We start from the raw sequence: 122,985 nt of genomic DNA, 5'->3' as shown, positions 1-122,985 counted from the left end.
TTTTTTTTTTTTTTTTTTTTTTGATAATTAATCATGATTAATTAAACAATATAATTAAACATTGCTACTTACATCATTTAATCTTAATTCTTGGTTTTTGTTGTCGTGTTTCTATTATTCTTTTTATTAAAATTAAATAATTAAATGAACTCTATCCAACCAATAGATGAACTTGGACTTTTGTGAAGAATTTAAAAAAAAAAAATACATAAATATCTATTTAAATTATTTCAATCAATTTAGCGTTAAATTATTCGGTTGATTAACGACTCGACTTTACATATAAATAATATTAAAACATTTCAATTTTTATTTTGATTTCTAGGGAATTAAAATTAAATATATAAAATTAGTCGGTGACTCGATGACTTGAATAAGGTTGTCGGATGACTCATTTTTTTAATTATTTTAAAAATCTTACTTATCCATAATACATGTAATATTAATAACTAATTTCTCATTCAGCTCAAATATCAAACATTTATAAGTCAACAAAAAGTCAAATATTTTTAATTTTCATAATAATCTTAGGTTTATGTTGGTTTGTAAACCCTATTTTCGGGTGGATCGAGTTAGTCAGATTGACCCGATAAAGCAAACCGAAAAAAAACTAACCCAACCCAATTTTCATAGTTTGAGTTGAGTAGTCTAAGTTGTTCGGGTCATCAGGGTCATATGAACACTCTTACTTAATGTATGAGTTTGTCTCGTGACAATTTTATAAATTATTTTTTCAGTAATTTAAATATGATTTATCCTTTCAATGTAATTTTTTTTTTTTAAACGAGGAATCCATGCTCGACAATAAACAGTAACAAATCAATTATTATTATTATTTTTAAACAAAAGTTAAATTTACATTATTGAGTTAAGAGGTCATCATAAATGCATTAATTTCATTTAATTTTTCATATTTCCATTTTTATAATGTTGGTCAAAGTTAGAGTTACATTTTTAGTCAACTCTTTGTGGTCTTTTTGTTTTTGTAAGAATAAAAAGTTAATTATGTTATAAATGAATTAAAAGTTTAGGTCAAAGGTAGAAAATTCTTTTTCAGTCACTATCTTCAAAATCCTCCATCAATCAAGTTGGAGATTCTTCTCCAATTAAAATTATTTCAAATGAGATTAGCAAATGACCTTACAACGAACTCATTTATATACATAAATTAAATTTTTGTCATGGTGCTTTACGTCTTGGTACATGAGGACGTTGGCTCTAAGAGAGTGGATTGTGAGATCCCACGTTGGTTGGAGAGGGAAACGAAATATTCTTTATAAGGATGTGAAAGCATCTCCCTAGAAGACAAGTTTTAAAACTGTGAGGCTGATGATGATACGTCACGAGCCAAAGCAAACAATATCTACTAGCGGTGGGCTTCGAATGTTACAAATGATATTAAAGCCAGACACTAGACGGTTTGCCAGCGAGGATGCTGGGCCTTAAAGGAGTGGATTGTGAGATCCCATATTAGTTAGAGAGGGGAACGAAACATTCCTTATAAGAGTGTTGAAATCTCTCCTTAGTAGACGTGTTTTAAAACCGTGAGACTTACGATAATACGTAACGGATCCAAGCAAACAATATCTGCTAGCAGTGGGCTTGAACTGTTACAAATGATATTAGAGCCAGACACCGGGCGGTGTGCCAGTGCGGACATTGGGCCCTAAGGGGGTGGATTGTGAGATCCCACATTGGATGGAGAGTTGAAACCTCTTCTTAGTAGATGTGTTTTAAAACTGTGAGACTTACGACAATACGTAACTGGCCAAAACGGATAATATCTATCAGCAGTGAGCATGAGCTGTTACAAATGGCTCAAACATAATTTTTTATGTTTGTTGACCTATGAGTAAAGACAAAACAGTTTGAACGAACCTACGTTCGTCTATAAAACTTAAAGCAGGATTATCGAATGTCAGATCTTAGACATAGAATATTACGTAAATACCCTTTGCTTTTTATATTTATATATAGCTCTTCCAAAAGTAATGATCTTAGTGGATGTGCAAGAGAAAATGAAGACATTATAATGAGTGGTTTTTTTTTTTTTAATAATTATTGTTAATTAATTGGAGGAGTCAACATTAATTTTTTTTTAATAATAATAATAAAAATAGAAGGTATGAAAGAAAGCTGTCAAAAGGTGGACAAATTGTTTGGCAGAATTTGAAATTTCCATCCTATTATTAGGAAATAAAAAAAATTAAATTAAATTAAATTTAAAAAATGTTGTTAATTCAATTAGAAAATTAATTAGAGATTAAGATTGATTGTATTAGGCATGCATTGAGAATACATACACTTAATTACTTTGTTTTAATTATGTACATTAATTACCTTTTCAACTTTGCTTCCAAATTAAGAACGTAATCATAATCCCATCCGATCTAAAAATTTATTAGTAAAATTTTAAATTTATGTATAAATTTATAATTATTATAATACGAGAAATTTAATAAATGACAAATTTCACCCTCGTTTAAACATATGTCTAATTCAAAACGTCCGAATTTTATTTATTTTAAAAGACGATTAAAAATACATATAATTATCCTAAAACTATTACAGTTTTCGAGAAGATATTATACGTAATTAAAATGAAACTTAATTTACAAGATTGCTATTAATGAGGAGAGTCATCAATCAATGAAGCTTTATACTTGAAATTAAAGATATACCAAAACTAAGTTGAGAAAATTACAGCGAACTTTTAACGATCCGTGTCCAAAATTCGAATTCGGTACTTGATAGCATCAACATTTCTCTGCTTCTTCGAGCAAATCGTTTAACTAACTTTTTTAATTCTTATAATTGAGTCATCGAAAAGGAAAGAGATAGTAAATTTCAATTCGTTTCTTTTATTTGAATGTAACATCGATTCATTTATGTACTTCTCTTTTATTCGAGTGTCACGTGTTTACCGGCTTTTGAAATTTGTGGTAGGGTAATCGTGTGCGACGCTGACACATCATAGTTTATTTTTTTTAATATAATTTTATTGAATTTAATAATATAAACGGAATTGTGAGAGATCAAATCTGGTCAGTGATGTCTGAACCTAAAAATGGCCAATTGGGAATCAGCAGCGGAATGGGCCTTTAAACCGTGTGCTCTAACCACACCCTTTTTTGCCCATTGGATTTATTTCTCAATATATTTAATAATACTTTATTTATTTATTTATATTTAAATGGTTAACCTAAGCAGGGTTCGACGACTAACGTAATCATATAACTCGAGAACCCAAATAATCAGGACAACCCAAATAACCGATAAACCCAACCAACATCAATTTAAGGTTACAATCCACGTGAACCCTACTCTACTTTTACGATTATTAAGAAAATTATGAATATTTGACTTTTATAAAATTTTAGTTATTAATATAATATGTATCCGAAACCATAATTTTTTTTAAATAATATTAAAAAATAATTTAACAACCCAATCTCAACTCGAGAATAGAAAGATAGATTGAGTTAGGTTGGATTGTAAACTTTATTGAGATTGTTTGAATTATTGACCTAAAGTTTTCGAATTTGTTCAAAAGAATTTCTCAACTAACCTAACATAATTCGTGTTCGCCCTAAATTTTTAACTAAAATGTTTCTTATAAGGGTGTGGAAACTTCTCTCTAGTATTCGTGTTTTAATACCGTGAGGCTAACGGCAATACGTAACAGATAATTAACTGTTACAAATGGTATCAGAGCCAAACACCAAAGCAGTATGCCAACGAAGACATTGAGACGCGTTTTAAAATTCACATAATGAGCCAAAGCGGACACTATCTAATTGAGGTAAAACTCGTAAAATCGTAGAGTTATTACAATTTAAAAATAAAATAATAAAAAATGTAATATTTTATAGGACATAGGTTGAACTAGAGGCCATGGGTTGTGTATTGTGGCTAACCTGGATCTCATTAAGGCCCGTACAATTAAATTAAAACCGGCCCAACGTTTTTTTTTTTTTTTTTTTTTTTCAATACAAAATTAAATACCCATTAAGACATGAATTTTAATTTACCATAAATATTTTTTGAAAAACTAAACAACTCGGGCTCGAGTTAGATTTTTTTGGGTTGAGTTGGCTTTGATGTTTTAAAAAACTAAAATATTAGGTTGACTAAGAATTTACAATATTTTAGTTCTCATCACAAGGGTACAAACGCGTACACCACTATGTAGGTGAAGTAACATTACGTTTTACATAATACTGCCGTGATAGTTACTAATTCTAATGGTTGTCCTGCATGGAGAGCTACCAGAGCAGGTAGGCCAATAAGAAAAAGGGCCCAGTGGTGAGTGAAATGTCTGGTGAGCCCATACTTCGGAACGGACATAGGCGTGATCGAGGCGACGGTGGGTGCACGCACGTGCTTAGAACGGCTGGCGGAGCCCGCGCAGACACGTCAAGGAGAAGGAACGCAATGAGCCTGAACGTGCAAGCGGGAGCGATTGCCATTTGTAAAGAAAGGAAGAAAAGAGCGAGGATAAATTGCAATAACGAGTAAAAGAAATAAATAAAAGGGTGCAGGACTTTCCAAGTGATCGAGTCAACCCAACCGATTTAAAAATAGGGTTACAATCGAATCCAATATTTAACATTTTAAAGTATTTATATTTAAGTTTTATGAAAATTTAATTATTAATTTAAGGGATATTTTAGATAAATATAATTTTTTTAAAATAATTAAAAAATAGAATAATCGGACTAACTCATTTAGTAACCATTTATTATATTTGTCTAACGAGTAGAGCAGTAAAAACTGCTTTACTGCTCGTATTTACTTTCATCCCATATATATTTTTTTAACTCAGAAGTTAAAATGTATGTAGAATAAAATAAAAATTAAGAAAATAGGAAAAATAATATATAAAGTTAATTGATTTTATAAAATTGGAGAAAAATTATGATTGGTGTTGAGACCATAATTTGAGTGTGAAAATGACTAGAGAGAATGAAAGCTGTTCAATGGCGCAGGGATAAGATCCAGTACAATTTTGTTACTAAACATGACAGCTACATGGTCAGAAATACCCTCACACACCGACTTTAAATTTTTAATATTTTTGTCGACAATATTTTTAAAAAATATCTTGTTAGATGATATGATATTATCTATTTTGAACATAAATTCTCGTGATATTGAATTTTAAAATTTTATTTATATTATTATTATTTTAAAAAGGAAACTGTATAATTGTCTGTTTTTTACTTTAAATAAATATAGAAATGGCAAATTTGTTTGAGAGCAACCACACAATGATGATGATGTTTTACTATATATTTTTCCTATTAATTTATTGATAAAAGAAACACGTTGCATAATTTATAAAAATTGTACGACGTCGTTTCGGGAAATGGGAATATTTGTAATAATTAATAAAAATAATAGTTAGTGTAAAATGTTTCTGAAAAAACTTTTAATATTAAAACGTTTTATTAAAAAGGAGTACACTATCTAAAAATGGATATTAAAATAAAATAATAAATTAATAAAAATTCTCTTACACTTTACCCTTTATCTCAAAATTTTATTAAACTTTTTAAAATTTTAAAAAATATTCTTACATTTTCAAAATAGTATGTCATGTGAAACACTTTTTTTTTTTAATTTTCAAAATTTTTATTAATATCTTTAAATTAATAAAAAAATTAAAAAATATATTTACGGTTGGTAAGAGATTTTAAAAATACTCATGACTTTCAAAATAACGATAAAACATATATGAATAATTTACGAGGGGTGAATAGTTAGTTTTTGTATCGACGGTAATATATTTTTAAAAAAATTATAAAAGTAAAATGTAATAATGTTTTAAAAATATATTACAATAACTTAAAAACTAGTTTAAAAATAAGATTTTAATTATTATCTCAAATTAAACATAGTTTGTTTGAGAAAAAGTATAAAATTTAAAATTTATGGATAAAAAAGAGTAGAAAAGTAATGGGCACGTGAGTTGGAGGACATTGGAACGTGAATTCACGTGGGCTTACAAAATTAGACCATTAATAAAATGGACCACTTTTGGTTCTCTTCTGACTCTCAACTTCTTCTTCTTTCTTCTTCCTCTACTTTTGGACTCATTTTTTGGGCCTTTCCTTCTCTCAATTAAATTTTATTTTTTAAAATTAAATAAAAATAAAAACCCGTCCCCTATTTCTGGAATGCTGTTTCACGAACATTGCCAAATATATATATATATATATATATATATCATTATTCTCCTTTTCAGATATTATTTTTGTCCTGCTCACCGCCACAACGCCATTTCCATTTTTTCCCATTTCTTTTTATATTAAAAATTAATATTTTACTTTTATTAAAAATAAAATACTCGAACAATAATTATTTAATTATTTAGCTTAAAAATTTATATGTAATTATTATATTTTATTTTAAATGGATAGGTTCCATTTATTTATTTAATTATTTTATTGTATGGTAAAGTGGCAAGTTGATTAACCGAAAGCTAAAACCCGGAGGCAAATTGCAAGTGGGACCCACGAAGCGGCTTCCTTATATTAGCCATCGCATTCACAACTGGGACTAATGCCTTAAATTAAATAATTAAATAAATAATACGCGACCTTTTCGCAGTAAAAACAGAAGTTTCTGGAGACATTTAATTCATACAAATAAAAATATCCAACTCTCAGATTCAATCTCAGCCGCACATCTCCACCTTATCCCCCCTTCCTCTAAACCCCAATATTTCACACATTCTAATTATTTAATTCCCAAAAAACATTTTTTTTTTAAAAAAAAAAAAAAAAAAAACTATAAAAGGGCCATGGTTCTGGAGTGTTCTTGAGCTGAGCCTCTGAGCCAATGGCCTTTCATCGCCTACGATTCTTCTCCTGAGAGCTACGATTTCGACATGTCGTTCTCCGCCATCACCATGAATGATCGTTCCGATTCGTCGTTTAACAGGTTTGGATTTCTGTAAACCGAACCAACCTGAGCTCTGTTTTGAAGGAAGAGATATGGCTGGTGAGAATCACAAAAACGACGATCTGTATGCCGTTTTGGGGCTGAAGAAGGAATGCACCGAAGCGGAGCTTCGGAATGCGTATAAGAAACTTGCTATGGTAAGTAATTAAGCTTCTCATTCTTTGATCCATCAGTTTTTTTTTTAGGTTTTCGTTTGGTTCGGTGTTAGATATGGCATCCGGATCGGTGTTCGGCGTTGAGAGATTCGAAGTTCGTGGAAGAAGCTAAGAAGAAATTCCAAGCTATACAGCAAGCCTATTCTGGTAATTTCACTAATTTTCTTTTATTTATTTAATAATAGTTGTCGTTTTATTTTTGTTATTACGAGGCATTGATTTTGTACAGTTTTATCGGACGCGAACAAGCGGCTGTTGTACGACGTTGGAGTTTATGACAGTGATGATGATGATAACGTAAGCTCCTCCACAGCTTAACTACGGTGCTCCTTCGGTTATTTATTTGATTAAAATTAAATTTGGGTTTGGTTCATAGTACAAAATTAGTGTAGAAACTAATGAAGCGTTGAATTTGGGTCAGGGAAATTGGTGGGGCCATCATCCCTCAAATGTTAAGACTCTGTTTGGTTCACTTTCATTTGCAGGATATGGGTGACTTCTTGACCGAAATGGTTGCCATGATGGACCAAGCCAAGCCTAGCGTAAGCCCCTTCCTCTTTCTATAGCAAATTTTGATTCTAGAGACGTCAATTTGACTTCTGGTAGCTCATCGGGATCCATTGTAAATGAGATAGAATTCTCGTTTATACTGATAATCATAAAAGAGTATGATTTCACATAAGGAGATAGAGACAGGGACGTAAACGGTAAAAGGTCTCTGTCTTTGCTCGGGTCCGTTAACATCAATATGAGAAGAGAGACACAAGTAAGAGAGATGGGAAATGGGTCGTGAACAAAGTACACTATACAGCTTCTCGAGCTTTCAAACAAAGTACACTTTTTGTTTCACACTTAATTATATTGACATGGCTAAGTTAAAGGCATAATTTTAATACGATGTTAGAAATTAGAATTATAATGATTATATTGACATGGCTAAGTTAAATGCATAATTCTAATACGATGTTAGAAATTAGAATTATAATGATTTTATTGGGCAAAATTAAAACGATAGGAAAACGGAGAAGAAAGCTTCGAGAAACTGCAAGAACTATTCCAAGAAATGTTCGACGATGACAAGGAGGAGGACGGTTTGGGACCGAATTCACCGACAAGATATTTCTCGTCCTCATCGTCCTCGTCGTACTCCGAATGTTCCAGTTCCGGCAACAAGCGAAACTCGTCGGATATGAACAACGTGAACTCATTCCAAAGCTTCTCGATGGGGGTTAGTAGTACTCTAGATTATAATTATTCTCATAAAACCTTTCTTAATTTCCTCTAAATTATTAAAATTCAGAGTGGAGGAGGCGGCGGCGGCGGCGGCAACAAGGGCAAGAATTGGCGGAGGAAACGGTAGAAGAAGAAAAAACACGGCGAAGGAAGACGACATAGGAAGTTGTCGTTTTGAATCAGCGAAGCGGCGCTGATGGTAAAATCTAGTGTCGTTGCCGAAGCCAAAAGGCAACAACATGGGCGGGACAATGATATGACGATGACGTAATCGTCATATTTACTGTTTTTTTTTTTTAATATTTATATTTCCTTTTTATGTAATTGTAAACTTACATTTAATTTCATTTTAGAACTTTTATTTTTATCTCCAAAATTTTATTAACGTCATAAATCATTAGAATTTCACAAAAAAAAAAAATTATTATTATTATAATGTTTTCAAGATGCGCACGTTTTAAGGTGGCAGTTTTGTGGTTTTGAGATGTTGTAGGGGTAAAATTGGCATTTCATGTAGAAGCACGTGGGTATGGACCCCACATTATTAAATTTCAAAAGAGAAAAAATGAAAAGCCCGTCTGGTTGACGATGGATTGGCGCAGCCAAAGCTGTGGTGGCCCACATTACTTTTTGAGTTTGAAACATAGTGGGGCCCACCGCTCCCTGCAACTTGCAAACGAACTTAAACTGCATTTATTAAATTTTAAATAGTGAAATTACAATTTTATCCACCACCTTTTAAAAATGTCCTCATTCATTCATAAAAACGTTTCTTAAAATTAAATTCAAAATAAACTTCCAATTATCTAATAAATATTTCAAACTCGATAATTAAGTTATGGATCATTTATTTATTTTATTTTATAATTATTTATTCTCAATAATTTTTTACGAATAATTTAAAAAAAATATAGGTTGAAATTGAGTCGTAAATTTTAGTAGAATATTTGCTTTAACTATCCTTATGATTTTATTAAAAAAAAAATGAAATAAATAATCTGAACCAACAAAATCTAAAAAAATTTCGATTGAATTAAGTTCGAAGGTTATTTCGGTTGAAAAACCTTAGGACCTGAATAATTAAATTAGATCTATAAAACGTCTCTATCGTAAAAAAAGAAATATATATATATGTATATATTTTTTGGGAAATTAAAGAAATAATTAGAAGAGCAAGTGGGTTATATTTCTGTATTTAGGGGTTATTGAAGAATAGGGATGATGACAAGTTGGGGACAAACAAAATCCTTCCAGAAGTGGACAAGTTGAGGAAAGTTCTTAATAATCAAATTGCAACTTGAACAAATCTTTTTTTTTTTTTTTTTTTTTTTTAATTACTGGGTGTGGTCGTCGTTGTGTCCTCGTCTTATCTACTTTAAGAACTTTTTTTTAGGTGGATATGGACGTAGTTTCATTTTATAATAATTCTAAATCTATCCGAACCCAATTCAAATTACTTGAGATTTTGAGTTGACTGCATCGATGACCCGAGTAATACGAAAAGAATTCACAATTCAATCTGACCTAAATTTTCGATTGAGTTGTATTTTTTTTGTTATTGTTTAATAATTACAATTTCATAAAATTAAATATCAAATATTTATAAGTAACCGTGCGTCTATAACAATATATATATATATGTATATATATTAAATTTCACAATAATCTGAGTTGGGTTGGAGTTTTGTGGGACTGTAATCTTATTTTTTAGTTGGTCGAATAAAAAGATTGTAGTTTGTGAATCGGTCCAATTCTTTTCAATTTTTAAAAAAATGCAATCCAATAAAAAAAATGTCCAAATCCAACTTTTATCACTTTTATTTTTTATTTTTTATTATAAAAATTATGATTTTCTTCATTATTATTATTATTATTATTATTTTACAAACGTTTATTTTCTTTTTAAAAATACATTTAAATTTTTAGCTGAATTTAAAAAATAATGGATAATTTTTAAAAATTACAGATGAGTTTGATAATAATTTGACTTCCTCACAATTTTTTAATGTGATTTTCAAATTTATTAATAGAAACATTATAATTATTTTATAATTTAATTATGTGAAATTAAAAATTTGAGGTTTGATAATAATTTAAACCCTAATATTAAAACTATGTTCGTGGGCCTCGTTTGGGCCTTTCTTGCAAACTAGAGCCCGTTCAAATGTTAATGGGCCTCAGAAATATTTTGGAAGCCCAAATTTGTAATTCATCAAAACTCCAAACTTCACCAATATATATATATATATATATATTATTTTTTAAAATAATTGGCTTATTCTTAGCCATAATTTTAATTTCATGTTCTTCGCTTTTATTCTCTTGTAATAAGTGAATTTTATATAATTGTTTGGTTGCGCGTTCTGATTTCTTGTTGCAGAGGAAATCATGACTGCTGTTCTTCACAAGCTATGGGACGGAACGCTTGCAGGCCCTATGTCAGACACCGGCTTCGGAATGCTTCGCAAGCATGATTCCTTTTCGGTGTCGGAATCGCCTCTGGTTAAGATTTTCGGTGACATTCCTGTAACTCGGAGCATCTTCATTCTCAGGAGTAACTCCGATTTTCTGGAGCTTCTCGGATGATCGTAATGGAAGGATGATTGATTTTCCCGCGGGAATAACCTCCTTTCACTCGTGAGCTTTTCTGTTTTTGAATCTATTTGATTGATCGTTTATTTTTTTGTATACTTGCTGTTAAATCTATGCGTATTCTGAAATTTTTAAACCTCCTGCTAAGACTGTGTTTTCCGGAAAACTGAAGCAATAACGCTGCTGGTGGAATGAAATTTATTCGGACATTTGACCAGTTTGTTGTATGTGTAATTTGTTTCTCTTATTTCCTGTAGCGGTGACGCCTGAAGGTGATCTGACGAGATTCCCATGGAAAAGATCGGCTGAATTGGAACAAGACGGTTAGAAGTAATGAATTAAACATTTAGTTTCTTTATTCACCAATCGTCCGTTCAGATGCATCATTTATTTATCTTGATCGAAATACGATTTAAAATGATAAGGTTTCAATCGATTGAAAGGAAAAATGCTTGCAAACTGCTTTTTAGAAGTAAAGTAATTAGTCTTTAGGAGGCTTATTAATCTTTGAGTTAATGAATTCCTTCCTTCTAGTTTCTGTAAGGAACATGAATAATAAAATCTGTTTCTATCTTGAGAAGAAAAGTTCTGTTTCTTTGAGATCCTGTAGATTTCCTCTGTTGATGGAGATATCAAAGTGCATCGAAACTGCTCTATCTTTTGTGAATCATTATGGAATCCGTAGAAGATCAACGTTTAGTGTTTCCAGTTTCATATGTTGCAGGATCTCAATTAGCACAGTCTTATGGCTTCGATCATTGAACGGGAAGCAGCCAAATAACTACTTATGAATTATGCATAATATTTTACTTCATTCAGATTGCAATTCTTCTTTCTTTGGTCTTCACTCTTCAGGCTTTGAATTAGTTTTGAACCACAAACAACTGCTTGAGTTAAAGATGAACAAAGGCATAACAAACTGAAATGCAAAATTATTGGGATTTGAAGGTGTGAATGGATATGTTTCTGTTTGGTTTAACTTGCAGAGGTTGCCTTGAGTTTCTCGATCAGATCGGCGGTGCCCTCAGCTCCACCTTCTCGGACGGACACTCCAATCTTCTCTTCCATAGCCATCAGGATCTTAACCTGTGAGTGTTCCTTTTATGTTAGTTATGAACTTTATATCCTAATAATTGTAAAAATAACTAATTTTTTTTAGATATTTTAAAGACCAACTCTACCATAAATACATCTAGAGTTATGTACTACAGAGTTTTTAAAAGTGTCAGTAATCTCTTTTCAATTTCATTGTCTCCTAATAAATTAAGATACAGAAAACTCTTATAATTTTTAATATATATAATTGATTTATGATATTTTTTTAATTTGGTGTCTAATGGTTTAATTATAAATATAAACTTTGTCTTTTAAACTAAAAAAAAAAAAAAAAAAAAAAAAAAATCTATCTGGTGTTGGTGAGCAGATGGGGAGGGTAAAATTGTAATTAGACAGACATTAAAAACCGTACCACAAAAAAACAGCGATGCAAGGCTTTACCGGGAGCGTCATCACGGTCACTCCGAGTACAAAAACCCACCAATCACCTCCCGCCATGTATCTATCCCTCGGTACTTTACCGCCACGTGTCTCCTCCACCCCATTTACTCCCTCACCGACGCCGTCAGTTCCCGCTCCTCTGTTCTTTCCGTCAACCAAATTAAACGCCCCATTTTTTCTTGAAGAATTTATTCCATTTTCTCCGGTCAACCTCAATCCCTATTCCCAAACCCTAACGCCCTTTGTTTCTCTCTCCCTCTCTCGAATAGGGGGACCTTCGCATTTCAGATCGCGGCACACTTCCTGCTCATGACGGTACCGGACCGATTCGCATGCGCCGGTGAACCAATATCTTGTTATATCCATCTACTAGCCAGATCGGTGCGCAACATTTTGGGATCGGCAATCTTTTGTTCAAGATTGGACCGGATTCCATGAAAGAAGACGATGAGATTCAGTCCTTTCCGTCGCCAGGGAGTGGATCTCCGGCTTCTCCGATCTCTAACGGCCGGATTACCGTGACGGTTGCGGCGGCGGCGCCTCCTCCTCCGCCATCTGCTCTAAATACGATAACCTTGGCGCTGCCGATTCAGCAGTCTAAGGGCGGCGGCGGCGGCGGAGGCGGAAGAGAGGATTGCTGGAGCGAAGGCGCGACGTCGGTGCTGATTGATGCTTGGGGAGAGAGGTATTTGGAACTGAGTAGAGGGAATTTGAAGCAGAAGCATTGGAAAGAGGTGGCTGACATTGTGAGTAGTAGAGAGGATTATACCAAGATACCAAGGACCGACATTCAGTGCAAGAATCGGATAGATACGGTCAAGAAGAAGTATAAGACTGAGAAGGCTAAGCTTACTGCTGGAGGAGGCCCCAGTAAGTGGCCATTTTATGATAGATTGGATCTATTGATCGGTCCGGCGGCTTCGAAGAATTCTGTTTCTATCGCCGGTGTAAATCCGCCTCTGCAGCCGAACCAGAAAGTTCCTCTAGGAATTCCGGTAGTGAATCGACCGGTGAATCCGTACCAGGCTCAGCAGAACCATAATCACAGTCAACAACAGCAACAGAAGGGGCCAAAAGCTCAGAAGATCCAGTACCACAAGCGGCCTCGTACTACAGATTCCGATTCCTCAGGCTCCGACAGAGAAACATCCCCAACTTCCAGTGATAGTTACCGGCAAAAGAAAGTTCAGAGCAAAAATGTTAGGGTTCAGAAGGAGGTGGTGAATCCGAAACTGGCTCAGGTGGGGAAAACTGAAAAGGGAAAGAACGGATCGAGAGAAAAGGGATGGGTAAATGCAGTGAGTGAATTAACACAAGCAATTCTGAAATTTGGTGAGGCGTATGAACAAGCAGAGAGTTCGAAGCTGCAGCAAGTGGTAGTAATGGAGAAGCAGAGGATGAAATTTGCCAAGGATCTGGAACTGCAAAGAATGCAATTCTTCATGAAGACGCAGCTGGAAATCTCGCAGCTCAAGCATGGGAGAAGAGTTGTGGCTGCTGGTAATCATCATGGTAGCAGCAGCAACAATAACAACAACAACAACAACAACAACCACAGTAACAGCGATAGCAGCAACTAGATGAGATGCAGAACGAGGTACTATTTTTCTCATCTTTGGAAATTCTAGTTTGTGCCTGTTTATTACACTTCATCTGTTTCCTAATTTACCATTTTCTCTCATAATTTAACTTCATCAAGATGTCCAAAGCCTAGAGATTAGTAGTCACTCTGTTTCCCATTAGAATTCATCATCATCATCATCTACTCTTAGTTTCCTCATTGATGAAGTAAATCCTATTTGGAATCAGTGACTGTTCTTTCCTTCTGGTCCTCCTCTCTGGGAATTAAATGCCAAATTTTAGGTCGGACCCAGATTCTGAATTTTCAGAGATGCACTCGTCATCAATTGATTCAAACAAAATATAATTAAAGAACGAAAACAGAAGGGTCCAGGATAAATCATGCCCCGACTTTATATGACAAACGCAGCCCCTCTGATCCTCTCATTAGTTGTGTTTAACCTGAAATTAATTAATCATTGGATGGGATTTCAAATAAATAAACTATATTATTCTTTTGGCATTTGTTTTGTTGAAGAAAAGCATGCAATGATAAGATTGATTGATTGTCTGGTTGTTGAATCTGATCCTATGATCTTTTTTCGTCAAATAATATATATATATTATATGTATATGAACTTTAGATAGGATCAAAATCCAAATAGGATGGATGTGTGAGAAAGTGCCATTCTTTTCATGTTTTACTGAAGTGACCAAAGTCAATTTTGATTGATCTAAGGGGTCAATGCTTGTCTATTTTGTATCCTTCCAAAAGAAAGACCAAAGTCAATCTTGGATGGATTTTCTTCCTTCCACAGCATTACAACTGTAGGACTTGTAGCCAGAGAAAAAAAGTTAGAAACAACTAGATCGTGTATTAAAGCAAAATTCGTTATTTTTTAGTACAACAAAGTGGGGTATGAGTAGTAATGATATCTTTTCGACTAAGTTCGGGTAGGGAGGTGGGAGTGTGCTGTTTGGAACCTGTTCTCAAAACTAGTTATTAAATTTTGTCAATGTTTGAAGTTTATAGCTGGGTTAATTTTGGTCTAAATCTTGAGTGTTAAAGATTTTGAATTTGTAAAAGAAATAAAATAAATAAATAAAAAAGAAAAAGAAAGAAATTGAAATATGTTTTTTTAAAGCGGCATTCTCTCCCTAACATGAGCAGTGCATAATGATTGAATGTCTCTTTTTTTTGTTTTTTTAATTAATTAAGGCGGGACTGAGGATTTGAATTAAAGAGACGGAAATTGGTTGGTTGACGTTTGAATTTTGCTTAAAACAAAAGTTTTAGTATTTTAAGGCAAATATTCAATATTCAATGTTTATATGATTGTGTTTGAATTTTAGTTTTTTTTTTATTTTTTATTAATTAACTTTTTTTCCACCAACTTTATTGTTTTTTTATTATTATTGTTATTATTATGGTATGAAGCGTAATTTAGCTTGGAAAAATTGGTGAAATTAAATCTAAACTATAGTGTTAATTTTAGAATTGTTCAATATATATGTATATATATGGTTTCAGGTAAAGGATAAAAATTAAACTATTCTGATTTGTTACAATTGCACCTTTTAATTTTCATTAATCAAAATTAAAAACCTAGTTTTATATCAACCTCGTAAAGCATATACTTGTGGGGTCTAAAACAGTCAAGCTAATAATATTTTAATTAATATTTATTCATTAATGGGAAAGGTCACAAATCAATTGGTAAAAGACAAAATTATGTAAATATATCTAATTATTTAGTTAACATGTACTCATTCCTAAGATGCATATGTTAGATGATGAAAGTTCCACGTCGGCTAATTTAGGGAATGATTATGAGTTTATAAACAAATAATACTCTCTCCATTGGTACGAGATTTCTTGGAGAAGCCTAAAGCAAAGCCATAAGAGCTTATACTCAAAGTAGATAATATCATACCAACTTGAGATATATTATTCGATGTCGTTTTGGTCTTCAAATTGGACGTGGAAATTACGATGATGCTCCTTCTCCCATCTAGATCGTTAGATCTACCTCAAATTCCTAATCTCAGCTTCCTGACCATTGATTACCAAATGTCGCCTTCCCGTGGGTCCCAGTCAACCAGCTTCCCAATCCTACGGTCTAGATCGCACCACGCTTAACACGATAACTTTTGATTTTGCAACGTAGCCTAGATTTAGTTTAAACTTAATTAGAATATTTTTATTTTGTTCGTAAATTAATTTAATCAAATGAAAGGAAATTCAAAGAGTTTAGCGTAGTGCAATTGACATACGCTCAATTTTTAATATCATAAGTTCAATTTTTTTTCGTAATTATTGCACTAAAAAATGGAAGAAGCGTATAAGGATATCTTTGGGACAAATCTAAATAGAGTGTTGAGTTGTTATTATTATTATTATTATTATTTAAAATATATATATATTTATATATTTATCTTTACTTAGTTATCATAAAACTTAAATATCAAATTTTTATTCGTAATTATGATCTGTTACAAGTATAAAAAATAATTAAATATCATAATAATTTTAAAAGCAAGATAGAGTTGAATTATATTATAACCTAATTTTTAAGTTAAAAAAGTTGTTGACTGCGAACTGGGTGGTACAAGTAGTTTTGGAAATATTAAATAAAAGTAAAATAATGGAATATAAATTTAAAAAGTAAATAATATATTTCTTTAAATTGGACCACGGAGTGGGGCCCACGTGTTGAGAATGATACGTCATCACACATATATTAGTGCAACGTGGCGACGTATGAGTGGTTGAGAGGATGAAATTTCGCAAAGTAAAAAAGGTATAGAAAAACAATGCAAAAGCTGACAAAGGAGTAAAGAAAGCGAGATGCTCCACACGTGTCTCACCGTCCCACAGATTTCTTAGTAACAGCTTGCTCGTAATTCATAGTTGGTTATCAGTTTTATTGATCTTAATTAATTGGTTTGAAGTCCTATTCTCATTTAGAGGTTTGTTCCCCGGTATGTTCTCTAGCTCTCCTAGTTAGTCGTTTCTATTGTCCCTCTTATCATCATATCTCTAAGTCCTCGAGGCGCAACCTCAGTATCAACTTCAAAGTGTTCATGCATGTTAAGACTCAACCAACTCTAAGATGCTATTGCAGACTCGTGCCCCTCGTGACAGGTTCACCAAAAGAAGACCAAAAGAAAGCTAACTGGCAAACTTCCTAATATATTAGCTTTTAACCGGGACTATTACATTTTCGTATAATCAAGTTATATTTTGAATATGGAAGAACGTGTTCGAGTAATTTGATTGGGATAGATATACAAACTAAATCGACACTTCAACAAAATACACTACTAATTAGCTTTAAATTTAAATTTAAATTTCCTAGAAGTTCAGTGTGGTTAGGTTGAAACAATTCTATATTGGGTGACCTTAAACAAGCTGAAATCTCTCGTGTTGGTATGTAAGAATAAAGTAATGGTCATGTAACGACCCAAGTTCACCGCTAGTAGATATTGTTCTCTTTGGGCTTTCCCTTTCGGGTTTCCTCTTAAAGATTTAAAACGTGTCTGCTAGGAGAATGTTTCCACACCCCTTATAAAGGGTATTTTGTTCTCCTCCCCAACCAATGTGGGACATCACAGGTCAAGTCATAGGAGAATATTAGAGTCGTCGAGTACCACATCAGATTCTAAACGTTCAGATGAATCTTAGAACGAACTTCAAAAAGTGAAATTTAAATAAAATTTAATATTTTTAAACGTCATATATATATATATATATATATATATAATTTGATGGAATAATAAGAAAATTAAGTCAAGGGAGTCTATAAATTATTGTGTATATGCACATGAATGAAAATGAGGGCTTCAATTATTTCAAATTTAATTAGCTGTGACAACCACAAACTTCAAAAATAAAACATAAAATAATGTCTTTAATTATTTATTTCCATCTTATAATTATTGTTTTTATTTTAGATTTTAAGCTCTTCTATATTCAAGCATTTATTATTTATTATTCCTGAAAAAATCAGGGTTATTTTAACATTGCTCTTAGCAATTTGAAAATAAGACAATAATTTATTTTTCACATATAAATATATATATTTTAAGAATAAATTTGTAATTTTATCCTTTGATAATTATTTGATTGGTCGAAAATTATATAACAAAAAATAATACACGTTTTTAAAAAGGTTTTATTATTATTATTATTATTTTATTTTTTTAATACTTATCTTGATTTTATTTACCGTATTTAAACAAATAAATTGGTAGTTAGAAGTAGAATTTTAAAAAATTAAAAATTAAAATTAAATGATTATAAATTTATTTTGGAAAATTAAACTTTTTTTGGAACAATTATTTTTAAAAATGTATAAAAATGGTGTCACAATATTCAAAATTAACAATATTTTTATTTATTTTCTACCCCTAATTTTGAATTAAAATAAAAAAGAGTAAGGTTAAAATGGTAATTTGGTCAAAAAAATGGAAATTGAATGCCTCTTTAGTCTTTTCTAACGAGTGGCACCTAACGGATGAAGTGGAGTAAGGACAGGACAAAATCAGTCTTTTATGGAGGGGTAATATTGTACATTCACCTTGATATCTCAACAATATTATATAATTTAATATTTCCCCTCATTGAATATTTGTACGTATTTATAAACTTAAAATTTAAACTAAACTCTTATTTTTATTTCAGTCTAATCTCTAAATATTATATTTTTGTGATGTTCTATATTGGTTGGTGTTGAGAATAAAAAAAAAACGCCCTTTATAAGGGTGTGGAAATCTTCTCCTAGTAGATGTGTTTTAAAGTCTTGAGGGGAAATCCGAAAGGGAAAGCCCAAAGAGGACAATATCTGTTAGCGGTGGATCTGGGTCGTTACAAAAGGTATAAGAGCCAGATACCGGACTATGTGCTAGCGAGAAGGCTATTCCCCGAAGGGGGTAAACTCAGTAAGGACGTTGGGTTCCAAATGGAGGTGAATTTGGTGGAGGTCCCACATCGATTGGAGAAAGGAACGAGTGTTAGCGAGGACGTTGGGACTCGAAGGGGGGTGGATTGTGATGCCTCACATTGGTTGGGAAGAAGAATAAAACACCGTTTATAAGAGTGTGGAAACCTTTCCCTAATAAACGAGTTTTAAAGCTTTGAGGGAAGTCCAAAGAGACCACATCTGCTAGCAGTAGGTCTGGATTGTTACAATTTTAATTTTAAAATACAAACGAAAAAATATTTTAACTATTAGTATATGGATGAAAATAATTATTAAAAATTTTGTAACACAATTTAAAATCAAAAAGATAAATTATGTCGTTTTTAAAAACACTTATTTAATAAATTATTTGAATAAACTCACTAGAGTTAATACGATCATTTTTTAGCTTTTAACTCAATATTTTTAATTTATATTTATTATTATTATTATTTCTGCAAAAATAGAATTTTGTCTAAAATTGGAGTACAACAAAAGCATCTATTTATTCATTCATTGTCTTTTATCCAAAATAATAATAATGATAAAAAATAAATAAAACCATTAAATATCTATAAGGATAAGAGAGAATATGTTTTAATTAATGAGATAATATTTTTTTCTCTTAAAATCAATAAATGAACAAAAATTGGTGATGAGTATAAATATTAATGAAAAAAAGACAAAATAAATATTAAGAAAATTGAAGAGAGAGAGAGTTATAATAAATAGGAAATAAATAAATAAATAAATAAAAATTGGCCATGATTATTATTTTTTAATTTAAGTTTTTTTTGGAAGTTTAATTATCCTTCACGTTTGAGTATTTATTTATTTTAAAATAAAGTGGCGATGTTTTAAAATTTAAAATTTAGTAATCAATATTTAAAAATTATTTTTTGTTAGTGGATGTTAAATGGCTAATATAATAGGACTATGACATCATACCATACCTATTGAATTTAATAAATTATAAGAATTAAACGAATTAAAAGCCCAATTATTTTTAATAACTAACAAAATATTTAACTTATTATTAACCATTATTAAAATCTAAACTTTCAATTATAAAAAAAAGGTTTAATTATTAAAATGATAAAGATCTATTTTATAATTATTAAAATGTCAAATTATGAAAAAAAAAATTCTTGAAATATATTTACATTATTCAAAATTACAAGAATACCCATGATTTTTTTTTTAAGAGCTAATTTTGAAATTCATGTTAAATAAAAAGATAATAATAGTACGACCTCGAGAAAGGAGTATTTTTATTTTTTATTTTTTATAATTTTTGTTAAAAAAAGAGAAAATAATATTTAAGAGAAAAAAAATTACATTAATGAAGGAGGATAGAATGGTAATTTGGGAGGTGAGGGGGGGCAGTGAGGAGGAGTCAGCCCCGTTTCTGTAAATAAAGTTCCGGAAATGAGTTTTAAAGTTTTTTTGATTTCGAAAATTGCAAACAAAAAGCATTGGGCGAAGCACAGTCCTCTCTCCAGTTCACATCTCTGCCTCTCTCTCTCTCTATCTCTCTCTACTGTATCTCTTGTAGAGAGAGAATTATGAGAGAGAACGACATACATTCCTTCACAGCGACGAGTAAAGCAGAAATCATCTTATCATTGTTGTGTTAGGGTTTTCTTACAACCTAAATATAATTCTCCAAATTTGTTGTTTAGAAGTTTTTTTCTCACAGGATACCAGAGAAAAGCAAAGGATATGGCGAAATACCAGCTAGTTGAATGCTGCTAATCTTCTCTGCTTTGGCTTGAATCGGAGGATCCGATTGCGTTAGCTGAGATCTTGGATGCGGACTTCACGGGTATGCTTCTGAAATAGACGATCGGTTGTGCATTTTGGCTTCCGCTTTTTGTTTTTGTTTTTTGGTTCGGTATGTAGATGAGCTTCTTTCGCTTTTGTGCATTTGGTTTTTTTTTTTTTTTTTTTGGCTGNTTTTGTGCAATATCCAGATTGTTTGTTATCTGTGGATTTTTTTTTTTTGGGGGCGGGTGGGTATGGCATTTGAATTTGCGTTTGTGGGATTGAATTCCATACGAGTCTGCTTCGGTTTGGCCATCTGATTTTATTTTTAATTGTTGAATCAGATCTAAGCGTATATATAACTTCATTTTATGAAGCTTGGGTTTCTATTTTTGGGGGGCGGGTGAATTTATTAACATTGGGTTTTCTAAAGGGCTTTGGGAGTGAGATCTGGGATGTATGTTGGGTGGCCATTTAGGAGAGAAGCTTGATGTTTTTTTTTTTTTTGTGCTGGGCTTCTTCTATGAAATGAAATTTTCTTAGATAATCTTACTTTTATGAAATGTCTGGATTTTATTGTCTTCTATTACCATATCACTGTTGCAACCTCTTCTGCAATCTGAATTGTGTTTTTGTAAATTTTCATTGAAGTTTAATATTGCTGAAATGAGAAATTCATTATGTAAATGCTCTTTAAAGGGGTTCTTCGTTTGTTCCCAATCTGCATTATAGCAGCGGTGCTTCTTGCTATATTTCTTCGAAGTTCTACGGTCGTACCAAGCATTATCAGGAGCTAGAGTAATTTTCTTCCACGAAGAAAGGCTGGTTGGATGAAGTGCTTTGGGAAAAGATAAATACTTGGAAGTTCTGTGAAGTGAAAAGGAAATGAAACCGGAGACGCCTCTGGATTTTGCCGTATTTCAACTGTCACCTAGGCGTTCACGGTGCGGATAGCACACCTTGGCTGTTTAGATTTTGTACTGTAATCTTTTATTCACTAATTTTACTTGTCTATCCCCCTTCGGACAGTTGCGAACTATTTGTTTCTAGCCATGGCAACACAGAGAAACTAGCATCGGGTTCAGTGAAGCCGTTTGTAACTCAATTAAAGGCTGCAGAAGAGCAGTTTGCTCATGCAGTCCAGACAATTAAGCTTGAAGTTGAGAGGGGTGGAGATGCTTGGTTCACGAAAGGAACCCTTGAAAGGTTAAAGTGTTTCGATTCAATTTTTTTGATGGCAACTGGCCAGGCTCTCTTGGATTTTCTTGTTGATGTCCTTGGTTTATTTCCAGGTTTGTGCGTTTTGTTAGCACGCCTGAGATATTGGAGTTGGTCAATACATTTGATGTGGAGATGTCTCAATTGGAATCTGCTAGAAGAATTTATTCTCAAGTAAGCACTGCCAATAGTTAGTACCATTTAAGAGGAGCACAGTTATTTGTCTTGTTTTGCTGAATATATATATATATTTTACTTTTTTTTTTTTTTGTATCTTGTATCAGGGGGAAGGTGATCGGCATTCTGGCACATCGGGTATGTTTAATTTCCTTTTATTTGCCTAGAATTTATTTTTTAACCTTACTAACATATTTGTTTATCTGCAAAACTCATAATGCATTTGGATGTTCCAAAGTTCATTACTTATAGTTCTTTGAAACTTCTGAAGTTCATTTTGATGTGTCATTTAGAGATTTTATGTTAATATTCATAGCCGACCGCTAAAACATGTAAGCAGCAATGTAAATAGGTCAGGAAATTTGTGCATGGGTGAAAGAGAGATGATCAGATTTCCATGCCACTGATTGTGGAAAACTCCTTTATTGTCATCTCATTGCTCAGCTGCCATTTATTCTTGAACGAGGGCAATAGGTTTATTAGAGAAATATTTCAATAATTGTTTGTGATTTGCTTTATAGAAAAACAGTTATTAGTACCTCTACATTTTTTGAAGATTAAATTAATATTCTATTAACGATATATACTTATTATTATTACTTTTGTTTTTGATAATTTAACCTAGGTGGGGATGGAACAGGTACAGGCTCAACAGATGAAACCAAGTAATCCCTTTTCTTTTCATATTAATGTTTTCAATGTATTTGTCAAGTTAATTGTGAAAGCTGTTATTAGTGTCAGTAGAGATATGATTGAAGTTGAAAATTTCTCGTCTTTCTCAAGATATGTTTTGTAGTATGCTCGAGTTTTATGTCGAACTTTCAAATGAGGGTGAGATCTATGTGGTTTCACTATTAAAGAAATCGTCAGTATCTTTTGTTTGGGATGTCAGATACATAGTATTTAATGATGCTGTGATTCGTAGGTTGGTAGATATTGCAGGTTTTGGATAGGTAAAGTAAAATATGACAGAATGGCTGTAATAATTTGATATTAAAGTTGGGGTGGCCAATATATCAATCAGGTTTATGTTATGAGATTTTTTTTTATTGTGATTTACAGCGCATTAATTGTAACTGGACTGATAGTTCCAAGTTTTCTGAATTGTATTGTGTGTGGGTAGGTGTCTCATTTTAATAATTTGTCAAAATTTTCAGGAAGGAGCTTTTGAAAGCTATCGATGTACGCCTTGTTGCAGTTAAGCAGGACTTGGTCACAGCTTCTGTTCGTGCATTAGCTGCCGGTTTTAATCCCAGTACAGTGTCTGGCCTTCAACTATTCGCCGATCAGTTTGGTGCCCGTCGCCTCACGTAAGTACTCTACAAAAGTCTTATATTTGACTTATGTGTGTTAATAGCTACTAATAACCTATAGCTACTAATAACCTCATATCTATATCTTGATCTTTCTGCCCGTGGTGATTATTGTACATGGATGTCATAGAGTTGAACTTGAACTGCATATTTGGCAGTAATCTAGGTTTGTGTTTCAACTGCCGAGGAGGGTAAGGAAAGGATTTTCTTTTCCATGTCTGAGTGTCAAGCAGGGGGATTGACCTTCTCACCATATATCTTTGCAAGAGACTCGTTTCCTTGCTATTTCATGAATTTGTGTTTTACATTGGTTTCTGTCTAGAATTTGGTGATAGGGAAGTTGGTCAACATCTTATAGTGAGTGAGAGACTGCAATTCTATTTCCATTTCCGGAATTTGTGTTGTACTTGGTTTCTCATTTTAGTTTTGTGAAAACCCTGAGAGCCAAGAAGGGATAGTGACAAAAAGTCCTTGCAGAAACGCAAAGAGAGTCATTGAAGTGTTGGGCACCTTCAACTATCCCACTCAATTTCGTGAAAATTTCTCCTAGTTTTCTCAAGATATAGACTCTGAAGAGCAACAAAAAAGTTTACTTGCTGTGAACACTTCCCTCTTCCTCGAACTAGGGGACGCAAGAGAATCTCTATGACCATAACCAGTTGACTTTTTTTAGGAACAGGAACTCACAACCTGCCAAAAGATTGAAAATTAATGAACCATAGATTTTCTGTCGTCTATCTCCAAAGAATACGATCAAATCCTCTGGTATTTGTTTGAAATGGACACACCAACCAGCAGCATAGCACTATCACCAAAGAGGACCGTTGAATTCAACATTGTTAGTCTTTTTCCAAGAGAAAAATTGACATTCTAGATGTTGATCATGTAGACATTGGGGGGGGGGGGGGGGGGGGGGGGGTTGAGGGAGAGTTAATAGCAACCTGTATAATGGCTGGAAGAGAAGTCAAATCATTAACCCCTCGCTGTTGGATCACTCCTAATGGACAAAACTCCGAGAAGATTTGACTTAGGAGTGGCTAGATAGACATATATTGGTTAATAGCAACCTGTATAGTTGCTAGATAGACATATATTGCAAAGACTAGAACGAAAGAAGGCATTGTTGATCATATGGTAGTCCTCCCAGAATTGAATATAAATCTCATCCTCGATAGCATGGTTAACAGAATTGAAGAATGCGGCATGGCCATGAGTCGCTTTGCAGATTCCAGAGAGCGTCATTAACCTCTACTACAGTAGCTCAACCATTAGTGGCTGAACACTATATCTGCTTGCAACCTTATGCTACAAAACGTAAAGTTCTACCGGAAACCACCACAACCACTTTGCTTAAGGGTTTTTCATTTTACAAAGTTGAATTCCCAATCTCCAAACATCCGTATCCCCCACCAAAGATAACGCAAGCCACTAACCTCCCCCACCTCCTCTTTGCATAAAAATTTCCTCATCACTATCTCCAACTTGGTAGGATTAGAGCCTGGGATTTTAAAAGTTGATGGGAAGTATGGAGGAGCGCCACTTCAAATTTAGAATTGAGATCATCTATGGTCCAACTAATTTAGTCCACTTCAAAACCGAGGTACAAAATGGATGCGGAACAACTCAAATTATAGTCCAACTAGTTTCTTGCACAAAGAAAAAAGAAATGAAAGTGTCGTACATAAAAAGGTGGGTCATCTTAACCATACGTCTCCCATTACGGTTGGCATGATAAATGGGATCGATTTAACTTATTGCTCAGGGTCATTAAGGCGATATCGTGCTGGTCTAGCATTTCTCACATTGCATGTCCAGGCGAGCACTGTCACCATGGTGCTTGCCTTTGTCGCCATTGTTGTTGTGCCTCTCGCTGCTGTGGAAGATGAGCGAGTCTAGTGGCTGATGAAGAAAGGCAACATTTGGCATTTTCATCCAATTTTTTCCCTTCCCTTTTTCTTTGAGAATGTTGTTCGAAATGGGGCAAGAAGAAAATTTATTTAAAGAAAAGAAATAAGCAGCCTTTGCTTTCGTTCTCTGTCGTAGAAAGCTAAATTATTCTCCCACCATTGAACAAACTGAGACAACCGACTACCATGGCCTCAATCCTCGAAGTTCGCGTACTCTATTCAGATGTTTGTAATGACTAGAATTCAGATTTTTATTTTCTTCTCTTGATTGGGAAAACATAGATAAAACAACAGAGAGAAACCGAGTAAAAGTGACGAAGATGGAAGTAACATTACTAGTTGCAGGAGGTATATTAGTGAACATTTATTGGGTCACTTCCAAATTACATTGCATGACGTGCGTTCTCCACTTTTGACCTCGGCTTTGCTCTGATAATGCTTCCTGTAATTTAACGTAGCGTTCAATTTTTCGCAGCGAAGCGTGCTCTAGTTTCATTTCTCTTTGCCGGAGGAGGCCGGAACTTATTAACACGTGGGCTCCAGGTGTCGATGACCGAGCCATCAGATCTTCATGTGGGTCAGACATGTCAATCGATGACATCAGTGAAGATCCTGTTGGAACTCATATCAAGCCGCAAAACCAAACACAGAGTAAGCACGATCCACAATTTGGTACAACTTCACAAACTGAAGATCAATATTCCCAACTGGACGAATCAAGATCCACCACGTGTCAACCGGCCAAATCCTCTGCCACCTTCTCGAGCCGACGCAACGTAAACTTGAAAGACGACACGAAGGTGGAGACGGGCACCGAAAACTTGGAGAAAGAGAAGAAGGAAGAGGAGACTCCGACGGAATCGTCATCAACTCCTGTGGGTCGGCCTGCCAGGCGTCTCAGCGTCCAAGATCGTATTAACCTTTTTGAGAACAAACAGAAGGAAAATACCAGTGGCAGTGGAGGAGGCAAGCCCGTTTCTGGAAAACCTCCGGAACTAAGAAGGCTCTCTTCAGACGTTTCATCAGCGCCATCGGTGGTGGAGAAGGCGGTTTTGAGGAGATGGAGTGGTGTGAGTGATATGAGTATTGATTTCAGTAATGAAAAGAAGGACGTGGAGAGTCCAGTATGTACACCTTCCTCATCTTCAATTTCTGATTCCAAGTCTAATATATTTTCTGGTGCAACCGAAATTCAAAGTGAGAAAAGCTTTCCTGATTTGGAGAGTAAGACTAAGCTTGAAAAAAGGGTCAATCTTGTTAGAGTTGGCGATGAGGAGGCCAAACAACAAGCTGAGGAACAAAATCCAGTTGAGGATTATTCAGGTAAAGAGGCTGGGGTGTCAAAGGCACCAGTCGATTGGAAGGACCAATCAGCTTCTCAGGCCCAAGTCAGGTCATTCTCTGGTGGAGCAGACCCAGTTGGATTGAATGATCGAGGGGTTTCTCAAGTAGGTGCTAAGAATTTATCGAGCAGTGACGACAAAAGTACGGCCTTTAAAGGTGTATTAGGCTCTGAGACAAAGGGAAAAAGCTCTGCAGATCGAGCGGAAATCGATGGAGCCAAGAATCAAGTTTCGGCCCAGGTTGATGCTTTTGCTAAGACGGCAGGGGATACTGATGGTAGGTTAGGTAATAAGATGGATGATTCTGGACCAAGAGACTTTTCAGCACATCCGTTACGTCCTATGGGTCACCGGAGTCGTTCTCGTTCTTTTTCTAATCAATTTGAATACGGTGGATTAAAACTGGAATCCTCATCAACTCAGTTCAACGAAGTTGATGGCGGCCAATTACCTCAGCAACGGAGATCTTTTAAAGCCGAACCTGAGGCAGTGGCTGGCAAGAACCTCGCATCATCATGTACGCATAATCTTAAAGTAGAAGATTTTGGAGCTCAGAAAATGAAATTGCAGAAACCTGATTCGGCTGGCCGTAAACAAGTGGATAAGTCACAAGTTGGCAGAGAAGAAAGCAGTTATCTTCATGAGAGAAGTAAAATGGATATGATTGGGAAAAGTGTTCCAGATGGCCAAGAAAGCACTCCTACAACCTCAAGCATATCAGGAGAGCGAGTTCCAAGAGTGAGGCAGACTAAGGGAAATCAGGAGCTCAATGATGAACTAAAAATGAAGGCAAATGAACTTGAAAAGCTTTTTGCAGAGCACAAGCTCCGTGTTCCAGGGGAGCACTCCAGCTCTGCGAGGCGAAACAATACTGCCGACGTGCAGCTAGAACATGCAATTGGTTCGCAGCATAGAACATCTTCAGCTTTAGACACTTCTCCTGCTCAAGTGGTGGAAAGATCTGCGGTAATAGAATCAACGGGGAGTTCAAATAAAATGGAAAATATTTATACAACGCCAGCAAAGTTGGTAAATAACTATGACTTCAGTGATGATTCTAGAGGAAAATTTTATAACAAGTACATGCAGAAAAGAGATGCTAAGCTGAGAGAAGAATGGAGTTCCAAAAGAGCAGAGAAGGAAGCCAAGATGAAGGCCATGCAAGACAGCCTTGAGAAAAGTAAAGCTGAGATGAAAGCAAAATTTTCTGATTCTGTCGACCGACAAGATTCCGTAGCTAGTGCTCGGAGACGTACAGATAAACTGAGATCATTCAACTCTCGCTCTCAAACAAGAGACCAGGTATAAATTCTGTTTTATTTTTATTTGGGAAGTTAATGATGCTGAAGTCCTGGGTTCTCTCTTTTGCACTCATTTTATTTCTTGTTTCTAATCTTGCGTATTTTTCATTTTCACGCGTAATGATGTTAAATACTTCTGCATAACAGCCACTGATCAATTCAACTCAAAGTGAGGATGATGGGGACTTTCCTGAGGCTTTGGAGCAGAAATTTAATGGGAATGATAGATTGCATAGTGATTCATATGTATCGGATAGTGCTTCCAGAAGCAACCAGAACAAGAAGGCTTCCACAGGTAGAAATTTATCATCTACCCCGCGTTCCACTGGGGTTTCAGCTCCATCCTTGTCACTTGCCAAGGTTTCCCACTCCAGTTCCGGGAAGCGAAGAGGACAAACAGAAAATCTTCTTGCACAGTCAGTTCCTAATTTCTCTGAACTAAGGAAAGAAAATACAAAACCTTCTGGTGGTGGCAAATCATCAGCACGCCCTCTGACGAGAACCTATTCTCGCGGTAAAACTAGCAATGAAGAGCCAGCCATTAAGGAGGAGAAGCCTCGTCGTGCACAGTCTTCAAGAAAGAACTCTGCTAGTGCTATTGACTTCAAGGATATATCACCTTTGATCATGGATAATGCTGTTTTAACACCATTGATATTGGATGAAGAGCAGAACGATGAGAGTATTTATGATAAGTATTTGAAGGGCATAGAATCGAAGACTTTTCTGAGGAAGGGCAATAGCATAGGCCCTGGTGCTGGAACAAGTATAGCAAAGTTGAAAGCTTCTATGGAATCCGAAACTTTAAACGATGATGAGGAATTTGATGAAGTTGCATTTGAGGGTTCAGAAATTATGCCCAAACGAGAAGAGGAAGAGGAGGAAGAGCATGAGAAAATAGAAATTAAACTTGCTCATATGGATAATGGAAAACTAAGATTAATCCAGGAATCGGGCAGATCAAGTAATTCTGGGTCTGAAATCGAGAATTCTATGAGATCTCACTCTCATTCTCAGGTGGATCATTCTACAAATTCTGAGCTTCCATCCACATTGCCTTCGTTTCATAAAGCACCTCAGGATTCGCCTGGTGAGAGCCCTCGGTCATGGAACGCACGCATGAATCATCCATTCTCCTACCCACATGAGGCCTCTGATATTGATGCATATATGGACTCACCCATTGGGAGCCCTGCATCATGGAATTCACATAATATAACACAAGCAGAAACTGATGTGGCTAGAATGAGAAAGAAATGGGGAAGTGCCCAGAAGCCTTCTCTTATTGCTACCTCATCCAGTCAGTCACGCAAGGATGTGGCCACAGGGTTTAAAAGGTTGTTAAAGTTCGGAAGGAAAAGTCGCGGGACGGAAAGTATGGTTGACTGGATCTCTGCTACAACATCTGAGGGAGATGATGATACAGAAGATGGGCGAGATCCTGCTAGTCGGTCATCGGAAGACTTAAGGAAGTCACGAATGGGATTCTCAGAGGGTCATGATGATGGCTTTAATGAAAGCGAGTTGTACTGTGAACAGGGTAACCTATGTTTTTCTTTTTTCAATCAAACTCCTATGAATTTGACCTCCTTTTTAGCTAGGGATGATGACAATTAGGAGTCACTTAATCTTGTTTTGCTCCCCCCAGTTCAAGAATTACGAAGTTCGATTCCTGCACCTCCAGCTGACTTCAAGCTAAGGGAAGATCACTTGTCAGGAAGCTCCTTGAAAGGTGAGTGCTCGTTGGTGTTATGTGCTTTGCTAATGACCTAAACGTAGTCTATACTCTCTTGCTCAAATATTACATTGGCTTTGGAAATATAGCGAAGTTCAAGAGGACTTTTTGCTAGTCTCAAACTTTCAGCCAAAGGGGCAACTTGGAAATGACTTTTGTACTTATTCCTCGATCTTCACATCTTTTGCCTTTTGTTTATGAGCTTATATATATATATTGATATCTTCCTTAAACAATGAAGAAAAATAAAGTTTGGAGATGAACTGCATTTCTAATGTTGGAAAATTGAAATCTTACAGCTCCACGATCGTTCTTCTCTCTCTCAACCTTTCGCAGCAAGGGAACTGATTCAACGTCCAGGTAATAGAAACGACAGATTTCCATTTGAGATCACTGTCATGTTATCCTTGAGTAGGGTACAACAGTTTACTACTGTGTAAGATACAAGTGCTTGAAGATAATAGCAAAACAGACTCGAGGTCTGCAATTCGATCATGTACATGTTAATTCGATTCACAGAACCGACCGCCTACATCATTAGGTAGTTAAGTTACACCTGTTAGTTGTCTTGAATTAATCAAGTATACTATATTGAACGATGAGTTAACTGTTGGCAGAATGTCATTGTGATTTTGGTAGGCTAGGAGCATTTTTTTTTCCCCTTTGGCTCTGCTCTTCATTTGCTCTGACAGTTTAGTTTTGTGTGCTGTATATCTGAAGGAGCCCATGTCAAGAACAGAATTGTTGAGCGTGATATAATTATGCATAATAAAAGCTTTTTGCACCACTACTCTGTCATTTTCCATCATTGTTCATTAAGGTATCATTTCTTTTTCTGTAACTTCATCCATAACTTCATCCAAGTTTATGTGGCTCTGGGAAATTTGAGTTCATGGTTTGGTAATTCTTTGTTTTTATGCCCTTTGAAGTGGCCATTGTCAGTGTAATTAGACTTGAGATTTGCATACTGTTTTCTTACTTTGTTGCTTCTGATTGTTCCAATACATGGGCGGCCCCTAAGGATGGGATGGAATCTGCCGGGACCAAAGCCCACCCGCTAGCAGATATTGTATCTCTTTGGGCTTTCCTTTCAAAATTTTTAAAATGCGTCTGCTAGGGAGAGGTTTCCACATCCTTACAAAGAATGTTTCGCTCTCTTCTCCATCCCCAACCGATGTGGGATTTCATAGAACCCCTCTTTTTTAAGTACAAGTCGAATTTTAGGATTTGAACTCTCTTTTTTAAGTATAAATAAGATAATAAGTTTCGAACAACCGATCTCAAGGGAAATACTTGCTGATTATGTTTAAGCTATGCTCATTTTTTACCAGAGATTGAGCAGATTTTCAGGTTGAGGTCCTATGATACTATGTAGCTCTAGCTGCCTAAGTTTTTCATATTATTTTCTATGTATTCTATATTTGATGATAGTTTTTTTTTTCAAGAATCTAGCGTCGTTTATAGTGGGTTTGGGCGTGTTCAAGAAGTTGTATGCATGTTTGAAGTGTTATACCAAATGGTTTTTAATCTTGTAAGTAAATTTTGTTAATCTTTTAAATGTTTTTGTTTTCTAATGTGTCAAAATGTTTAAATTAGGTAGTTTTATTAAAATTTGGTAACAAAAAGTTAGTATAAACGTTATCGTTAATATTTAATAAGATTCTTGGACATGCAGCAGGTTATTTGACACGACTCAAAATTTTTGGATTAGTTGGGTTGGTGACCAAGACAACCTGACTCAAAATTTTTGGATTAGTTGGGTTGGTGACCAAGACAACCTGACTAGAGTACATGACAATACACATTAGATTAATTACTAAAATCTCGCAAAACTTGAATATCAAACATTTAAGTTACAACATGTATATTGGTTACAATCGTTAAACATAACAATCTTAGAATTAGGATAGAGTTGATCCATTTTGTCATTTATATGAATAATTTATTCTAATTAGTAAGAGCTCAGCGGGACCTACCCCTCTTTTTTATGATTCGAGGGGGATTAACTCAGTATCCAGATTATGAACCATAAAAGAAAATACTGAATACTGACTAAATACTGACTAAATCGTAGAAATACAGTTACAGTACTCATTATCCAAAGAGGAATCCTTCCAATATTATCGAAAGAAGAATCCTTCCGGTAGTCTGGACGAACATTTTATTCTCTCACAATGTAAGTTGGTGAGGTTGAGTTGACAAAAATAATGTCAACTTACTAACTACCGGAAGATTTTATTCTCTCGCAATCAACCCAATAAAAAAAGGTCAGTTAAAATTAACCCAATAAAAAAAAACAAAAAATCAAACCCAATAATAATTATAATAATAATAATAAAAGAAAAAACAGAAAAGTTATCAATAATTCTCCTTTTAATTTTGAATATTCGGGCGCTTCCCTATCTCACAAATGGATTCCCAACTCCACAAGAAACCAACCAAAACCACACTCCCTTCTCATATTTGAATATCACTAACAATTTGAGCAGCCATTTGGCCTGTTTACAAGCTCAAGAACATGGCAAGACGACCAAGCCCACTCCCCATTCTCCATCGTCCCGCCGGCACCTTCCTCTGTATATGCATCCACAGCTTCCATGGATTCCTCACCTCCAACAGATTCGCCAATCTTCCATGTAAAATCCTCACCCCCAATTTTTCAATCCAAGCTCTCCTTTCCTGTTCTGTTCTTCTAGAATTACAGTTTGTTTTGTTCTTCGTTTCTTCGTATTGGCATAAGGACTCCCCGAAGTTTCGCTGTTATTCGTTTTTCCCCTTTTGTAATCCCATTCGAAACTCCATTTACGGCAATGTCCGCCGTCCCCGGCTGCCGGCGCCACTATCCGACGCCGGCGAGTTCGACCGACGTCTCTATCTCTTTTTCCCAATTAGATTCCTCCATTATTACGAGAAAATCCACTCCAGAAACACGGTCTCTAAACCTTCATCCATCCACTCCCTCCGCCACAGACGATGATAAATCATGGCAAGGAGAGCTCTCATGGCAGTTCGAGCCAACTGGATGGCGAGATTCTCGTAATTTCGGCATAGCCCTAGGTCCCTGGGCTGCCTCTATTGCCCCATCTTCATTTTCAACTACCCACGCTTTACGCCGAACCGCCAATGATTACTATCTTTCTCCCTCTCGCCGCGTTCGCCGGAATGTTACGAGCCCGTACAGCGACGGTTCTTGTTACGGCTATATTCCGGCTGGCAGAGTGGAACTACAGAGCTTTGTGGGTGGAGAAACAGAGAACTCATTGTTCATCGGAGAAAGCTACATTCCTAGTGAAACTAGCAAAATCGGCCCCTATTCCTGCCAGAAAAATGGAAGTAAAGGGCCTTTGGCGGATAAAGATGAGCTTAGCAAGAATTACCATGCTATTTCTGAACATTCTTTTAACTTTGAACATAGTAGGATGTATTCATCGTATACTGATGATAGTGTTTCGGATGCCAGTGATGAAGAAGATGAAGTGGAGCCTGCTAAGGCAGTTGGGCTTTTTAGCTTGTTTAAGTATTCAACGAAGTGGGATTTTCTTCTTATAATATTGGGGTGTTTAGGAGCTCTCATCAATGGCGGATCTCTTCCTTGGTATTCTTATCTTTTTGGGAATTTTGTCAACCAGCTTGCTATAGAATCTTCTGAAGCTGACAAGACCCAGATGATGAGAGATGTGGCAAGGGTATGAACTGCATAGTTTACTCTTACTTGGCTTTGCTTTCTGACTTTCTCAAGGCCTATAGAGCCCTCGAACAAAGTACATCCTTTGTTCAACACTTGAGAAACCCTCGTATAACTTCCCCTTAATCGAGGCTCGACTCCTTCTCTGGAGTCTTTGAACAAAGTACACCCTTTGTTTGATATTCGAGCATTCTATTGACATGGCTAAATTAAGGGCATGACTCTGGTACCATGTTAAGAATTACGGATCGGTATGATATTGTCCACTTTGAGCATAAGCTCTCATGGCTTTGTTTTAGGCTTTCCCAAAAGGTCTCGTACCAATGAAGATATATTCCTTACTTATAAACTCATGATCCTTCCTTAAATTAGCGAACGTGGGACTCCCTCCCAACCATCCTCAACATTTTAAGTACTTTTGTAGTGCGTTTAACTAAATATTGTACAAATTTTATTCTTCCAGAAGTTACCTTAAACTTGAATACCTTTTCTTTTTCTACAACTTATGCTTAAATTTGCAGATATGCCTGTTCATGACTGGATTAGCAGCAATTGTGGTGGTTGGAGCATACATGGGTAAGTGGGAGAGACCTGTAAAATAGCATTCCATTAACTTTCCTGCAAACATAGGACTTTGAAGCTGTAATTTTGACAGAGATAACCTGTTGGAGATTGGTGGGGGATCGTTCGGCTCAGCGTATTAGAATGATGTATCTACGAGCTGTTCTACGACAGGATATCAGTTTTTTCGACACAAAAATTAGCACGGGTGATATTATGCATGGAATTTCCAGTGATGTGGCTCAAATCCAAGAAGTGATGGGGGAGAAGGTAATGCACTGATGATGTTTTTGACAACCTTAATACATTGTTTCCAAGTCATTTATTTAACGTCGTGTCCGTTCTGCGTTTGCAGATGGCTCACTTCATTCACCACATATTCACCTTCATATGTGGGTATGTAGTAGGTTTTCTAAGGTCATGGAAAGTTTCTTTGGTTGTCTTCTCAGTGACCCCTCTGATGATGTTCTGTGGCATAGCTTATAAAGCCATTTATGTTGGCCTAGCTTCAAAAGAAGAGGTACTTTGATATAATCTTCAAAACCATCCTCCGATATCTCACATCGGTTAGAGAGGGAAACAAAGCATTCCTTATAAGAGTGTGGAAAACTTTTCCTAGTAGACGCGTTTTAAAAACCTCGAGGGGAAACCCGAAAGAGAAATCCCAAAGAGGACAATATCTGTTAGCGGTGGGCTTAGGTGGTTACAAATGATTGTGAGATCCTACCTCGGTTGGAGAGGGAAATGAAACATTCCTTATAAGAGTGTGGAAAACTTTCTCTAGTAGACACGTTTTGAAAACCTTGAGGGGAAGCCCGAAAGGGAAAACCCAAAGAGGACAATATCTACTGGCGATGGGATTGGGCGGTTACAAATGGTATTAAAGCCAGGCACTGGGCGGTGTGCTAGCGAGGACGCTGGGCCTCCAAGGGGGGTGGACTGTGAGAACCCACATCGGTTAGAGAGGGAAACGGAGCATTTCTTATCAGAATATAGAAAACTTTCCCTAGTAGATGCGTTTTTAAAACCTTGAGAGAAAGCGCAAAGAGGACCGGTGGTGGGCTTGAGCTGTTACACACCCTTTTATATGTTGCGTTTTTTCAAGCCTTTTCCCATGTTTCCTTTGAAGGCTTCTTACAGGAAAGCTGGGGGAGTGGCAGAGCAAGCCATCAGTTCAATCCGAACTGTGTTTTCGTTCGTTGCAGAAGATAACCTTGGTGCAAAATATGCTGAGCTCTTGGAAAACTCTGTGCCATTTGGGAGGAGGATTGGATTCTCGAAAGGCGTAGGCATGGGAGTTATTTATCTGGTGACTTACTCAACCTGGGCTTTGGCTTTCTGGTATGGAGCTATCTTGGTTGCCCGGAAAGAGATCACCGGTGGCGACGCAATCGCTTGTTTCTTTGGCGTCAACGTCGGAGGAAGGTAAAGCAGCTTGAGTCAGCCATGACTTAGGCTTACTACATAATTTCTGCTTAAGCTCATTGGAATGGAAATGATACATAAGGATTTCCTTATCCAAATGAACATGATCTCATAATTGACACAGGGGATTGGCTCTGTCACTGTCATATTTTGCTCAGTTTGCACAAGGAACAGTAGCAGCAGGAAGAATTTTCACAATCATAGACAGAGTTCCAGAGATAGATTCCTACAGCCCAATGGGAAGAACCCTCCAAAACGTTCGTGGAAGAATAGAGTTCAAAGGCGTCAGTTTCACATACCCATCTCGTCCAGATACTATGATTCTCAAGTCACTCAATCTGGTGTTTCCAGCTTCAAAGACACTCGCTCTTGTTGGCGCTAGTGGCGGCGGTAAATCCACCATTTTTGCTCTGATAGAGAGGTTCTACGACCCCATTGAAGGTATGTACAAATCAAATCAAGCTTTTATCTGAAATCTGTCTGTGAGCTGAGTTAAAGTGTAGTTTATAATGATCCGACCTTGCCTTGGTTTCTGCATCTAATTGATCGAATTTACCTTCAGACAGTAGGCTAGGGAGCCATAGGATTAATGGCACCCGTAGCATAACGGCTAACTACCTCATTTGCAGGGACGATCAGTCTGGATGGGTGTGATATAAGGACACTGCAAATCAAGTGGTTGAGAGATCAGATTGGGATGGTGGGTCAAGAACCAGTCCTTTTTGCCACAAGTATTGTTGAGAACGTTATGATGGGAAAAGAGAATGCGACTGAAAAAGAGGCCATTGCTGCCTGTATTGCTGCAAATGCTGACAACTTCATCTCTGGCCTCCCACAAGGCTACAACACCCAGGTCCATTTACTAAGACCCCATTTGATCACATTTTTTAAAGAAACATTTAGATTTTTCATCAACTTTTAAAAATCTTTTTGGTTTTCTAAAAGATTGATAGAAAGTTTATGAAAAAATAAAGAACTTATAGGTTGGTTTGGCTCTAGTTTGTTTCTGAACATGGGCGTCTGTGCAGGTTGGAGATAGAGGAGCTCTGCTCTCGGGCGGTCAAAAACAACGAATAGCTTTGGCACGAGCCATGATCAAAGACCCCAAAATTCTTCTCTTAGATGAACCAACAAGTGCATTGGACTCAGAATCCGAGTCTACAGTTCAAAAGGCTATCCATCAGCTTTCTTTAGGCCGAACAACAATTGTTATCGCTCACAGGCTTGCAACTGTGAGAAACTCCCATGCCATTGCTGTCATTGAACATGGCTCTGTTGTCGAAATTGGAACTCATCGTCAGCTGATGGAGCGAGAAGGCGCCTATTATAACCTCGCCAAACTCGCATCTGAAGCAGTTAGAGAAACTTCTCCCAAACAAAATGAAATTCAGAAATTCACTGATCTTTCATTCAATGATATCTCGAAATCGGAGTATGTAGTTGAGTTTCCGAAGTCGAAGTACTTCAAATCTACGCTTGAGGATAAGCAAGAGGAGAAGAAAGAAGAGAAACAAAGAAACGTTCGGATTGCAGAAATCTTGAAACTACAAAAGCCAGAGATTCCCATCCTGATATTGGGATTTCTCATGGGATTGGGTGCAGGTGCAATTTTGTCGATTTTTCCTTTCGTTCTTGGTGAAGCCCTTCAAGTTTATTTTGATAGTGAAACTTCTAGGATGAAAGCCAAAGTTGGGCATTTGTGTATAGTCCTGGTTGGGCTTGGGATTGGCTGCATTGTGTTCATGACAGGGCAGCAAGGCTTCTGTGGTTGGGCTGGAACTAAGCTCACAGTGAGAGTAAGAGATCTTTTGTTCAGATCAATACTGAAACAAGAGCCTGGTTGGTTTGATTTCCCTGAGAATTCCACTGGAATTCTCATATCTAGGCTATCAATTGACTGCATCTATTTTCGCTCGTTTCTTGGTGATCGAATCTCGGTCTTGTTGATGGGGTTGAGTGCAGCTGCAGTTGGCCTTGGTCTCTCATTTTGGCTCGAATGGAGACTAACCATGTTGGCTGCTGCTCTGACCCCTTTCACTCTTGGTGCTAGTTACATAAGTTTGATTATAAATATCGGACCAAAACTTGATGAAAGAGCTTATGCCAAAGCTAGCAATATTGCTTCAGGTGCGGTGTCAAACATACGGACAGTGACAACGTTTTCTGCGCAAGAGCAGCTGGTTAAAGCCTTTAATCGATCATTATCCGAGCCGAAGAAGAAATCAGTTAAAACGTCGCAGATTTTAGGCTTAACATTTGGCTTCTCCCAAGGTGCCATGTATGGAGCTTATACTCTTACTCTCTGGTTTGCTGCACACCTTGTTCAACAAGGCAAAACAAGTTTTGGTGATGTGTATAAGATTTTCCTCATTCTTGTTTTGAGCTCCTTTTCTGTTGGACAACTCGCTGGTTTAGCTCCGGATACTTCTATGGCAGAAACTGCGATTCCCGCAGTGTTGGATGTTATCGATCGGAGGCCATTGATAGGCGTCGGTAAAGGAAAAAGTACGAAGAACGAACGGAAAAGTTTTGGTGTTGAATTCAAAATGGTGACCTTTGCATACCCATCTAGGCCAGAGATTATTGTGCTGAAGGACTTCTGCTTAAAGATTAAGGAATGCAGCACAGTGGCTTTGGTTGGTGAGAGTGGCTCGGGAAAATCGACGGTAATATGGCTGACTCAACGATTTTACGACCCGAACCGAGGGAAGGTGCTGATGGGAGGCGTAGATTTGAGGGAGATGAATGTGAAATGGTTGAGGAGGCAAACAGCATTGGTTGGTCAAGAGCCTACACTGTTTGCTGGAAGCTTAAGAGACAACATTGCATTTGCAAACCCAAAGGCCTCATGGACTGAGATAGAAGAGGCTGCTAGAGATGCTTACATTCACAAGTTCATCAGTGGCCTCCCTCAAGGATATGACACACAGGTAACTTCGTACAACAATCTATAAATGTGATATCCCACTAGTTGGGGGAGGAGAACGAAATACCCTTTATAAGGGTGTAGAAACCTTTCCCTAGTAGATGCGTTTTAAAGCCTTGAGGGGAAGCCTGTAAGGGAAAGCCCAATGAGAACAATATCTGTTAGCGGTGGACTTGGGCCGTTACAAATGGTATTAGAGCCAGACACCGGATTATGTGCCAGCAAGGAGGCTCTTCCCCGAAGAGGGGTAGACACGAGGCGGTGTGCCAGTAAGGACGTTGGGCCCTGAAGGGGGGTGGATTTGGTGGGGGTCCCACATCGATTAGAGAAAGGAACGAGTGCTCGCTGGGCCCTAAAGGGGGGTGGATTGTGATATCCCACGTTAGTTGGAGAGGAGAACGAAACACCCTTTATAAGGGTGTGGAAACCTTTCCCTAGCAGACGCGTTTGAAAGTCTTGAGGGGAAGTTCGAGAGGGAAAACCCAAAGAGAACAATATCTGCCAACAGTGGGCTTGGGCGGTTACAATAAATTATTGGATTTGTCCAATGACCTGTTCATCGGTTTCTATGATCCAATCCTAGGTTGGCGAAAGCGGGGTTCAGCTCTCGGGTGGCCAGAAGCAAAGGATAGCAATAGCAAGGGCGATTTTGAAGAAATCAAGCGTGTTGTTACTAGATGAAACCAGCAGTGCTTTGGACTTGGAATCTGAAAAACATGTCCAAGCTGCACTTAGGAAGGTGTCAAAGGAAGCTACTACGATCGTAGTCGCCCATCGGCTTACGAGTATCCGTAATGCTGATATGGTTGCAGTTATTAGAAATGGCTCAGTCGTCGAGCATGGCTGCCATGACACCTTAATGGCCAAAGCTCGTCTTGGTGGTGTGTATGCAAACATGGTTCGTGCTGAATCTGAAGCCACTGCATTTTCTTGAGCTTAATTGCTCGGCTTTGTACTTAATATTGTTGATAAATATACAAGGATTGTGTAGGTTAGACAAGGAGAAAAGAACGAAGTTCGTGATGCCTTCAAAATTGCCCTTACTATTGCTAAACCAATAAAGTTGTAGAGTAGGGTTGGGTTGTAACCCTATTTTCGAGTTAGTCGGGTTGAGCCAATTAAAAAAATATCAACATGCAAACCGAACAAAATTTTTGGTTTTTAAAAAATTCAACAAATTCGACTCAGACAAAAAGAAAATATAACCAAACCTAACTTTTCTTTTGGAGCCCTTTGTTCTTTGTTCGACATTAGAGGATTCTATTGACCTGACTAAGTTTAGGGCATGACTCTGATACCATGTTAAACGAACACGACTCTCTACAATGATATAATATTGTCCACTTTGAACATAAGCTCTCGTGGCTTTGCTTTGTTTTCGGCTTCCCCTAAAGGCCTTGTGCCAATGGAGAGAGTATTATTTGATTATAAACCTATGATCATTCTCTAAATTAATCGGTACTTTCATCCAACAAGACTTAGTCGGATCATCTGTTCATATGAACACTCCTAATAAATGCATAAATTTCATATTTAATATTAATAAATTGTATAGGATACCAAATTAAGCAATTATTTTAGCATTAAATAAAAATGTGGGTGAAAATTAAATTCAATAAAAAAAAAAAAGAAAGAAGCAAATTATAAATTTAGTCTCTAAATTTATAAATTATTTTAAAAATATATTTAATTTTTTGATTTTGATTTTGTATCTAAGATCTTTCATCCAAATTTTGTTCAATAAATCTGTGATATATTCTAATTTTCTTTTTTTTTTTAAAAAAGATTTAACTGATCGGTTAAATTTTATGTTTAGTGTTTATACATATTTAAAAAATAAATTTACAATATAAATTAAAATTTGAAGCACATTTTGCATATTTGACTTGTGGCTAGAGCAATGGCTCCATTTTAGGAGACTCGATCGGACCCTGAGCTTTACACACCGCGCGGACGGTAATCCAATTCCCATCCAATTCCTGTTCTTTCACGAACCCTACCTTCTCCTCCATCGTCATCACGGTTCCTCGGATCTTTGGAAGGGGAACCCCCCAATGTTATAGCCTGGTACTATCGCTAAAATTTGTTCTCTCTCTGATTATTTTATCTTTTTTCGTTGTTTTCTCGAGGGAATTGGACATTTGTGGGTTTTCAGTTTTCCGGCGATCTATGGGAGATTGATTGATCAGTTTATCGGTCAGATAGAATTCCTATTGTATTCCGTAGGAAATGTTTAACTCCTTTATTTTGGACTACGTTTTTGAATGATTGTTGGGATTTGGTTTCTTTTCGAATTCTACTAAGAAAAGAGTGGATCAATTCTTTGGGATCGGGTTTGCTTGATGTTAAACGTCTATTTCTAACCAAATTGGAGCGATAACGACGAGATCCACATCGATGTTCTCTTGCTTTGGTTTATTGTTATCTCTGTACGTTAATGGAGTCGCATTGTGGATTCGAAGAGTTACAGTACCGGTATAGAAATGGAATGTTTGAATTATAATAGAGAAAATGGGCAATGGTTGGAAACTGGTATAACTTCTTTTTCGAATATTCTAACAGTGGTACTTTATAAAGTTTTTAAGGAGTTGTATTTAACTTGTGGCCACTGTGGGTTCGACTAATTTTTAGAACTTGAATAATACGATAATTAAGAAGATGAATTTGTAAATAAAGACCTTTTCGATCTTGAATATGAACTCATTTTGGAACAAATAATGTCTCAAGAAAACTACCTTATTGATAATTCTTTTTGCTAGTTACTAATTCTACAATGATTTTGAACCTTATCATTATTATATGCTTGATCCTTAGCTGAGTTATCTACATGGAAACACTCCGATCAGACTCGGCTTGTTTGCCATCTTCTGTAAGTTATCGTAGCTGACATAGTACAATGATTTTATCCTTAGTTGGGGGACGGATCGAACTGAAGATGGTGAAGCTTACAATGATTGCTCGTGTTACTGATGGTCTTCCTCTAGCAGAGGGACTGGATGATGGCCGTGATATGCAAGATGCAGAATTCTACAAGCAGCAAGTGAAGGCTCTGTTTAAGAACTTATCAAGAGGTCAAAATGAGGCCTCAAGAATGTCTATCGAGACAGGCCCATATGTTTTTCAGTATCCATACGTGATTGGCCTTTTACATTTAACTTATCGTATTCATTGGCAGTCTAGTTTGCTGTGTTTTGAATTTTTGTATCTGCATGTCCTTGATGTCATAGGGTATATTTTACTAAATAAATTAGGAAAGAGCTTTGCTGTTTGCTCCTCAGTGTTTACACCCCATTCTGATTTGTTGTGGCATGTGAGAGGCTAAAACGAAAATAAGGTTTTCTTTATTTCTGTTTGAACCTTGTTGTGGAAAAGAAACACGAATGGTAGTTAAACTGACCCTGGGGCCTGGACAAACTAAATTTATCCTGTCATTTTGACAGTAGCTTGCTGAAAAAGTTTTGGGTTTTGCAGACGAATGAGGTTGATATTGAATGTGAAAACTTATTTGACTTTACCACTTGGGTTCAATGTGTAGAGCAATCAACATATGAATGTCTTTTGTTAAGGCTTTGGAAATTATGGTTCATCACATTAAACTGTTTAGAAGATTGTTAGTTCAGAATTATGTTCTTGACAGACGGTATTTTACCTTGACGAGTTTTTAGCTATATAATTGAAGGAAGGGTCTGTTATTTGACTATGTGCGATCGCGCGTATCCAAAGAAACTTGCCTTTCAATACCTTGAAGACCTGAAGAATGAATTTGAACGTGTCAATGGGGCTCAAATCGAAACCGCTGCTAGGCCTTATGCGTTCATTAAATTTGGTATGCATTACTTGGACTTGTATAAATAATTCCCATGCAATTTGAACCTTTAAACTTATTTACTTTCCTTTTGCCCTTGATTCCCACCTCCACCTCCTTTATGTTGAACAGATACATACATACAGAAGACCAAGAAGCTGTACCAGGATACACGGACTCAACGTAATATTGCAAAGTTGAATGATGAACTTTACGAAGTCCACCAAATAATGACTCGCAATGTTCAGGAAGTTCTTGGCGTTGGTGAAAAGTTAGACCGTAAGATTTTCCTTTTCCTTTTATTTTCTAATTTTATTAAAGTGTGGTCATGTATTATCGTATAGTAAAATGTATGTGATAAAGCATTATGGTTCCTTTGTTTTCTGACAATGTGAGTTGTTCAACTACCATTACAAACTAAACCACATTGTTCCCAGTTTCTAGGTGTATGAGGATCTTTGCTATTTGAAATGATTAGCATGATTACATTAATTTATGTTGGGAGAGATAAATTGCCCTACGGCCTTCTTGAAGGGGTTTGCAGAATCATGATTCAGCAGTGTCAAAGATGATAACTTTCTAATTTTATACTATTTAAATTTTGCAGAGGTCAGTCAAATGTCAAGTAGGTTGACATCTGAATCCCGCATATATGCTGACAAGGCCAGAGATTTAAACCGACAGGTTAGTCATATTATTTGATTTGCTTTAAATTCTGTCGAAGTTGAATGATTGCCTTCAGAATGTGAACTTTTGCATGATTTCGATGTAAGACAAGGCTTAACTTTTGCATGATTTTGATGTTGCTCATGAAGCTATTTTCTGATAACATGAATCATTGAAGGTTGTACTGGTATAGTTGTTTAGAAAATAAGAAACAGAGAATACCATTGAACCAAAAAGCGTATACTGCTTAAAAGCCAGAGGGAACAGGAATCCTTTGCCTAGGAGGCTAGAAAAACTCCCCTCCAACCTACACTAACCAAAAAGCTGCAGTTATGAAAATCCTTACGTTTGGCACTCCAAGTGGAAGCTGTCTGCTGTCAATTTAGCCAAAAACCATCAAGACTTCAACAAACATCATTAAAAATCCCATTATCTCTCTAACCAAATGGACCAGAAACTGGGTTTGCTTTCTGCAATCTTCTAGCATCGCTTTAAGCCACCCTCTCGAAAGCAATGCTGTGAGCCAGTCTTCAATATCATCTTGGTTCTTGGAAACAGTAGTTGAGCCTAAAAATGTTACAGAGGAAGAGGTTTCATATTTGAATTCTATTTTGAGTGTTAGACACCTTAGATCAAATTTGAGGCTCAACTTTTTTAGCGAACTTACCCTCCTAATTGAGCTTTGATAATGGGATATTCAGGCTGGTGGCCTTGGAGTTGAACTCGAAATTACCTGCTTCACTAGAAAAGAGACCAATTCTTCAAGATTTCAAACCTCTCACTTCCAACGCCTAACCTTATAGGACGAAGCTTGATGGATGGTATCTTATGGAGTTTATTCCATTGCAAATATGCATAAGAAATAAGGAACTTTTATTCTATTTCACTTGGTGCCTTATAATCTGACCCGTGGTGGTTGAAAGTAGTATAGATACTCTGAATAAATAAATAAATATCAATGATTTATCCTGTTGTGAGGTCTCGTATACAGACCGACATCTTCAACAGAAACTTATTGTAAAATTTTCCAGTTTCACGAGCATTTGGACTGTAATCCAAAATTGTGCATGATTTGTTGTTAACTGACCTCATAAACATTGTTAGTATATCTCTTAGGATGCTTTCTACATGGAAAGTTCGTTGAAGACCTCATTTTAATTGACAGTTCTAATGCTTAATTTTTCATTTCTTAAAAATTTTGAACGCAGGCTTTAATTCGGAAGTGGGCTCCCGTTGCTATCGTGTTCGGAGTCGTATTCCTCCTATTCTGGTTCAAATCAAAGCTCTGGTGATTTGGTTGCCGTTCCACATAAATCCTTGACTCATTTCCAGGCTTCTCTTGCTTTTTACCTTTGGCTTACAATCGGCTCAGACATCAGAGACGTGAAACTGGGCTAGAGGTGACTTCTAGATTTACTTGATGGCTAAGATGGTAACTGAAAAATAGTGTGTTTTTGGTTATATAGCTCCAAGTGGGGGCGGTGCTGCCTGTACAACTGTAAGAGCGATGTTAAACCTAGTAATCCAGATTGAGTAGAGAAAAACATGTTTATTCACATTTTAGTTACCTCCTCCCAATATACTACATTTTTTGTTCTTTATACATTAAAAAATACCGTTATATTTATTATATTAGTCTTTCTTTGACATAATTCAGGTTCAGAACTTAAAAGATTTGTCTTTCAGATTTTCACGTCTTTACTTTGTACTTGTATATGATGCTGTACGGTTTGAAAAGTATGTCTGAACGAGTCCCTCTCTGTAGGTTGCTTGAAAAAGAAAATTTTAGTGAAATTTGGCCCTTCAGAATGAGAAGGGAGAAGGAATAAGTGTAAGATGATGAACTCGAGGGCGCTTTAACTCAAGTTGGCTCATGTTTGCTCAAGCTAGGGATTCAAATAAAAATATTGTCTAACTTGTAAGTTATCGATATAATTTAGGGTTAGCAAACATGGTTAAGGTTCTATGCTTTTGGTCGAAAGCCTCCTATAAAAGGACTAGGTAAAATTAGATGACCTATCTTTTAAGCTAGTAGTAGGATAATCGAGATAATGCGAATGGGTGTAAGCCTCACAGCTTGGAAACACTTAGTGCTGGCCACACTAAGAGAGATGAAAGCTCAGACTAGTTGGTGAATTGGCTTTAAGCATCCCTAGCGAAAAAAGAGGTCATGATGATATCATCAACGTTTTGTACTACTTGTGGTGTAGATCTCGCATCCAACCAAGTCTTCGATTAAGGAATGGGAGAATTTCCACGACCACTGGCAAACTAGCCAAGCTGTGAGCGCGGTGGGAACGGACTTCCCAAAAAGCTAGCCTGGGAACGGAGTCAGTATAGAATTAAGGGGACACACTAATGTGTTGGCAAAGCTAACTTCTTGGGTTGTAGGTAGAGAAGAGCGGACATGAGGACTCGGATTAGGACGCAACATAACTAAGAGAGCGATTTCATAAATTGTATCGTTCAAGTTTCTTATTGAGTAGTTTGGGCAAAAAAATTGGATAAAGCAATCAATCATCTTCAAATTAATTTCAGTATTTTCCAAACTCATTTACAATAATATACAAATACATAAATACAACTTATATATAATATATATATATATATATATATATATATATAAACTTAATAAGTAGGTCAGTTTTTAATATTTCTGAAATGGGCTGATGTGCTACCAAGCCCATGATTCCGGTCCGGTCTTTGTTGTAAAGCCCAAAACCGTATCAGGCCCAATTTTCATTTGCCTTCGTCCTAGCCTACTAGCCGTTGCAATTTGAAATTTTTCCTTAATGTTTCTTTTTATTCATTCATTTCCCCTTTTTATATAGCGCTTGGGAGCAGAGCAAAACGATATCTATCCGAAACCGCATCGAACGGAGGAGTAATATATTTTGATGGCGTTCTCTGGGAATTTCGTTACTGATCCGCGTCGCTTCGAACTAGAAGAACTTATCGATGACCATGGAGAATCGGACGACCAGTGTGATTCTGATGATTCGGAATGTGATCCGAGTTACAGCTTTGAGGAAGATACCAATTCCAAGGTTTCAAGGATCTCGATCAGGAAGAAATCAAAGCCGTCGTAAGTATTTGAATCTTTTAACAGATTTCGAATCTTTTTCGCTGCGGTCAACTGTTATATTTGATTAATCGATGTAGAGCTCGAGTTCATTAGGTTGTTTGCATTCTGCAGGGAAGTTGAAGATAGGGAACTGATCGCGCAAGCATACTTAGATGATGTAGTGCCAGAGGTTTTGAATCTAAATGAAAATGATGAAAAAGATATTAGTGAAGTGCTATCGATCATCAAAGGTCAGTCAAAGATTTTGAATGGTTACCTAATTTTTTTTCATATTTGGTTCATTTACGAACAGAGAACGCCATTAGAAATCGGAACTCTATAAGCTTCTTTCGTTTCCGCCTTTTGCGTTTCTTTTAAATAATCGATGTACTCTATCCGTTAGGTATTGTTGAAGTATTATGAATTTGTGTCCAGTTTAGAGTTAAGTTTTCTTTCACCTACGTATTGCCGTTCCTCCTTGGTTGTTGTATCCATTAGTTGAGAGGAGTAAAAACACTAGAAAATGCTTCTTCCGTTCTTTCTACCAAATGAACTCTGAAAACGGAAGTTGACATTGTTCTTTAGTCTCTCCTTGTTCCTCACATAACACATTTCTCTATCATCCTTTGAGCCCAGCTGGTAAGCTAGAGAAGCTCAAGGTAGAGCAATGCAAGGCTTATCTACGAAAAAATGGATTGAGACTAACAGGAACCAAAGATGTACTCATTCAGCGTATCAACGAGCATTTGGAGTAAGTTTGTATTGTATGTATGGTAGGATAAAAATGGATTTCAAAGGAGTCTAGGGCTAACGGCAAATTTCTTTTCATTTTCCTTCTCAATTATTTTCAGGATTTTAAATGGTGGAGGGGAGAAGAAATATCCAGAGTACAGCTTTACAGTAAATTGTAAAGGTATGATCTCAGTTACGTAGTGCGGATTCTATGGCTGTTTGAACATCTAGAACAATTTATATGTTATTCTCATTTTAATATGTTGCTGATTTTTCTAACCACGAGAGGTGCTTTGATGATTGTTCATTAACTTTACTTCTAATTTGTTTGATTTGTCTGCCGGACCAAGCATTCTTAAGAAATTCTTCTAGCTCGTCTTTTAGTGTCCAATATACTTGAATTGATAATAACTATCTCTGTTCTGTCGTTCTGATATTCGTTTGATACAGGTGATGCTTGCATGGGTGATGTTGTTATGTTTGAACAAAAAGTATACGAGATGTAAGCATTTAAATTTAATGTATCTAAATTACGTAGCCATTAATCTCCTTTATTTCTATAACGAGCCGAGGACCAATAATTCAACAGCAAATTTTATCCGTGAGAATGATAAGAGGTTTTAATCTTACTTGGAGCAATTGATTTAATGGATGGTTTCTTTATTGGGATATTCATCATTCAGGTACAATATAGCATCTAGGAGCTCCATAGGTCCTTCGTGTGGAACAAGAATTGTTGCAGGTCGCATTGTGAAAGAAAGCTATGGTGCTTCTAAACAACAGCATACGTTTACGGTGAGCACAGTGCATAACTTAAATAATATTGCTGGAACCACTGCTCAAAAGCAAGATTATTTGTCTTTCATTTACTGTCTACATCCAATTTAGTCATTGGAAGTCAGCAAAATCTGTTCTTTAATTATTAATCAGATATATCTAATACTCTACTTTCTGCTATCGCCAAGGTGACTTTTAAAAGTCAAGTATGTTAATTGTCGACTAATGATGAACCATAACTATTTTTTAGTAGTTGTCTTCTTGAGTTCTGTTACCTTTCAACTGTATTTATTATACAAACCTTTCCCTTTTCATTTTCTGAGCCAGATTGAAGTATTGTGGAGTAAGGGTGAGAAACCACTTCCTCCACTTCATCCCCTTTTAATCAAGGGTCGAAATCTTTATCGGATGAAGACTATGAGACAGGTTACAGTTGTTACATAGTTTCTTCCTTTGGTTGGGGCCTTTCTCTTATAGTTTCAACTGTTCTTTAACATAACCCATGTTGCCAAATTGTAGACTTGGGAAGATGAAGGAGAAAGGCAAAAGGTTTTAATGGAAAAACATGCTAGGGGATCACTTGCAAGATCAACTAGGGAAGCACGTGTAGTAGAGAAAGAAAAAAGAAAAACGCACAATGAAAACAGGTATTATCATTTTGTATCAAACAATCAACCTGTACTCCTATTTTGGTTAAGACAATAATAGTTTGATGAACTGTTCGGGTTTCTCTTTGCTTCAGGAAATCAAGGAGAGAAGGATTTAGTGAGAATCCCTCTCAGTCAAATCTATCTTCAGCAGGAACGATGTTAGCTGAAACCATGGTGAAGTTATCCGTTGATGCGAGAAAAGCGGTTCATCCACATCAGGAAAGACCTTTGTTTGGTAATTCAGGAGAACCTCCTCGTCAACATAACCCAACAAAGCAAACAAAATCAGATGTGTTCATTGATCATAGTAGACGGCCATATCAACTTCAGCCCATGATGAATCCAGTGCAAAACAATTACTTTAGCCAACCCCAAATGAAAGCCGATCCTCCTCCAGTAAGCTACAACATACATCCCAGCATTTACAGGGCTGATTATCCTGCTTCTAGACTGGCAATGGGCCAAATGAATCTTTACCCTAAAGTGAACCAACATGCGCAAGAAAGCTACAAGCAACAACGATGCCGTTATTATGCCGTAGGGAGGTGTCACTATGGGGAGAATTGTAAATTCTCGCATGAAATGACACAAGATTTTGCCGGAAGGGAGAAAGAAAGATTGGGCCGCCATCATCATCATCACCATCAGATGCATCAAAATGCTCGGCTTTGTCGGTAAGTATGTGTATATGCTCCGATAGAATTTGGGTTCTATTGAATTTTGTTTTGGCATTAAAAGGTTAGCGCATTGGTGGTTACTTTGATCACTTTTATATGAAGGGAAGTTAGAGTGGAAATATGGAATACACCATCCTAGGAAGATTAGTAATCCAACTAGGCATGAAAGCAATGGTAACGCATGCTACCTCTTCTTTGTTTGTATCTCTTATATTAGGAGAAAGAAAAGTTGGAGGGGAAGGCGTAAACCTTTTGAGAGTGTTTCTTGCCTAGGGTTCAGAATCCGGTTATTGCATCTAACCGCCCCACGACATAGTCACGTTTACCTACTTTTCTCGCTACTTAATAGTGAAGATTATTTGCACATACCAATACAAGTCATTCAAGCATGTTTTGTCCTTCCTCACATGCATTCTAGGATAATTTCTAAGAGGTCATCTAAAATAGAATTGTTCTATACATGAGCACACATAATGGTGAGGTTCCAATATTTTTCTATTTTCATTATCATTTAAGACAACTTCGCTAGCGTTCTATACTTCTCATATCGTTTTTCATACATTTCATGTATCGTTCACCATTCATATTATCATTTCTCATTTTTCAGTTCTCATATCATATATAATTTTAACGGGGTATACTTCATGTCATTTATCGTGATTTCATATCATTCATATTATCCTGTTTACATATAATTTGAGGGACATAACATAACTTTATATGCTTTTAACATAAACACTTCTTGGTTATATCGTCTCTTAACTTAACATAGTTTTAACGGTCTTGTACCTATCAGTCATATCGTTACATGAACGTACCTTAGTCATATCGTTACAAGAACGTATCTTAACGCTGTCGTTCTATCAATCTATCATAATCTTATCTCTTTCTACCAATAATCTAATCATATTCTTTTATCAATTGAGCGTGACCATATCGTTTTTATCAATCTCTCATATCCATAGCATTTCGATACAAACCCCAACCTTAACGTTCCATGAACATATCTTACTTCTGTCGTTACATTACGTTTAGTGCATCCTTCTTGTATCCTATCTCAAACATATCATTGAACACATCGTACCGTAAGTATTATCATACAATTCACATATTATAACATATACATAACATATCATAAGCATATCCATCTACAAACAATTCACACATATCAATATATGTGACAGCAGAAATACGGGACACATGTCAACATCAAATATAACCATGCAAGGCCACTTACCTAATTAGGTTAGGCTAGTGTCACCTATTTATCCTTAAAAAAGTTCGATTTTATCCTTTGTATCCAAGTCAACTTATATGAACCATGCATTCTATCCTTTGTATCCAAGTCAACTTATATGAACTATGACATCAATTTTAATTTTAATTTTCTTTCCATTTCAACTTTCTAAATTTTACTGTAGTCCTTGTATTAGACTTTATGTAAGAATTTATGAATAGAGTCTTGATAGATATATATATCTATATATAGTTCAATCCCTTCTTAAGCTCATTATCTCGTCTCGAATTCTTCTACAAACTTCCTAACAAATCCGAAGTGTTAGAAAAGTTAATAAAAAGTTCTAATATTTTTACAATTTTCACTATATGGATCACATAATCTAAAAACAAAACACTGCTAATACACATTTTTCGTCCGTTAAACTGTACATATCTTGATAAGTTCTCAAAGATCTACTTCTATTGTTAATAGCCTCAAACAATTCTACTTCATGGATTATTTATTTACAGAGTTACTCTTGTTGGCACCTTGCACGTCCATGGGAGAATTTGCAATACTACTGACTGAACCAAGGGTTTGTGAACTCAACTGCGGGCTAGCGGGGCAAACCTCCTGATTGCCAGCGCCAAGGGCATGGACTGCACCCGAGCTCATTTGCTGCGGGCTCATCGGAGTTCTCTGATTCGTTTGTTGTGGGCTAGCTGATTGCTGCTGTTGCTGTTGTTGCTGCTGCAGTTGTTGGACCACCACGGTTGAAGGTGAACCTACTTGCTGTGGACAAACGACAGCCTGAAGTGGTGGTGTTGTTTCAGGCTGCTGTTGTAGCTGCTGCTGCTGAGGTTGTTGTAGCTGCTGCTGCTGCTGCTGAGGTTGTTGTTGCTGTTGTTGCTGTTGCATTTGCTGTTGTTGCTGATTCACGTACGGGTTTATTCCCGGCGTCAACTTTGGAGGACCCATAGGTACTACTGCTCGTTGCATTGGGGTGAGGCTAGCACGGTTCAGAGCTTGTCCAAGCATTGAAAGTCCAGCTGAGCTTGAATGCATCTGTCTTGCTCCTGGGATTCCAGTTATTGTCGATTGAGAGGCAGCACCGAGCATGCCTCGGTTCTGCGCCATCCTGAATTTATAAGCAGCTTGTTGTGCCTGCGCTGCTGTTAACGTTCCCGCTCGAAATTGCTGACTGAGAGTGTTGTTAAAATTAGATGCCTGGGTTAAGTTCATTGGATTTTGACCTGCATTGCCCATGGCTGGAATAGAACCCATGGGTGCTTGTAGTCCAGCTCCTCCTATTCCTCTGGTGGCTCCTACACCCATTGAACTGCCAAGGCTTCCAAGTCCCACCATGTTGTTGTTCATACCGCCCATACCCACAGCTCCCATAATCATTTTCCTCTGCATTTGTGATTGTTGCTGCTGCTGCTGTAATAGATGAAGCGGAATGGATGACTTGTTCGTCATGTTAGTACCCAATTGAACGTTCGAATTCGAACCAATGGCATTCAAATGCGAAAGCTGGCTTGTTCCAAGCATCATCGATCTCTGGAACTGTTGATGCTGCTGTGTTTGAATCAGGTTTTGCTGATTCTGCTGCTGCGATGCCTGTGGCGATTGCTGCAGCTGCTGTTGCATCGAAGGTTGGGCTGCTTCCATCTGTTGCGGCCTTACGGGTAACGAAACCCCGGCCAAAATTCCTTGAGACATCTGCATGGCATGAGCGTTTCCGGGAGGCAACATCCTTGTGTTTCCTAGAAGACTATGGGAGGCGTTGACCAGAGACGCATTACTGTTACTGCTCGGCTTCGGAACTTCATTCGACGTTTGACCCGGAAAAGCTTCTCCATAACTCTGCATTTCCGCTGCTGGATTAATATGAGGATGACCAGCAGCATTTGAATGACTGCTGTGGGACGGGTTCATCCGGGTCGGCCTAACTTGAATGTTATCTTCAATAAGATCATACCCTTCATGAACCATCTGCAGAATTACACAAATCTTATACCTGGGGCATCATCCATAAATTCTAAGGCATGTTTGATAACTACTTAATAATTTAAGAAACAAATAAAATTTTAGATTCATACCAACGAAGATAATTGCTCCGCAAGTAAATCTGCCGAAAGCTGTTCGTAAAACAACGTATACTCGTGTCAGAACAGAAAGATGGGATAGCCATATAGACACCAGATTCACAACATTTATTGCTTATAATGAAAGCATGTATTTATAGAAATCCAAAAGAAACATTTAAGCAAGCCGTGCTCAAGTATCTTCGTAACTTCGAGGTAGCTTGTGAGCCCCTCAACCATTCTCATAGAACAACCGTCTAACCCTACTACATTTGGTGTTAAAAAAAACTCAAACGATATGATATTAAATCCTATGTAGTTAGTCCACCGCTAGCAGATATTGTCCTCTTTAGATTTTTCCTTTCGAGCTTCTCCTCAAGGTTTTTAAAATGTGTCTTGTTAGGGAGAGGTTTCCACACCCTTATAAAGAATGTTTCGTCTCCCTCTCCAACCAACGTGAGATCTCACAATCCACCCCCCTTTGGGGGCCAAGTGTCAACAAGCGTCCTCGCTGACACTCATTCCCTTCTCTAACTGATGTGGGAACTCCCAATCCACCCCTCTTCAGGGTCCAGCATCCTTGCTGGCACATCGTCTCGTGTCCACCCCCTTCAGGACTTAGCCTCCTCGCTGGCACATCACCCGATGTCTGGTTTTGATACCATTTGTAATAACCCAAGCCCACCACTAGCAGATATTGTCCTCTTTCAACTTTCCCTTCCGGGCACCTTCCGGGCAAAGCTAGCTTTAACAAGAGCCAAAGTCCTCCCAAGACTTAGAATCAATGGTAAGTGCAGATCATGTGTCACTTAGTTGCCTACATAAACGAAAAAAGAAACAAAAAACGATCCATTTACTTCGGTAGGGTCAAGTCCAAAGAGGTACAAGGCGAAGTTTCTGGGAGGCGGGTGGTTTTCGTGGCCTCCTCTTGAAGGATATAACTTAAAATGTGGTAACATAACAGAACACAAATATATGGAAAATAAGAAAAATTGTTGACTGCAGAACATGATAGCTTACAGTATTTGGCAATATCGGAAGAAGATCTTCAACATCAAAAAAAATGCTATCATCTATATCTTCGTAGGTAATTGCTACCGTTCCATCATTAGGCTTTTCCGACAGGATTACCCGACATCGTAACCTAGTAGCATATGGAACCATTCCTGCAGCAGAAGAATGTGAAGAAGAGCTTCAAATGAAATGCAGAGTTAAACATAAGACTAACTATCTTAAAACTTACAAAGTTACAGACCTTGAGGTATACGGTCTTGCAACATAAAAGTTAACACCCTTCTTTTGCAGGCATTTAAGCTGCCGCCAGTTCGGGACTTCGACATCTTCCTCGCACAAGCGTCATCTTTTAAGTTGTCGTTAATCGATGAGTTTGCCAGATGGGTCGCAAGATTGTGAGCCGGGAATGTACTTGTTTTCCGGATAGGATAGTTGTTGACCTTACTCTTTTTAAGGTTGAGCTGATGCCTGCGGTCGGTTTCGATTAAACAACAAAACAAATGCGTTAACGTCCTGTACAGCATATGATAAGCCAAAACCTTGTGAAGGTGGATAGCCAAACTTTACCTTGCAGTCACCATTTCAATCTTTGAGAATCTTTCAATCATGGTTAGACCAGCAAAAGGTGGAGTTCCAACTGAAGGACTATTTGCATTCAGGGGAACACTGATATTACCGACACTAGCAGGAGATCCAACTGGCGTTTTCGGGAGGGATTTTGATCGTTGCTTCGTAGCCAATTGGGCTTGATGTTGCCTTTGCATCGAGTCATTAGCACTCGAAGTCAAGGATGGAGTTCCTCCAATATGAGCTATAATGCCAGGCTTATCCTTTTGTGCTGAAATATTTGCAGGCACTCCATACTGTGGTCCACCTGAGCCACTAGAGATTTCCCCCGATTTCGACATCGATGGTTGAGTCATAGCTCCTGCCGACACACGAGGACTTTGAACTGATTTTCTTTTCGATACTTGGTCCTCCTTTCTTGCTACCTTCTCCACATGCTGACCAAAACTATTCCAAGGAGGCTGAGAGAGATTAGATCTCACAAATGCTTGCTGGGGAGGACGTTGCTGAACCTGTGGATGCTGAGGATCTAGGTGGTTTTCGGTTTCCGTCATTTGCATATCGGTTTTGCTTCGACCGAGGTCAGGTCCATCCATCTTTTCTGACTCAAACTGCTCTTCCTTGGCTACATATCGTATAGCCGATTGTCCAGTAGCAAACGGTATTTGCACGGAGTCCTGATTCAGGACTCCTTCAAGCATTTGCTGAGAAAATTTTTGAACTCCTGGGTTTGAGTACTGCATACCTCTTGCTATTTCTTGCTGTTGCAACATATTCTTCCAATTCATGTCAGTTCCATGGGGGCCGTCCATCGAAGAAAATGGGTGCGATTGAATTCCAACGACGCCCATAAGAGATGGCCTTGGTCTCTTATTAAAACGGGACAACGGTGACGTTTGCCCATCTTGAGTTTCCCTCTTTCCATGAAGAGAGACATTAGCGTTCAAATTATCCGCATATGAGATCATTTCTTGCCCCGTAGGGGAAACACCAGACGGATTAAGAACTGACCCGGCTACTTGATCGAGCATACCTCTTGGAGTTCCACTGCCCACGGAATACCTAGATTGAGATATTGATACAGCCGGTTGTGCTGGAAGAGAAGCATCCAAAGTAGTAAAGCTCTTTGGTCTTGATGATAACATCTCATTTAAACTCAAATTTCCAGAAACAGCTCCTGAATCTCCCAACCTGGTATTAAAACTTTCAGATACTCTGTCTATGCAAATCTTCTTCTCAAACCTACTATTAGATGAGACCGATACTTCCGAAAGCTGTCTTGATCGCTTCCTCCGCTCAGCGTAATGAGAAACGTTGAGCTGCAGACAGCAACCATAAATGTTGAACACATAAAAGAGTGGCAATATTATCTTCATAAACCATCAGAAATTTGCATCACCTTCATAGAAACTGGGATGCTGCAGAGCCTATCAAACTTAGGAGCAGGGTTAAGATTAAGTTTCGGTTGCAACGCCTTAAGAATCCGGGACTCCACTTCCTTAAGTATTAAAAACAAATTAAAAAATGTATCACATCCTCGAAATGTTATTAAAATTATTCGTTATAGATTATGAAGTCGTTCGTACATACCATCAGATCGCCATAAGTCCATGAATTATCTGAAATTAATGGAATATCTTTTACCACATTTTCCAAGGACATCCTAAGATGTATCTTATTGACATTAGCAGTCGATCCAGCACCAGGCCCCTGTTCGGGTGGACATCCACGAAAATCTCGCACCTACAAGAACATAATTACGGTGAATTTTAAAATTATGAACGGGAAAGTTGCAATAAAACCATAGATAAATAGAGTCGGGATAAATTTATGTTTTTTTTTATATAATAGATAATTTTATTGATGTTTGAAATTTCCGAAAGAGATGCGTTTATCCATGATCCTAACAAAAGACCTTCTCAATTTACAACAAGAGAGGTACCACTACAGAAAGTAAAAATATTAGACGAGTTACACCAAGAAATAGCGTGGTGAACAACATTTTCAAAGAACTTTCGGCTCGGTCTTCTCCATGAATACTGTTTGGTTTCTTTCTTTCCATAGACTCCAAAAGAGAGTCATAACGAGGTTTGTCCATAGCAGAGCTTTTACGTTCTTGAAGGAGTGGTACGTTAAGGCCATGTCCAATAACTTCTTTACATTCCTAGGAAAAATGAGATACCATCGGAAAAGATTGAGAATCTTTGACTAGAAATCGTAAGTATACATGCACTATATAAACAGATGGTTTTGGGATTAATTGTCTTCCGAAAATAGAGTCGTGTAGGGTATTCCTTTCTGTAGGTTTTCGCTCGTGAATGTAGCTTTATGCACCATGAGAAAAACCTTACCTTTTTAGGGTGATTTCCTTTCCGTATTGTATATTGTTTTTGTTAGTGTGGGGTTTATTACTTCTAACTTTTCCTTTATACCGATCATCAAAGATTTCATAGAAACGACCCCATCAAGACGGTGAAACATTTGTCAAAAGAAAAAACAACATGGTGAACCCTTTATAGACCCGTAAGTACGAAGGGCTCGATCAACCAAAAATATACATAACATATGAACATACGCATAGTTTAAATCATCCTAACCATATTTTAGGCTTCCTAAAAGTAAATTCAGAATTCAAATAAACTCACCTCACAAACAATTGTGCCATCAACATATTTGCAAGGTATATCATCAAGAATATCTCCAGGCAATCGGCCACATTCAATAGCCTTGAAGCACATATAATAAAGAACAAAAGAAAATGCCTGTTAGATACATTAAGGGACGTGACTAATGAAGATGAAACAACTTCGAAAACTGATAAAATAGAAGCGTCTCTTGAAAATTCCATGCTCGATGCCTCGCTAAAAACACAATTTCACCACAAAATACCCTGAGGAAGTTAGATTCACCCTTTGGACTTCTTAGAGAGAAAAAAACGTAACGACCTAGGCCCACCGCTAGTAGATATTGTCCTCTTTGGGCTTTTCTTCTGGTCTTTCCCTAAAGATTTTAAAATACGTCTGCTAGAGAGAGGTTTCCACACCCTCATAAAGGGTGTTTCGTTCTCCTCCCCAACCGACGTGGGATCTCACAAAAAATGCTTCTTCAAGATTTTAAAAAGAGCTAAACTATAGACAAGAAATCTGTTCAATACCAATTGTTTCGAAGTCTTCCGACCCTAGAAAAGATAAGTTTTCTTTTAATAAGAACACCTCTAATGAACTTCGAAAACCTTAAGATCCCAAAAGAAAGAGAATGATGCAAACAATCTCAAGAGATGATTCGTTTTATATTATGAAACGAAAACATAGAATTCGTATTAACAATAAAAAGAGATAACTAGAAAGAAGGAACAAAGGGTCCTCGACTTAGAACCTACTAGTTACGTAGCAACAAGTAATCGATTTTAAAGAAGAACATGAACTACACTCCCGTAAACTAGTCGATATCTACAATGCCATAAACGAAGAGATATGAAGGAAAGCTTACAGAAAACAAGTTTTCGGATTTCCTGTCATAAGGAAGTACCAACTTTGAATTGTCTTGTAGAGTATTTGGGTGCGTAGGCACAATCTGAAGAACATGATTACAATTCTAAGCATTAGTTTTGATGTATTTTCCTTCCTATTTGCCACTTAAATGAAGTAATGCTATTTTCAAACCGACCTCCGATGGCTTTCCGATAGAATATCCATCTCGAAACAGGTTTAATGTGAAGGAAACTCCATTTTCTGAAAGAACAATACTCATTTGTTCGTAAAGAACCCATATCTAATAAGATAACGCCTAAAGTCGATAGAAATTACCTGGAATTAGATGATTTAAAGAAGACCCAGTCACCCCATTTACATCCCCACTTCTTTCAGTTTCTTCACTCTGTTATATCAAGAACAAGTGTATTATGATACCGAGTAAACAGAATTAATATCATACTGACTAGCTTTAGGCTATACAAACTCATTAGAAGTTTTGGTATAACTTTCATTCTTGAGATAACAACAACAAGCAATCCACTATATCATCACCATCATTAGTATTGAGTTTTAAATTTCAATATGGTATATGAACTGTCAAAACATGTTCATTTAGAACTATGAATTTCGAAATATCTATTTTGATCCTTAAACTCTACATAAATGTAACAACTCAAGCCCACCGCTAGCATATATTGTCCTCTTTCGACTTCCCCTTTCGAGCTTCCCTTTAAGGTTTTTAAAACGCGTATACTAGGGAGAGGTTTCCACAACCTTATAAGAAATGTTTCGTTCCCCTCTCCAACCAATGTGGGATCTCACAATCCACTCCCCTTGGGGGCCCAGTGTCACTGGGCGATTGTGACACCCAGCGTCCTTGTTGGCACACCGCCCGTTGTTTGGTACTAGTACCATTTGTAACAACCCAAAACCACCGCTAGCAGATATTGTCCTCTTTGGGTTTTCCCTCAAGGTTTTTATAACGTGTCTACTAGGGAGAAGTCTAGCCCTACTCCAACCAGTGTCACGTATCGTCTGTTGACTAGCTCTGATCCATTTGTAATGGCCAAAGCCCACCGCTAGCGGATGTTGTCCTCTTTGGGCGTTCCTTTCCGGGTTTCCCCTCAAAGTTTTTGAATCATGTCTACTAGATTGAGGTTTCCACACCCTTATAAGAAATGTTTCGTTCCACTCTCCAACCGATGTGGAATCTCAAAATCCACCCCCTTGAGGGCTAGTGTCTTCGTTGGCACACTGCCCGGTGTCTGGCTCTAATACCATTTGTAACAGCTCAAGTCCACCGCTAGAAGATATTGTACTTTTTGGGCTTCCCCTCAAAGTTTTTAAAACGTGTCTTACTAGGGAGAGGTTTCCACACCCTTATAAGAAATGTTTCGTTCTCCTCTCCAACCGATGTGGGATCTCACAATCTACCCCCCTTGGGGGGCCAACGTCCTCGCTAGCACACCACCTTGTGCCTGGCTCTAATATCATTTGTAACAATCAAACCCCACAGCTAGCAGATATTATCCTCTTTGGGCTTTCCCTTTCAAGCTTCCCCTCAAGGTTTCTAAAACCTGTTTACTAGGAAAACGTTTCCACATCCTTATAAGAAATGTTTCATTCCCCTCTCCAACCAAGGTAGGATCTCACAATAAATGTCTACTAAATCTACTTTAGTCCCATCACATGAACTCGTGTTTAACACTACAAATTGTTGGACGCCAACACAAAACATCATTTGAAAACACAACCACTGAAACGAGGTAAGTACGAAAGTTTAGGGATTAAAATAAGGAGGATCATTGAGTTCATCTACAAAGGAACAAAATCAAAATCCCTAAAACAACAAGCAAATGCACTGAAATCAGATTTCCACATCAAGAACAAGGAAAAGCAAAATCGGAAGCACTTACGTCAAGCTTTCGAGCAAGAGAAGATTCGTTCTTCGATAAAACCCTCGACTCATCCTTAAATTCGTCATCATCAACGGCAGTGCTCCTGGATCGAGTAATACACGGCTTTGAACGAAACCTTTTACCCTTTACCGAGATTTTGAAGGAGACGCCCATTTGTATTTTCCAAAAAGGGGTTTAATTAATCTTGTAATAATTTATGATGTTCTAACGCTAACGGGGCGGGATCGATGAAAAGGGAAATTGTGGGGAAAGGGGAAGAGAGGGAGATTGGAATGGATTTGGCGGCGCGATTTGGGTTCAGTCCGATTACATGGGGAACGTTTTGCAGTGCAATGTGTATTTTGCTGCCACTCTCTCCCTCTACTTGTCAATTGCGGCGGGCTTTTGGTGGGAAGCTTTATTGGAAAACACAAGACCGAAAGAAGAAAGAAATATAAAAACTTAGCAACCTTAAAAACCAGACGGGTGTATAATTTGGTTGGTCATATAACTTTTTGGTTTCTTGAAGAAATATAAATTATAAACTAATTCAAGATTTGAATGTGATATAAACCAAAACCTTAATTTTACCTAAATGAATGAGAATCAAGGTTCATTTATACATTAGAGTTTCTTTATTCTTAGATTGTTACGAATATATGATAGATTATTTATTTTTTTTATTTGTAACTTACATTTAATACCAGCTAATTGAAGTAACAAACTCTTAAAATGCTGGTATAAAGGTTACAAATGAAATGCCTCTTTCATTTTGAGGCTATATTAAGCCAAATGCCTGGTTAAGGGCCAAATACTCCGAGTGAAGACTCTAAGTGAGGCTATAATTAAGTGGTCGAGGCCAAATACTCTGAACCTATATTAAGCCATGTATGGAATCATTCCTTTGACATTATCAATATTGTTTGGAATAATTCAAATCTCAAACAAGTGTTCTTGTCTCGAGATATTTAATCAGAATCTTACCTCTCTTACCGTGATTACTTATTATTCGGTATCAGAACTTCTCCTGAGTTGATTTCTTATCATTTGATATCAAAAAAAAATTCTTAGGTTGATTTCGTACAAAATTTATGAATTGCTTTCAATCATATTTTTCATTGATGATGATAACATATAATCTAAGTCAATACAAAGCATCCTATCTAACAGATATTTCCATACATTAGAAATCAAAGAACTATCAAGTGTTCAAATTGCTGGTCGGAGATTTGAATATCGGATCCATATAGCAAAGTCAGGAAGAAGGCTCTCCAAGCTCCATTTTGCGTAATGTGTACTCTCTCTCAAGTATCAAAAATTCCTGCAAGTGACAATGTGATATCAAATTTTGATGTCAAAGCCCTCATAACATTAGGTACCAGATTTCTTATATTATGACAAAGTTAACTGAGAGATACCTCGAATTGTTGCTGGCTGAACAAATCAGAAAACCCAGATTCAGAGCTCGCCACAAGTTCGATCAACTGATCATGGCATTTCGGTTCCAAACCCAACTCCATCAGAGCCACAGAAACCTGAGAATAAGATGATATAAATGAATAGAAGGAGAGTCCAGATTATGTCTTGTTGAATATTTCATCCTCTAATGTTCGAAAATCGTGTACGCGAAAGTATCTATATACATATGCCAGAATGCTCCTACATCATTTTACTGCTGATCCAAGGAAAACAAACCACCAAATCTCACGAGATGCCTAGCTACCATACCACATTTTATCTCATTTTATTTTACCAGCCCAAATGACAACCATGCTAACCCAAAATGGTTTTTACTGTATCCGTAGAGAGAGTAACTCAGATTATTCATGGAAAGTAGATGCTAGGTTGAATATTTAACGAGAAGTAAAAGGCAGATCTAATATAAAGTCCACTAGCCTCAAAGAAGTATTACCTGCATGCATCGAAGAATAACTTCTGGAAGGCAGCACCTACGACATAAGCCTTGCACGATGTATGCTGCCGGGCATTCTAGTGAGCCATCTTCGTTTGAACACCATGCATCTAGACGCAAAACCTCCAAAGTGACTCCAGCTTGAAAACCGCGAAGCTCACCTACAACATATAAAAGTCTTACTTGTTCAATGCACGTTCTTTTTCTGTTAAGAAGTGGGGTGAAGAACTAAGAGAGATATCCACATCTCAGATTTCATCATTTCAAATGCCACAAGAACAAAACCCATATTTACACTAGACCTCCAATTAGTAACTGAAAAGTAGGATACTGTACTCAAAGTTGCATAGTACTTCTTACCCTTGAATCCAGCTGCCATGATGCCACTAAGAATGCCACCATCATTGCCTTCACAGTGCCCAAGCCCATCACCTGGTGTTGCTAAACAGCGAAGCACAATCTTAATGCAGAAACCTTCCCCAGATGCAATGGAGACATTCACCTGCATATTCGAAGAACATGTAAAAAAAATTTAAATAGTCTGGTTTTTTTATCCCTAATAAGAAATAAGGTGAAATTTGTAATAAAATAAAAGATAATAAATACAAAAAAATGGTAACAAGTAATCAACAGAGGATAATAGGGCATCCCACTCTCCTTTCATCAGCCAGGCCAAAACTGAGTTCATTACATAATCTTAAATTTGAAAGGGCAAGGACCCTACTTCATCTCGAGAACAAAGTATAATAGGCTGGTGAAAGAAAATCTGGGGTTTAGAGTCTTATCTATAAAAATGAAACAAAGAATAGAAGAATACACCAACGAACAAATACTTCAAAATAATAATAATAATAAATTATCTCTGATTCTTTGCCACAAAAAGTAATTAAAAAAACTATACGAGATCATGTTTAAGAAACATACCACTAGTTTCCGATTTAATATGATCTCTTCAATTACAGAGGAGTAAAGGGCACTTGTTAAGGTTGTGCATGTGGCGGCTTCAGGACATAAACATTCTCCTGAAGGTAAACAGAGCATGACAACGGCATGCAATTCAATATAAAGAGGTTCCATTGCCTCATAGACGTAATCTTCTGTGAAATCCAACCACGGACTTTCTTTCCCTACAGAAAGGAAAATTATTTGCAGAAAGATCGTGAGCAATGAAGAGTAGTATGCCTGGGGTTTCTAATTATGAATGGGGAAAAGAATAGATAAAGCATACTAAGTAACAATGAAAACGACGAATCGAGTGTCTCATTAGCAGCTACGATGGATCTTTGTTTTTCTTCCAATGAGAGATCGAGGGAAGACGCTTCATTATTCTCCAACTCAATTTTGAGCCAGTTGCGATATGTTGCATCACAGGCGAAATATTCACTCTAATGAAGATATAAATTCTATTAGATGAAAGTACACAGTAATCAAAACAGGTAGTACAGCCACAATGACCAACATGTAATTACAAGAATTGGAAGCATACCCAATCCTCGAACTCTTTTAAGTTCTCCAGAACACCATTATCCTCCAACGCACTAAATGTTTCTGAATTCTGCCTCAAAGGCTCAGCAAGAAGACTAAGTAACTTGTGTGCACCATTGGGAATTGATGGGATTCTCCACATGGATATCAGAGCAAACTCTCTGAACAGGATATTGCTATAAAACAGCAAACGATTGAAATTCAAAAGCTGTAGAAAGCAGCAGTATAGGAAAAAGAAAATATGCATTAACAATAGACCAAATCCAACATCCATATATTACCATTACAAGGTAGGCATACAAATAATAAAATAGCCACTCAACCTACACTTGAACTAGTTTACAGAAAAGTGCAAGAGATCAGCGTTGCTTCGTTGCTCCATACAAAAAGGACTTGCACTATCAATTAACTTCAAAGTCAAATGTAACTCCAATAAAGTATCAAAAGCATCACCCCAGATTTGCAAGAATCAATCAACATTCATAATTTATCATGATATAGTCAGTCTTCCAGAAAGTGTGCCTAGGAGCCATGCCCTCCCAAGACACCTCGCTTCAAAATGCCTCATGTTTTCAAACAATTTCCTAACCCGGTTGCCAAAAAAAAAACACGGGGGATATGAAATCCTAGTTATGTGGCCACCATAGTTTGAACCAATTTCCTCTAAGCCCTTTTTTTTAGAGTGTGGTTTATACTCTAGTGTGCCTTGTACTAAAAAGAAACATTGGTGGTTCTACAGCAACAGCGAACTACAATTATTACCTATGTGCCAATGCTCGGAGAAGAAGTTTAGTACTAACTTCTTTGACTTTAGCAATTTTGGAAGGAGGGGTAAAGCAGAGCCACTGGACAACCATAGCTTTCTGAAGACTCTGCAGGCGGTGTTGTTCTACAGCATCTGATAACTTGTCAGAACTACCAATTTTTGTCTCCCGAGATCTTGATAGTACACTGGTCAAGTACATCATATAAACACGTAATAACCATAAACAAAACCAGATCATGTGAATTTCAGGCTTGAACGTTGAAGAATTAAATCAAGTAAATGCAGAAGTACCTCTCAATAATCTCTTCAAAACTGCCCCTTGAATCACCGTCGGGAGAAAATGGTAAATATTCTATAGCAGAGAGAAAGATTTTATACTTGACTTGCACGCTGTGAACAAGCAAAAAGGTATAAAAATATAATCCCCTGAAGTAAATTTCCCTTATTCAAGAGAAACTAGGCATTGCAAGATGCAAAACTAATCAGAAAACTCAGATTGCAAGAACAAATGCCCGAAAATGCAGCAAGACCAGCTAGTAAATACAGAGTATTAATTGAAAGGTAATCTACGTACATTTCAAGGACCTTTGATAAAGAAGAAACTACTGTATTTCCAAAAGTATCAAGTACAAATGGGTTTCACTTTTGTACAATTTTATTAACATTATTAGTCTTTCCATGATTCATATGTAATATTCTTTTCATGATGATTAGTTATTCTGTGGTCTACATAAATAATACACGCAATGACGATGCCCTCAATGCAGTTTTTGTTTCCATTGTCATTCTCATTTTCATCTGTCATTGACATACTCATCATCATAATTATGCTATTATTATTGATAATGATAATAATATCATTTATCAACCCTAGAAGCCATCTCTCCCTGCACATACATCAGTATTGCTTTTTTAGAATTATGCCGAATATTTGAGAACCTACTATGTATGGATTATATAACTTCTAACATCCACCAAAAAGATTATTCATATGATGGTGTCATCTCTTCACAGTTGATGATGTCAAATCAGGAAGCTGGAAACGTGGTTAAATGAGATGGCAAAACATTTTGAAATTCAATATGGATTATATAACTTCTAACATCCACCAAAAAGAAATCCTCATGTTGAGAACATTTGTCTTAACAGCCAAATTTGATTAGTCAAAGGATCACCATTAACCTTCTTCGATGTAGATATAAAATCACATAAAGAACCTCAAATCCATACGCCTTATCTTGTAGCATGCAGATTCAAAAACCAAAACTATTTCGACTGTAAGGATTTCAGTCACCTGCTGTTGAGCCGAAGTTCCATCATGTGCACAAAGAGGTTGATGCATCGATGGCTTGCTAGCTGAGAAGCATATACACCAACCAGCTCCTCATGTTGCACCGAGAAGAGAAACATGGCATACCTGAAATCCACAGTAAATTATCTATATGGCACTAGATTATAGCCTTGTCACATATTCTATCAATCTAAGTCAAGATCAGGAACCTACCTAGAGGGGGGAAAAAAGACAATTTCTATTGTTTCACGAGAATGATGAGATAACTAGATAGCTTTAGAATTAATCTAGAATCAAAGCATATGGATGATTAAAAAATATTTAGGACCAGCAGAAATTACAAGAATTTCATTTTTCTCAATGAAATAGCTGTTTCTTACCAAAATAAACAAATCATAAAAATATTTAAGAGAAGCATACCAAAAGCAAACATGGAAACAAATTTCATCCCACGTCTATAATCCCTCTAGTCTTCTTTTACCTAAATATTCTATGTTGTCCTCATCTAAAAAAGAACAAGCCTTTTACCTACATGTGTAAAATAAGATCGCCAATATTCATGATCTTCTCTCTGAAGATATCCTTCATTTCTTCAGCAAGTAAATATCGAAGCACGAGCACTAAATGAGCACCAAACCGGATCATTTGAGGATCTCCATGAGGCCTAACAAAATCCAAACGTGCAAGCATTTTTGAAATGGCAGTATGAGCAAATATAACCATATCTGTCTCAAACATAGACATTTATCTGTAATAACAAAGACATTCCATGACCTGAAAGCATCTTGATCATCTTCTGAAGGTGCTATCCATGACCAGATTAGGTCCAAGAGACGAGGAATGTCTCCAAGCATCAAGATCATCTGGAAAAAATATTATAAAATGTAAGATGGAAGTTTTTTCCTTTTATTTCAACAGTAACCGACAGACGACTAACAAAAAATTATGAAATTTGTTTCAAGTGAAAATCATCATGGGATGACTGATGAGAGAGCTATGAGAAAAAGGACAACAAACCCATTTCCTATCATGTAAAATTGTAAATAAAATACAGAAATTAAGTTTATTTGCACAATCCTAAGACTTATGGTTTAAAAGTAATGATTAGGTAAATGGATAAATAACTATTTTATAGGAGTAGTAGGCCCCCTCCGCTCATGCACGTAGGATAGTCCATGACTCTGGTACAAAGGTGAGAAGTGAGTAAAATGTGAATGGGGGAAGCTAAAGAAGGATGTAGACTTCTTTTGATATATGCAAATTCTGTTAATAACAGAATGCTTGTACTAGTGCATGTGTAGGGAAAGTTTCCTATGATGTAAATCATAACGGGATGGCTGATGAGCAAGCTATGAGAAAAAGGACAACAAATTCATTTCCTACCTGTAAAATTATAAATAAAAGACAGAAATAAGGTTTATTTGCAATATCCTAAGACATATGGTTTAAAAATAAACATTAGGTAAATGGATAAATAATTATTTCATAGGAGTAGTGGGCCCCCTTTGATCATGCACGTAGGCAAGTCATGACTCTGATACGAAGGTGAGAAGCGAGTAAAATGTGAGTGGGGTAAGCTAAAGAAGAGTGTAGATTTCTTATGATATGTGCAAATTCTATTAATAACAGAATGCTAGTACTAGTGCATGAGTAGGGAAAGTTTACTCCGAAGGATGCTGTACAGAGAAGAAGTCAGGTATTCTGTAAGGAAGAACTGAGGAACTCTAGCTTTTGGAGACGAGTACAAACTGCACTGTAACATTAGTGGTATTAGAACTCTATCCCAGAAATGCCTATAGGGAATAAAGTAGACAGCCGTATGGAACTGGTCAAATCTCAAATAGGAGCTTTGATGGAAGAGGTTAAAAAGATACCGGCATCGGAGAGCATGTTTGTGTTGGTAGAGGGCATTGCAGCTGAACCAATTTTACAGAATGGAAACAAGGAAAACACTAAAGAATCTAGTAGCCAGGGAGAGAGAACTGACTGATGCAACAGTAACTTAACCAACTGGTGAGCTTCTATCAGACCCAAGCTCCAACTAAGGAGGATGATACCACATGGGTTCAACCACAGTTCAATAGCGAGAGTGACACCTTATTTAGGAAGGTGCCAACAGATGCTGAGCTAGTGTCAGACAAATATAAGGTTTGTGTTTCCATTGAGTGGAGAAATTTTCAGCAGGACACCAGTTAAATACAAGGAGCTGAGAATGCATTTAGTTCAAGAGGATTTCAAAAGAAGAAAAGAAGGGGAGTCAAATAAAAGTAATAAATTGTGCAATTTTGTAATGATCTCCTCACTTTTCAATACAAGCGCCGAAACTCTCTTCATAACTTTATCACTCTACCATCATCAAATAAAAGCAATCAATCTTAGTGTTTTTCAATTTAGAAGACGGCACACAACTAGGCCCAATTCAAGCCCAGGCCACAAACAAAAAGTCTTTTGACACCATCAAGATAGAATCTCTAAAATTAACCAGCCATCACAATAGAAGAATTAATCATTCGAACAAGTTTGCTCTGTCACACATGTTTCCTCTTTGGTTTAGTTGCACCATTTAATAAGTAAAACCTCAGGGATAAAATTACCCTGGCCATTCAAATTAAATCTAAAATACCTGAATTTGCCGCTGCTGCTCTTTGCATCCACGATTTACATTTTCATGCACCATGTCGCTGATCAGGAAAATGAATAGACCTTACATTGTTAACATCACATTACTCATCCTCATGTGTAGTAACATCATATTGTATTCGTACCCTGAATGGAGTTTTTGAAGGAGGGCAGAAATTTGGCGTGGTTGTTGGCTCAGAACTGGAAGTGGCCAACTTTCTGGTCCATCAGAAGCCTGAAAGTTTCTACCACTTTGTCCTGGACTTTCATCTACAGTGTCCATAATGCTTTTGAAAAGATCCATCTTCCCTTGTGAACGAGAGAGTTCAAGATCTACTTGAACATCTAGCCACGACTTTGCCATTGCCCAGCATGCTGACTGCATGCAAATGGATAGTCTCAGAGCATTTGACAGTGTTAAAACAAATTGATATCATCAAAGGTCATCGGAAAAAAAATCTTAGGATAACTCTTTTCCATTATACTAGGTTCCTTGCATATAAGAATATAATTAGATAATTTATGCTTAATTGTGAGATCACCCAAACACCGACAGAAGACAATTAGTCGACACAAAACATTAGCCAATAGTATTGACAAACAAATAACCACACTAAGAAACTCATCAACCTCCCAGTTCACACCAACTAAATTAGCAGTTCTGTTCATATGCATCCCTAATAGTGAAATGGACAGATCACAGAAGTTTCAGTTAAACATTCTAAAATTTGCAGGGATTACTGCCACAAGCATACCTCCCAATCTGTGCATATAGGAAGTACACGCTTCAAGTTTCCACATTGAGCAGCATATACAGCAGCCTCATACTTCCCACCATCTACTTCAGCAATTTTCTTCAACAATTGCACAGAGTACAAGTAGAAGCAAAAATAAAATAAATGTTAAGAAAAATAATAAAATAACAAAAAAAAAATAACATAGAAAACATTTTCTATTCATTGTCCGCCCCAAAACATGTAATAGCATAATTGTTATTGAGCTCACCAGAAGTATACAATAATGATCATACATATTTACCATCAACCATCAGATAGAGATTGCACATGAGACATTGCTTAAAGAGTTATACAACAAACTTCAAGACAGAAAATAAAACCTATCTACTGCCCTTTGAAATAACAATGACTACCTCAGATGCACAATAAGAAGCCCATTTCCAAAGACGCCATTGGTGGCCAATGCCACTTTCAAGCTCAATGGCTTGTAGAATTCTGTTCTTTCCATTCCTTACCAAGGCATCAATGGAAGGAAAGTGTTCAAATCCACCAAAAGGACACAAAGTTGCAGCTCTCCACGGCTGCCAACATGTTATTAAATGTATCACAGGATGTAAGATGATAAACTGGAGCATTGGAAGGGAAGAAGCCATAGCTCTCAGAGATTTGTTTACCTGTCCTGCTGACCGGCAGAGATCACATGCTTCTTTCATTCTCCCAGCCTTTAGAAGAGTCCAGACATCTTCTAAAAGAGATTCATCTTGTTTCTGTTGAGAAAAACGTCAATTACTATACTTCCTTCTAAACTAAAGCGACTCATATGTAGTTATTTTCCAGTCTAAGTTTGTCAATCTTTCTTATATCAATTTTTGTAAAAGAAAAACAGGTCCAAATCACACACAAACATCCCATACTACATGTCCAATGTATGCAAGGATGATAAATAGAACATGAGATGTGGTGGTGGTAAAAAGGAAAATAAAACATCACAAGGCACCAAAGGCTATATATATATAGATATTATTCATTCAATGCCCAATTTAGCATAAATAAAACCATACTTTGTCATCTGGCAGCTGATGAGCATGCTCACGTGTTGGAGCGTCAAAATCCAAGTGATGAATAACATTTGTGTTAGAAGTCCCTTTCTTGAGAGAACGCTGAGTGTTATGCCAAACTCCAGAAGATGGAAGATAGGTACCAACATGAGATCCACGAATCTGTAAAAACATATACAAAGCGTCAAACAAAACTGGCTAACCCTAGTATAAGTTATTAAAAGTCACAAAGATTTCACTTTCCAAGAGTTATCTCGGGCACTCGATAACCTGAATCTATAAAGTTTCAAGAGCTAAGGGTTTTAACTTATAGTAAATCTGTTTAGCAATGTTGATCATTATTAAACATATCATGTCAGTGACAGCTATAACTAACAATCTGTGACTTGAGAGCTAGCATAAAACACAGTAGCGCTAGCAAGCAGGACACACAATTAAATACAACGTTAATTTTGAAATATATCACAACCATAGTATAAGATATGATTTCTGGTTGTAAATTATCAAGTAAAGTTCTCAGAATAACTCATCACCTTAGTTTCCAAATCAAGTGCTTTAGAGGCTAAACCTTCCAGCCACTCAACAATTCGAAGACATAATTGAGCTGTATGGTCTTCTATGACAAACTGGCAGGCCTCCAAGTGCGATGTTGGGGGAAACTGCCACAAATTGAAAGCTTCATTTAGGTTTTTCACACTTGAGTAATGTTTAAAATGTTATACAAATTCTTATTTTTATTTGGAAAAAGAAAATACATAACCACAATTAGATCTCTAGGCGTCTCTCTCGTTGCTGCAAGAACAAGATACCAATATTAATCCCAAGGTCAAATAGTAAAATATTTTCAATAACAAGCAACAGCATGTATTATACATATGCGTGAGTGGGTTAGGTGGGTGGGTGAGTTAATCTCCTTCAACAATAGCAGAAAAGACACCGACCATGCTAGCCAAAATGCTAACAGAAAATATATTAATTGCCAATAGGCAGCAGTTAGAGAGTGGGAGAAAGAACAGAAGAAATAATTCAAGGAACACCAGAAAGACTTTATTATCTTTTTTTTATAGAAGAGACATCAAAGGCTATGAATTTATCATATAAAGGACAGCCTAGGGTCTGGGGTAGAGGAAACCCCTTCCCAAAGAAACTAAAGAAAAACCTTCCAATCAAGCAAGATCAAAAGAAGGCTATAATTACAAAATAATTCTTTTGTGGTTTGAACTCCACCATGTTGAAGTTGTATATTGTACATTGTTCTAAAAATTGATGCCATCTACACTTTGTTATTATCAAGAAGCGGCAAAAAACAATAAAACTCAGTCCACAGCTGTGCTAACGCTCATCATTGTCTAAACAAGCAAGCTTCACACTGAAAAAGAATGTTGTTGCAGGGAAAATTTTAATATACCAAAATTTCAATTACATGCAGCAAGGTTTAAAGTTACACATTTGTTTCCATTTAAACGGAGAATTGAATCAGGATCCAAAATAACGTACATGAAACAGAAAACAGAAATTTGTACACAAATACAAAATACAATTTTTAAAAAGTTCAAGAAAGAGATATTTCCTTTCCCATAAAGGTACCACAAGAGGGACCAAGAGGCAGCTTCATCTACAAGAAATTGAGCCTTCTGCCTCACCAATTTGTCTTCAGAAAAGCGGTGCTGAATGTCAGAACCATACCTAGTGGAAAAAAACAAGAAGTTCAGAAACAAAAAGGGATATGACGCTTAAAGAATTAGTAACAATCAACAGTTCCGTCAAGTTTTCAGCGCACACAATTTTCTTTGCAGAATCAACTTCCTGTTATGCTCATACTGTTATACAGTTGGTTGCTTGTTATCCCAAGTTCATTGATTGGCTATGGTATATCGGTAGGTCAGTACTAGTAACCACTTCGTTTTTCAAAAGAGACTTCTTTTTAGATGACTATCACTAGGATGTTGCCTATATATAAAAAAGATGCAGAACCTGAGGTAATTTCCTTAATGCTCGCTCTTTGCTTGAAATTTAAGGATTTTCTTACAACATAAAATCAAGTGGAAGATTGCTCTCCCGGTCAATATCTTTTTTTATAAGAAACAATTTGTTTGACGTATGAAAGTTACAAAATGAATCAAGGATCCGTGAAGATTACAAACGGTTTTTCCAATTGGCTAAAATGGAAGCATATGTGTAAAAAGTAAAGTGACTAGATAATTTAGACCAAGGGGTAGCATAATAAATAACTAGATAATTTACAACAAGATATAGCATAAGGCTCTCCCTCTTCATATCAACAGCCTTCTTTCCTCATTTCTTGCCGGCCGTCCTTTTAAAGGGCTAGGAAAATCTTATGACTTCAATTTGTGCAAGTGTCCCTTTAGTTGATGTGGCTCAATAGAAACAATAGTATTCAACAACAAAGAAAATTCTTCGGGGCTTCTTAAACAATGGAATTTCTCTAACTCTTAGCTTCAATTCTTTTTGTATCATCTGGAAGTGTTCTTTTTTTTTTTTTTTTTTTTCCTTTTTTTCTAACTATGTCACCTTGGGTTTTGACTTTCCTTCCCCTTATTTTTATTTCATACCATCAACAAAAAAAATTCTTATCACCCAAAAAAATCTAAATAGATGATAAGATTTCAGAGAGAAACTATATAAAGACAAGCATAATGTAATCCATCCAACTTATTCGGAAAACCAACAACAAGATGTTTGTAAAATAAATGAAATGAGAACAGCATAGAGGGAAACGTACCTTATCGACTCTGAAACATTGCGACAAGAACTTTCAAATCTTAATATCAAGTCTGGGATAGACATCAATCCTGACAAAATATCTCGAGAGAATAAGACATGAAGTGTACACTTCTTCAAACAAACAGCCCATGCCCAAACGGAGAACAAACATAAAGAGTAAGAAATATGTTCGACATAATTAGAACCTTGGATTGAAGAGTCCATCAGAGATGCAAAAAAGGGGTAAGTTGTATCTCCACTATTAGATAATGGGTCATTCTCATGCTTGCAAGCCTTCAGTGAGTAGCGAACTGAATCGGGACCTAGAGACGCTACTGAAACTGCCTGGCTATCGCCATCAAGACTTTCAGCGTCTTCTTTAAAAGTTTCAAGAGGTGTGGCACTTGTTGGACTATAGAAACTCTGTCCGTCATACAAAATCCTAGACTCACTGACTGGTGAAAATGAAACTTCCTTGTGAGGAGATATGCTTGAATGCCTTTTCCTGCATAAGTTTCATGCTAAGTGTGGTATTGCATCAAAAAAATGATAAATTCAACAAATATGGGTAAGAAAGCTACGTAACAATTTTTTTTTAAAGTGAAAACCCCACTCCAATCAAGAAAAGCTGCAAGGACGAGGCAAGAACAGAGCAACAGAATGCATAGGCAAACCCAAACAATGTACACCAAAATTCAAATATGAAATTATCAGCACAGGTATAGAGTTTTTGCTCTTATATACTACCTAAAAGGATGGAATTTAATCTTTCCAAGCAACTGGAAATAAAGCGCATCACGTCAGTAAACCGGCAATCCTTGAGAACCCATTAGCACGTTCGAAAAAGAAATATACCAATTTCAGATTAAAGTATAAGCCAAGAAGTGCTCTATTCCAAAATTAATCATAAGATCCCCTTACCGGAATAAGCACAAAACCAATGACGGCCATCTAGACAGAGAAAGTAAAAAAGCAATGCATCCGGCTTGATCTTAATGCAATGAGTTGAAATTGAGCATTAGAAAACAATCGAATCAAACAGATACCAAGTAGCAAACTAAGACCACATAGGTTGCTCTTACAAACCCAATAAACAGATTAGTTAATTGAAACCTCTGCTCAATAAATTAACTTTAAACTGAGTGGATGACTCATTTTCTCGGCAGCATTCATATTTTACCCTGCCGAACGAATAAATAGAAAGAAAACCGGAGAACGCACCTGTACCGACGAAATCGCTCACGAATCGTGAGGTCTTCAGGGTCAAAGTAGGTGGGAGAGACGTCCATTTCTTCGTCCATGTTGGAATATGAATTTGGCTTTCCTCACGAAGCACAGAGGAATTTGCTGATTCGAGGGAGAGAGCGGAGAGCGGGCAAGCGCGGGAGTGTGAGGAAAAACCCCTAGGTTCAGTCACCAAAACCCTCGGGGCAGGAGCCTCGCCAATAAAGGCACGCCCAACCCAATTAAACCGCTAATAAACCGGACCAATTTCAAAGATTTATGGAGATATTTGTAACTTTATTATTATTTTTTTTTAGTTCAAATGATTAATTCATTTCTTTTTTCTTTTTGCAATTTCTGAACCAAAAAATAAAATAGTAAGTTTGTTAGAGTGAATACTTATATAAATTCAACCGATCAGATTTGAACTGGTAACACGAGTATCTACAATTATACTTATTTTAGTAACTGAGTCATACTCGCCATTTTCGACACAGCAGATTTGAATGGATAACACGAGATTTTCTAGTCCTATGCTCTACAATTAGACTTAATCCAGTTTTTCTGACACAGCAGATTTGAATCGGTAACACAAGATTTTCTAGTGCTATGCTCTACAATTAGACTTAATCCAGTTATCTGCTCTACGATTAGACTTGATCTTTCAGTCCTTCCAGTCCTATGCTCTTAGACTTGATCTTTCCGTCCTTCCAGTCCTATGCTCTACAATTAGATTTAGTCCTTCCAGTCCTATGCTCTACAATTAGACTTAGTCCTTCTTAGTCCTTCCAGTACTATGCTCTACAATTAGACTTAGTCCTTCCAGTCCTATGCTCTACAATTAGACTTAATCTAGTTCTCTGCTCTACGATTAAACTTGATCTTTCAGTCCTCTGCTCTACAATTAGACTTATTTTAATAACTAAGCTATACCAACCATTTCCGACACTAACAGTATTTTAATAACTAAGTCTGCTCTACAATTAGACTTATTTTAATAACGAAGCTATACCAACTATTTTCGACACAGCATATTTGAACCGGTAACACAAGGTTTTTGAATCCTCTGCTCCACAAACTAACATAGCATATTTGAACCGATAACACAAGGTTTTTTGCTCCACAAACTGAGCTGTACCGGCTATTTCCGACACAACAGTAATTAGCATAAAATAAAAAATAAAAAAACAAAGAAATTGCAGCATTTAGAGCACAAAATTAAACAACAAACTTTGTCCAAATATGAATATTTCAGAAGTTTAGATTAAAAGGCATTACCCAACATTGTCCAAATATATTGAATATTTCAGAAGTTTAGATTAAAAGGCATTACCCAACATGGAGGTCAAAGTTATAAATCTTGTTATATTATATGATTATTATCATTATTATTATTAGTTAAAAATTATTTAAATCATAATTTGTTACTCCCGGTATTAATAATTTGTTACTAATAATGGCACAAAACAAGGGATAAGAATATTGAATTCCCAATCATCATAAAATCATCCTAGAAGGAACAGAAAATGGAAGGAAAACTAAGAACACCCAGCAGCTAGTCCTCGTATCCTTTTTTCTAAATTCAGATATACTCGGGTACACAATAATGACATTCCATTAACACAGCTCCCAGCCTATTTTTAAAACTTTTAACAATAAAAGAAGGGATATATCATTCATCATCATATACTAAGGCTCAGAAGCTCTCCAAATGATGAGGAAAACAAGAAAAACATCCACCACATCTCTCAACAGAACTAACCACACTCCATCATTTTGTATACATCTCTCTCTCTCTCTCTCTCCTTATGAGCCTTACTGATAATACATGAGCTGCTGAGCTGCCGCAACGTTCTGGAAGCCACCATCATAGATGGCCTGACTTGAGCCAGCGGCACCCATCCCCCCCATGGCTGCCTGCTTTAAAGGATGTGGTATCTGAGGCTGCATAAGTGCATGGACGCCACCCATCTTGCTCATAGCCAGTTGCCGCTCATACGCTAAAATATCAGTTGCTGAGAGTCCTGGGATTGAACCTGCTGCCGGGGGAGGAAGCGGGTTCGAGATGGTTCCAGGTGGGGTTGGCTTGCTTCCCCAAGAGCACTGCAAACACAAACGGTACACAACCCCGCCGGTTAGAACTCACTTAAGAAAGCTACTCCACAAACACCTAAAATTATATATACACAAGCAGAAAACGAAACCTTGATCTGTTTGCCACAAAGATACGACTGAGTATTCCCCATCTGAATAGCCAAAGAAGCCTCAGCATGAGTGCTATATCTAACAAAACCAAAGCCCTTATCGCGCTGGATGCGAACCTCTTCAATCACACCAGCCCCAAGAGCATGAAAATGGCGATGAAGATCAACCTGCGTGGCCTGTATAAATGAAGAAAAATTATTCAAAAAAATCCAAAATGCCAGTAATCAAAAACACCCAAATATCACTGATATCAGACAACTAAGTAAACGCTACAAGATTATTCTTCGAGAAATTATTCTTCGAGAAATTATTCTTTTCCTGCCAATTCCTGGAATAAAATTATAAATTAAACCAGAGCACACTTCTAGAGACAGGTAGAATTAAAAGAAACCTCATTTTATACAGCAACCTCAACCAAGTGTTACACTAGCAAAAACTTGGCAAGTTGAGTACCAAAAATAAGTTCATTGTGTTATCTTATCATTGGCAACTTGGAGCAAGATAAATCATTAAAACGTTTTAAAATAAAAATAACAAAGATTGGAATGAGGTATCTTACCTCTGGAGCAAGATTGCCAACATAAACAGTAGTGTACTGAGGATTGTTCTCTGGAGCATCGCTATTGACCGTCTCTTTACCATCTTCTGCAGAAATGTCAAAATTCATGCACGTATTGTCAAAAGCTCATTAAACATGGGGTATGAATGATTCTCAGGGTTAACAAAACGACAAACTGGAACATTCTAAACTTATAGTTTCTAATGAAAGAAATGAAAACCTCATTAAACATGGGGTATGAACACTCACCAGATGATCCATTTGTAAGTTCTGCAATGCTTTTCACATCTGAGCTCTGCTTGTCTTCATTGGATCCAGCACCTTTTGTAGCCCAGTTGCAACGAATCTGTCTACTCCCAAGCCACTTACCTGAAGGAGAGACCGTGCATGGTCAGAAATAGGGCAATATAGCAAAAGACTTTCAATTACAAAAGTTAAAAGACAATATGCTACTCAATTTCAATGTTGTTATAGATATTTGATAACAATATACCACAAAATTAAAAGAAATCACAAATGAAGAGATCATCAAGCTTTTCTTTTTTCAGCCAATGATTAGATTGTTCAACCAAATGAAAATCTAGTACAAGAAATTAAAACTATCAGAAGCAATTAAGTACTTACCAGTCAGGTCGTTTATTGCACTTTGAGCATCCTGGAAAGGGAGCAAAATTTAGTAGAGAGAGAAATAATGGCAAAAGAATATATTTCAATTAGATGTAGTTTGAACCTGTTGGTTGCGAAAAGAAACAAAACCAAATCCCCTGGAACGCCCAGTCTTCTGATCCCACATAACTCTGGCATCGCTGAAACCAATAGAACACAATATCAGATGTTGTACGTTAAAAAAGACAAACTACTAACATATCCATTCCAACCCCAATAGCTTTTTGAGCTGTGGAGTATTGCAAACTTGTATTTTGCAGAACTAGAAATTACATGCAAAATTCAAAGGACAACAAACAAATTAAAAAATAGTTTCCAGGGGCTGAAGCTTACGAACAGCTTGGGAAAACAGAAAAGCATGCAAACAAAGTAGAATCAGTAACTTCAGGGCTAAGATCACCCACAAAGATGTTGAAATGACCTGTGCACAAAAGAAGCAGGTGAATATAGAAGAAATTATTTAAACAGTTGCAACTCACAGCTACTGATTCAGAACAGATCCCACACCTGATGTATCCTCTCTCTGACCACTAGCATAAGCCCAATTTACTTTGATAGGCTGCCCAAACCTGCAAAGCACATATTGAGACAGGAAACAGAAGTACAAACATGGAAAATGAAAAAAAATACAGTTCTATACTTACAAATGCCTCCCATTAAGTGACAAAATAGCCATAGCAGCTGATCTGCGATCAAAATAGTGAATAAATCCATAGGATGACTGCATAAAGCAGTAGAAACAAGGATGTTAATATACAGGAAGGAAACAGAAGACCTTGAAATTATCAGTACTATAAACAATTAGATCTACTCCATTGTATGGGGAAATAAAAAGTAGAGTTAGAACAAAGGTTTCGTATCATAGGCTCCTGTGGACCAACCTTCTCCTTTCTAACAAGCTTGCAGCTTTCAACAACGCCTGTACTCCCAAAAACCTCTTGAAGAAGTGGTTCAGTTACCTGTGTATGTACATTTCCTACGTACCTGCATTTCCTCAAAATTAAAGAAACTAAAAGTTTTAAAAAAGGAAAAGGAAAAAAAAAAATACAAACAAAATATAAGTAATCGACAAAAGTCATATAGTATACATAAACAATAAAATTCAACTAAAAAAATCCAGCTACTTGGTTGAGATTTGGGAAGGCGTCATTTTAAAGCATAAGCTCAAATTAAATGATTAGAGATCCAGTCTCTTAGGAACTATAGAAACTAAAAGTATGAGAACTTGATAGTCGATGACAAATCTGTGACAGAGAGACATGACGACTGCAAGAAAACACAAGTTTGCATAATGCAGAAAAAAAGAGGTAAAGCGTCTAAAAAATCACTCACACACTGCGGCAGGTACTTGGATCAAAACCTGGTGGTAAATTTCCACTTGGAATTGGTTCGAGCTGCATAATGGAAACAACAAAATAAATAAAAAGGAAAATAATGGAATAGTATGTGAAAGAGAAGATGCATCTTTATGAAATGAGTGAAAAACAAAAAGTATATATATAATGGATGCAATCATGCAGATTAAACGAAATCTTGCAACCAAATGAAAAGCTAACCTCGATGGTATTTCAACCAGTACATTGGAGAGACAGAGATCACACAAGTAAAAAGGAAAGCAGTGAAAATAACAGGAAAGACACGGACCAGCTACAGTAACTCAAGATTTCACGTCATAAGGAAATTCCAGTTCTATGATAATGTAAGCTGGTAAAACCTAACTGGGTTGGTGGAAGTCAACCATCATCAACTAGGATGATAAATCATGTATAAAATGGTATAATCTGCCTGAACCCCAGAGCGGATTACATTATAAAAAAATAAAAAATGATCCACAAACATTATGCATCGACAGCATACACGCCGAATGGAAAATTTTAGCCCCAGAAGTGAGCCACTGCATGCACGTCATACCATCATTGATGGCCCTAGAGCATCTAAAGGGGTCCTGTTTCATGTTTTGTTAAGATAAAAGACTTCAAGAAACCAAAAATTAATCCAAACGGGCTCAACATTACCCAGCCTACCCACAACTAATAAGAACTATAAAAAAATATACGAATACCCATCACAAACATTCAATCTTTCAACACGGGGGAAATCGCTTCTTTACAAAAACTCAGAACTCGAAACCGTACAAAGCTATAAAAAAAAAAACACCGCTACGACAGACCGCACCGAATCGGTCATAACTTCACAAGTAATACTCATAGATCGACAGCCAAACCCCACAACAAAAATACAGCAATGGCGAAAGAAAAACGTGTAGATCATACGAATGTGAGCCGAAATTAAAACAAAGAAGAACTCGAACCTGAGGGTGAGCTAAGAGACCAGGATGGTAAAGAGACTGTTGCTGAAGCAAAGCTTGCTGCATCAAAGCTTGTTGCTGTTGTTGCTTCAATCTCTGATGTTGCATTCTTATTCCCTCGATCAATTTTCCGCCAAAAAGAACGAAAAATTTTACCGGGAAGATGAGGGTTTTAGGGTTGAGAGTCGAACAAAGGCCAGAAAAAATTGGGGACGGAAAAGCTCCTCCGGGTTAGAGGAAAATCAATTAATGGTTGTAACTTAGAAGACTTATAAAATGCCGTTTCGGGCCCGGGCGAAGATATCATTACGTATTGGTTACACACGAATATACGACTGCCAATCCTATATTGACACGTGTACACTTCGTCAAATTCCTGACGATCGTTTTTAAAATTGTATCAAATAATACAAATATATTTTATATTTCAGTTGACTCTTTAAATATTTATTTGAATAAATCTACGGACACATTTTAATTCTTAAAATTCGTAAATAATTTATTCCAACCAATTATTTATTAGGTTAAATTGAAAATTACTTTCAACAATTTCACAGTTGATACTAAACCCACCGCTCCTAATAGATATTATTACCTCGTTCCCCTCTCCAACCAACGTTGACAAACTACCACATGTATAGCTCTAATATCATTTGTAAAGCTTTGATACTATTTGTAAAGCTCTGATACTATTTGTAATAATCTGAGTCCACCGCGTATCGTCGTCAGTTTTTAAAATGCGTCTACTAGGGAGAGATTTCCACGCCGTTATAAGGAATAATTCATTCCCCTTTTCAACCGAGATGGGATCTCACAAATTGTTATTTTTTATTATAAATAAAAGATAATCTCACGACAAAACTTTTTAGCTTTAAAAGGATACACGCAAACTATATAATAAAGAGAGTCGTTGAGAATAATTTTGACCATAAATTCGATGCATATGTTTATGTCCATCTACTTGACCATCAATATCTCAAATATTCATTTGTTAATATCATAAAAATAAGCACAAGGTCAACAAAAAAAAAAAAAAAAAAAAACCTACCCTTTCATATTGCATCGAAAATTTAGTTAGAAAAAAAAAATACAAAATATGATTGGGATAATATTTGTATTAGGAAGGCATAGTTGTTGGAAGGGGGGATTAATTATATGTAATATATAACACAAAACAGCAAATAAATTTGGAGATAGAAACAATTGACCTATGTAATGCAAAACCATGTTATAAGTTGAGATCGAGATGCTTTGGGAAGCCGCCTTCTTCAGCTTCGACTTCCAGCTCACGCACAGGTTCAGGTTCAGGCTCGTTGGTTGAGCTACTTCCGCTTCCTTTAAGAATACCTTCGAGTTGTTGGTTCATTTGGAACGGCTCTCTCGATACAGTCCTGATGATATAAACAATATTGTTCAATCAAATGAACAAAAATAGAACAAAATCCACCCTAATGTATAACGACCCAGACCTACCGCTAGCAGATATTGTCTTTTTTGGGCTTTCCCTTTCGGACTTCCCCTCAAGGCTTTAAAACACGTCTATTAGGGGAAGGTTTCCGCACCCTTATAAAGAGTGTTTTTGTTCTCCCCAACCAATGTGGGACATCACATAATGACTATGACAATTGTTACAATTACACCCTCGAACTTTAGTTTTTACCGCTGAACTCTCGACCTTTTAATGGATGTTAATCACATGGCAAGCAAGCCTAACTATCTATGTCCATGTCCTGATAATGAGAGGTTCAAAGAGGGATACAAATGCAAAAGTTGAAAGTGCAAGGGTTGCGATGATAAAATCCCAATAGTTCAAGGGTTTCTTTTGCAAATTTCTGGAAAGAAGGAAGAAAAAAACAAGGATAAAGAAGAAAGTTTGGGGATTCCTGCCTACAAATGGAAAATCTTTCTGATAATAATCTTTCAAATGTGTTCATCAATACTTTGTGAAGACCTTAAAAAGTAGTTCCCCAAGTTTTACAGTGCTCAGCTTTGGGTTACAAATTGTTACTGGGTTTTAAGCCTTCAGTTTCAAATACAAACAGTGATTCATCTTTGTGTGTAACAAGACAAACATCTACAAATTCACCCTTCAGTAACTTTTTTTCCATATTTTTCAACCACACCAGGTTTATATGGCTAAAATGTTGCCATATGAACTGAATTTTTCATTGGATTGTTCTCTTCTATGATAAAAGAAACATATTTAGAAAGAGCTTTAATCTTCAAGTAAAAACTAAATTATGAGAAGTACTCATCCAAATCCGTTACACGGATGAACAAAATTTAAGACTTGAAATGATATGATGATGGTATGAAATGAAAACTAGAGTACGAACAACGTCGCACCGAACCAGTCGAAACTAATATTGTAATTCGTTCTTCAATAAACCAGGTTTACAAAACACTATTTCCAAGTAAATCTTATTTAAACTAGACTATAGGAATAGATTTTGACATGTTTTCTGAAACCAATCTACATTATTTTTGCTAAAAAAAGGAAGAAAAACCCAAATCAGGATCTAAATAACAGTTTTGGTGAAGCAAATAGAGAAAATCTTAACCAGAGAGCTCTGTTCAACTTCAAAAATCAAAGAGGAAGAACAAAAACAATATGAAAATCAGTACCTGTCTTTTCTCTTCTCAAGAAATCGGTGAAGGGAAGCCCTCCTAGCAATAGGTAAATCTGCCCAATAAAAAAAAGGGGGTCAGAAAATCAAATTAAGAACACCAAATCAAGATAATCAACCAGAATCCATCATTGAATTTTCCATGGCGATTGTTACCAGAAGATTTTTTTGTTTCCGTTTGCGGTTTCAGTTGCTGCTCCGGTGCCGGCTTCACCGGAGCTTGAGTTTTGGACACCACATTTGGCTCGCTGGCGGGAGCCTTACTGTAGGGTTTTTCCAAAGCAGGACCGAATCTGTTGGGGGAGGCGGCTGCGGGGGGGACGACGGCGGCGGTGGAGGAGATGCGTCTTCCCTTATCGGCCATGGCCATGATCTCCTTGGCCCTTTCGTTTGGAAAATCATCGTACACCAAAACTTTCCCGGCGTAGAAAATGGTCATTTGAGCGGTTGCAGGTTCCGGTGTGGCCGGTCTCCTAAAACAATCGCCGTGAAGATAATATCAGAAATTAGAACTCCATTTCATAGGGATATAATTTAACCTAATAATTATTTTCTTCGCTTTGGCACTTTTCTCTTGGGCAACAGCAGTGAGCAAGTAATTTAAAAAATTGTACTCAATTGAAAAGGGAAATTAGCCTAAAAGTTTAGGGGAATCTCTGAGCACCTGAACTCGCCCTTATTGATGGCGTTATTGGAGAATCCCGACGAAGGAAATCCGACGAACTTCGGCAGATTATCCTTTGGCTGCCGTGTAGCGTCGGAAGAAATGACCGTATTCACCATCGGCGGCGGCGGCTTGGCCTTTTCGAGTTCATCTAGATCGTATCCCGAAAAAGGGAGGGGAAAATCTCGAGTAAGTTCAAGGAGATTGGAATCCGATTATCTCGGCGAAGATCTAAAAATTCTGAGGGTTTCAAAATTCTTAAAAACAACAAAAACCAAAAACAGAACCAATTTATCCCTTCCAACCAAACAATAACCAAATCAATACCTCTCGGCTTCTTCCTCAGAGCCATATCGGAGCTCAAATCGGCGAGACTCCGTTTCTCCTTCAAGAATTGGCTCAGCAGGTTACAGGCCTGAGAAAAGTTCGATTTCTCCAGCCGCTTCGCCAGCTGCTTCCGTTCGGGAAATCTCACGCCTCCGCCGGCATCCGATGGATTCGACATGACAAACAACAGCAACAGCAACAGCAAGAAATCAAAATCCCCAAAATCCACCCAGTGGTTGCTGAATCTACGTAGTGAAAAATGGATTGACGATGGTTCCGCCGGCTCCGGTGGACATAGACGGCGGAGATGAAGAAGACAGGAAGTATAACAGGTCAAGCTTCTTCACAGTTCCAATGAGGAAACGAATTGGTCTCTCTCTGCCTGCGGCTTTGAAAAAAAGTATTACTTAGCAATAAAAAAAAGTAAGGAGTTGAAGCACGTTTTTTTGGAGCGTTGAATAGAAAAAAACAAAATTCGTTTATTATTATTTATTATTATTATTATTATTATTATTATTATTATTATTATTATTGCCAGAATAAAAGTAAAACAAAAAATAACTGTAACCAAGACTTTTTTTTTTTTTTTTTTTTTTTTTACCATTATTATTACCACAAAAGGTTATAAATAGTTTTCAACTTTTTAATATTTTTACTCCAAAATAAAAAATAAAAAATCAATTAAACCTTTGATAAAAATAATATTTACATTTTGTTAAGAAGAAATAGAATTAATATTATTTTATCTGTATATATTTTTTCAAAAACCTTAAATTTAATCTCAACTATTAATTTATTATTATTATTTTCAAAAAGTTTTATTCCATTTGAGGTATTTTATTAGGTAAGGATTATTATTACTATTATTATTATTTAATCAATAAAAAATGAATTTTAAACTAAAATTATATTTTTAATCTTTTTATTAAATACCAACAAAATATTATTTGACGCGTATAAGAATTTATATTTTTTTAAAAGTGAAATTGAAAATTTTGAAATTCTAAAAATTTATAGAGGGAATTGAGACTTAAATAAAATAATATAATTTGATATATATATATATATATTTTTTTTTTTTTTTTTTTTTATTTAATTACAAGTGATTATATTTATCTCTCCCAAGCGTGTGAAAATAACAAGCATGTGGGCAAAATATTAATTTTTAAAAATTCCACCCCCACTTTTACTTTTATTTTATCTTCATCCCTGAATTTTCATAAAATTCTATTTAGTCCTTTAACTACGTCATTTATTTATTATAATAACTAAGTGGATTATTTTTTAGATTAAAATATTATATAATAAAAGTTTAAATATCAAAGCTTGAAAATTTGACTAAATAGATATGTTTAAAATTTATGGACTAAAATAAAATAAATATGTAAGGTAGGGGCGCTCATAAGTTGGGCTGAGTTGATACATTTTTAGACTCATCCCAATTATTCAGATTGTAAATTTTTTCAACTAAAAAATGTGAGATTATAAAAATGTAGAAACTTCTCGGGAAACTCATAAGGGAAAACGCAAAAATCTGGAGGGAAATCCTGGAAGGAAACAGCTAAGAGGACAATATCTAGATGAATACCGATTTCGCTGTGTAACTCGGAAAGACACGCTTTAAAACCATGAAACTAATGGTGATACATAATAGGTTAAAAACGAACAATATATGCTAGCGGTGAATTTGGGCTGTTACAAATGGTATTGGACTGTGTGAGACACTGATCAATGTAAAGCTAGAACCTCTCTCGTAGCAAACGCACTTTAAAACAGTGAGGCGACAACAACTGCCATTAAATAACTAACTCAACACTAAAATTTGTTGGTTGAATTAGTTCGAATTATTTAGATAATTTCTTCCAAATAAAAAAAATATATTTTTTAATAGAAATAAAATGTTAATTTGTGAAATATTTATTAATTAATTTACCTGAACTATAATTCAATTTTGTAACTCAATTTCAATACATATTTTAAAAAATTACTTTCCAAGTATAGATAATTGTATTATAAATAAAAATATATATTTTAAAATTAACCATAAATTCATATTTATTTGATTTATCCAATTTAATTTAAAAAAAAATCATAAATTAATTTAATTGAGGAATTAGCGCACGTGACGCTGAACGTGAAAAGCGGTTAAGATAATTGTTAACCGCGTTGGATATCAGAAATTAAATGAGTTAGTTTTTTTTTTTTTAAGATTTTTTTCCGATTTAAATTGGGTTAAATTGAAAAAAAAAAAACAAAAAACAAAAAACAAAAAACTTAGGTAGGTATGACATTCTTTTGTCGGATGAACTCGAACAAGACAAAACTATTGCCCAGTACCATATTGTATTTTTAAGATTATTACAAAGATTAATAATATTTGACGTTTTTTTTTACCTTAGTAATGCATTGTGACTCATGAATACTTAATATTTGAGTGAAACGACAATTGACGTTCATAGGCAAAAATTAGGTTAACGTTGCTAGTCTTTATTTTCTTATTGTTAATAGCAATAACCAAAACTTGACGTATGACTATATTTAACCAGGTTCGATAGAGCAACGTGAAGTGATTTAATAATTAATAAAATGGATGGTAAATTTTTTTTATAAACTGATACCGACTAATTATCAAATAGTCCTGCTTTATTCATATTTTACACATAGATAGATATAAATAAAGTTGGGTGTATTTTTCAAATATATATAGGTGTATTTTTCAAATAAGCTTGTGAACTTAATTTTCAACCCAAAAATATTCGTTATTCACAATATAAAATTAAAAAAAAGTGGAATAAAATGTTTGAATCTAGGGTCAAAAAGGGAATAGAATAAAAATATGTGACTACTTCAGCAATATTCGATTTTATTCCCTTTATTTTTTCTTCTTATTGTTTTTTAAAATATTATCGAAACGGGTAAAGTTTGACAAATAATTTTTTAAATAAAGAATAATCCTCGTATGTTTTTTTTTTTTAATTTGTTACCTAAATTTTAAAATATGCACTATTTATACGCTCAACCTTTTAAATTATTAACCTTAAATTAGGTAGAGATTCTTACCCAGATGACGGGACGGGAAGCTTCATTCACGGTCCTATTTTAATTTCCATCCATTTTTAAAATATTTATTTTGATTTCGAGAGATCGAGGTAGAAATTTCCTATTTTCAGTCCATATAGAGATTGAAACAGAGATTATTCGTAAAAAATTTGTAGAGATCTGAGTTCGAAAATTTTCTCGTTAAGGAATTTGTAGGGACCATATTCTATATATACCCTAAAAAATTCTTTATTTGTTTTTTTAGGAATCGAGGCCGAGATTCTACCTAACGAATTTGTAGGGATCATCTTTATATAGAGTTTTTCTCGAAATATATATATATATATATATATTGAAATTATTATTATTATTTTTTTTTGGAGATGAGACGAAATTTTCACAAGGAATTTATAGGGATCCAGTTTTATATGCATAATTTTTTGATAAATTTAATAAATTTTCATAAACAAAAATATAATATGATCTAAAAAAAATTTAAATATAAGCATTCATTCATCTACAAAATTGGATAGACTCGGTTCAATCATCTTATTACAAGCTGATTCAATTAAGGAATGACTATTTATGGTTTCAGAAGTGAATATTTATATGAAAGTAATGGATGAAGATGCAAACATCATTTCATAAATTGTTAGAAAACTTTTTAAGGTGAATCGAGAAATACGATCTCATCTCGGTAGCATCTCGATAATAATATAATTTTTTAAATTTAAATAACTTAAAAAAAATGTCGAAAACAATTAATAGAAAATGAAAAATAGCGACACATTTTTTAATTGTAAAAAAAAAAAAAAAGCGGCAAAAAGAGAGGAACGAGGAAGTGGGTGTTGGTTGCCGACAGCGGGTGGTCGGGGCATTCAAGAGGAGCAAGTGGGCCCCACCAAGAACACTCCCAGACTGGTTGAAAATAAAATAATAGAGAAAAAAAACACGTTTTATTATTAAATATAATATAATATAATATCCTCTTCTCTCTCTCACTTGTAATTTATAAATCATTATTTATTTCTCTCTTACCTAGAAAATAGAGTCCAAGAAAATAAAGAAATAAAAAAAAGAAAAGGAAAAATGCTATTGGGTATTGAATTGTCCTTTTCCCATCCTACCCCTGCCCGCTGCCCTAACATTAAATTTAAATTAAATATTGAAAAGTGATAGATGTAATGGTAGCACGTGTTTGGCGAGTTGGGTGGGCGGCTTATTCATAGTCCAACCCTCATAAAAGCAACTTTTTATTATTAATTATTATTTTTTAATAATATTTAATTGTTTGCTTTTTAAATTTAATTAAGTATTCCTTCCATGCCTAATGTTAATGTTATTCTCGTGCGCTTCTCTCTCCTCTCCAAACTTATCCTAATTACTTCTTTTTAAATTTTGTCAACCTAACTTTTAATCCATATTAGATAATATAATACGCTTTTCTAATCTTCCAAAAATATTTATACGAGGGTTCGTATGATCTAAAAAACTTGATCAGTCTAGATTAATCAAACTCAAACCATAAATAATTATATATATTATTGCTCGAGTTGGGTTGGGTTAAATTTTTTGGGAAAAAAAATTAGGTGGGTGTTGTTGGATGATAAAAGTCTGGATGATATTGTTGGAGAGTCGTGTTCATCTAACAAACATTCATTTTTTTGGTAGGTTCGATGTTAGGTTACTACTTGTAAATGTTTGATAGAAACTTTAGTTATTAATGTAATGTGTGTGGTAGTGTTAGGAATCACGGTTCTCCATAATAGTATGAAATTGTCCACTTATTTATTAATGTAACACAATTTTTCACAATGGTATGTTATTGTTCACTTACTTTGAGCATAAGTTCTCATGGTCTTGCTATGAGCTTCCCCAAAAAGCATCATACTAATGAAGATAGTATTCCTCACTTATAAACCCATGATCTTCCACTAAATTAGCCAATGTGGGACTAGGATTCCTCACTTATAAACCCACGATCTTCCACTAAATTAGCCAATGTGGGACTAGGTTATGGGTCCACCACGCTTCTGCATTATAAATAAACCTCCTTAAATAATAATAATTAAAAAAAATTCAACCCTTTATTTTGGTTGAGTTAGGGTGTGGACTCTATTTAAATGGGTACAATCACTCACTTTTTTTTTAATGTAGTTTTAGTTAAAACAATATATAATAAAAAATATCGTGATAATTTGTAAATATTCAAATTTTAACGATTTACTAAGCAAGTAAATAATTATACATAAAAGGTCGTAGGGTAGAGTGAAAATTGAGATAGAGATTGTGAATATATTATTTGCCGTGGACCACGTTGAGCTAAATAGACAACTCTACTTTCTACACAACAAGATAAACGACTCATTGTACGCTATTTAAATGGATTGAATTAAAGATGTGGACGCCGTAATTTCTCCTCATGGAATGTTCGTACAATAATTAAATAATTAAATAGTACATAATTTATTCTTATTGCAAATTAGTCAACTAATTTCCAATCTAATTGGGATGATAATTGAGAAAAATATAAATATAAATTAGTTAATTTTATTAATTTGATTTATTATAAAAAGTCGAAAGTGAGGGGTAAATGCGTCATCAAGTTACGTGAAGAGAATGAGATGCCCATAATTTAAGCTTTATTACCTGTATCAAATAAGAAACATGTTTAAAATTGCTTTATACTTCTTCAATTTTGTTTTTGTTTTTGTTTTTTTTTTTTTCAATTCCACATTATCTCTTTCAATCATTTTCAATTTTTTTTAAAATTTCCACTTTATTAATTGAAAGTAAAAAAAAAAAAAAAAAAATCAATTCTTAATATTATCCTACCATTTAAAATATTCACCCACCCGTCCAATATTGGTCGATGCCCATGTCAATACGCTACCAATAAAACTAGGAATAATAGTACTAAAACAATTTCATGACGAAGACAAAATTATAATTTTGTGAATTTAAAGATTGAAGTAGATATTTTGAACGTACATAAAAAAAAAAAAAACTTTAAATTTTCAACTAATGAATTTTATGACACGAAAGTGAACTACCAAATACGATTTTTTTAGTTAAAAATATTTTTTATGAACTATGATTTCACTCCTATTACACTGCTACATCGAAAATAAAAAAAATTTAAGTATTGTATACGTTGTAAATCCAGTCCTTTCTAGGAACTACCCATAATAACAAACTTGCAAAATAAATTCTGTTTATCAAAAAGACATTCATTGTTCCCTACCCTGTTTCACCTTAATTGTTATTTGAACAAGTAAAAGTTATCTCTTAGTTCGAGTGAGGATAATATTTCTCTCCTGCCTGTTCATGAAGTTTAAAAAATCTTACCATCTCAGAGATCGATTGAGAGGTAGGACTATCGAACAAACCGCACTCCTTCATATACGTCAGGAGTCCATTGATAGGAAATATACAAAATAGAAAGTTTTGGCCTCTATTAGATACGAATGAACAAAAAAAAAAAAAAAACAAGGTATGATTAGATTCACAATAGAACTAGGAAATAATCTATAGAAATAGAAACAGGATCTATCATATTGGAAGATATTATTTAAGAGTTCATCATATTGGAAGATTTTGGGAGGTGGGGGAGCATTAAATATCAAAATCACACACAGTTACAAGAAAGATTATTGTGGAACAAATGATCAAATACTATATGAGAGAAAAATATTAAAAAGGAAGAAAAACTACATCACTCTAAGTCTATACTAACAGTAATTTCCCCGTGAAAATTATAGACTACCAGATTTTCCCAGGAAATAGAGCTAGCAAAGTAAATGGGCTTATGGCTATGTATACGTACCAAAATGTAGGGAGGACCTCTGATTCCAATTCTACTCTGTTTTATCTTCTTCTAAATCACCAGCTGGATTGTCGTTTCCACGCAGCGGTTTAAAGTCCGGTACACTCTGAACGTCGTTTGAAGGTGAGGAAATTGGAGATGGTCTTATGAGTCTTAGATCTGTATCATCCTTGTCGAACTCTTCGTGGGTATCTTCGGAGTATGCATACCTGAGAAAGATAGAGGATGAGGCAATGTACAATGGTTACGAGGGAGCGGGGCAGAGATATAGAGTGTCGAAACTGACCGCATTGAGTTTTGAGAGGGAGCCCAGAGAGCACAAATGACACAGAGTAGAGAAAATGATAAGACTTGCCAGAAGGCAGGGATAATCCATGCATTTTTCCACTGCTCATTGTAAATGTCATTTGACTTGAAATAAAGCTGCAAGATTACATTTGAGAAATTGCAGTAAGTGACAATTGATGAGCGTTTGGGAAAAAGTCATAAAAAAATGTTCATTTCTGGCCCATGTTTGAACGTGTTCTTATGATAATGGGAAAAAAATCTTGATGCACAAATTACCTCATAACATATCCAACCCACAGATACAATAACAGTTACCACCAATGCATTTGTGAATTTTCTGTAAATGTCCAATTTAGTCGTCAACCTTCTAGCCTGTGGCATCAGCAATAATGAAGGAAAGCCAATCAACAGAAGTTACATCATAAAAATGCAGAAGAAAGTTACAACATTAACATAAAACAGGGGCACAAACAAAAGCAAGCATATTTTAGGAGCAAATAGAATTGCTTCCATTGTTTCAATTGGAAGCTTCATTTAAAAGACCAGGCTTGCCCTGGTACTCTACTAGCCTACTCGGTTGAAATAGATTTTGATTAAAAGTGGGTTATTTTCACAATGTTCTTCAGAAACATAAAACAAAGGTAAAAATCAAACTAGACTTGGGCAGGGACGCCACCAAAAGCAAGCATATTTTAGCAGCAAATAGAATTGCTTCCATTGTTTCAATTGGAAGCTTCATTTAAAGGACCAGACTTGCCCTGGTGCTCTACTAACTTACTCGGTTGAAATAGATTTTGATTATAAGCGGGTTATTTTCACAATGTTCTTCAGAAAACAACTTGCGAGAAGGAAATCAATCTAAAATTCAAGCGAAAATCAGGAAGGCAGATGATTAAAAAAATGTTACGAACAAACCAGATACCTGAAGCTTGCTTAAAGTTGCAGAGAGGGAGTTAAATATCCAAAGAATGAAGAAAGCATCCAAGATTGCCACAGGTAGAACCAAGAAAAGTCTTGCTTTTCCTGAAAGATCACTTACAGAACCCACGTTCTCAACCAATTCAAGAACTTCAGATGCCAGAAAGAAGGTTAATCCAAGCATGAGAACTTTTGATGTCAGTCCACCTAGAGTAGGTCTCACAACACCATAACCCATTGAAACCATCAAAAGGATCAGACGTGCAATTGTACGCTTAACAACTCCAAAGGTGACAGCCCACATAGTAATCCCTGTTGGTCTTATCCCAGTCTGGTTGAATTCAGCATACTCAAAATACCACATAGCCATCTCAAACATCCCCAATGTGATGACAACCGTAATGCAGTTCTGCAATGGAAAAACTTCTTTCCAGAATCTAGCATACTGTGAGAACCAGAAGATTCCAAGCAACACATAAGCAAAAGACATATACAAATAAAACTTCATCAGAGGCGCCATTCTACCCGGCAGGTATCCAGAAGGATTTTTCCATATGGTTTTCCCCTCAACAACAACATTTTGAAGCCTTGGATCACAATGGATGAAATACAAGTTATACATCCCTGTTTTAGTAATCTGAATTGATTTTGTCGCCAGGGTTGCAACTTGCTCATCTGTGTTGAAGGAGACTCCATAAACTTGAGGCCAGCCAGAATTATTCGAGGACGGCCGGTAAATAACTTCTCCTTCTGAACAAACACCTAGTTTAGCAAGATCTACAGTACAGCAGATTGCCCTTTGGCCACCATAGGCCGAGCCTCCAATCATCTCTCTATCTTCCACCTCAAAAACAATTGCATGCAATGGTCCTGAGCTGAAGTTGGAAAACTCCTCGGGTCTCCGGAATGTAATTTTTTCGAAGCTGGTTTGACAGTACACTATAGAATAAGGGTTTATCACAACAAAGACAAAAGAAAAGATATACTGACACCACGGCAGATAAACCAACTAACAAATCTTATCGAGACTTCACCCAAATTTGAGCTAACAATAAGCCCAAAGCGTAATGATAGCAAGCAAGCGACATTCATAGGTTTTCAAATGTAAGCGAAAATGGAAACCGAAAGAACGTTAAATTGCCAATTAACTCATCATTTTCCACATTCATTGAAATAAAAGCAACGAATGAAGTACGCAACCCGCAGCTCAAAAAACTCGGAATCAAGAAACACATACCGAATATATGAATCGCGATTGGAAGAAGAATCCGCATCCGCATCGTTGCGGTCAGCTATGGAGGAGCGAATTCCCTCGCTACCGCCATGGACGACAAACGCATTTCCTTTGTTAAGGAATTTCTCAGCAGAATAGTGGTGGACTGAGGCGTGAATGCAGAGGGAGGAAGCACATAGTAGGAGAGTGAAGGAAAGCAGTACCTGATTAGAACCGCAAGAAAAAGACATGGATTCCAGTCCAAGCTACCAAGGAATGAAGCTTGGAAACCCTAAATTGGAAGAGAGAAGAAGATTGGCAGCAGCAAGAACGTGGATCTGCCAGATTCTTGCTTGCTTGTCGTAGAGAGTGAGAGCGAGATCTGTGACTGTGTCGCTTCTTCTGTGGAAAAGAAAGAAGCTTAGAAGCTGGACTATAATTTCATTTTTATATTTAATTAATTGGATATTTGGAATTTTGTGCGGAGAGTCAAAATGTGGAAGGACACGTGTGCGTGTTGGGGCCGCTTGATTAGATTCCCCTTTGCCTTTTCTGAGCCGTCAGATCTACTTGGGAATTTGGCTGGCTTTACCGTTCGTGTTAGTTACGGTGCATAACAATAAAACCAAATAATGTAGGGCGCCATTTATGTTCCTTGAATTAAAATGTAAATGTGAGGGACCAAAAATAAATTTCTTCTTTTATCAGTTAAATCGGGTCAAATGCGAGAATTATATTATTCGTTCCCGTCACCGCCCAAGTCCCACAGGAATCAATGAGGAATCGGGGTCAAATACGAAAATTATATTATTCGTTTTTGTCTCTACCCACGTCCCACAGATGAAAAATAGGAGAGAAAGCGAAAAGAGATTTTCTTCTTATCAGCTAAACGGAGCCAAAGATAAAAATTATATTATCCATTCCCGTCCCCATCTGTTCCCTCCCCACCCACATTCCATAAGAATGAACGAGGAAATTTGTGGGATAGAGATTGAAATAAGAGAAGGATATGTTTCTAGAATGTTCTATAGACATCTCTACTTTTACGTCGACAATATAATCTCTCGAGAAGAACTTCGACTAATAGTTTCAAAGCCTACAACGCAGCAAAGTTGAGCTCGTAAGAGGTGTTCCGAGATTTCATCATCAATAAGACATATTATGTTGAAATTTTAAACATATTCTCAAAATTTCAGACATATCCAATTTCATCCACTTGGGTAATACAAAACAGACCTTGCCCAAACAGACCTTGCCAATGGTGCCACCCTGAATGATACTCAAATTTAGCTGAAGTTAAAGAAGCTTCCGTGGTGAATGTCTAAGTACGTAATTCATCGAGGAATAATTTCCTTGTTCACTTTCTAATGAATCAAGAAAACCATTTGTTCCGGTATAAATGGTCATTATCAGTTCTTCTCCCATAAGTGAAGCTGATTGGGATTATTTGAGCTCTGGTATAAATAGTCATTGTCAATTCTTCTACCGTAAGTACCGAGCAACTCAATCGTTGACCTATTGCCAACAGAGGATTAAGAGGACGGGGTTTTTATTTATCGAATAAAATATTACACGAGAAAATTGAAGTTCATCACATAATGTTTAAGATTGTAGACACCAAAAATAGGCTCTGAATTGTCTAATAACAGAACCAACATGTGAGCAGAGCAGAGATTGACATAGAAACAAGAAAGCTAAGCTAACAAATCCAAGATTTTGAAACAGCAATTATCAGTCCAGATCAAGAAACTCAAGCCTTTTCCTAATTGTACCTTTAAGATCTGTAGCCTCTCTCTCTGCCTTTTGGGCCTGTAAAAACATGTTCTACTTTGTAAATGCCAACAACATTTATATGCAGCTACACAAGCAAATGGTGTATGCTAGTTTCCAACAGATATATCACCAAGAACACAGCAGACTAATTTCAGAGTTGGCATCACTTACCCTTTTGATCTCCACAGCAGAGACATGAGTCATGTGTGGAGGGAGCTCCTCCTTCTCCAAATCCTATCGAGTCCAAAAGAAAATTTTTAAGAGCTGGGAAGGCAAATAGTAAAGGAAACCGAGAAAATCTAAGATTCGTCCTACCAGCTCGCCAAGTAAAACAACGTTCTCCCCTCGAATTACGTATAGGCCTAGAGGAATATCGCTGTAAAGGTCACCGACGATCACCCTTTCACAGGATCCTTCAAGAACGGCATTTGCTGAATACAGAAACAGTTAGTTCTTCAGGCTCTGGGAACATGTTAACACGATGAAGTATAAAATGAGATAACGTTTCGAAAAGAACTATACCAAATTGATCGAATGAACGGAGTATCCCTAATAGCTTCCGACCATCTCGAAGGAGTACCAGAACCTTCTCTAAAGATTGAAATTATCATTAGAACAGCAACTCTACAAATGTAAGAGAACAAAATACAGATGCATGCTGATGAAATCCATAAACCATCATGCCATGAGGAGCAACACTAGCTTTCTCAATCCTTCTCCATACAATTTAAAGAATACAAACATGTTGAAATCTCTAAATAATATGGTTTTCTGGCTTTCTCCAATCATGCAATTGGTGGAAAAACTAATGCAATCTCTTACTCCGTTCTCAATTCTTTTACAGAGCTCTATACCCAAACAATCATTTAGAAGGAAGTCAGCTGTACAACAGCCATATGGCATTTAGTACGAGGAAGACCCGTGCTGATTGTTACACTAGCTCATTGCTAAAATACTATCAACGCAGGGCAAAGGTAAACTATCTTCTATCCTCTAAGATTCTCCCGTTTGATCATGTCAAATCAAAGTTGAAATGAACATTTTCAAGGCAGAGTTAAATTATCAACACAGGGCAAAGGTAAATTATCTTCTATCCTCTAAGATCCTCCTGTTTGATCGTGTCAAATCAAAGTTGAAACGAACATTTTCAAGGCAGAGTTAGACAATTGCATATGGTGATAGGCGAGGCGAGACGAGTCGCCTATGCCACCAGTTGACCATGGCAGCTCTTTCAAAGAGGTGCCACCTTGGTCATATCTTGGATACATTGGAGAAAAGGCTAATATTCATATTTAAGTACAATCTCACGGAGATGTACTCTTCTTATCCATTATCTCCGGAAAGGACGAGGGAACGAAAGCAATCATCAAATAAAAACATATTTGTGCTAAATTCTCTTCGAAGTGGACTTAGACTCGAATGAATTTTTTTACATTGCTAAAATGTTCCCCAGAAAAGATAAATTGATGCTCATTCATGTATTCAAGCCAAACAGTATCATGATTTATTCTCATATGTCTATATACCGTACTGAATTTAGAAAAATAAGCTTCAAATCAGGCATGCCTCAAATCAAGGTAAACAAAAAAATTGGTTGAATATATCATAATTTCTTAAGGAATTGCATATCAACAGACAGATCCCTATAATGGCAATCAGCAACGTCTCCGTAGGGTTACAGCATTACACTTGAAAAACAACGATCAAGTCAGAAAGCATTATCAATCAAAGAGTTGCGATACAGAACAAATTGACAGGAAAACCCTATGACGATCAAGAGCCAAATACCACATTTCACAAAATAGCAAAACACACGAATCCAGTAGCACTAACTTCAAATAAAGAAAAACGCGAATTGGTTTCTAATTTCCCGTTTATCTGACAAACAAAACAGAAGAATCGATAGAGAAGCAACATACTGTCAAGGTAATTGGCAAGAGAAGTTGAAAGGTAGATATCTTCCGCGCTTGCCCAAGACATTGGCGAACTCCAACACTTTTCCAGTAGAAATAATAATAAAAATCACCGAAAATTTCCTTCAACTAAAAACGAAATCAGTAGCATTGGCTGCCTAGATTCCCAGCCAATCCCTCAAAATCCTTGGAGAATTTCCTCAAAGACCCTGTCTTCACGTTCCAGAAAGTTCCTCGAAACTGGAAACAAACGATTGAAGGACGAAATTTGCTGTCTGATTAAGAACAAGAAAATGCAAACAGAAACAAAACGAATCGAAAAGGGTAACGAAGCGCTCAGATCCAATTGAATTCGTAGCGTAAAAGAGAAGGAGAAATTGAAGAAGAAAAATTGAAAAAAGAGTTAGGGCTTCGTGAGAGACGGCCTAAACGTGTCGGAAGCCCGGAAGATTGAAGCTCCAGCTGCTGTGTTGGTCTGGTTTTGAGTTTGTACTTAATATTTTACATTCATCTCAATACTTCTAATATGTAGGGCTTTTGTTATTATCTATGGGTTAAATTATCCAAAATATTGTTGCATTAACAAAAAAAAATTATAAATTTTGTATTTTTTCTAAAAAAACATTTATAAAATAAATCTGAAAAAAAGTTTTAAAAGTTTTATTAATATTTTGTTTTAAAAATATAAAAGTTTTATTAATACTTTAAGAAAAAATACAAAAATACTTTTATTAGTATGATATTTGAAAAATATATCTGAAAAAGTAGCTTTAACACCATTTATGTTTATAAAAAAAATTCAAATTAATTTTTATCGTCTATCGACATCTTATAGTTTATCTTCAAACTTTTTAGAGTATTTTTGAGACGAGATACTAATTATAAGGGTTTTTTTTTTTTGAGACGAGATACTGACCATACCTTTTAAGATTGTTATGAAAATTAAGAATATTTGACGTTTGTAACCGGTGTTAGTGATGCATTATGACTTGTAAATAATTGATTTTTGAACCTTATGAAATTTTAATTAGTAATATAATGTGTATGGTAGATAAATAAGATTTTCTAAAATCATAATAATAATAATAAAACAACCCAAAAATAAAAGTTGGGTTGAGTTGAGTTGTGAACTCTATTCAAATTGCTAAGTCACCAACCCAAATAACTTGAATTTCGAGTTGACCTAAATCATTTCTCCAACCTAAGTTGTGCACAACCTAAGCTTAGTGATCGAATATGATATAAATTTATTGAAATTAAATCAAATAATCACATCACGTTTATAACACAAATAGTTGAAAATTGTCATAAGTTTTTTATTTAATTTAGTTATTAACTATCTGAATTAAATAAGAATAGAATATTATTAATTTTGTAACTATTTTAATATTAATCTTATTTAGTTTCATAATGATTCAAACCATTGTTCCGGTACAATGGGCTTGTCTAGGAAGTTGTTGATATCGAAATTTGATAGAGTTTTGTGTGTCACATTGTATTCTTGCGTGACATTTTGGTAAGAGTCTTTGTAGTGTAAGAGTGAAGTATTCACCTATAATACTTTGATTATTAGTGATTGTTTGCTACTCGTAGATGTAAGTGGACTTCTTTCCGTATCACATAAATATCTTGGTGTCTTTTTGTGTAATTCCATGTAATTCCGTTCATTGTAGTTGTGAATACATTCGTTCCTCTTTCGCTACAACAATCGGTATCATGGTTTTGTAGTTGTAGCATTTGGCGCACAACAGGAAGCAACGTACCCCAACAACATTGTCTTGGAAACTTTATTACAATACAAAATGTTATTTGCCTCAAATATGTTACAAAGGGAGCCCCCAACAACATCGAAGAAGAATTATGCAGCAAATTAAAGTGAAAAAAATGCAACCCTCTGTTCATCACATGAACACTTTTTTGACGATGTTTCAAAACATGAGTTGCTCTGTTTCTGTAACATACAACCATGAAAAAAATGTAAGCACTGTCAATAAGATGTTTCAATGTGATGAACAACATCTCCACTGTTCGATCCGAGACAAAGGGTGGAGATTGAATATCTGCAGAAGTCATGAATTTGAAGATTAGTCATTGATGTGTGAAATGAAATGAAATATATTGAAGAAAGTGAGTAAGGAGTTGTTGTTACCTTCTTCAAATCAGTTAGATGGAAGATTGATTAGGAAAGGAGACGGGATTATATCTCGAGAACGATATCTGTAATAGTGAAAAAAAGACGGGTTGTTAGAAAGGTTAGATCCACTTTGACTCGTTAGGAGGTTTTAAAATGCGTCTATTATATAGAGATTCTATGGTTTGTTCCTCTCTCCAACAAATGTGGGATCTTACAATCCACCCTCCTAGGGGTCCAACGAGGATGACACACCGCTTAGTGACTGGTTTTGATACCATTTGTAACAGCCCAAGCCCACTACTAACAGATATTGTCCACTTTGACCCATTACGTACCGCCATTAGGGAGAGGTTTCCACACCTGTATAAGGTATGCTTCATTCCCCTCTCTAACTGTAACGACACAGATCCACTGCTAGCAGATATTGTCCTCTTTGGGCTTTCCCATTAGTCTGCTAGAGTAAGATTTCCACCCCCTTATAAATGGTATTTTGTTCTCCTCCCCAACCAATATGGGACATTGGAGGGATCTCACAATTCACCCTCCTTGGAGGACGCACTCAGTGACCAACTTTGATACTATTTATAACAGTCCAAGCCCACCACTAACAAATATTACCGTTTTGACCCATTACATATCGTTGTCAGCCTCACGGTTTTAAAAAGTTTAAGAACTTACACTCAGAATCAGTCTTGTCCCATTTGGATCCATCTTTGGCATCTTTTTTCTGTTCTTCTCCATCGTTTCTTGGTGACGGTTTTTCCTCTATGTACCTCTTCAACGATGAAGATCGAGAGGCGTGTTGTGGGGAGATTTTTTTTAAGAGAATTGTTCTTAAAAGCTGCCATCGAAATGAAAAGAACATCAGATTCAAAAGCTGATTTGACCTTAAGGATGTAATAATGTAACGGCTCAAATCCACCGCTAGCAGATATTGTCCTCTTTGGGCTTTCCCTCTCGGACTTTCCCTCAAAGTTTTAAAACACGTCTACTAGAGGAAGGTTTCCACACCCTTATAAATTGGTGGTTTGTTCTCCTCCCCAACCGACGTGGGACATCACAAATAACGAATATGCAAAAAAATTACGTACCTTTTCCATTCTAGACTCTTGAAGAGTTTCTCTCAAACTTGGTGGTGGTAAAGGAGTGAAGCCATTACTACAAACAAACAACTTTTTGAGCAGAAAAGAGATAGATTTCTTCCCAATTGCTTTCTTTTTACCATCAGCCCAAATGTCTTTGCATTTCCCAATGATAAGACCAATGGTTCTTTCAATATCTTCATCTTTATCATCTGAATCACTGCAAAGTGGATTGCTGATTCTTCTGTCAACCTCCAAGCTTGAAGGACAGTTGAGAAATCTATCCAATGGAAGATCTGCAACCTGCTTTTCGGCGTTCGGTTTTCGAGATAAAAGCTTCGTTAACTCTTTCTGTAATTTACCAACTTCTTCAGGAGAGATATCAACTATCTCTTCTGAAGAAGATGGATCCTCCTCCTCTTGTATGTCTTGTTCATCTTTAATCTCATTGTTGCCAAAAGTTCCAATTGCTAGCAATCCATGAGGCCAATCGCTGAACTCTTCACGAGACTCTTGTTTATTATGCTCTGCAAAGTTGGAGAAGGAACATATTCAATTTGTACACTTCAATGTGATTTTCACGTTGATTTGCACCCATAAACTAAAGCTAATGAAAGTGGACAAACAAAGGGAATAAAAAATGGAAAATTTTGGGTATTAAATATTTTATTTTAAAGGGTCGAGGGAACAAGGCACATGGACCCAAGTTTGCAGGTTGGTGATTTGGGTTACCTTTTGAATCATGTCCCCGTTTGCATTGGGATCTTGATCCAGCTAACTAAATTTCGGATCCAACCAAAACCATTTCACTTAATCGATTCTCCACGCCAGGATGATGAAAGTCCCACACGGCTAATTTAAAGAATGATCATAGATTTATAAACAAAGAATAGTCTCTCCACTGGTGTGAGGCCTTTTGGGGAAGCCCAAAGCAATGCCATGAGAGCTTATGTGGAGAGTCATGTTCGTCTAACAGTCTCTTCACCAACCCCGTTGAAACAATTAAGCCACATAGGTCTAATGTGTGAGATCCCACCGTTGGATGAAAGTCTCACATCGGCCAATTTAAGGAATGATCATGTATTTATAATTAAGGAATACTCTCTCCATTGGCTTGAGGCCTTTTGGGAAAGACCAAAGTAAAGCCACGAGAGATTAGGCTCAAAGTGGACAATATCATGCCATTGTGGAGAGTCGTGTTCGATTAACACCCACATCAGTTGGGGAGGAGATTACAATTTTTTAGAGATTAACCCCTCATTAATAGATGCGTTTTAAAAACGTTGAGATTACAAAGTGTTCGACTCTGTCCTATCAGCTAGTACCACTTCTAGACACCAGTTTGGAAAAGAGAGAAAAGCTTACGAGAAGTAGAGAATGTATGTGGGATTTTCTTCTCCTGTTTGCCGTTTAGTTTAGTCTGCATCCAGCTGAAGAACTGCATTGAACTACACAAGATAAATGCCAGAACAGAACAAGAGAACAATGAATCAAGTAAAAAACAAGCTCACCTTCATCTTCAACTAACAACACAACAACTTGAAGGTGATTGAAGTTCAGAACCAGATCTTAAAAGCCACTGGGGGGAGTAATGGGAAGATGAAAAAACGTGAAGAAATTAGGCAAGTTTGATGCTGGAGCTTGGTCAGTGACAGCAAGTAAGAATTGGTTCAAGTTCCCAAACAGAGCTCTCTGATACGATCAGTGCCCACTCTAGACCCTCCACTCCTGAAACTAATGGCTGATTCTTCCTCTTATACACCTCAAATGCACATACACCACTAGCATGAAGAACATTCTCTAGAAAATTGAATAATTTAATTTCCTGTAATTTGAAAAGACTACAAAAGGAGGATTCTGCGGGTTCAATTCTGGAACATCCTCTATACAACCGACCGTGTCATAATTTGATCCGTCGGATCTTGAGATGCAAATCCTAAGACAACTGCTAAGTAGAAAAGGTGGAGTTGATCCCTATACGTCTTTAATCTAATGGTAATGACACTTACACGAGGTGGGCATTCAATATTTAGGCTCATTGTTCCAATAATACATAAATTCAACTCTCTATGATCTATTTTTTAACATTTATAGACGATGAGCCAATGTCTACCATTCAAAAGTGTGAATAGATTTAAAGATATTATTACTCAACGAAACAACACAGAGTTAAGAATGGGAAAATAAAATTGGGATCGAAGGCTCAATCTGGATTGATATTCACAAACGTTTAAATAGGGGTACAAGATACCAACTAAAACCTACTGATAACGAAAATATAAACTAACTAAATCTTGAAAATAAAATAAAATATACTACAAATCAAATCCTATAGAGAAAAATATTAACTAATTTCTTATTACTAATATCTAAGATATATTCTATACCTAATATATTTTCCAAATATTAACTGATTACGAATATCTTGACTAATTCAAACTGGCAATAACTTACACTAAATTTTGATAGCCTTCCTTAGTGCAAGCTTATTTATCGATAACTCCAAGAGTGTTTACGAAGAACTTCAAACTTCAAACTTCACTTTGGCAAGTGCCTTAGTAAATATATCTACAAACTTGCTCATTAGTATTCTGCAATTCAACACTTTCTCTCGAACAAAATAATGTATAAAGAATTTCTCCTATTCGAGAGCTCCATAAGCCTCAAGGGAGGCTTAGAGTGTACTTTGTTCGAGGGGAGGATTGTTGAGGATTATTGGGAGTGAGTCCCACATAGGTTAATTTAGTGGAAGATAATGAGTTTATAAGTGAGGAATACTACCTCCATTGGTACGAGGCCTTTTGGGGAAGCCCAAAGTAAAGCCATGAGAGCTTATGCTTAAAGTGGACAATATCATATAATTGTGGAGAGTCGTAGTTCCTAACCTTTGCTACATTTTATATCATATCACATTGATACATAGATAAAACAACATGCAGATTAACATATCAATATATAACCAATGTTCAACTATCCCTGATGCATATAAAAATTGTGAAGCTATTTTAACAAGGATCAGCAGTTTCAATGAAAAGAAGAAAGCAAGATAATGTAGAATCAAATAAGATCAATACTTTAAACAATACACATTCTTTTCCTTTTGCGACTTTTGGCCTTCTCTCTATTAAATAATAATAGCCCATTTAAGCAAACTTGAATTTTAAAATTTTAAATTATTAAGTGAAAGAAATAAATGAATAATAAATAAATTCACACTAGTTTATAAATATTCACGGAATCGGAATTCGAAGACGTTGAGCGTCTTTTACCGAGAAATTGATAATATTACATTCTTTACCATTTTCCTAAGAAATCCTAAAAAGTCTATCTCATGCCTCATGGAGGAACAATTATAGCACAATTTTCTGAAAATTGGCCGAAGTTAAGGCTTCCTCATTTGGAAATACCAAAAAGATTGAGCCCAAGAAATTATTTTTTCGAAGTAGGGTTCATCTAGATGGATGCATCCTCAAAATTTATTATATTTGGATCTTTATTTTATTTTCTAATATTTTCAATATTCTATGTTAGTAGACTACCACAATTATTTGCCTTTAGCATAATCAATTAATTAACCATTTTAATAAAAATATCTAAATCTATTTGGAAACCTAACCTATGGGTAGTACATACGAGGGTTGGATTGGGTTACCCAAAAGAGCAACTTCAAATAGAGTTTGCAACCCGACCCAACTCAATCCCTAATTTTCTTTAGTTGGATTGGATTGCAAGTTTTTTTTTTTAATTATTTAAAAAATTTATATTTATCTATACATCAATAACTAAACTATCATAAAACTCAAATATCAAATATCGCACCACATCACTAAAATTGATTACAAATGTCAAATATTCTTGATCTTCATAATACTTTTAAAAGTAGAATAGTGTTAGGTTGTAACCTTATTTTTGGATTGATCGGGTTGATTTGCTTAAAAACTATCAACCTGCAAAACGACTCAAATTTTCAATTTTTCAAAAATTCAACCAACTTAAACTATATATATATATATAAATAAAAAAATCTAATTCAACTAACCTTTATGAGTTGGGTTGAATAATCCAAATTGACCGGATTCTCGAGTCATATGAACACCCGCACATATACACATTGTATGCAATTGTAATATTAAAAAAAAACATACATATACATGCCTGCTCATTACCTTTTCTCAAAATACATTTTTTTTTCCACCAAAATTTCATCGCGCATACAAACTGTCACAAATTATACTTTAAAAATTTACTCTGCAAAACTTGACAATTTCTATTCTCTACCCCACAATTTTGTAATTGATCTTTTACCCCAACACATTTTCTTTGCTAACCATATGAATATCCTTTCCTTAATACCAAAAGATTAATATTTTTGGAAACAATTGATATTATATTACATTATCAAGGATTTGTATTGACGGACTTGTATACATTTCCCAGAGCAAATAAGGTAATATAATAATACTCCTGCACACATCATTTCAATAATATTAAAATGTTACTCCTAAATTGTGTACATTTAAAATACCTTAAAATTAGTGTTTTTTTGTTAGTTTGAAATTAATTTTTATCAAACTTTGATAATATTCAAGAAAAAACACAATTGAATATGCTTCGTAAATTTAAGAAGTAAATAACTAGTAGAGACTAATTTTTTCAAAGAAAAGTTGGCAATAAACTAACCATAATACTAATTAGCATTTTGAAGATTTATTGGAAAGAACTAAATTCAATAATTTGAGAGTACACGCAAACTAAAATATAAAGTAAACCAAAATGGTGTTTTATTTTGACCAATTAAAATTTAAAAAATAAGAAAATCCAGAAACCAACAGCAGCTAATGGAATCTGACAGTTTACTACTGATCATGTCGACATGTTCCTTATTTCAACTATGTTTGTGTGCGCCTAACACATGTTCCTAAAGGCCGCATAAACCAAGCACCTCCAACCCAATATCTATCATAGAGAACCACACACGTAGAGTGCTTAAAATAAGCATGAGAGGAAAAGTGTAACGACCCATATCCACCGCTAGCCGATATTGTCCTCTTTAGGCTTTTTCTTTCGGGCTTTCTCTCAATGCTTTAAAACGGGTCTACTAGGGAAAGGTTTCCACACCCTTATAAGGGCGTTTTGTTCTCCTCTCCAACCAATATGAGACATCACAAAAAGAGAAGGATGGTTGCTTTGTGACAGAAAAGAAAGAGGATTGGTCCTGAAAATTTTAACCAAGTTGAGTCTGCTATATAAAGCACCACCATGTCCGTGTAGACACGGGTTACTGGACTTGTCCCTTAAATTATTACCTTATACACATTGTTAGTCCAGTGGAGGAATGGAACCCTCTAATCGAAAACGGCCTAAGAAAAGAACTCTTTATAAGTCTATCCTCATAAGAATGAATGTAGGAACTCCGATCTCTAGAAAGTGGGGTGTTCTCTTTCACAAGCCCTGTTACTTATTCAACACTTATTATACTTTTCAAGCTTCTCACTCCAATATAAATTTGACCAAACACAGCATCGCACTAGCAGTTTTATTGGCAATCTTTTAATGACTTCAAAACTGTACAGTAACGCTAGGAACTGTTTTCAAATTTAGACAGTTAACCCAGATCAAAGCCCGAGAAACACCCAGCAAATGGCCAGTTTGAAACCTATTTGACCACGTGTCACGACAAAGTATTCACACAGTCGTACCAACCGGGTGGATTGAAATATTGTAGCTTTATTCTTTCCTCGGAGCCTTTGCTCCTAAAAAGATGCCACAAACCAAGCGAACTCTCGGATCTCTACACCTTCTTTTCAACGAAAAGGGAAAGTAACAGTTACCTCTCTGAATACCGGCCACAAACTCCTCTAACATCATAGAGTACTATCGTTTCTAATACCGATAATATCTTCTACTAACCAAGAGGCTTTAAAAATCCTCACCACTGTTGTACTACTTAATTAGTGTTTACATACTTGGCTTAAAACGCTCTATCGTGTCCCTCAAGTATTTCGTACAGATTCTTATATTAAAATTTTAGAAAGAAATATACTATCTAAGCTAATTTAAACAACCTGGTTTAGTCAATACAACTCTTCAATAGACTTCTACAAACAGCCAGAAAAGTCTACATACTTGGCTTAAAACGCTCTATCGTGTCCCTCAAGTATTTCGTACAGATTCTTATATTAAAATTTTAGAAAGAAATATACTATCTAAGCTAATTTAAACAACCTAGTTTAGTCAATACAACTCTTCAATAGACTTCTACAAACAGCCAGATAAGTCATCGGTGATCTCCCTTATAGGCTAAAGATTATAACTCTGGCCTTGTAATGTTATGTATATAACCTTCAGTTTATAAATGGGCCCCCAGGAGTAACGTTGACATATTAAAATGGATTCAAAATAATGAAGGGAAAGCGAAAAAAAACCTGAGATAAGTGAGATGACTCACTCAGTGACCAAACTGTTAAGAATGAGAAATAGAAGTGAGATCGAAAAGTGCTATCTATGTTCACAACGTTTAAACAACAGGACACAAGCTATCAACTAATAGCTAAGAATAAGGGAAAAATATAAACAAACTAAATCATACTGCTAATCAAATGACAATCAAATCCTAACATAAAATCGAACATCTAAGATATATTCATTAACTAATTATTATAATATATTCTCTAAATATTATATCTTAATACAAACGGATAAAAAAGTATATATATATATATATATCCGAGGCTTAAATATCTTTACATCATAATCGTCACTAGGCTCGTCATTTTAGTCTCATTGCCCAAAAGTTCCTCGAGATGCAGGGAAAAGGAGGAGGGGAAAAGAAAATCATAAAAGTGGAATAAAAAAAATATGAAGGGGTGGAGTCAGAAAAGAATCACTCCAACCAAGACACGGCTTATTTTAAAAGAAAGATAAGAAACCACGTGAGCGATGCATCTAGTAGATGTCTAGGGCTTACAAACCCAAGCTAAAAGGAGAAACTATATGCTAAACTTCCCAATTCAGGAAGGCAAATATTGCGGTTGGCAACCATAAACTAAGACTTGGTATTGCGTGGGCTTGTATCATCCAATGGTTTGACCAGCTCGTTTTTCATTAAATCTGATCTCTTAATGGAAACTTCTAGCTATGATATCCATAATACCACCTCAAGAATTGGGGCAAAAGGCATAATAGAGTATCATGACTCTACAAAACTACTGTATTAATTATGAGTGTATTGTCTCAACGAGCCGAGAATAGATCATCCTCAGTTCCTTGCTGTTCATTAGGTTCTTAAATGTTTCTGTCATTCCTTGATAGGATTGGCAACTTGTAATTTTGGCATCTGGTTATGCTCATCTCAAGGAAGGCATTGATAGTAATGACTAAAGGAACTAAATAGGAACTCCATAGCCAAAAACACGAATATCTGATCGACGCTAAAATGTTAATGAGACTAGTGTAAGAAATTGACACCTGATGGTTTATAAAAAACAAAAAGAAGCTAGCCATCGTGGAGCTTAATCATCAAAAAGCCCATGAGAAAAGTTAGTTGAAGCCCAAATAAAATCAAACCAAACTGAAGCCCAAATCAAATCAAACTGAAGCCCAAAGGTTCAAAAGATTATACCTCTTCAATGCCGAAGGGCGAGGCATCATATACCGCTATGCTAACTGCCCAATAAAAAAGATAGGATTCATGCGCCCGTGGTCCAGAAAATCAGAATCCAAAAATACATTTAAGGGATAGTGAGACAGTTTGGTTCTAGCATGCTGCTTATTTATAGCTTAGTCAACCGTTATACATAATAAAAGTAAATTGTCACCGTAAATAAATAGTAAAAAGCTATCTATATCTAATTATATATAGTAGATGATTATATTGGTGAAGCTATATATACTAAACTGAATCATCTATATATCAGCTTTGAAAATGTATTCTTACTGTATAATCTATAGTCATCCATACAAAACCCTTCGTAAATATTCTCCTTGCATTTTCTCTATCCTATTCTTTGTGTTCATCTAGATCGAGTGTGTGCGTTGTTGTGCGATCCTAACACTTGAGAAGTGCTAGCAAAAGAGGGGGTTTTAGAAAGAAGAAAAACTCCAAGAAATTGTCTTTTTAACAATCTCACTAAGAAGGCTAACGCATTACAGACTCAATTACCTTCTAATCAATAGATGCAAAACATAGGCTATGCATGGTGATACAAGGACGACTTTCGCCTATAAATAGAAAATTTCAACTCAACTTTGGGTGCAATGGGCATAAAAGTTAGTACATAAGAGATAAAAATTGATAGTGTCAAAATATTAAAAGTTATCTCAAACCTTAACCACCATTTTTAAGTTAAAAGGATATAAAGTCAGGTTTTGAAGTAAAAATAAAAACTATGTTAAAATGTATATGAGATTGAAAACAAAAACTATTTTAAAATGTATTTTAATTTTCAAAACTTACCTTAAATTTTAAAAACATGTTTATCAGATAAGACCTAATATTCAAATGATTTTCACATGCATCCTAGCTCCATATGCCTACTCCTTCGTGAACAAAGACTAGCCTTCCAAATGATGTCCAGTCACCAACTTAAGTGTAGATCCTCCCTACATGATTCAGTGAACAATTTTATCACTGAAAAATTAATCGAACTTGGTTGTTCATGCCTTAAAGATATTTGTCTACGGAGAAAGGGGGTTGCAAAGGAAAACCTACTCGAAGATGGCTAATCTAATTCTCAATAACTAAGACGGCTAAGCTAATTTTCCATCTACGTATAAACTGCTGATTAGCTAAATAATCGTGAACCCGCACATTTCTCTATCTCAACCGCACACCAGAGACCAACGACCAAAACAAAGATTGCCCAAGAAATCGAACCTGCTGATTAGCCAGAGTCATTAATTCTACGTCATCTTGAATCATTAAAATTCTTATGATCACCTTCATGTCCTTTAGAACACCTTCATGTCCTTTAGAAACATCAATAAAAGATCGTCACTAGCCCAATAGAGTCAAACTCAATAATTGCATAAGTCCATTGTCTACAAGTTTTATAGAATGTTTTTTTTTTAAAAAAAAGTTTTAAGAATAAATCAATAAGATCACGAGTGTGTCTACATTGTGTAGCCTCTACTGTAGATATTCTCCTCCACCAAGTTTTTCCAAGAAAAGCAAGGTGTAGTAGGATCGTAAAGAGTTTTTGTAATCTCTTATTGATTGGTCTTTGGTATAGAGTGAGTGTTTCTACAAAAGAGTTGTTTTCAACCCCATATCCCGGTAAAAAGAACATACAATACTATAAGTGAGACAGAACGTTATTCCAAAAAATTACTGAAAGAAAGAAGAGAGAAAGAGACAGTAGAGAAAAGACACTCACCACTTAACGTGAAGGCATGTATGTGAAGGCGTGTTCGGTTAGGAATAACGACTCTCTACAATGATATGATATTGTCCATTTTGAGCATAAGCTCTCATGACTTTGCTTTGGGCTTCCCAAAATGGCATCATACTATTGGAGATATATTCCTTACTAATAAACTCATGATCATTCCCTAAATTAGCCAACATAGGACTCCTTCCCAACAATCCTCAACATGTCCTAAAGTGTGAGTCAACATGTCCTAAAGTGTGAGTCAACATGTCCTAAAGTGCACATGTTAGGCCTGTCTAAGGAAGAAAATCACAAGGATCGAGGAGAACTACACTTAATTTTTGGAATATTATCATTACCAACGGGTGAAGCACAAATATTGAAGTTTTTATTGAATGAAAATTTCTAATTGAAAAGCATTGCAGCCCGTCATTTACTGCCCTACGCTGTTACCAGGGCAAACAGGAACAATTACAGGTGTGCAGCATGTCTAACTAAAACTATAAAACAAATAAAAAACCTAAAACTTAATAAACTAAAGAGGCTACGGGATAAGATCACAATTTTACAACCTATAGAACAGATCCTGTTTAAATAAGGTCGTAAGAAGCCACAGACCCCTCATCACCAACCAATGGTTTTATCTTCCTAATAGTAGCATTTATGGATTGAAACAAATCCTTCTTAAAAGTAACAAAAGATAAATAAAACTGACAAACAGGTCATGGGAAAACAAGTTCTAAATTTCTAATACAGGCACTGAGCATAATTGTAACATCCACAAATAGCACACAAATATCCAAATGAGCGCGTGAGATGTGCACAGTACAAGGTATCGGCTTGCCAACGTCCAGAAGAATTTTGGGTGGGGGCTGGCAGCAATGCATGTTTGGAATTTGAGAATAAAAATATAAAGTCGTCCATAAGATCTAGTCATTCTTCTACGCTGACTGCTTAATGATTATAATTCATCATGTTTTCCAACTATTTCACCTGTCAAAAGAAGTACAATAACAGAAAAGAGAGTACGCTTTTAAGGACCAAGAAACAGACGTGCCTTGTGGGAGAAGAATTGAAGAAAAGTTTCATTTTATCATTTTCTATGAGAAATATAATTTTAAAAAATCTTTATAATCTAAAAAAATGGGTTTTGTTGTAAATGGCAGATAAATCTAGCCTCTGTCCGCTCCCAACCAGTACCCTCCTCCTATCTAGAATTTACAGCTTCTGATTCTATTGTACAACATTTATTTCTACATCAATCAATATTGCATTTTTACTTTCATTTATAGGATTTTGACATTAACGGATAGCTGCATGTTTCCCCAAATAGATCGCAAGAATGTGTGACACTATAAATATGACAGTAAAAAGTATTGCAGTGATAAAAAACGAAAGTAGAACGCGGACAAACAAATAATATGCATTTTATATATATGTGATAGAGGGAATAGAATTTACCAGTTTCTTCAAAGAAAAATGAGATCTCTCTTTGAGCTGATTGAAGAGAATCTGAACCATGAACACAGTTTTTCTCTGAATCCAAGCCACACATTGCCCTAATGCTGAAATCGTGCAAGAGACCATAATAAAAGCCAAAACTTAAAGTGAACTGGTAAGTGAATGAAAATCAGTACGGAATTCATATCTCAAACTTCTGGAGGCAAACTATATATAGAGACGAAGATAAAAATTTATGACCTATTAGGATGCGTAGCCTTAGCTTTCGTTGCATCTGTTGGCCCAATCATAGCACGCCAATCTGCAATGGCATTTTGTTTCTCCAAAACCATAACGCATACTGGGCCACTAATGAACAGTGTTAGACAGAGGAAGAACACCATTATGCAAGAACTTACACAATCGCACAATTCAAGAAAGATTTCATGTTTGTTTAAAACCTTTACATATGGCTACAAAAAGATAGATTAGAAGTCCAGATTGATTTTAATGTCTTCTACATAGACCCATATTTCAACTAAGTTAAACGATGAGAATATGGCTGCTCAAGGTGGAGAACCACACTGATGAACATCTGATAAGCTTGAGGTACGTATCATGAACTTCTCTATGTTGCTAATTCATAACTGAAATTACTCGAAAAGAACGTAAGATAAATATGTTAGGAATCACGAATCTCCACAGTGGTATGATATTGTCCACTATTCTCATGGCTTTGTTTTTTTGGTTTTCTCAAAATGCCTCATGCCAATAGAGATAGTGTTCCTTACTTATAAATCCGTGATCTTTCTCTTAATTTGTCGATGTGGGACTACTCCTCTTAATAATCATCAACAATTTTCCCCTCGAACAAAGTACATCATAGAGCCCCCATGAGGCCTCATTCTTGGGAGCTCTCAAACAACCTCCCCTTAATTGAGGCTCGACTCCTTCTCTGGAGCCCTCGAACAAAATACATTATTTGTTCGACACTTGAGTCACCTTTAACACCACCTTTGAGACTCACAACTTCTTTGTTCGACACTTAAGGATTCTGTTGGCATGGCTAAGTTGAGCATGGCTCTGATACCATGTTAGGAATCACAAATTTCCACAATGGTATGATATTGTCCACTTTGAGTATAAGCTCTCATGGCTTTGCTTTTGGTTTCCCAAAAGGTCTCATGTCAATGAAGATAGTGTTCCTTACTTATAAATCCATGATCTTCCTCTTAATTAGCCAATGTAGGACTACTCCTCTTAATAGTCCTCGACAAAATAGTCACAGAATGAATCAGTAATCTTGCAATATCAGCACTTTCAAATTTTTCTTTTTTCAGTACACACAGATATGGTGTAATGGCTGCTAAATCGCAGGAGTGACAAACATATTCACCACTTGCTAGCAAATTAATGCAGAGGAAAGCAGTTTAAATGCAGTAAAGTACACGTCAGTATTAATACACTAGTACCACGGATCATATGAAATTATGCAAATGAGTATTAGCAGAGGAAACTTGACAACATTTCAAAGATTTAATATGTACCTCGTCATGTATTTGACCAAAGTAGGAAAGAAGCTTTTTGACGAATGTTCAGCATAAAAGCGACTTGCTCTATCTTCATCCAATTCAACTACTCTTTCCTTCAAAATCCTGAATCCGGACTCCACAATGGCCCTTCTGATTCTATCGGTGTAGTTACCGCGCAAGCCATCTGGTTTTATCATAGCCAATGTTTTCTCCGTTTCCATACCTCCATTACTTGCAAATCTAAAATCAGGGCTTCAATATTTTACGAATTATTTATCGTGCAAAAGACAAAAAGATCTTCAAGAAACGAAAAACAAGTTACCATGAGTAGAAATGTCAGGGTAAGATCAAAGTAGATTGAGACAATGAAGTAGTGTCACTTCAAATATCGCAATGTTAATATGATTGATGATAATAAGGAGAAACGGAGATTTCAATGCTCGTGACAAGATCTTCAAGACAACCAAAAAAAGTAAACTAAGTCAACTTAATGTCATTTAATTTAAATGTACAAATTAAAAAGAAATCAGTTCCGGAAATTGCTCAACAGAATCATCCATAGCTAAGAGAAATTTCCAACCAGCATTCTTTTTTTTTTTTTATTTCCATCATTAACAATTGGATTTACGTCCGATTAGCTAAATCATCTAACACTAGTTCTGTCTAAGATACAAGAAATGATGTAAATATGTACCAAGCAACCTTTCGCTTCTATCTCTAATCAAACGAAAACAGTATGATTACCGATGCTGATGACAAATACTAGATTCCTCTACTCACTCCTAAGCAGCGAGATGATCAGAAATTTTCGAAAGGAAACATGACGCCATAGCATTACTTACATGCCAGAAAATGCGATAGAAACGAGAACGAAGAAAAATAGAAACCGCGAACCGAGCAAAACCAAACGGATCTTCATATCCTGGGGAGAAACTGCAACAACAACAATATCACTCAAAATCGCGTCAAGTTAAAAAAAAATCCATTGGATTCAGAACTTCCGAGGCCCAAGGCCGAAGAACATCGGATACTTAAAGTATTTCAGCTAAACGAACTCACAGTCAGTAATCTCAACCGCTACAGCTAGGCATACAATCCGTTTCAACAAATATTCAGTAATTTCAAGAACGCTATCTAATCCTGCAGTTCCTTAACCTCTATAACCGATCGAAAACACGCACCTGCGATTGGTCGAATCGAGATTGAGAAGCTGCAACGAAAAGAACGACAATAGAAACTCGAGCACTTGTAGATCAGTATAATGGCGGGAAAGTATGAAGCGCTACAAAACGAGGGGCGCGGGCATTGTTTTAGGGGGGAGAGAGAGAGAGGAAGAATATCGCGGTAACTACGCGAAGCCGAAGGATTAGAGAATTTGTCTAAGAAACGGACCGGGTTTATAAAGTTAATTAAGGACACGTGGAGCGTGCTGGACTTCGATAGTCCCTGACGCCGTCTCCTTACTTGTCTTACACGTGTTAAAATTCGAAAATAGTTTGCACGAACTTTAAATATTCTTGTTTTTTTAAAAGTATCGTACAACTTTTTTAAAAATAAATATTCTCCCCATATTTTTTATTTTTTTAAAATTCAACCCAATTTAATATTTATAATTTGGTAATCTATAAATATTCATACTCTTTTAACTCTAAAAATAATCTTTTTTTTTTTTTGAAATTGCAATATTATATTGCATTTTAGTATAAAAAAGAATTCATAAAATATATCTCGAAAACTAAACTTTGTTTTTAATTTTAATTTTAATAATTTAATCAAACTAGGAAACACTTTTTGAAATCTTCTAGAACCTCTTAAGAGCACCATTTTTAAGACTTAATATGGTTTTTTATTTTTTTTCCATCAAACTTATTTTTAAAATTCTTGGCTGGGCTTCTAATTTTAGGTGAGTTGTAATATTAACTTAAATTTTTAATCTGTAAATTGATCTTATTTTAAATTTTGACTAAAAATGATTTAAAAAATCACATAAACTCTTAATTCACTAAAAAAATAGAGTATAAAATTGTGAGTTTCTTTTTTTAAAATGGAGTGTAAATGAATGATCATAGGGTATGTTTTTTAGCCCACGAGAGATCTAATTACGAGGTACTAAAAAAAGTTATATATCATATTAATGTATGACTTTATATTATTAAAAATTAAAAACGCTTTCGAGCGTCGAGATCAGAAGCACTCTATAAATACTTTGTGAATAAATATTTTAAATTATAAACAAACATAATAATTGGGAGGAATAAGTACTATTATTTTCTTAAATATCATCACAAATGTGGAGCATGAGCCTTCGTAAAGGAAATTAAAGATGCGAATATAACTAATGAGCTACTCCCAAACATACCCTTCAATACGAAACACTTGTAATTACGTAAAATCTATAAAAAAAAACAAACGAAAAACCTAACTTTAAGGGTCGGTTGTAAAAGGTTGAGCTCACAACTAGTCGTCCCCCTCTCTCAATGCAACTCCACGAATCGAAAACACTGCTATTTATAAGAGTAAACAGTTACTTTCGTAAAATTTGTTATTTCATTCCAATCTTGATTTTGAATGGGACGTACATTAATATTCACTCCAAAGGTAAAAATATAATAACTGAGACACCATAATGGAAAATTCAACTTGCAAACCAACAAAGTTAAATAAATAAAGATTGGACTTTCAATCCCACTTATATTTCTCATTCTTAACAAAGCTAGATATATATGTTATTGTCTAGTTCTACGTTGTTTGCTAGCATACTTTACTAGTCACGAAAAAATGGTTTTTTGGGACGATATATTGTCAAATCTATAATTAAGGATAAGCTAGAGTTAGTTAGATGATTCAATTCCTCTCCCCAAAGGAATGATTGAGCTAAACAAAACAAGACCTCAATATTTCACCTTATAAATATGATATAAAGTAGTATTAACATTAGAAGCAATCACATTCACATAATTCAAAGCAGCAATTAAAGATCTCACAGCAGGCAAGAGCGGCGGAGAGTTGTGTAAAAGCCACGACGCACCTGTCATTCATGTACATACAAGACTTTATGAAACACATGCAACAGAACCGGTCTATCAGTCGCCCACAGCAATTTGTAGCGGCTTTCACCAACAAATCTGTTGCTTGAGTTGCCTTTATTTCCTTTCCTGGCTGCGCATTCTCCGCGGTTGCGGTCAGGTTCCCAAATCCAACGCCTTGGTTCCCCAATAAAACGATCTCTTGCCCCTTCCATTCTACCTTATTCGACTTCCACATGTCCATTCTCTTGCGCATCTGTTTTATATGACAAAATTAGCAATTTTCTTTTGGTAATGTAATGATTTGAAGGTAAACAAATGTTCGATTCATGGGATTTTTTAATAATTAACCAACGTGGGACTCACTCCAAATAATCCTTAACAATCCTTCCCTCGAACAAAATACATTACAAGCCTCCCCTAAGGCTTATGGAGCTCTCGAATAGCCTCCCTTTAATCGAGGCTCGACTCCTTTATCTGGAGCCCTCGAATAAAGAGTACACCCTTTGTTCGACACTTTAGTCACTTCAGACTACACCTTCGAGGCTCACAGTTCTTTGTTCGATATTTGAGGATTCTATTGACATGACTAAGTTTAGGACATGGCTCTGATAACATGTCAGGAATCACGGATCTCCACAATGGTATGATATCGTCCACTTTGAGCATAAGCTCTCATGGCTTTGTTATGGGCTTCTCAAAAGGCCTCATACCAATAGAGATAGTATTCCTCTCGTATACTCATGATCTTCATCAGAACCTTCCTTTAATTAGCCAATGTAGGACTCTCTCCCAACCATCCTCAAGAATCTTTCTCCTGAACAAAGTACACCATATAGCCTCCCTTGAAGCCTATGAAGTCCTCGAACAAAGTATACCCTTTGTTCGACGACACTTAATTCACTTTTGACTTCACGTTCGAAGCTCACAACTTCTTTGTTCGACACTTGAGAATTCTATTGACATGGCTAAGTTAATGCACGACTCTGACTCTAATACCATGTTAGGACCCACATACCTCCAAAATAGTATGATATTGTCCAGTTTGAGCATAAGCTCTTGTGACTTTACTTTTGGTTTTCCCAAAAGGTCTCGTACCAATGAAGATGTATTCCTTCCTTATAAACATATGATCATTCCTTTAATTAGGAATTAGCCAATGTGGGGCTCCCTCCCAACGATCTTCGATTTCAGTATTCTTTAGTATTCTAATGAATATGGGTCATAAAAGAATCTCCAATGGTTATAATTTTACCAAGATTCTTGGACAGTGGAAAAAATTATTAAATGTGACTATTGATTGACTTGCTAAGGCAGAGACCCAAAAAGCCAAAGGCTTCTAAACTCAAAACTATGAAATATATGGTTATATCATAGTTTTGCTCATTTATCAAAAGAACTGCTAGCGATAATCTTCCGGCTGCTCAAATATTCTCCTGAAAACAAGGGCAGATTCCAGAAGTTTAGAGGGAAATCTTACCTCCTGTACGATGATGGATGGTGGAGCCTTTTTCCCTTCCTTGGTCAGCATTAGAATCAAACGTGTATACTCGGACGGAAACCCAGTTTGTTTGCTCATACAAGCAATCTGGAAGAGGCAAATCAAACAGAATTAAACCGGGATTAGATAAACCATCATTACTGTGAATGACGTTAATATTATCCTCAATTTTTTCTCTATTCTGGCAGGCTCATAGGATCCATTCAATCTCAAAAGCTTAAGCTAATTGAAACTTCATCCACGGTGATCATTATGGTTGACCCTGTAAACAAACAGATATAAGCCACGAACCTTATCTTCTAGGTCCTTGCTCTCCAATAACCATGCATGTGAAGTCATTATATCAATTTGTCTTCTCGCAAGCACCTGCAGTAGAAAGGAGTAAGAGAATGAAGGCCCCTCGTCAAAAGAGTATGCAATACAATTATTAGTACGACCACCAACGACACGTTAGGAATCATGACGCTCTACAATAGTATGATAATGTCTACTGATATTGTCCACTTTGAGCATAAGCTCTCGTGGTTTTGCTTTGGACTTTCCCAAAAGGCCTCATACCAATGAAGATATATTTCTTGCTTATAAATCCATGATCATCTCTAAATTAGTCAACGTGGACTCCCTCCCAACAATCCTCAACATGTATAGCAAGACTGCTTATAAAAAATAATTATAATACTAAAACTTTATGTTGGCGAAAGAAATCCCAAAAGAAAATTATGATTGATCATCCTATAGCAGGAAGGGAGAACCAGTACCCTTTCAAGAAGCAGTTCTTTAGCTCTTTGGGATTTGAGATGGATTGCGGAATCGCTCATATCCGCTAAGATGCCACTAACTTTGAACGACTCTGGAAACCTTCCATTGTATCGGCCTGATACTATCAACGGGCTTCCACATGCAAGGTCCGGAATTTGAGTTGGAAACAACTGCACAAGAACATCATGTTGGAAAGGAATGTCAAGATGCAGTCAGAAAATAAGAGAGTAGTGTCTGTGGAAGAAAGATCGGGACTTCATAAGTATGACTGAAAACAGAAAGAAGTTCTTCAAGAATTGTTAACCTCAAGGGAAGCAAGATGCTTGAAAGCATCCACGGTGATGTTGGCGAGAAAGAGCGATGAGGCTTTTGTGAATAACATCTGGAACCGAGAATCAATCAAATCTGGCAAAAAAAAGACGGAGAAATTAGATGGATGAACAATAAAACATAAACGCCTCTTACTCATTAAAAAAAACTTAAAAAACGGGGTTTATTTCGTGTGATGAATCTCTAAGATTTGTAGTTTTTGTTTAGCTCACCGTTTAACTATACCATATTAATTAAGGCTGCTACCTCAATTTCATTCACATCAGTCTAATGAACAACACCCTATTATCAAAGTAAGAACCGGTGGGAATTTTTACCTTGTAGTCATGGGGCCAAAAAAAATTCCTTTCGAAACGATTTATTGCTTCAATACAAGAAAATTACGGGAGTACCACAAGAAAATGGATCATTATAGCATCAGTCAGAGAAAGAGATATTCACCTACATCATAAGCAGCATCGTACACACCCCTTCCAATTTCTGATAGCATTTGTAAGAAGTAATGGTTGCAATATGTACCTGGGAAAAGCTTTAAACATCAATAAACGTAAAATTTCAGATCGAATGCAAGTAACTATTCACATTATAGATGAGCCAAATTAATGGGAAGCAGTTAATAAAGAGCAAAAGGAAACCATAAATACCATGGAGTACTATAATCAGGTTATGCCAGTAGAATTATTATCATGTTAACCCACATTGTTTGTGAATGAAACAAGTGTTGTTGTCTTTTCCCCCCAAATTATTGTGTGTGCTAAACTCAAAAAAGTCTAGTGAGTTCAATAGTCCTAGGGCCCTGCCTTGAGGAGTGTCCTAAAACGAGATCAATAATTGAAGCAATATAGCCTTCGATTTCATTCACATTTTGTGGGTCCTCTCGGACAATATTTCAGGGAGCGAACTCGTTTTCTTCAAGGATTTGAACTCAAGCAGAATTTAAACAATTGTTTTTATTTAAATGTTTTTACTCAGGACATCAAATATTTCTTGAAAGAACAGTAAGGCAAGGTCTTACCAATACCAAAAGTACATAAACGAGGAGTGATCGCCTTTCCACTCTTCAAAGAAGCTTTCACAAGATTACATATTTCTCTCTCATTATTAACAGAGCCATCTGTAATGAGAAAAATGAGGGGAATTGAATTTCCAGTTTCAGCCAACATCTTTATAGCCTGCAATAGAATAACACTGTGAACCAAAAACCTCTATGAAGATGACCAAATGAAAAGGGTTAACACACCTTAATTGCTAACTAAACACAATGGAAGGTAATGTAGTTAAGGCTTATGGGCCAAGGTTACCTGTTCCACGGGAAGCAGGATGTTAGTGCCACCATTAGCTACTAGATTAGCGTCAATCCATTCTGTTGCTCTAGTAATTGCTTCGTTGGTTGCTTGCTCCATCGATGATGAAAATAATTTAGTGTCTCCATTGAACGCTATAATGTTAAATGTATCTTCATGATTCAACTTCGAAATTGACGCGAGCACTGCGCGTTTTGTACTCTCGAGAGGACCACCCTTCATGCTTCCACTTATGTCAATAATAAATACTACTTCCTTTCTGAAAACCTAACAAAGAAAAACAGTGAGACGTTAAAATAGGGCCTGCCAAATCAATGACACAAAATTAATTACCTACCAACCAAAGAAAAAAGAAGGGCCCGAACTACCGTGAGTGATATTGTCTACTTTGAGCATAAGCTCTTGTAACTTTACTTTTGGTTTCTCCAAAAGACTTCATACAAATGGAGATAGTATTCTTTTACTTATAACTCATGATCTTCCTCTTAATTGGCCAATGTAGAACTACTCTCCCAACAATTCTCAATCACTTTTTACTTTTTACTCGAAGGAAGAGGTTAAAATCTAATCCCACATATTTCTGTACTAAAAAAAGAAAAAGAACAAACCTTCCGGTTCTGGTTCTGGCCGGGGAAAATGTACAGACAAAACATCTCTCTTTGATCAAAATCATGAAGAGATGGCGATTGGAGCAGAACACCCCCAAACAAGTCACTAGGAGAAATCTGCCAACAGGTAGAAATGAACTTAACCATGCAGCATTTCCCAACTGGGGCGAAAGTTTTGGGTTTCTGAAAACAAGAAATTCTTCAAGTTTTCCTCAGAAAAGATTCAAATAAATGATACTTACAGAATACGAAAGCTCGAAATCTATATTTGACCATGCTGAGACCTCTGTCTCATTTGAGAAACTTAAGCTGCCAACCTCTCGACTTAGTATCTAGAAGATAATACAAAAATTCAGTCATATTCGGTAAATTCTGAAACTAGTATTATCTCGTGAGACCTTTGCATTACCTTCATCGGATGGCTTGTATGTTTACATACAATTTCTGATGAAATACCGGAATTTATATGCAATAAGATCTTCTGAATATTCTTGACTTTTTTCCCAGGAGGAACTAAATATGCTGGAAAATTGAAAGGTACATTGAGACAGAAGAGATCATCAAGGTATGGTATTCTCTGGGACCAATTGATTCGAACTGAAAGAGTACAGCCACCATCGACCTGGAGAACAACTGTATCTTATTTACCCTTGAGGTAGAATGAACAGCAGATCATGATGAAAAAATATACAGGATTAAAGCGATGTAACCTTGGGGATTTTTAATGTGTATATCCGGCGCCCTTTCAGAAACTTTCCATCTTCAGATTTTGCTAGTTTCTGTATAGCTTCCGCGTCTTCCATGGAGACTAATTCAGTGCGATATGACGTTCCACTAACATCGACTTCAACACCTAGAAGTGAACCCTGTTAGCCACAATGTTTTTTTCAGAATGCAAAAATGGAAAGTCGAAGGATAGGGACTTATGCAGCTTGTCATGGAAACGCAAGTCCCAATCAATTGGATGAAGAATTTAACAATCGACTACACTTTAACATCCTTTCAGGCATACGATTAACAAAGAAAATCTCTGTTACGTTTGATTGATTAATTGACCTTGTAGAATCTCAATTAAAATAACACTGGAGTCAATTCGAAAGACAAAATTTCAATTCGATTGAGACTCCAAAGCAATTTCAGAATGCAAAACTTCATAGAGCATTTTCCAAATCGAGATTCGGATTTGCTTACGTAGCTACAGCTGCAGTAAGAGTAATTCCAGAACTCAAATAAACAACATCTCCCATAAGCGCGACGAATCACGACTACAGATTGACCAGTACGACCTAAACCAATAAACTCAAGGTTTCAGAATATAATGGAGAAAAATCTGGCTACCTGCTCTCCCATTGGTACCGCAATAAGGCACTCACAGCCTTTCCCCGCCATCACGCAATGCACGCGCCACGTTCCGCTAACGCCAATGAACGCAGTATCGAAACAACAATCGATTTCCATGGCAACTCCATTCATATGCAGCGGAATCAACACCGGTGGTACGCAGCGCCCGTGCACGTAAGGTTGATAGCTCGGAACATCCGGATTGTCCACAATCGTCGGGTCCGGTATAACGGCATACACCATCGGAGCCGTCGGAAGGTAATCCTCCGATACTCTAGACATCTGCCGCCCTAAAGCCGCCGGCGCCGATCCTTTGCCATAGTAAATTCGCTTCGACAAATGGAGACCGTACTCAACGCAGTTGGAAAACTCGCCAGCCATGGTCAATGAAAGTTGGTGGAAATTTGCAGAGCGAGATTATATTTATATAAAAAAGAGAGAGATGAGAGAAGGAAAAGATAAAGCGAAAAGGAGAGTAGATGAAAATATAACCCGTATGGTAGCCATTGATGGGAAGGTGAGATTCAGCTATACGACTTTGAAGTGAGAAACAGTGACCGACCATGAACATGAATTTTTCTTTTTGTAATTATTTTTATTTTTTTTTTCTTCTCTTTATATGACGACAAAAACGGAGGGAAAAATAGTGCCTTCAAATCTATTTGACCAATGCTTTTGCAACACGTGGATTATTTTAGAACTTATGTAATGCATAGCTTTTCTATGATTTTATTAATTAAAAAATTGGTAATAAAAATTCTGATTATTAGCGCTATTAAATCATTTTCATTATATTATAAAAGCTCGACCAAATTAAAAAATAATAATATATATATATTAATAATCATAAGTTTTTAAAAAAAAAATTATAAATTTTTTTTTTTGTACCAACTAAGAACGAGAAATAGAATTGGATGGAAGGTGTGTATTCTTATCGATATTCATAACCTTTAAATAAGATACAAGTTACCCACCAATACCTATTCAGAAAATATAAATTAATTAAATATTAAAAATAAAATAAAATATATTATAAATCAAATCATAAGATAAAAGAGTATTAAAAAATAATATTTATTCATATTTCATAACTACATATTATATTTCAACAGTACTCAATAGAAATATTTATTTAACCGGTAGAAAGTGGCTCATTAAATAGCTATTTTGAGAGTCTTTATTTAAATGGGGTCGAGAATTGTAATAGTCTAAGTCCACCGCTTGTAGATATTGTCTGCTTTGGTCCGTTACATGTCATCGTCAACCTCACAATTTTAAAACGCGTCTAATATGGAAAAGATTTATCTCTACTTCAACTAGTGACTTGTACTGTTCAACGCTGGCTCTGATACTATTTGTAATAGTTCAAGCTACCGCTGACAGATATTATCTTTTTTTAGTTTTCCCTTCAAGGTTTTAAAACGCTTATAATAGGAGAGGTTTTCATACCCTCACAAGAAACGTTTTGTTTCCCCCTCCAACTGATGTGAGATCTCACGAGAATGAAATTACATTCTCCATCTCTATTCTCGACCTAGGTCTCGATCTCTACGCCAAAGATTTTACGAAACACGAATAGAGAGTCGTAATCCATTAATAATTTTCTTCAAACGTCAGTTAATTTTCACTTAAATAATCACTCAAAATAATATATAATTTTTTAATAATCCAAACATTATTGAATTTAATTTCATTTAATATTTCACTGTCATTTATATTGACTTACGGAACACGAATAATTTGATATGAAAACGAAAGGATAATTATTTTTATTTTATTTTTATTTCAAAACGCACCGTATGACGTGGACAGAATATTTTTAAATTGAGTTGTCTGCCACATAATTTTATTAATGTCAACCATTAAAAATATCCAAAATAATTACAAATAACAATTAAAAAAATAATTATAACCGTAACATTTATTTATTTTATTTTTGAATATAAATAAAAATTGAGTCATTCGAATTATAACAGCACGAAACGTTTGGAATATTCAATACCTAAGGTCGTAAGTTTTGATAAAATAAAATTGATGCATGAAGTGTAAATGGCGACACGTCATTCAATCAAAGGATGAGATTCTTACTTTCAGCTGCAAGTCAACCGTATTTTTTTAAATGCTCACAATAAACAAATCAATCAATTATAGATGCCAATTTTATTTTTATTCATATTTTTTAAATATAATATATATATATATATATAATATAAATACGAGAAATATAATTTTTATTTACGTGTCCCATCTTGAATTTTGAGGCACCGAAAGACCAAATGTGACTAACAAACTATGTTGTATGTTATGTTCGTTTAAAAGTGGAAATGGAGAATGAGATACGAATTTGTACTGAAAATGGCGAGTACAAAATATGTGGACTGAACAGACGCCCCCGAGGCAACATTCCTCTGTTACTACTGAGCTCTTGAGTGCCACAATTGCACTCTTGCTGCAACGGGATAACGATTGTATTGCACTTATTTTAACCTAATGAATGAGTCAGTCGTGTAAAATTTGCACTTCGTGGGACAATATTGACATATGTTCGTGCCTTGAGTCACGGTTGAGAAAAACATGAGTGAGGAAATGTGAAAGTAATATTATAAGCTAAAAACGAGTACATTGGGTTAAAATAAGATACAAATTTGTACTGAAAATTTGTGCTGAAAATGGCGAATACAAAATATGTGGACTAGACAGACGCCCCCGAGGCAACATTCCTATGTTACTACTGAACTCTTGCGTGTCACAATTGCACTCTTACTGCAATAGGACAACGATTGTACTGCATTTATTTTAACCCAATGAACGAATCAATCGTGTGAAATTTGCACTTCGTGGGACAATATTGGCATATGCTCGAGCCTTGAATCATGGTTGAGAAAAACTTGAGTGAGGAAATATGAAAGTAATGTTATAAGCTAAAAACGAGTAAGAAACAATAACGGCTCTGATAGCATATAACCTAGGTAGGAAAAACATCCCCTTATTGTACATTTTGGATAATTTTAACCCTAACAGGACGTAGACATAATTTTGGCGACCAGTCATATAACCTGTCTTGACACAACAGTAATAGTAAAAGCCTACCTAACACGACAGCAAGTAAAAGGGGTTTGGAACGGGCATGTAGTCGTGGACAACACGTCATAAACAAGTATGATGGGACATCCAACATCCAACATGCGACCATAGACAACACGCCTTAGACAAGCATGATTGTGACACTGAGCACCCCCTTGCGTCACGCACCTGAAAAATAAAATATAAAAAGGATTGAGTATATAAATATTCATAGTGAGCAACTTACTTGTACGCTCTCGTTGCATATATTTTTGCTGTCTCCCATATTTTTCGTGCAAATTTGGATTCTCGACAAGGGGCAATTATGTAATTAGACAGCTTTATCAAACAACTAATTTAAATAAATGAATGAATGGGTAACACCTAACCAAAAAAAAGTATGAATA

The 122,985-nt window shown here is 36.0% G+C and overlaps 15 protein-coding genes and 1 long non-coding RNA gene across 32 annotated transcripts; 7 read left to right on the top strand and 9 right to left on the bottom strand.

The window, feature by feature from the left end:
* The first annotated feature begins 6,807 nt into the window (after window positions 1-6,807).
* LOC111456120 (dnaJ homolog subfamily B member 6-like) lies at window positions 6,808-8,513 on the top strand. Its single transcript, XM_023097888.1, has 6 exons — window positions 6,808-7,103; window positions 7,175-7,268; window positions 7,351-7,418; window positions 7,607-7,663; window positions 8,137-8,349; window positions 8,422-8,513. The coding sequence occupies exons 1-6, from the start codon at window positions 6,918-6,920 to the stop codon at window positions 8,479-8,481; spliced, it is 678 nt and encodes a 225-aa protein (XP_022953656.1). The 5' UTR covers window positions 6,808-6,917; the 3' UTR covers window positions 8,482-8,513.
* Window positions 8,514-10,640: 2,127 nt separating this feature from the next.
* Window positions 10,641-12,031, top strand: LOC111456122. Its single transcript, XR_002712697.1, has 3 exons — window positions 10,641-10,991; window positions 11,204-11,276; window positions 11,933-12,031. It is a non-coding gene; the product is annotated as an uncharacterized LOC111456122 (long non-coding RNA).
* A 426-nt stretch (window positions 12,032-12,457) lies between these two features.
* On the top strand, window positions 12,458-14,574 carry LOC111456118 (trihelix transcription factor ASIL2-like). The gene has a single exon (XM_023097887.1). It carries the CDS (start codon window positions 12,878-12,880, stop codon window positions 14,021-14,023), a length of 1,146 nt encoding a protein of 381 aa, XP_022953655.1. The 5' UTR covers window positions 12,458-12,877; the 3' UTR covers window positions 14,024-14,574.
* A 5,841-nt stretch (window positions 14,575-20,415) lies between these two features.
* Window positions 20,416-30,520, top strand: LOC111456117. 4 transcript variants are annotated; one of them, XM_023097884.1, is made up of 12 exons: window positions 20,416-20,566; window positions 20,664-20,789; window positions 21,461-21,672; window positions 21,758-21,934; window positions 22,021-22,120; window positions 22,231-22,261; window positions 22,749-22,788; window positions 23,281-23,433; window positions 25,819-27,988; window positions 28,135-29,527; window positions 29,636-29,719; window positions 30,022-30,520. In XM_023097884.1, exons 3-12 carry the CDS (start codon window positions 21,614-21,616, stop codon window positions 30,084-30,086), a joined length of 4,272 nt encoding a protein of 1,423 aa, XP_022953652.1. In that variant the 5' UTR covers window positions 20,416-20,566; window positions 20,664-20,789; window positions 21,461-21,613; the 3' UTR covers window positions 30,087-30,520. The 4 variants fall into 4 exon arrangements, with proteins under 4 accessions (XP_022953652.1, XP_022953653.1, XP_022953651.1 ...); XM_023097885.1 differs by having other exon boundaries at window positions 20,416-20,789; window positions 21,464-21,672; XM_023097883.1 differs by having other exon boundaries at window positions 20,416-20,789.
* A 2,012-nt stretch (window positions 30,521-32,532) lies between these two features.
* Window positions 32,533-39,346, top strand: LOC111456116 (ABC transporter B family member 19-like). Its single transcript, XM_023097882.1, has 9 exons — window positions 32,533-33,408; window positions 33,929-33,983; window positions 34,063-34,238; window positions 34,324-34,488; window positions 35,098-35,393; window positions 35,518-35,834; window positions 36,023-36,246; window positions 36,422-38,323; window positions 38,903-39,346. Exons 1-9 carry the CDS (start codon window positions 32,533-32,535, stop codon window positions 39,251-39,253), a joined length of 4,362 nt encoding a protein of 1,453 aa, XP_022953650.1. The 3' UTR covers window positions 39,254-39,346.
* Window positions 39,347-40,179: 833 nt separating this feature from the next.
* Window positions 40,180-44,420, top strand: LOC111456568 (25.3 kDa vesicle transport protein). 2 transcript variants are annotated; one of them, XM_023098489.1, is made up of 6 exons: window positions 40,180-40,386; window positions 41,232-41,442; window positions 41,985-42,145; window positions 42,257-42,403; window positions 42,732-42,808; window positions 43,999-44,420. In XM_023098489.1, exons 2-6 carry the CDS (start codon window positions 41,255-41,257, stop codon window positions 44,080-44,082), a joined length of 657 nt encoding a protein of 218 aa, XP_022954257.1. In that variant the 5' UTR covers window positions 40,180-40,386; window positions 41,232-41,254; the 3' UTR covers window positions 44,083-44,420. The 2 variants fall into 2 exon arrangements, with proteins under 2 accessions (XP_022954257.1, XP_022954258.1); XM_023098490.1 differs by lacking the exon at window positions 40,180-40,386 and adding an exon at window positions 40,423-40,515.
* A 1,207-nt stretch (window positions 44,421-45,627) lies between these two features.
* On the top strand, window positions 45,628-49,077 carry LOC111456567 (zinc finger CCCH domain-containing protein 62-like). The gene is made up of 9 exons (XM_023098488.1): window positions 45,628-45,875; window positions 45,987-46,105; window positions 46,491-46,605; window positions 46,706-46,767; window positions 47,037-47,088; window positions 47,270-47,381; window positions 47,691-47,789; window positions 47,883-48,010; window positions 48,106-49,077. Exons 1-9 carry the CDS (start codon window positions 45,688-45,690, stop codon window positions 48,689-48,691), a joined length of 1,461 nt encoding a protein of 486 aa, XP_022954256.1. The 5' UTR covers window positions 45,628-45,687; the 3' UTR covers window positions 48,692-49,077.
* A 1,098-nt stretch (window positions 49,078-50,175) lies between these two features.
* Window positions 50,176-59,392, bottom strand: LOC111456565. Of its 2 annotated transcripts, XR_002712790.1 has the most exons (14): window positions 58,967-59,392; window positions 57,384-57,453; window positions 57,244-57,308; window positions 57,067-57,150; window positions 56,223-56,303; window positions 55,168-55,320; window positions 54,977-55,075; window positions 53,578-54,896; window positions 53,252-53,478; window positions 53,017-53,162; window positions 52,012-52,050; window positions 50,331-51,904; window positions 50,229-50,241; window positions 50,176-50,196 (listed from the first exon to the last, which is right to left on the bottom strand). XR_002712790.1 is itself a non-coding variant. In XM_023098486.1 (12 exons), the coding sequence occupies exons 1-12, from the start codon at window positions 59,120-59,122 to the stop codon at window positions 50,426-50,428; spliced, it is 3,918 nt and encodes a 1,305-aa protein (XP_022954254.1). In that variant the 5' UTR covers window positions 59,123-59,392; the 3' UTR covers window positions 50,247-50,425. The 2 variants fall into 2 exon arrangements, 1 of the variants encoding a protein (XP_022954254.1); XM_023098486.1 differs by lacking the exons at window positions 50,176-50,196; window positions 50,229-50,241 and having other exon boundaries at window positions 50,247-51,904.
* A 644-nt stretch (window positions 59,393-60,036) lies between these two features.
* On the bottom strand, window positions 60,037-72,996 carry LOC111456566 (nuclear pore complex protein NUP107). The gene is made up of 24 exons (XM_023098487.1): window positions 72,762-72,996; window positions 71,747-72,045; window positions 71,560-71,629; window positions 70,387-70,502; window positions 69,577-69,608; window positions 69,350-69,475; window positions 68,820-68,978; window positions 68,433-68,525; window positions 68,172-68,339; window positions 67,777-67,875; window positions 67,168-67,400; window positions 67,026-67,083; window positions 65,177-65,265; window positions 64,935-65,066; window positions 64,406-64,528; window positions 63,403-63,501; window positions 63,108-63,296; window positions 62,347-62,521; window positions 62,089-62,245; window positions 61,785-61,987; window positions 61,221-61,362; window positions 60,861-61,021; window positions 60,367-60,483; window positions 60,037-60,269 (listed from the first exon to the last, which is right to left on the bottom strand). Exons 1-24 carry the CDS (start codon window positions 72,839-72,841, stop codon window positions 60,204-60,206), a joined length of 3,186 nt encoding a protein of 1,061 aa, XP_022954255.1. The 5' UTR covers window positions 72,842-72,996; the 3' UTR covers window positions 60,037-60,203.
* A 1,295-nt stretch (window positions 72,997-74,291) lies between these two features.
* On the bottom strand, window positions 74,292-78,752 carry LOC111456407 (oligouridylate-binding protein 1B-like). Its single transcript, XM_023098255.1, has 12 exons — window positions 78,506-78,752; window positions 77,527-77,588; window positions 77,076-77,178; window positions 76,839-76,915; window positions 76,702-76,763; window positions 76,528-76,615; window positions 76,259-76,334; window positions 76,153-76,183; window positions 75,778-75,897; window positions 75,529-75,614; window positions 74,969-75,145; window positions 74,292-74,867 (listed from the first exon to the last, which is right to left on the bottom strand). The coding sequence occupies exons 1-12, from the start codon at window positions 78,608-78,610 to the stop codon at window positions 74,580-74,582; spliced, it is 1,275 nt and encodes a 424-aa protein (XP_022954023.1). The 5' UTR covers window positions 78,611-78,752; the 3' UTR covers window positions 74,292-74,579.
* Window positions 78,753-79,533: 781 nt separating this feature from the next.
* On the bottom strand, window positions 79,534-82,533 carry LOC111456641 (protein TIFY 10B-like). The gene is made up of 5 exons (XM_023098621.1): window positions 82,121-82,533; window positions 81,794-81,944; window positions 81,286-81,602; window positions 81,128-81,185; window positions 79,534-79,893 (listed from the first exon to the last, which is right to left on the bottom strand). Exons 1-5 carry the CDS (start codon window positions 82,296-82,298, stop codon window positions 79,731-79,733), a joined length of 867 nt encoding a protein of 288 aa, XP_022954389.1. The 5' UTR covers window positions 82,299-82,533; the 3' UTR covers window positions 79,534-79,730.
* Window positions 82,534-88,288: 5,755 nt separating this feature from the next.
* Window positions 88,289-91,830, bottom strand: LOC111456476 (transmembrane protein 87B-like). Of its 4 annotated transcripts, none has more exons than XM_023098346.1 (6): window positions 91,429-91,830; window positions 90,196-91,114; window positions 89,550-89,645; window positions 89,272-89,408; window positions 88,986-89,194; window positions 88,289-88,574 (listed from the first exon to the last, which is right to left on the bottom strand). In XM_023098346.1, the coding sequence occupies exons 1-5, from the start codon at window positions 91,653-91,655 to the stop codon at window positions 89,017-89,019; spliced, it is 1,557 nt and encodes a 518-aa protein (XP_022954114.1). In that variant the 5' UTR covers window positions 91,656-91,830; the 3' UTR covers window positions 88,289-88,574; window positions 88,986-89,016. The 4 variants fall into 4 exon arrangements, with proteins under 4 accessions (XP_022954114.1, XP_022954113.1, XP_022954112.1 ...); XM_023098345.1 differs by having other exon boundaries at window positions 88,289-88,555; XM_023098344.1 differs by lacking the exon at window positions 88,289-88,574 and having other exon boundaries at window positions 88,689-89,194.
* A 1,106-nt stretch (window positions 91,831-92,936) lies between these two features.
* Window positions 92,937-95,598, bottom strand: LOC111456650 (sm-like protein LSM1B). Of its 2 annotated transcripts, XM_023098637.1 has the most exons (6): window positions 95,249-95,598; window positions 95,097-95,172; window positions 93,700-93,768; window positions 93,493-93,608; window positions 93,349-93,411; window positions 92,937-93,213 (listed from the first exon to the last, which is right to left on the bottom strand). In XM_023098637.1, exons 2-6 carry the CDS (start codon window positions 95,155-95,157, stop codon window positions 93,136-93,138), a joined length of 387 nt encoding a protein of 128 aa, XP_022954405.1. In that variant the 5' UTR covers window positions 95,158-95,172; window positions 95,249-95,598; the 3' UTR covers window positions 92,937-93,135. The 2 variants fall into 2 exon arrangements, with proteins under 2 accessions (XP_022954405.1, XP_022954404.1); XM_023098636.1 differs by having other exon boundaries at window positions 95,097-95,597.
* Window positions 95,599-96,859: 1,261 nt separating this feature from the next.
* LOC111456096 lies at window positions 96,860-99,891 on the bottom strand. The gene is made up of 6 exons (XM_023097845.1): window positions 99,818-99,891; window positions 99,672-99,744; window positions 98,316-98,833; window positions 97,903-98,065; window positions 97,240-97,307; window positions 96,860-97,150 (listed from the first exon to the last, which is right to left on the bottom strand). The coding sequence occupies exons 1-5, from the start codon at window positions 99,821-99,823 to the stop codon at window positions 97,288-97,290; spliced, it is 780 nt and encodes a 259-aa protein (XP_022953613.1). The 5' UTR covers window positions 99,824-99,891; the 3' UTR covers window positions 96,860-97,150; window positions 97,240-97,287.
* On the bottom strand, window positions 99,727-112,006 carry LOC111456097 (probable nucleoside diphosphate kinase 5). 6 transcript variants are annotated; one of them, XM_023097849.1, is made up of 7 exons: window positions 111,828-112,006; window positions 111,489-111,579; window positions 110,662-110,886; window positions 109,376-109,483; window positions 109,136-109,239; window positions 99,818-99,885; window positions 99,727-99,744 (listed from the first exon to the last, which is right to left on the bottom strand). In XM_023097849.1, exons 2-6 carry the CDS (start codon window positions 111,563-111,565, stop codon window positions 99,863-99,865), a joined length of 537 nt encoding a protein of 178 aa, XP_022953617.1. In that variant the 5' UTR covers window positions 111,566-111,579; window positions 111,828-112,006; the 3' UTR covers window positions 99,727-99,744; window positions 99,818-99,862. The 6 variants fall into 6 exon arrangements, with proteins under 6 accessions (XP_022953617.1, XP_022953618.1, XP_022953615.1 ...); XM_023097850.1 differs by lacking the exons at window positions 99,727-99,744; window positions 99,818-99,885 and adding an exon at window positions 102,095-102,253; XM_023097847.1 differs by lacking the exons at window positions 99,727-99,744; window positions 99,818-99,885 and adding an exon at window positions 102,528-102,770.
* Window positions 112,007-113,521: 1,515 nt separating this feature from the next.
* On the bottom strand, window positions 113,522-120,083 carry LOC111456095. 3 transcript variants are annotated; one of them, XM_023097842.1, is made up of 13 exons: window positions 119,513-120,083; window positions 118,885-119,040; window positions 118,584-118,796; window positions 118,417-118,506; window positions 118,175-118,291; window positions 117,564-117,833; window positions 117,278-117,434; window positions 116,704-116,781; window positions 116,237-116,337; window positions 115,932-116,102; window positions 115,465-115,539; window positions 115,153-115,260; window positions 113,522-113,928 (listed from the first exon to the last, which is right to left on the bottom strand). In XM_023097842.1, the coding sequence occupies exons 1-13, from the start codon at window positions 119,894-119,896 to the stop codon at window positions 113,581-113,583; spliced, it is 2,268 nt and encodes a 755-aa protein (XP_022953610.1). In that variant the 5' UTR covers window positions 119,897-120,083; the 3' UTR covers window positions 113,522-113,580. The 3 variants fall into 3 exon arrangements, with proteins under 3 accessions (XP_022953610.1, XP_022953611.1, XP_022953612.1); XM_023097843.1 differs by having other exon boundaries at window positions 118,885-119,027; window positions 119,513-119,599; XM_023097844.1 differs by having other exon boundaries at window positions 118,885-119,018; window positions 119,513-119,588.
* Between the last annotated feature and the right edge of the window lie 2,902 nt (window positions 120,084-122,985).

The sequence above is a fragment of the Cucurbita moschata genome, unplaced genomic scaffold (assembly GCF_002738365.1).
Source record: "Cucurbita moschata cultivar Rifu unplaced genomic scaffold, Cmos_1.0 Cmo_Scf00018, whole genome shotgun sequence".
NCBI classification, from domain to species: Eukaryota; Viridiplantae; Streptophyta; class Magnoliopsida; order Cucurbitales; family Cucurbitaceae; genus Cucurbita; species Cucurbita moschata.
The sequence above is the reverse complement of the archived record's forward strand: the minus strand, read 5'-3'. Positions and strand labels throughout refer to the sequence as shown.

Excerpts from the sequence above, each read along its gene's own strand:
- LOC111456120 (XM_023097888.1), top strand. The coding sequence starts at position 6,918 with ATGATCGTTCCGATTCGTCGTTTAACAGGTTTGGATTTCTGTAAACCG. Across the intron at positions 7,104-7,174 it reads CGTATAAGAAACTTGCTATG|ATATGGCATCCGGATCGGTG; the intron begins GTAAGTAATTAA and ends GTTCGGTGTTAG. Across the intron at positions 8,350-8,421 it reads TCCAAAGCTTCTCGATGGGG|AGTGGAGGAGGCGGCGGCGG; the intron begins GTTAGTAGTACT and ends ATTAAAATTCAG.
- LOC111456118 (XM_023097887.1), top strand. The coding sequence starts at position 12,878 with ATGAAAGAAGACGATGAGATTCAGTCCTTTCCGTCGCCAGGGAGTGGA.
- LOC111456117 (XM_023097884.1), top strand. The coding sequence starts at position 21,614 with ATGAAACCGGAGACGCCTCTGGATTTTGCCGTATTTCAACTGTCACCT. Across the intron at positions 23,434-25,818 it reads TTTGGTGCCCGTCGCCTCAC|CGAAGCGTGCTCTAGTTTCA; the intron begins GTAAGTACTCTA and ends AATTTTTCGCAG. Across the intron at positions 29,720-30,021 it reads GTCAGGAAGCTCCTTGAAAG|CTCCACGATCGTTCTTCTCT; the intron begins GTGAGTGCTCGT and ends GAAATCTTACAG.
- LOC111456116 (XM_023097882.1), top strand. The coding sequence starts at position 32,533 with ATGTCCGCCGTCCCCGGCTGCCGGCGCCACTATCCGACGCCGGCGAGT. Across the intron at positions 36,247-36,421 it reads CACAAGGCTACAACACCCAG|GTTGGAGATAGAGGAGCTCT; the intron begins GTCCATTTACTA and ends GCGTCTGTGCAG. Across the intron at positions 38,324-38,902 it reads CTCAAGGATATGACACACAG|GTTGGCGAAAGCGGGGTTCA; the intron begins GTAACTTCGTAC and ends ATCCAATCCTAG.
- LOC111456568 (XM_023098489.1), top strand. The coding sequence starts at position 41,255 with ATGGTGAAGCTTACAATGATTGCTCGTGTTACTGATGGTCTTCCTCTA. Across the intron at positions 41,443-41,984 it reads ACAGGCCCATATGTTTTTCA|CTATATAATTGAAGGAAGGG; the intron begins GTATCCATACGT and ends ACGAGTTTTTAG. Across the intron at positions 42,404-42,731 it reads CGTTGGTGAAAAGTTAGACC|AGGTCAGTCAAATGTCAAGT; the intron begins GTAAGATTTTCC and ends TAAATTTTGCAG.
- LOC111456567 (XM_023098488.1), top strand. The coding sequence starts at position 45,688 with ATGGCGTTCTCTGGGAATTTCGTTACTGATCCGCGTCGCTTCGAACTA. Across the intron at positions 46,106-46,490 it reads AGTGCTATCGATCATCAAAG|CTGGTAAGCTAGAGAAGCTC; the intron begins GTCAGTCAAAGA and ends CTTTGAGCCCAG. Across the intron at positions 46,606-46,705 it reads CGTATCAACGAGCATTTGGA|GATTTTAAATGGTGGAGGGG; the intron begins GTAAGTTTGTAT and ends AATTATTTTCAG.
- LOC111456565 (XM_023098486.1), bottom strand. The coding sequence starts at position 59,122 with ATGGGCGTCTCCTTCAAAATCTCGGTAAAGGGTAAAAGGTTTCGTTCA. Across the intron at positions 57,454-58,966 it reads CTCTTGCTCGAAAGCTTGAC|AGTGAAGAAACTGAAAGAAG; the intron begins GTAAGTGCTTCC and ends TTGATATAACAG. Across the intron at positions 54,897-54,976 it reads GCATCCCAGTTTCTATGAAG|CTCAACGTTTCTCATTACGC; the intron begins GTGATGCAAATT and ends TGCTGTCTGCAG.
- LOC111456566 (XM_023098487.1), bottom strand. The coding sequence starts at position 72,841 with ATGGACGAAGAAATGGACGTCTCTCCCACCTACTTTGACCCTGAAGAC. Across the intron at positions 68,340-68,432 it reads TCTGCCGGTCAGCAGGACAG|CCGTGGAGAGCTGCAACTTT; the intron begins GTAAACAAATCT and ends ACATGTTGGCAG. Across the intron at positions 61,022-61,220 it reads CATGGCAGCTGGATTCAAGG|GTGAGCTTCGCGGTTTTCAA; the intron begins GTAAGAAGTACT and ends TATATGTTGTAG.
- LOC111456407 (XM_023098255.1), bottom strand. The coding sequence starts at position 78,610 with ATGCAACATCAGAGATTGAAGCAACAACAGCAACAAGCTTTGATGCAG. Across the intron at positions 77,179-77,526 it reads CCAAGTACCTGCCGCAGTGT|GTACGTAGGAAATGTACATA; the intron begins GTGAGTGATTTT and ends GAGGAAATGCAG. Across the intron at positions 76,616-76,701 it reads TCAGAGAGAGGATACATCAG|GTCATTTCAACATCTTTGTG; the intron begins GTGTGGGATCTG and ends TTTTGTGCACAG.
- LOC111456641 (XM_023098621.1), bottom strand. The coding sequence starts at position 82,298 with ATGTCGAATCCATCGGATGCCGGCGGAGGCGTGAGATTTCCCGAACGG. Across the intron at positions 81,945-82,120 it reads TCTGAGGAAGAAGCCGAGAG|ATGAACTCGAAAAGGCCAAG; the intron begins GTATTGATTTGG and ends GATACGATCTAG. Across the intron at positions 81,186-81,285 it reads GGAAACAAAAAAATCTTCTG|ATTTACCTATTGCTAGGAGG; the intron begins GTAACAATCGCC and ends TTTATTGGGCAG.
- LOC111456476 (XM_023098346.1), bottom strand. The coding sequence starts at position 91,655 with ATGTCTTTTTCTTGCGGTTCTAATCAGGTACTGCTTTCCTTCACTCTC. Across the intron at positions 89,409-89,549 it reads TGGGTTGGATATGTTATGAG|CTTTATTTCAAGTCAAATGA; the intron begins GTAATTTGTGCA and ends GTAATCTTGCAG. Across the intron at positions 89,195-89,271 it reads CCCTCTCAAAACTCAATGCG|GTATGCATACTCCGAAGATA; the intron begins GTCAGTTTCGAC and ends TATCTTTCTCAG.
- LOC111456650 (XM_023098637.1), bottom strand. The coding sequence starts at position 95,157 with ATGTCTTGGGCAAGCGCGGAAGATATCTACCTTTCAACTTCTCTTGCC. Across the intron at positions 93,609-93,699 it reads CCGTTCATTCGATCAATTTG|CAAATGCCGTTCTTGAAGGA; the intron begins GTATAGTTCTTT and ends TTCTGTATTCAG. Across the intron at positions 93,412-93,492 it reads TTGTTTTACTTGGCGAGCTG|GATTTGGAGAAGGAGGAGCT; the intron begins GTAGGACGAATC and ends TGGACTCGATAG.
- LOC111456096 (XM_023097845.1), bottom strand. Across the intron at positions 98,834-99,671 it reads ACATACATTCTCTACTTCTC|AGCATAATAAACAAGAGTCT; the intron begins GTAAGCTTTTCT and ends CCAACTTTGCAG. Across the intron at positions 97,308-97,902 it reads GGACAAGACTGATTCTGAGT|ATATCGTTCTCGAGATATAA; the intron begins GTAAGTTCTTAA and ends TCACTATTACAG.
- LOC111456097 (XM_023097846.1), bottom strand. The coding sequence starts at position 111,565 with ATGAAGATCCGTTTGGTTTTGCTCGGTTCGCGGTTTCTATTTTTCTTC. Across the intron at positions 109,484-110,661 it reads TTGGTCAAATACATGACGAG|TGGCCCAGTATGCGTTATGG; the intron begins GTACATATTAAA and ends ACTGTTCATTAG. Across the intron at positions 104,767-109,135 it reads ATTTTTCTTTGAAGAAACTG|TTTGGTCACTGAGTGAGTCA; the intron begins GTAAATTCTATT and ends CATTCTTAACAG.
- LOC111456095 (XM_023097842.1), bottom strand. The coding sequence starts at position 119,896 with ATGGCTGGCGAGTTTTCCAACTGCGTTGAGTACGGTCTCCATTTGTCG. Across the intron at positions 118,797-118,884 it reads ACACATTAAAAATCCCCAAG|GTCGATGGTGGCTGTACTCT; the intron begins GTTACATCGCTT and ends GTTGTTCTCCAG. Across the intron at positions 113,929-115,152 it reads CATCCATCATCGTACAGGAG|ATGCGCAAGAGAATGGACAT; the intron begins GTAAGATTTCCC and ends CATATAAAACAG.